Source organism: Dipodomys spectabilis, unplaced genomic scaffold, assembly GCF_019054845.1.
Source record: "Dipodomys spectabilis isolate Male_0828 unplaced genomic scaffold, ASM1905484v1 ptg000140l, whole genome shotgun sequence".
Taxonomy (NCBI): domain Eukaryota; kingdom Metazoa; phylum Chordata; class Mammalia; order Rodentia; family Heteromyidae; genus Dipodomys; species Dipodomys spectabilis.
Window position 1 is genome coordinate 13356229 of NW_024870817.1, and position 111994 is coordinate 13468222.

The 111994-nt window shown below is 37.1% G+C and overlaps 3 protein-coding genes across 5 annotated transcripts; 2 read left to right on the plus strand and 1 right to left on the minus strand.

Moving 5' to 3' along the window:
• Window positions 1-45589: 45589 nt before the first annotated feature.
• On the plus strand, window positions 45590-56539 carry Lysmd3 (LysM domain containing 3). Its single transcript, XM_042691075.1, has 3 exons — window positions 45590-45765; window positions 48780-49039; window positions 53638-56539. Exons 2-3 carry the CDS (start codon window positions 48788-48790, stop codon window positions 54298-54300), a joined length of 915 nt encoding a protein of 304 aa, XP_042547009.1. The 5' UTR covers window positions 45590-45765; window positions 48780-48787; the 3' UTR covers window positions 54301-56539.
• Window positions 56540-58549: 2010 nt separating this feature from the next.
• On the minus strand, window positions 58550-83591 carry Polr3g (RNA polymerase III subunit G). Of its 2 annotated transcripts, none has more exons than XM_042691079.1 (8): window positions 83532-83591; window positions 74920-75069; window positions 72945-73074; window positions 69840-69896; window positions 66852-66902; window positions 66105-66187; window positions 62217-62360; window positions 58550-60686 (listed from the first exon to the last, which is right to left on the minus strand). In XM_042691079.1, the coding sequence occupies exons 2-8, from the start codon at window positions 75034-75036 to the stop codon at window positions 60600-60602; spliced, it is 669 nt and encodes a 222-aa protein (XP_042547013.1). In that variant the 5' UTR covers window positions 75037-75069; window positions 83532-83591; the 3' UTR covers window positions 58550-60599. The 2 variants fall into 2 exon arrangements, with proteins under 2 accessions (XP_042547013.1, XP_042547012.1); XM_042691078.1 differs by lacking the exon at window positions 83532-83591 and adding an exon at window positions 82576-82706.
• Window positions 83280-95022, plus strand: Mblac2 (metallo-beta-lactamase domain containing 2). Of its 2 annotated transcripts, none has more exons than XM_042691076.1 (3): window positions 83280-83823; window positions 91744-92142; window positions 92195-95022. In XM_042691076.1, the coding sequence occupies exons 1-2, from the start codon at window positions 83364-83366 to the stop codon at window positions 92127-92129; spliced, it is 846 nt and encodes a 281-aa protein (XP_042547010.1). In that variant the 5' UTR covers window positions 83280-83363; the 3' UTR covers window positions 92130-92142; window positions 92195-95022. The 2 variants fall into 2 exon arrangements, with proteins under 2 accessions (XP_042547010.1, XP_042547011.1); XM_042691077.1 differs by having other exon boundaries at window positions 91744-92140; window positions 92204-95022.
• Window positions 95023-111994: the final 16972 nt, after the last annotated feature.

Consider the following 111994-nt stretch of genomic DNA (forward strand, 5'->3'; position numbering starts at 1 on the left):
TCTCTCCTTTTTTCTGTAATTACTACCACTATTTGAACCCAGATACCCTCACTCTCAAATCTTACTAATCCCTTGTAAGGAAATATAAGATATGTAGGAAATGTAGAAAAACCAAGGAGGCCTTAAGAATAGAACATGGCAAGTGTACAAGTTTACACTATATAGAGTCATTTCTGGAAAAGCTAAATCATACAGTGTATGATTGTCACTGAAAGAATCCCAATATTTTCATTAATTTATTCTGTCATTAATTCCTTTTTTGTCCTATTTTCCAGGTACCTTTTCTTCCCTTTTGAAAATATGTTTTCCCAACTTTATTCTTCACTAGGATTACTTAGCATGTAAACACACTAAATGTCATACTATACAGCTATAATAACTAGCCTGGTGTCTTTATCTACCTAACTTCCTGTACCTTAGGAAATGTAATAGGTACAGTGTATTCTAAGAAAATGGGAATGATCTATTTTGGGACTCAGTAAATGTGTAAATACAGAGTAGGTTAAGAAACAGAATAAAATAAGCAATGAGAGTTGGCAGCAAAATAAGAAAAGAGACATTGTAATAGCCTGGTACCCATGGCTCATGCCTGTAATCCTAACTACTCAGGGGCTGAGAAGGACTCTTATATCCAATTAACTACTCAAAAAAGCCAGAAGTGGAACTGTGGCTCCAGTGATAGACCGCTATCCTGGAGGAAAATAAAAAGCTCAGTGATAGCACCCAAGCCCCAATACCAGCACTAAAAGGAGAAAGGAAAAAGAAGAAGACAATATAAAGAGAAGCATAAGAATCCAATTTTTTTTGTTTGGGTTTTTTTTAACTGTATTTTTTTGTCTTTTTTTTTTTTTTTTTGGTACTGGGGATCGAACCCAGGACGTTGCACTTGCTAGGCAAGTGCTTTGCCACTGAGCTACATCCCAGCCCAAGAATCCAATTTTTTTTTGCTGTAATCAATGTCAATGAAATGTCTTATCCATTAGAATAATATTATACCATTTGTAAAAAAAAGAAAAGACTTGGAAAAAATTACATTAAGTGAAGGAAGTAAGGCCCAGAAAGACAACGAATGCATGTTTTCCCTTATATGTGGAAGCTTGATGTAAATGACAACCCAACGTGAATATGTAACTGTATACAAATGTATTAGCGTAAAGACAGTACACCCAAAAGAGATCTCACATAGTGCGATTTTGCCTTGAAAAGGCAAATTTAACAAAATAAAACACCAGGGAGTAGATATTGAAAGAGGTGGGGTGGGATCAAGGGGGAAAGAGTAGATAAATGAAGAGAAGGGGAGAATGAAGTCAAGAATCCAATGTATATCCTACAAAATCAAGAAGAATGAGGGAAAAAGTAGGTGAGAAAGAGAGAGAGGTGAGAATGTTAAAAGGTGACATTGATCAAAATATACTGTACTCATAAACTGCTTTGTGAAATGGCAACTCCTTTGCAAAACTACGTCAAGATAATTTAAATATACAATGTATATATGGGAAAAATCCTCTCTTTTTGACTAGGAATATGACTTATTGGTGGAATGTTTGCCTACCATGTGCAAAGTTCTGGGTCTGATCTCTAACAACAGAAAAAAGAAAAGACACTTTCCTAATTTGACAATTCACAATTCAGAATAAGTTAACTGCACAGTATCTATGAATAATAAGAACAAGGTTGGTCTTAAAAAGACAGAACAGGAAGGGTGCCTTAACTTTCAGCCTCAACTTTTGCTGTCAGAGCTATCATAAGCATCTGCCCAAGGTGTGACCACTAGGTAATTAATACTGAAAATATGATCCTAATTAAGCAAGGTTTTCACGTTTAGAATTACTTGAATTCTATTACATTTACTAGCAGGCATTCTAAAACTATAGAATTACTCCCATGGAACAAGAGAAGATTCATCATTCCTATCATTAATTATTCAGACTCTAAGAATTCTTAATCTGTATTGTTTGTATTTAGCAAGTATTACTTCTTTTAAATGTCTTTTCAACCAAAGAAGAAATTTAAATTGGCAATATTCCCCCTCTGTACATCACCTTGACAATAAAATCAAATTAAAAAAATAAAAAAATAAACTTGTCATATTCCAAATAAAAGTTGTAAGGTAATGCTACAAATAGAGGCAATAGTATATTTCTGTTTTTAATCAACACATGACAATTTCACATATCTTCAGATCATAAAGGTGTAAGTCAATACATGTATATAACTATGGTGACCAGATAAGAGTAACTGATACACAGTATTCACTACTTCGAATATTTGTCATTTGCAGGAAATAGGAACATTAAAAATCAATTGATTGTTGTTGAGTATAGTTATTTTAATGTGCTACAGAGCATTACAAATTACTCCTAACCACTCTCTCTCCTCGCTCCCTTCCCTACACCCTTTTAAGTTTCTAGTAATCACTATTCTTGCTTCTACTTTTTTGAGATCAACTTTTTAGCTTCCACATCTAAATGAGAAAATATGGTATTTGTCTTTCAGGAGAATTGTTAGAAGACATATTAACTGATGCTTTTTTTTTTTTGGTCTGTTGTGGGGCTTGAATTCAGGACCTGAGCACTGTCCCTGAGCTTTTCTGCTCAAAGATAGCACTCTGCTACTTTGAGGCACAGCTCCATATCAAATTTTCTGGTGGTTAATTGGAGATAAGAGTCTCACAGACTTTCCTGCACTGTCTGGCTTTGAACTACAATCCTCAGATCTCAGCCACCTGAGTATATTTACTTACTCTGTAAGTAATCAACTTTTTCCCATTGAAAAATAATACTATAAAGTAATTCTTTTGAAATAATCACTAAAACTAGGCAATTCTTAGCATTACTGCTTTTCTTTTTTTTTTTCAAGATCATATAGCACTATTTCGAGCAGATTTAGGATGCAAAATGTCTCTGTATTATAGACCTAAACTACTTTTTTTGTATTCTATAACATGAGCCAAACCTTCACTTCTATTTTTTACTCCTTAATTGAAGATGAGTTTTCACATTTTCTTAATCTACTAATTCATGTAGGTTGTCTATTTCAATAAGCTTGCCATTAGAAACATTTTTTTAATATAAAGAAGATGAACTCTTATTCAGATTATAGAAAGTATTGTTCTTTTTACTTTATTTATATTCAATATTTCATTAATATCTTTTATTTTATTCATCTTTAAATCACATAGCTACATGGCACAAGATTTTTTAAAGATAAAAAATGAAAATTAACTTTCTTTTACCTTACCTCACACCATGGGCAGATTCTCCTACCCATAGTCAACAACTGTTGTCAACTTCATTTGTGTGAGGAGTACAGGAGGTTGAGGGTAATGTATTATCTTTAAGCACTTGTACAAAGGAGTTTCAATTCAAAATGTCAATGTCAGTTCGCTAGTACAATGCATCTTGACCAACATCACCCTTATATTATCTATTCTTCCCTTTCTCCCCAGTTCTATCCATCCTCTTAATTTTCATATGTTTCCTTCAAAAGATAGTCAAGGATCTTACTGGGTGTATGGGGAAAATCCTAGGGACAGACATTGTGTTTTTTTCTCATATACACTAGAGGACTCCCTTCACTAGAATTGACCAACAGAGGGAAATAGGTTTACATGTAAATATTCATGTTGAAGATATATTTATTGTCTCAGCTATATGGCATTGTTATAGATTCATCAGTAAATGATGGCTTACATGGACATTCACTTTGCTCCTCAGTCCATTTCTCCTAGGAAGGGGAGATAAATACTTTCTTAGACCACATATTGTCACATCTCCATATATCAATGAAAAGTATTTCTTCTCTACACAGTGGGTTCAGCAATCCACTTGTGATGCTGTCTTTGAAGTATGCTGTGAATCCCTCTGATTCTTTCCTGCACACTTAACTTATTCCCTTGTCTTGATGGAGAGCAACTTCCAGTACCTTTCTGAGAAAGAGTATAATGGAGATAAGTTTTAGTTCTTGTTAGAAATTATGACATTATCTTTCACTTAACTAAAGCTTTCATTAGGTAGAGAGTTTTAGGTGAAAATAGTTTCTTTCTGATATTTGAAAGCCTTGGTTCATTATTTTGAAGCTGTCGGTATTGCTGCTGGGAAATCCAAAGTCATTCTGATTCTGAGCTGCTATAAGTGACCTGGTTTTTGTGGAGGTTTTGTTTATTTGTCTGTTTGTTGCTTACTTATGCTGTATCCCCTGCATTTGGAAAATTCTTTGTGTCCCCATTCTGAAATTTTACAAAGATGAATGTAATCCTAGAATAGCATTTGTCTATTTTGCTAAGCAGTCAGTCTTCTTCAACTAGAATTCATATTCTTGAGATAATCTTCTTGCAATATTGCATAATGATACATATCCCTGATCTTTTTTCTCTTCAGGAACTCCTATTATTGTCACTGATAACCTGAGACTGGCTGTCTCATTTTAAATTCTTTCATTTTTATTCTGCATTCTGTAATTTTAACTAATCATTAAATTTCAATTGCCCCAATAGTTCATGCTTCCATATCTTAATGTCTGGGAATTTAATACTTTGTTGTTAATTTTTATTATTTTTACATATGTGTTACTTTATTTTCAAATTTCATTTTTATCTCTGAGTAATTGTACAAAGGAGTTGCCATTCAACAAAATAGTATATGAGTACAATAAATTAATCTTTCAGAAAACACTCACTTTCTTTTTTTTTTAAGGTTTTTCTTTCTAGTGTCTCTTACTTCTGATTTGCTTTGTTATTTGTTTATTCTGAAATCTATGCTCCGTATTGGATTTCTTCAGCTATCTAGTAAGTATGTTTAAAAGTGGGAAACTAAAATGATGGATGCTCTCAACATACTTATCTTCATATCTGCATATGATTTAGTGTAAGAGACCAAACTAATGAATAGATATTCTGAATCTGTGTGGGAGAATGTAGCTTTTCAATTTTGGGGAGAAATGTAGGGAACGATTATCAAAAACTCCTGAATTTAGTACCTATGGAAAAACACTTAACTTCTCAGATTGCCTAGATTCCCCAAAGAATCTAGCAAGAATTTTGAGACCCAATAAGGAACTGGAATTTCAAAATCCAGTCATCATCTGATCACTCAATCTTTGTTTTCTTTAAGGAGCTCTTCCTTCCGACATGTCTCCCATAGTCAATCACATGATTATGCTTTACTTTTTCTGAATTGGAGGGAACCAAGTGGGAGTTACTCATAGAGAACAAAGCAGATGATAAATCTAAGCATCTCTCCCCCTCTATCACCTACCCACCACCAAAGTTATAGAAGCAATTATGTTACTAACCATTTTTCATGCCTTTCATGCTTTTTCTATGCAAGTCTGGCTATTTAGGGAGCCTATAAACTTAGAGAAAGCTTTTGTGTAGACTAAGTCAGTTACTACCCATCCATCTGCCTTCTGGCTCTAAAACCACACAGCGATTATTTCTTGTCTCTCCTCTATCATTTGGGGGTTTTTGTTGTTTTGTTTTTCTGTTTTGTTTTTTAGTCAGTCGTGTGGCTTAACCTCAGGGCCTGGATTCTGTCCCTGAACTTTTACTTAAGGCTAGTGCTTTTACCACTTTGATTCACAGCTCCACTTCAGTTTTTGAGGGTTAATTGGAGATAAGTATTTCATGGGGACTTTTCTCCTGGGCTGGCTTCCAACTAGGATCCTCAGATCTCAGTTTCCTGAATAGCTAGGATTACAGGCATGAGCCACTGGCTCCCAACTCCAGCTGGGGTTTATGTTTTAAAGCTTTTATTCTATAAAGTTTAAGATGGTTTATATAAATGTAGCATTAAACATATATATCCAAAATCATGTTACCACAAAACATTTTGGAGTTTCCTGTTAAGTGCTTCTTACAGTTAATTTGTTCCCATGTATATAATTTATCTGGTTTTATTTCTACATTTATGTATTTTTAAAAAGACTTTTGAAATAATCTTTAACGATTTCTACTGACACTAAAAATAAAATGCAAACGCCTTGCCAAGAACTAAAATCCAGCATAAAGATGTGTCTTGTACCTCTCTCCTCCCACATGCTAAACTATAATGGTCTTCCAGATCCTTGAATGACTCAAGCCTCCACCCAAGTTTCTGCCACAGCTGAGTGCTTTCTTGGCCTGTGACTTTCCTTTCTCTCCCAGTTTATATGACCTTTTTCATCTTTTATATTTTTAGTGAAATGTCACCTTCTCAAAATGGCCTTCTCTGTGTAAAGAAGCATATCCCATCTTAGCTACTATTTGCATTTATTGTTTTTCTTCTCAGAATAAAAACACTTTCTGGACAATGCCCTTTGCCTTCCTTGTTGCAGTACTTAGCACAAATTCGGAAATAGAATAAGCCCAAGTTTTATGGAAAAAAAATGCATGAATAAATAAATCAACCCACCTTCTTAAAGCAATGGGAAGACCACAGTGTGGAAAAGAAAGCAAAACTGTCTGCATCCTTCCTTCCCAATTTTGTTTTCTGACAACCAAAAGAGACAGGTAATTGATCTACTCTGTACTTGAACTCCAATAACATAGGCACAGACATTACATTTACAGATATTATCAGAAAAATATCAAAAAGTTTGACATAAAGAAAAAAACCTTTTGTATCAGTTAGCTTCAAATCATATAGGGAACAGACCTAGCCAAGATTGAGCAAGATGTGCTTTCTTTCATCAACAATTGTTTACAATTAATAAAAGAGGGAAAGTGATATGTAAACTCAAAAACTTTTGCCTAGTAAACTGACAAGTCACTTTTGCCCAATTAAATGGGCGATCAATAACTTTTGCCCAATTAAATGGATGATCAGTAAATTATAAGAATATTTTCTCTTGGTAGGACATTAATCAGTCTTGTATATAACCCAGAAATCTGAATACTACCTTTTAAACTTATTTACTTGTTTCTCAAGTGCTCTCTGAACCAGTATTAACACCCACTGTCTCTCTTAAAAGTAGTAAGTTGAATAAAATTTTGACATGCCTTCATTTTATATTTGAATGATAGTTATATTTATAAACTTCTGATTATACTTCAAGCATTAATTTTTTCTAAAGAAAACATGATATCAGAAAATAACATTAGCCAGGTGCTAGTCATTCACACCTGTAATCCTAGCTACTCAGGAAACTGAGATCTATAGACTACAATTCAAAGCTGAAAAAAGTCTATGAGACTCTTACATCGAGTTAACTATCAAAAAGCTAGATAATGAGTTGTGGCTCAAGTGGCACAGCACCAGCGTAGAGCAAAGAAGCCAAGTTAGAGTATGAGGCTCTGAGTTCAAGTTCCAGGACCGGCGTGTGCATCCATACATGTATGCATGTGCACTCACACACACACACACACACACACACACACACATCACCTTAGTCTATATATAGATCCTTGGTTCTAAAATAGCCATTTAAATGAGCAACAGTCTAGAAAGTAACATTGCACTTAATGTAAATAGGATAAGAAAATACTTGATTTAACACATAAAGTCTTTTAACTTCTGATTTTAATCTTCTTTCCAAAATATTTAAGCTTGACATTTTCCATGAAACCATACAGTCCCATTTGCATGAGTCACCAAGAAACAGATGAGAAAAGCATCCTGCTCATATCTGGAATATATATATATATATATATACATATATATGTGTGTATATATATATATATATATATATATATATATATATATCCACCAAGAAAATAGAATCTGTATAGAAGCTTTTATTGTAGAAGCTCTAGAAGATTATGGATTTCAGCTGTGCTTTCTCTATCCCACTTTTGGAATGCACAAGATGAAATTCTCACTACTCTAAATCTTCTGAGGCAAACTGAGAACCATTAAGTCAGTCAAGATTGTCCATAGAGCTGATATATGTGAGTGCCTGACATCATCTCTGCCAAGATAAGACATGCTTGCCTTTTTCTTCCTTCGAAAAATAAGGATCTGATTTCTCAAACCACCATTAGATGGCACCACTTCATCTTCAAAAACAACTACTAATTTCTTGAATCATGACACAAGATTCTGAAGACAGACTTTTGCCACTTATAATGTTACTAATAAAAGTAATTTCATAATTCCATTCCTTGAAGACAAATGTCACCAAGAATTTCTTGAAATTTAGACCTCATATAGCAACATTCTAATTTTTTCTAGACAAATAAAACATTTTATCCCCTGAAACTTAATATCATTTTTAAAAAGAATGATTTCTTTCATAAATGTTCTGTACCTTGTTATTGAAGTTAGTATGCTTTTACTGGAGCATCGGATACTTGGGTTTCCCAAAGGAACTATTTGGTTTGAAGATAAAGAAGAGAGCAAAATAAAGAAGTTCATGTTGTCAAGCCAGAGTTTGCAGTCTGGAGGCCAAAGACAGATGTTTTGGTCCAAATTGTGTTTACAAGAATAACACTAAAGCATCACTTACAAAATTTCAAATTTGAACATATATTTTTAAATGGATCTCTGTGTTGTTTTCATACTTACCAGCACCAGCAAATTTAGGTCTACATTTTTCATGCCATCAATTGGCAAGAGTTAAGTAAGCAACAGCTACTATTTAGACAGTTGTTGAGAATATTTGAGAGATATTGTCCTTTGTAGCTTCAAATGTTTCCTCATACTAGAGTCAAAGAGGAAGGTAAAATATCGCTCATACTTGTGTCCTTAAAAGGTAGAAGGGGAGATACATGTGTATACCCACATGTGCATGTAAATACACACATCATGACCACCGCCACCTTATGAGTTACTTCCTGCAAGAATTTGATGTAACAGAACAATGCAAAGAATCCATGGCAGGGCCTATGTAAAAATCTTATCACAGAAGCCATGAATCAATGATCTGGACTCATCAGAACTTTTATTACCTGAGGTCACAAAAGCAGGAGGCAAGCATGGAACCCAGAGTCAGCTTCAACCTCTAATCTAGTGTATAATAATACAATAATTGCTACTTTATTACCACTTTTATCACTTACAACAGTATGTTAACTTTAAAAATACCATCCTTACCAATAGTTCCCAGCTAGGTAATTGGGAGGCTGAGACAAGAGGATTACTTAAATCTCATCTGGGCAACACAGCGTGGCAAAACTCTATCACACAATAATCCAAACAATATCTCACCAACTTTTGACAATTCTCCCATTTGAAAGTAGGGAAGTAGGGTAAATGCCTCTTCTTTTTCAATCTACATTCTATGGCCATTTGCCCAATAGAATAGAGTAGAAGTAAATGCTTGCCCACAGAATCTAGTCACCATATTGAAAGGAAGCTCAAGTCATTCAGGAGAGAAGAGAACACTAGCATGAATGCTCCCATCTTGGTAAGGGAGGGCAACATGATGAAACAGGTTCTAACAGCCCAGTACTTACTATGGAACAAAGACAAGCTGTCTCCACCATGTCCTACCCAAATTTTCAGATTCATGAACAACTAAGTGATTAGTTTGGCCACTAAATGCTAGCACTTGAAGCATATGTAAGGTGGGTTTCCTACCTAAGCACAAACGAAAGAACAAACCTCCATAGAAAACTGTCTGAATTTCATCAGTTTTAAGTAAACATATCTTCCTCAGGATTCCAAAAGAGGAAAAAAGGAACTCATAATGAAGGTCAATATTTGGCAGGCTAATCATCAATAATTTTGATTTCCTGTGTAACAATATTAGCTAATTGAAGGTAATCCAGTGTTGAGCGCTATTCTAGCAGCTATACATATTTCAGCTCACTAAATCCCCAAAGAACTACATAAAATATGGAGGTATCTCATTATGCCTGTTTTCAGATAAGGAACCTGAGATATAAGAGATTAAATATATTTGCTAAGATTAGACCTTGCAAATGCAAAGCCAACATACAAACCCAAAGTCCAGATTTCATGTTTAACTGAACTCTAAATTTAAATTCTCACCAATAATCATACAAGTAATATAACTGTTTTCAAAAGTCCCTATTTCTATAATACATCATATATTATAAATACATAGAGTTCACATTTTACTTTCTTTTCTTCTTTATGAAGCACAATCTCTTATTGTTAGCAAAGCCTATTACCATTGCTAATAAATAGAAGAATCCCTAAACCACATGAGAATGTAGTAAGAGTGACCATATTCTACTCAGAAGGCTAAAATCTGAGGATAAAGTTTTGAGAGGACCTACGCAAATAGATCTGAGAGACCCTTATCTTCAATTAACCACTAAAACACTGGGCAAGGCAAAAATCATTTCACATGGGTATTCAAAGATTACTTTTACTTTTTTATAATTTTAGTAGCAAACAAAATAATTGAGTGTCTGGCTGAGAACTGAAAATATTTTTTAATTATAATGAACTTTTCAATGTTTCACAACCCAGTGGAAGGATCTAATACAGATTTATTTAAATTGATACGTGTATTTGTACTATGAAGTTTAAAATAAGTACACTCACTGTAAAGTTAAGAAAAGTTTATGAAACTGGATAAATTTGAGCATTGAACTGAAGAACTACATTTACCATTGTTGTTTTTGAGTAATCTTGTTGACTTTCACAAATTTTATTTTCCTTAACTATGTAGTAAAAAGACTTACCAATTTACAATCAAAATGTTAATATGACATGAATTCTTGAATGATTTCATATCATTCACAAACCACAGCCATTTAACAGGGTTTTTTTTAAGAGCTTAAAACATCAAAATTGAATAAATTGGTAAAATGATACTTTGCTTAAAATGATACCCACTCATGAAATCAGTTACAATTTGAATAAACATACAAATTTACCTAAAAATATGCATAATCAAACATGCCCACAAAGTAGTATCTAACAAAGTATACATTAGTGGACTGGACTTAGCTTTTACTTAAAACCCAGTTTTCAAGTAAGTTTATTTATTGAGTTGCTCCAATTACCAAAGTAACTTTTTTTTAATTTGAGAAATCTCTTTTAGAAAAAAATATTATATAATACAGTTATTTTATTTCTCTAAGAAATTAGATTCAGTGAGTATCAGATAATATCCAATTACATTTCTGTTTTTAGTATAACCTGGACGGTTCAATCATTATCCTAGACACAGTCACACTTCCTCTTCTGGAAAGATCTAAACCTCATTGTGGAGAAGACGCTGTGAAGTGAAAATGTTACTTTATTTTGTCTTCTCACAATTTCATGACCTTGTATTTCTTCATTGATTGGAAGAGATCTATGCAAGAACAGTCAAAGTGATAAACTCTCAAACTATACAAGATGCTTTTGCCCCATAATTTGATCATGAACTCAGTAAAACACATAGAAGAAAAGGGTCAAATTCTTTCTAAATTCCTCCTGGACATCCTATCAGGTTGGAAGGAAGTAAATACATTCACTGAAGTTTTTCTCTGACCACTTTCTTTCAACTGCTTTCTCTTCTCCTCTATGCTTGTCCAAACATCCTTCCTTCCTCCAAGGCAAATTTCCAAATACGCAGCATATTGTTTCATTTTTTTTTACTTTGAAAATTATTCATTTTTCTTCCCAACATCCAGCACAGCAGCTCACATAGATCTAGTGAAGGAACTAATTAATGACTAAATGGATGATCACATATATTATCTTCAGAAGAGCTCATCCTCATTTTATCTTATAAGCATGGAGTCCGCTTTATACTCAGAGTCATACAAAGTACTGCTGATCCTTTCTTTAAATGTACCATTTATCCCTCAGTTTACATCATATTGCCCATACTAAAGAAAAACCTTATCCCTCATCACATACCAACTGTTAGTGCCTTTATGAACTCTTTTTTGCCAATTCCAGCTTTCCATATATTATCAAGCAATATTTTCAATATTTTTATCAGTGTATCGTTCAGAAACTGACAAATTCCCTATCACTTAACAAGAGAGGAGGAACAAAGGGAATAAAAGCCCTGATCTTTACTATGTAAACCCGAACCAGAGGAACATCAGTAGTCAAGGTAAGACTCTCCTAAAATTTTCTCCTCCATAAAAACTATGAGAATGATAACAAAAACAAAATGCCCTAATTAACTTATGCAGGACTTTGGAAATTAACCAAAGCCTTGCTGGATTCCTGGGAGCATTAAAAAAAAGTAACAGTTGTACCTTGAAAAGAAAAATGAACTTTTCTGTATGTTAAATCTTGATCAATTGCTATACATCGCTCAGAAGCTCCGCAGTTGCCTTAACCAACAGCCACAATCACAGCAGAAACCCTCATCCTTATAGCTACGTGAGGGAACAAAAAAGAGCTGGAAATCCCCATTAAGAGAAAACTATGTCATCATTTGACCAATCTGAGGGTTCCTTGAAAGATTGTACTTACTGGAGTATATTTATTTGACTTAATTCAAAGTTCATTGTGTAAAAAAGGTTTTTCCCCAGAGGCACTTGTCAATAATATTTCAAGGCAATCCCTCAACACAGTAGCTGCCAGAGGTTGGAGATTATATCAATGGCAAATTGTAAGCTAATTACAGTTAAAGGGAAATGCTGGGCCATGCAAAGTTCATAGGGGCATGAAAACACTCTGACATAATTCTCAAGTCTAGAAGTTGATGGATGGGTAAAGAGCTGTAATCTGATCATGAAAGACCTGTGAAAAATGAAAACACTCACCTCTGTCTGGCTGTGAGTCTATATGAAAAGAGGAAGTAAAGATTTAGGTGGAGTGGTAATATTCCTGGCTAAGTGCATGCTCCAAATGTACATGTAGCCTCTCCACAAAAACTGGGGAACCTACTGACCCCTTGGATTTAAGAAAGTTCTTTCCAATTATTACCTGACTACTCAGTTAACCTATGAAAACTATAGTGATTACACATAAAAAATAAGTTCTTCAGAAAAATCACCAACCAACAAACAACAGCTTAAGATCAATAACAACAAATCCAGGGAGAATGTGATTTCTCAAACAATACATGACACTATTTCAAATGACCAAAGAACACAGCAAATACATATACAGAGAGAATGAAAGTAATCAACAGAAAGTGGGGAAAATTCCAGAGGTAGGACTTACTAGACAAAGACTTATACCATTGGGGTTATTTTTAAGTATTTTCAAAAGCCTACAAGAAATCAGGAGAAAATTATTTCTCACCAAATGAAGAATATTAATAAAAAGATAAAAATTCTTTTTAAAAATATAAAGTTGGAGTTGAGAAATAAAATAACTGCCTTAGATCACTTAGAGAAGCTCAAAAGCTTATCTGTGCAGAAAGAAGTCCAAAAATATGAGTCTGAAGATAAGTGCAATTATCTAGACTGAAAAACAAGAGATAAAAGAAGGAAGAAAAATGAACATAACATCAAACAGACCAGTCAAATATACCAGCATTTATACATCTACAGAGTAGGAATTTCAGAAGAAGAAAAGGGGACTCAAGGACTATTTTTAGAAATGATGACTTGAAGTCTTCCCAAATTTTGTGGGGAAAAAAAATCACTACACATTTGAAAAGCTCAACAAACTTCAATTACTGTGAACTCAAAGAGATCCATGTCTAGAAACAAACTGCCAAAAGCTAGAGACAGAGAATCTTGAAAGCATCAAGGGAGACCCAAAGTATTCCATAAAAGCAATAAACATGTGATACATCATGAAAAACCAAGACAACTGGAAAGGTTTGATGTCTACAAAATGTTGTAAAAAAAAGCATATCAACCAAGAATCCAGCAAAACTATCATTCAACAATGAAAAATGTGGTAGCAAACTTTTATTGACAATCTCATTGGATTGAGAAATGCTTAGAAGAGTCATAAAGCATCACCTCTGAGTGTGTCTGTGAAGTGCTTCCAGAGAGGATTACCCAAAGTGGAGAGACTTGCCCTGAATGTGGGCAACATCATGCCACAGGCTGGGGACCTGGATGGAATAACCAGGAAACAGGAGAATGTCCACTACTACCAGGCCTTTTCTTTCTCCTTCTTCCACATCATGATGTGAGCTGCTCTCCTCCTCTTTTCAGTCCCTGAATGGTACATTGAACCATTTCAAACCAATAGAAAAGGTAAGTCTTTCCCCACTTAAATTATGTACCCACTTAAAGATATTAATTACCTTAATTATAGCTGTAAACAGGGCTTTCCCTTTGCAATTGCATATTGAAAATACAGAAGACAGTGCAATTATTTATATAATTCCCAAGATTATAATGATGACTTGCAAGGCTAGTAGCTGAAACATTTATATTATGCATTCTTTTAATTAAACATTTTTTGAAGAATAAAAAATATATTCTTGTACTTCCAAACAATTACACAAGAACAGTTATGCAAAAGTCACATTGCATTACAAGATGAGTTAATTAAATTACATTCCTGTAACATGGAGTAAAGGCTAATATAATTCCAATTATCCTAGCAAAAGGATTACCATAAATGTGCTGCTTCCTACAGAGGAATATGAAGATATCCGTGATCTAATTACCAAAATTGTGACTAAAGAAACTAACAAAATCATATTTTGTACACAATACAAAAACCTTAACTTTGTTCACAACATGCTTCAAAACATTTTTTATTAGAATATTAAAAATCCTTTCTCTTTTACTCATGTCCTACAACTCACAAAAAATACAGATCTTGCATAAAGGAAATCTTGCATGAAAAGGAAAATCAGTACAAATAAGAATCCCTTCTTCATTGTTAATTTTGAGTCCTTTTAGCTCAATGAATGCCAACATATACACCCTGGGTAATGCAATCAGAAATGAAGTATTATCAGTGCTACACAATGCCCTCTTGTAGTCACATTTAATTTTAAGCAATTTTATATCTTTTGATTTGTGTCACTGTTCAATTATTACTATTTATAATCATAATCATCCCCTTATTAGCTTGGCATGCCATTCTCCTGGCACTATGGTACCCTACAGTTGAAGGAAAGGAAACCCTGTTGATTGAAGACCAGCAATAATAACTACGCTGGAGAGAAGGCTACTTGGAGAGGATCACACAGGAGCTAGCACTCAAGAGCCTCAGACTGAGAGAGCAGTAAATTAGAAACCCAAGTACTTCGTTGCATGTAACCAAATTGGCTAGTTGAAATGCTAATTGCCTTTCAGCCAAACTAAAGACAGAGAGGGGATATTGGGCTTCAGAGAGTGAACCGCATTTTTACTCCACTTCTGCACCATTGTCCAGCTGAGAATTAGTTGAAATCTATTCAGAAAGGTAGCTCGTTCTCTAACCTTTAAAATGTGGGAAATTTATTTAGCCCCTCCAAGCACCTCCAATAGGCTGATGTGCCAAGATGTGAACAGATGGTTGGATTAAAGCCATGTTAAGCCTCTAATAAGGTGAAGCATGAAAGAACTCTATGCTCAAGTATCTGTAGTAGAGAAAAGAAAATGTGCCTATGGAAAAGGGGGTTTTGCATAACAAATAATTTATGAAATTAAAGCAATAAAATAGCATTCCTTACAGCAAATGTTTTCAAAGTAATAGCATTCACAGCCCTATAAAGGATGCTTTCACTACTTTTATCAAAGAAAATCCTAGCCTCCCTTTATAACCTAATAATTTCGTGAGTATTATTTCAAAATTCATATGGACAATTAGTCCAACTGCCAGTGTTTCACTATTATATGAAGGATGGTTCGTTCGAGGCTTTTGGAATCCTGAATAAAGTTTAAAATGTGCTGTGAGCTTCCTGCCCTCTTTCTGAGGTATAGCCAGACTTATGCCTGACTGCACAAGAAAAGAGCCCCATGACCACCTGCCCAGCTGCTGGGGGAGGTACTTGGTCTCATATACTTTAAAGTGGATAATGTGTCAGAGTGGAATCAAGAAACACAGCCTTTGTGCTATCACAGCTTCATATGTACCAGTTCCACCCTTCTCCTCTGCCACTCTTCTATGGGTCAGCAGAGCTGGGGTGCTGAGACTCCCTGTGTGGCCTGATATCCTGGGAACTCTCCAAATATACAGAAAATACCCACTGTGTTCCTTCTAGTCCTGACTTTTAAATGGAGAAAAGTACACATGTAAGCAGGCATAGTGGTACACACTTGTAATTCCAGCTACTTAGGAAATATTTATCAGATGAGATTCAAGGCCACCAGGCCAAAAAAATGTTAGCGGACACCATCATAAGCAACAAGCCAGGCACATATCTTTGGGTCTGAGATACAAGGGAAGGAACAGTAGGAGAACCCAGGACAAAACACAAGACCAGATTACCGCCCCCCCCCCAAGCTCCAGCCAAGGCAAATAATAATAACAATAATAATAAAGCAAAAAAGGCTTGAGGGTGTAGCTTAAGTGGTAAAATGCTTGCTTATCAAGCCTAAGCTTGTAAGTTCAAACCTCAATGAAAACAATAGTGAGCATTCAATGAGAGAAATCAAGTTTGTTGTTGTTGTTGTTGTTACTTCATTCTGCATAAGAACAGAGTCTGATTAATACTATGTTTATCTTCATTTCCCAGACCATTCAGTCTGGGAACAATAGAATGCTAAGAGATAAGACAGCCTTAAAATATAAATAATTCAGCTTTCATCTGATTTGGCAGAAGTTAAGGGAAGAAAGACAAGACTCTGCCTGGATGTTTCTCCAAAACATTTGGACAAGGGAGTTTCTGGTGATTTCCCCTCATTTCTATTCTTTTCAAATTTCCTAGATGACTCCTGCATTATTTTTACAGTTAAAAAAATATCATTTCCCAATTCAAATGCATGTGCACAGAAAAACAGAGAGGGGATGAGAGGGAAGAAAGAGAGGAGTTGATAAATACCAAGGAAATATTCATTCAAACTTCCCCATGGCAACTAACTACAGTCTATAAGGAAAGTCATATAAGAATACAATATATTTTACAGCATCTATAAATTTCCTAGTTGCCCTTTAGATAAAGAAAAAGTAATGCTTCTCCCAGTGTTCTCACTATGCACACTTAATATCTTATGCATAAAAAGTGAGCTGTTACAGACAACTGGATAAAAAGGCTCTCTATTAAGTACATGAACCAATTTACTAACCTGGACACTAGAGAAATACACAATACAGTCACAGCCTCCAGGAATGGCATGCTGTAATTGTTGCAACCTTGATATTCTCAGTAAAGTGGCATCAGTACAAGGGCATGGAATGGCATTTGATTGACTAGCAGTAAATCCATTAATGAACAAGTTTATCAATTAAGATTTTTTGAACTGAAGAGTTGACAAGAATGTATAGATTACTAAAGCCACAATTAGGAAAACAGAACACCTTAAATGAGTCTTAAAATTTTTTAAATCTCATTTTCCCTACAAAATACAAATAGAAATAAGGTGTAGTTCTAGTTTAGCTCCAAGAGTTCTCCCCGTGCTTCAGAAATTCACATTATGTTAGAGATTAAATTTTCAAATAATGAACACTTACACATCTAAGAGAAAAGTATTGTCTTTATGAGCCCTCTCATGGCACAGATCTGCCTGTCTTGGTTTTTTCACCTGGAAAACCATGATAATATTATTCAAGTCATGATTAAATAGAAGGCTAATCTATTTAAAGGACTCACCAGAACTCCTGGTTTATTGAGTACACTCAATAAATGCAGTAAACCATCACTATTCCTAGTGGGAACATAAACAAAGCATCCTTTCACAGTGAATTCTGCTGTGAATATCCTTCTCCCTCAGACATGGCATCATCTACTGTCTTGAGCATGAGCCCCTCCAAGAATAAAGATGCTGACATTCTTTAGCATTAATAAGAGCTTTTGCTTTCCCATGTTATATCTAGTAATGATTTTTATTACTATGAAGGCATTTGTGTCCTAAACATATTGTATATTATCCTTGTCTGGCAACACGTACCACCTGCAATTTAATAAATATATGCACAATGTAAAGTTGTGTTATTTGCATATATATTAGGTTGTGTTATAATAATATAAAGTTTAGCACACCATTTGTATGTCTGCTGGTATTAACAATTTTTTATCTAAACCTATTAAATAACATTCAGTTATACTTTGTTTTAGTGTATATATTTTGGTTAGTTCTGAAAGGTATAATCGTGAGTGATGCAAGTTTTTAGTTGAAGTAAGTCTCTTCAGTAATGTTATTTTATAAATGTGGAAACTAAGGCCTAGTAGGATTGCTGACTGTCCAAAGTTCTTGTAAGTTAACAAAACCACAGTGCATGCATAATCACATGCATTTACTTTGCTGTAACATAGTTCACAGTGTATTTGGAACTTTGCTGTAACCTATATTTTTTCCTCAAATAATATAAATTTAAGAGCTTGCCACTTAGGCTATGAAATTACCAAGTAAACTGCTGTGTCTATTTCTGTCCTAGACAGAACACATCTTTTCTTTTCGTCATTTCTTTTTGTCTTTGTATGGGACAAAGAGGAAGAGCATCACAACAGTAATTTAAGACAATGAAATCATTAGCAAGATATTTTTTATAAACTGCACTATATTAGTTAAGGTCTCTATCCTTATTTTCCATCACAGAAAATTAATTTCAATTTTGGAACATCCATCTTATAAGCACACAACACACATTTCCAAGAGATGTGGATTTCAGGAAATGTGAAAAGTAACAGTGACAACCAAGTTAATGTTGCACTTTGGAGTCGTTTCTTTCTGACGAATATTGCCAACATTTCTTAGTGTTAGTCTTCAGGGAAAAATTAAATTCAAGGTAGTCCAAGAAATTCAAAATGCATAAGGCACCGTGTGTGTATTATTTTACAACTCTAGGATAATCCCACACCCCCCCACATAAATATCTTTCACAGAAATTCGGCAAGGCAGCGGTTATTTCGAACATTCACAAGACCTCTGAAGTTTATTTCAACCTCCCCGTGGTCAGTGACTAACCATGACGCGCAGCTTTAGGACCTAGCTATTTTCCAGGCTGATCTAGAGATTCACAGTGGAGCCTGGGGCACAAAGAAGAGGATGCAGACTTTCCCTTGCGCCCGTTGCTCTCTCGCTTTCTTTCAGACCCCGCAGCTTTGGACCGGGCTCACTGCACAGCCCCAGCCCGGGCAGGCAGGATGGATGCTGGCGGCCGTCCCGCGCGCTACACTCCATGCCACCCGCGCGCCCCATGCCACCCGCGCGCCCCGTGCCCCGCCGCCCGCGGAGTCCGCTCTGCAACAGGTGGTGCAGCCCACACCCGAGCCCCTGCGAAGACTGCGGTGGGAAAGCGGCCCAACCCTCGAGGATCAGAGCTTACCTGGCCCTGGGGTCCCCGACATCAGTACGCGCCCTGTGGTCCCCGCCGGTCCTCCCGCCCCCACGCCTCTCCTGGCTGCTGATCCTGTCTCCAACAAACAGGTCTGGAGCAGAGTTTCATCCTCCTCCCCTCCTCCTGCCACACTACCCTTCCCCTCCTCCTACCACGCCTCCCCCCCCCCCCACACCCCCGCCATCCTTGCTCTGTTCCAATAAGACTCTAGGCTCGCAGGGCTGTGCTCACCTGACCAGCTGAGCAGGGGTGGCCGCCCATCACAGAGGGTAGGGCTCCAGGACTGCAGACCAGGCTGCAGCCAGGTCTGACACCAGCAACACCCTGCCTTGGCCATCTCTAATGGACTCTTCCAAGGGCTGGACCCGGCCGAAGCCGACCTGCCTGGTGCTGGAGCATGGGAGTCCCGCCTCGACCTGTATGTGCATCCCTTCTCAGGGCTTGGTAGGCGCTTTGCCTAGTTCTCTTAGGCTAAACTTTGCAAGATGCGCCAGGGCTCCCTTCCCCACCCAGATAAAGAGATGGCCCCACGTGTCATCTCTGAGGAGAGGGAACCTCTTACTGAGTCTTGTTCCATCCCTCGTTCTGTTCACGTTTGTGTTAACAGTGACTGAAGTGCTCCAGGAGGTGACCATCCCAGGACAGTTTGTACATAAATTAGAAGCGAACGCTTACCACCACATACATCTGTAAAGTGGGGGGTGAGGAGGTAAATTATCCCTCTCCACAGTTATACAATAGGACTAATCCCAACTTTATGAGACCGTTGGACAATCAAATGAAGTCGTTTGTGAGTGAAATGCAACTCATTACTGTATACCAGGCACGTGGTCAAAACCTCAATAAAGGCTCCATGTATTTCCGATGGCTTAGAAGTAAATTCCATAATGCCAGACCATAACATCAGAAGGAAGTAAATCCCCCTTGCATCAAGAGATTATTTTTTTTTAATTGCAGCACTATTCAGAACAGTCCCAAAAGGGAAGATTAAACACTAAGGGTATAACACTAACATACCACATTTTATTGGGGGGGAGGGGTGGACAATGAAAGAACTAGTTTAAAAACAGGTCCTGTGTGTCCGTTCTAATGAATCAGAATAGGAAGAGCTACTTTGGGTTTACAGAGATATCAGGTTAACCTTATTATGGCTTGCTACTGAATGCCTCATCTCAAAAACATCTGAATATCAAAGACACGTTATTCGGGCAAAGTGGTTTGCTATACAGAAACTGCATGGAATGAAAACGATGAACTTATAGGTACTAAAAAGGTGGTGAAAAGAGCAACCTATATGATGGAGGTGATTGAAGAACTGTTCAGTTGGACAGAGCTACGAAGATTGGAGTTGGATCTAGAAACCAAACCCAGGAACAACTTCAAGAATTAGACACAGATGGACATACTTATTAAATTCTACAATATATAACATGATGTAGGTGGAAGATACTAGTTACTTTAATGGTTTTAGTTGGTTGTAATGGGTATTTGTCATAAAAGCTCCTGAAATTTTTATACAAAAATAAATAAATAAATAAATTCTACAATATAGAAACTGAATCTCAATCCAAGACCAAATGATGAATCCATTTTCTATTAGTCATAATGTAAAAACAAAACAATAACATTAGAAAAATTCTTGCCTCCTAATTATTTAAAATGTCTTATTATATATATATTTCACACATAATTTGATTAGTTTTTTGGCATATATTAAAGTTCTGTGTGTGCCTGGTGCCAGTGGCTCATACCTATAAGCCTAGCTACTAAGGAAGCCAAGATCTAGCCCAGGCTGGAAAGTCCATGAGACAATTATAAACTAGGAGGCTCCAATAAACTAGGAGATGAGTTGTAACTCAAGTGGAAGAGTGCTAGCCTTGATCAAAAACTCAGGGACAACACACAGGCCCTGAATTCAAGCCCCAGTACCTGCACAACAAACAAACAAATAACAAAAAACAAACAAACAAGAATCTATATTTGTCGTTATCTATTACTTTAATACATTAAGCTGGGGCTGGGAAGATGGCTCAGTGGTAGAGCGCTTGCCTTGCATGCCTGAGGCCCTGGATTTGATTCCTCAGCACCACATAAGAAAAAAAGAAAGAAAGAAAAGCCGGAAGAGGCGCTGTGGCTCAAGTGGTAGAGGGCTACCCTTGAGCTTAAGGGCTGAGGGACAGTGCCCAGGCTCAGAGTCAGGCCCACGACCGGACCCCCAAAAAACAATACATTAAGCTGCTGTCCAAACCAGTATCTATTAATCAAATATTCCATCTTATTCTTTCACTCACCAAGTCTCACCATCAAACATTTCTCTACAACTAGATTTAGCATACACAGTACTCTGTGTATGACATCTTTCTAAATGCTGTAATAAAGTGAAGTAGAAATTTGTATCCCCCAATTAACTCCCTCTAACCTACTTCAGAAAAGTAGGTGATTTGTTGACAATTATTGGAGTGTTTGGGAACCTGAAGAATCTGGGAGGCCCTGAGACAAATGTGACCTCTAAAACACAATGTTGTACTTACTAAGCTTGCACTTTTTCTGCACTCTTTCTTCGGTGAAGATTTGAACAACCAAAATTCAGAATATACCAATCAAGTCAGTATAACATGTGGAGGAGATGGGGACAAACAAGTCGTTTAAGGATTCAGGTGGACCTGTTGCAACAATGAGAAGTACAAAATGTCATGTCAAAACCAGCTTTACAATGTCGGGGGGGGGGGTATGATTGGGTGGGAGGGAGGGGGGAGGCTAGGAAGGGAGGTGAAGGGTAAACAAAGGAGGAGGCTGCAATGCTTGGTAAGAAATGGATGCATTATCCTGCCCATGTAATTGTAACCCCTCTGTACAGTATGTTCTCAAATAAAATAAAATTAAATTAAAAAAAAAAAAAAAAAAAAAAAGAATATACCAATCAAAAATTTAGTAGAATGATAGAAAACATGCCAGTCATCTTACATCACTGTGAAAAACTTCCAGATACCTCAACTAATCTATTTACAAGGGGGGAAAAAATGCTGTGTATAACTCACAGATTGTGGGTTACACTTTATGATCTGTTGGGCCTATGCTAGAGCAGAACATTGATGATGCAAACAAACGAGAAAACAACATTAACAAAAAACTCAACCAACTGAGGGGAGAGAGAGAAAAAAAAAGAGTGAGAGAGAGAAGGAAGGGGCAGGCAACTATTGTCCTAAGGCATACTCCCAATAGCTTAAAGACCTCCCACAGGTCTTTCAAAAGTTACACCAACTCCTAGTGCTATCCTGGACCAAACTAACACATGGGTGTTTGGAGGATATTCAAAATCCAAACTCTTCTAGATGCTCTAAGTCAATGACTGTATGTGTTTCTCCAAAAAGTTTGTGATCTCTGCCTTAAAAAAACCACTAAAAATTGCAATGCCTATTGTAATTTAACTCAATCTTCTTAGACCTAAAGTCTGAGTCTGAACCTCTTACTTCTCCAGCCTTCTCAGTACCACTCTCACCCTGCTTCACAGTGTTCCTATCCTACTTTTCTTGGTTCAAAAACAGAAAAAATCATTCTGGCCACAGAGCCTTTGCACAGAGCCTTTCCTCTGCTGGGTAGTACTCTGCTTCTGGAAATGTTGGCTGGCTTCTTTTTTTTTTTTTTGGTCCAGTCGTGGGGCCTGAACTCTGGGCTTGGGTGCTGTCCCTCAGCTCTTTGGGCTCAAGGCTAGCACTCTACCACTTGAGCCACAACGCGTGCCACTTCCGGCTTTTTTTTTCTGCTTATGTGGTGCTGAGGAATCGAACCCAGGGCCTCATGCATGCAAGGCAAGTGCTCTACCACTGAGCCACCTTTCCAGCCCATGGCTGGCTTCTTTTATCAGGAAGTATTTTTAAACTTTGATCATCATTATATCTTTGAGAGACTTTGTTCTTCAAGTTAGGTTTTGATAAAGAAAACCAAAAGAAAGGAAGTGGGTAAGATATGGAACGGGGTAAATACCACTAAAAGAGAATGGTACAGGAAAGCTGAGGTTCTGAAGACAGCCTACATTCCAATTTTAACTAAATGTGAAACAATGGAGTATAAACCCTTTCCCTATATAACCATCAATCCAGTAATTCAGATTGTAAAGAGCAATTCAGCCTCTTACGTCCAGTAAGAAAGATATTGATGTCATACCATTTTCCTCCTAGTCTTAGTTAATCTAACTTAGTTAACCTTCCAAATATTTTACATAATCCTCTTAGTCCCTTGAAAATTATATTTTTCAGATCTAAGTTTTGAGCATACAAAATGGCTTTATTCCAAAGCAGTAAAACAAAGCTTGGGCAATATTTACCTCCTTTTACCCCTTAAAAACTAAAATTATGATTTACCCTTCATTAGTGCCAAATCTGCTTACTAAAAATTTCTTGATTAAGAAGCAGATCCTAGAAGGAAAAGAAAATAGGGATAATCACAATTTATTGCAGATAAGGGCTTCTTTTCCTCTTCCTACCCATGAAGTCCAGATCCACCTGGAATCTGAAAATAAGCCAACTAGTCTTCTCAATATTTTCCATTTGCACACCAATATGTAGTAAAATTCTCAACACAATTTAGTGATTATCATCTTAGAACTTCATAATAGTAAAACAAACAGATTAATCCTAATTCTCAAAGAACTGGGGACACAGAATAACCAAACATTCGTTGAATAAGTAGACAAGTTTAGAGGGGAAAAAAGAATCCGAATCTGTGGAGCAATGGAAGTAACTTCCTGTTCTGCAAAGGATCAGAGATTCTATTTGACAACAGGAGACATTAGTGGCTTTGCTTTGGGGTCAGAAAAAAGGAAGTATTTTGGGGCCTTTAGAAAGTGAAAAGCCTCATAAAACCTGAACCAGTCCCTGAACAGTGACAAGACACATTTCTTAGTGCAATCACTTCTTTGAACACTTCTTCAATTTTTTTCAGTTGATCGCTTACTTAATAATAATGAACAAAGGTACTGCCTCTGAGCCGCCTGAGCTTGCATGTCTTCTCACTGTACCATAATCCTGCTAGTTGTATACATATTTCAAATGACTACATATTTGTTCAGAAGAATCAGTGGTCACTCATCCATCATGTCGTCTGTTCCCTCATGTAGTCCACATCAAGTAGGAGAAAGAAGACAATCTGACCCATGCTGTCAGAGAAATACAAAGATGGTTTGGAGAGGGAGGGGGAACTGGTTACATTGTTGATTCAAGATGACTTTCCTCTTGACTGAACTCTTACACTAACCTAGTGACATATCTACCAGGTGCCATGCTGTGACTGAATCACCAAGAAACACAACTAGCCAGGCACCAGTGGCTCATGCATGTAATTCTAGCTACTCAAGGAGGCTGAGATCTGAGGATCCAGGAAGGAAGCAAGGAAGCAAGGAAGCAAGGAAGGAAGGAAGGCAACTAAAAGCTATTTCAAGCTTGTAGGCCAAAGTTCAGAAAACTTTTTCTATAAGGAACCACATAATAACTATTTCACACCACAAGACATGAGGTGTCACAACTGTTCAAATCTACCATTCTCATTGTAATGTAAATGCATTCAAGGATGATATGTAAACAGGTAAGGATGGTGGTGTACCAATGATACGTATGAAGATTCAGGTGGTAACCAGAAATGGCCAAATAGACACAGTTTGCTGGTTGTTGCTCTATGCAGAGCAAAACTTTAGTTATCAAACTCTTTTTTGATATTGGTGTCCCAGGTTAATTTGCTGAACAAACACTTCCCAAATTCCAATATGTGTGATGCATTAGAGGTATAAAGATGAACACAGATATAGTCCCAGCACTCAGGAAACTTTCTGTTGCAGAATTTACTGCCATTTTCCACAAGGTTCCTGGATTGCATGTTTAACCTAGTCCTGATTTTAACCCATTTGAGCTTATAATTGTGCTTTTGAGAAAGTTAGTATGCCAGTCACACAAAGGACAGCTAGACTATGCTAAGTAGAGAAACAACCATGAAGAATGCACTATACCTCTAAGCGTTTAAGCAAGCAGAGGTTTGTCCTCTCCCATACTCTAGCTCTCAGTACCCAGATTCACCTTTTAAAAAAATTGGTGTTGGTCACACACACACACACACACACACACACACACACACACACACACACAACACACACACGTTACACAATTCAAATTGGTATATCCAGTTTTAGGAAGGAAAAAGTTTTGAATATGATTTGGAATTGACATTTTGAACCCCATTAAAGTTATGAAACCTGCCCAAAAGAGTTACTACTCAATCTAAACAAATGAATTTTACATAAGATTCATAGGGAAGAGACTACAGACAATAACATTGATTCAAGTTTGGACCCCAGTGAATTAAATTCTTCAGAAATTCTTTCCATTTTCCCAAGCATTGCAAGGAATGAAAAGCTTTATAATCCCCTATAAGTGTGGGACTCATTCTTAAAAATCTCACTGAAAATAGAATTAAAATTCTGAACAGTGAACAGACTAGTTTAAATTTAAGTCACTATTCGAAATTTTATTTTAACGAAGAGAATTTTTCTACCTTATTCCTATTTATATTCAAAATATACTTTGGGAAATTCTGTTTTAAGAAAGTATTGAAGTATTAAAGTATGACTCTAAGGCTAAAGTCAAAAACATATGAAGGTAATGGAAACTCAGCTTCTGTAGGGTTTGACATCCTTCTGCTACAGGGTCTAAACCACCTAAGCCATCTCTGAAAGTCTACAGAAATTGTACAACTCTTGGTAATGCCATTTATGAAGAAATGTGAGTGATGTTTGTAGGAATGAAGACAATATATGAATGCACATGCCTTATGAAAAGGTTAAAAAACTGGAAAAGTTCTTGGAGAATTAGAAGAAACAAGTCCTCCTGTGGGGCAGGATAAGAACTATATTACAAATAACAAGCCAGGCATCAGTGGCTCATGCCTGTGAAACTAGCTCCTCAGAAGGCTTAGATTTGTAGAAGAAAGCCAGTTCACAGTAAAAAAAAGTCCATGAGACTCCAATTCCAAAATTACCAGCAAAAGAGCAAGCAAGAAGACGTGGTTTAAGTAGTAGAAAGCCAGCCAAGTGAGGAAGCCAACTAAACAAGAGGCCATGAGTACCACATAAAATAGTAATAGTAGTAGTAGTAATAGTAGTAGTAGTAGTAGTAGTAATAATATATTTGAAATAATAAAATGAAAGGACTGGAAACTTACCAAGATGGTGCTTCAGAAATATTTTATATATCTTCCCTAAACTGATAGCAAGACTTCAAGGTAGCTGAAATATATACAATTGTGTGAGAAAGAGAAGCCAAGACAAAGGACAGAAGAAATTCAGGATAGCTTGAAGGAGAGATGGTTGCACATCTTTCCAGAGAGAGGAGTTGGCCCTGGTTGAGCAAGTTGGAGTGGTTAAAATTTGCTGCTTAGGAAGCCCTCAGGTAAGACAGAGGAAAATTGGTTAAGAGCTTTCCAGCTGGATATTCTTTTGTTTTTGTTTTTTGGTTGGTTGTGGGGCTTGAGCTCTGGGCCTGGGCACTGTCCCTCAGCTAGCTCTTCTCAAGCTAGCACTCTACCACTTGACTACAGCACCACTTCTGGTTTTCTATTGGTTTATTGGAGATAAGGGTCTCATGGACTTTCCTGCGCAGGCTGGCTTTGAACCACAATCCTCAGCTCTCAGCCTCTTGAGTAGTTAGAATTTACAGGCATGAGCCACTGATGCCCAGCTTGAATAGTCTTTTGTTTTCTTGCCTTGCCAAAGGTTTGGATCTTATGTGGACTATGCAGGTTATCTAGAGGTGATCAGTTTATCAGGATTTATCATGATTACCTTGAAATCTCTAACACTCTGCTCAGAGCTTTCTCTGCAAATTATTTGGTTACTGTTATTTTACCCTTTATAGTGCACAGTGTACAGGGATCTATTCTTTAAAAGACCAACAAGCTAACAACCAATTCAACATCACAGACAATAGTAGCTTAAGTATATTTTAGAAATTTAGATATATAGTGACCCAAAAAAAACCAAACAACAAAAAAATCCTTTCCTTTTTGGTTTTTCACTGATTCTCTTTGTGTTTAATTACACACCCTTCTTTCTAACCTTTAATACTCTTCACACTTAATTTTTCTAATATTATTAAAAAGTAAATTATTGTGATCTTTCTGTTCTAATATAAATATTTTATTTAAAAAAGAAACCATATCAACAAGTCTACATACAAAACATGATCTCTAAAACTTTAAGATCAGTTTGTACTATGGTGTCTATTTCCAAAAACAGAAAAATGAAAATAAAATTACATTTACCCGATTTAGTCCAGGTATCAAGAGATAACACAGTGTAGGAAGGCTTGGCCAATGCAAATGAATCTAGTAATCTTTCATTCACACTTAGGCTGCTTTATCTGTAAAAATGAGATGTTCATAACACCTACTTCACAGCCTTATTGTTTGGAGTGAAGTAGAAAACAAGGTCACCAATGAAGTAAGAGCTCAATAACAATGGTAAAACAAACTAAAACAACTAAAAACTAAAACAACGATTTCCTGATCTAGCCATATTTTAGATATACTTCAGAACAGTTTTCTTTTGATTTAACCTGTCTATTCTGTGTTATTCATAAGTAAATTTAACAGTCAGAATCATATTATTTTTCAATGTTTCCTACTAATAACTATAAAGAAATTATTTTCATTGTTATGAAAGTATATATATGAAAAATATAGAAAACATACATTAATTGTATCTGCCCTTAATATATATGTTTTCTAATAATATAGTACATGTATACCTTGCTAAATAGTCACATCAATAAGATAGTAAGATCAAATAGGATACAAATATACATATTTCTTCATAAGAGTCATATCTACATCCTAGTCTAAATTTATATGACAGTGGTATTTTATTGCATGCTATATTTTATTTCTACTATTGGCCATATGCAATATTTTATTACACTATTTAGCAAAGGATGAATCAAGTACAATCTCATATCCTGTGGAAAAGATTAAATCCTTACCTTCCCAAGCTAAAACTATTTTGTCCTCAAATAGTGTTTTCACAAAACACCGATTGAGGCTGCTTTCTGAAACTTTTAAAGATCAGTAATAGTTTCTATTTCTTAGCTAAAAGCATATTTCTGGACTTTTTCATATTGAAAAGCCGTTTCCTTATTAGTCAGACACAAATGCATTTGGGATTTTTAATCCTTTAAGAGCAGCTAATTAAATTTTTTCTCCTCTAGTTGCCTTGGGTTTAGGCACGCTGTGTGTGGCACTTCCCGTGGTTTGCCATTTTGCTTTAATGGCAGGGGGAGGAAACCAGCAAGGTTCACTAACCACATTGCATATCAAAATGTCACCATGGCAGCGTTTGTCCACTTGTCAGAGTCCCTCTGAAATGACTCAGCCATTCATTTTGTTGAATCAATATTGAAGCTTTTGAGATTTATTACTTGGGGTTTGGGAAGACATAGGCAAACAAATTCTCCATTCTGACATCAACTTTTAGTGGGCCAAGGTTATGATTTCTGTCTACCCTTTATTTATGAGTACAAACAATAGGGCTTCCGAGTCTTGCATAATTCTCTTGCAATAAGCTTGCATTTTTTTGTCCTGATAATTTGATGGAAAAAGAATTTAAAGTTTTCAAAAACATTCCATAGACTGCAATAAACTTACCAAATGTTGAATTCAAATAGTTAATTTCCTGTGAGGTGTCAAGGTAGATGAAAGAAGGCTGGGCAATGAAGTAAATCTTTTGGTATAAAATCTATATACCTTTGATATGAAATTCTTTAAACTCCATTTTCATATATACCATCTTGAAGGAGAGTAAGTATGTTATGGACTAGATATTTCTGCTAATCTCTTCCATTTAACAATACTTCCATTTAACAATACCATTCCTGTTCAACAAACAATACATTATACAATTAACTTTTTTGTTTTAAATATTGATTCTTCTCAAGGACATTTTTTAATAATGACATAATTATCTGGTGTTCTGAGCCACAAAATACATCTGATTTCTCAATCCAAGTACTCACTGAATACACTTTCAGTTATGCCTAAGGCTAAATTTGGTACAAAGATCACCCATATTATCCTAAGGTGAAATAATGAGCAATTTTCATTACTTGAATCTGTCTTTCTGACAAACAGTTTCAATTCCTTTGAGCTTCATATACATATGGGGCCAGGTTAAAGTGAAAGAGGACAAGTCTCTTCAGTATTCCTGCTTTGGCTCTCTTTGCAGGACATCCCACAACCTAGGTTAGTCCTCTATAGCTATGCACAGGATGTTGCAATCCCATTGTCCTAACTTGGGCAAATCTATACCAGATAACTTGATGATGTCATCTATATTGGGTTATAAGAAATGTTCTCCCAGGACCCTTAAGCTCTATCAAGGATTTCTTCAATCTCAGGCAATGTTTACTTTACCAGTAGCTGCAAGCAAACAAAGCTGCTGGAAACAAAGCCACCACTGTCTACTTCCACAGGGGTGGGAAAATCAAGCCCAGTAGAAAGAGATATTTGACTGATGGTGTACATGGGTATTGTGTAGGGCCCTCAAAGTTACTGTCTTGCATGTGGTGTCTTTCACTGAACACAGACATCTCTGCTAGAAGTTTTAGACTTAAGTTTACATGTCTACCTTTCAAATGATTTTAAAATGCATATAATTATACTCTGCAGAGAGTGATAATGCTTTTGTTAGCAGATTTTTTAGAAGGCAGATCAGATCAGAAATTTTACAAGAGCGATGTCTCAAGCTTCGGGGAAAAAAATATTCTTACATTTTCATCTTTGTAAAGTTCTGAGAAAGTAGAAGGGGTTTTGAGTTTGTTTTTAGAAGAACATCATTACAGACAAGGCAGCTTCAACATTTAGTTATTGCAATCCCACAGGGAACATTCCCAAATAATTAAGCCTCTTAAGACTCCTCAGTGCTTTTCTTTTCTTTCTTTTTCTTTGCTTTCTTTTCTTGTCTCCCCAAAGCAAAGAAGTGGATTGTGAATATTTCCTTCGAGAAAAGCTGAGCTAGTTAATTTCTGATAATTATGAAATCACGGGTGGCCACTAGGTTCAAAAGAAAATCTTGTCCAAATAAAACCAATTATAAGTAGAGACTTTAACTGTGTCCCTTTAATCCACTGCCAAAATGCAATATCAATAGAACAGAATGTGAGGCTGCTGCTTTGATATGAAGGTACTGGAAGTTTTCATCTTGTGGTGGTTGTTCTGCCACCATATGGAATCAAATAAAAGGAAAACGAATTAGGCAGCATCAAGTTGAGTCATGCAAGTGGAGAAGAGGAAAAAAGGCAAATCATAACCAGATGATTTATGTGCCTGCACTTTACTTTTAAATATTTCATTAATATCACCAGGCAGCCAACGCACTCTACTGGCAATATGAAGTAACTGAAGATAATGTAAAAGAAAAAACATGAGTGATGCTTATTTCCATTAAAATAGGAAAGTATTTGCAAGGGAATAATACTAGAATCATGTCATTAAACTATCACCATTTCAGTTAGCCACACAAAATTGGTATTTTCCTAGGTAAATAGCCAAATATTAGGAAAGTGATTGAATAAGAGGCAACTTATTACGATTCAAAGCTAGATACTGTCTCTTATTTGAAATGGCAGTGTGTACCCTGTTCATCATCACTCAATAAAATAGTATTTGCTTAATTTTAATTCATTTTATTTAAATTTTCAGTTTTTAAGTCACCTCATGTGCAATTATTCCAAAAACACATGAAGCACTGATATCTTTTTGTTCCCTTAAGGGAGATTTGTGAAGTTGTAAGACAAAAGTGTCTCACTCCTGCCTGAGTGTCCCCTCAAGATATTATAAAACACTTAAAGAAAGACTTAATTCCATTTGAGGTGCAGAGGGGTAATTACTCTTGTGCAATGGAAAAAAGAGATCAACTCTGGTTTCATATTCCTTCTATGAAATGGTGATGTAAGCAGAGTGCCTGACTTCCTCCATGTGGTACCTTGAAAGGCCCAAAGGCAGGTCCTATAACCTAGTTATGGAACTGGCAGATCTGAGAGGAAGGTCTAGGATCTACTGGAGCAGAACTGAATAAAGCTTTGTAGTAATGGAAATGGATGGCAAAGACCATTCTAGCTCTGATAAAAAAAAAAAAATAGCACATTTACTTGAGGGTGCTGGGCAAAAATCTACTGATGGAAATAGAAAATGAAGTCAAAAGGTTAAAAGTTGCCTTATCTTAATACAATGTTGAAGGGAGAGGGAAAAGTTGGAGTAGAAAGAAGTTCTAAAAAGTACTAAGTTGAAAGAGAAAAATAACTGAGTGTTGCCTGTACAACCAAGTATAAAGATACAGAACTGTGAGTAGGGTGAAGGATGGATAGACAAAAGTATTCCAGGAGCCAGAGCAGAACCAACTATTCTGTTTGGCAATGACTGTTTTGCCCTTGCTCAATCATAGTTGCACTGCCAGAATTTGGGTTCAATACTGAAAAACCTTCATGTTGTCAGTGAAATAATCTAGTTCATGTAGAAACTAGAAAAATCCTATTTGCAGTTCACACAGAAGTAATACAATACAATCTAAAATGATTATATCTTAAATAATGATTATATCTTAAATAATATTAGATAATCTCCCAGGAAAAGAATGTCCCTTAAACAACTCCTCCTAAATCACTGTCAAAGGTCAGAGGCATTTTGGCTGAGAAAGTAGTTCTTTTCCGAAGAATTTCTGTTCTGCTATTTCCTCGATGGTGTCTCTAGTGTAATTAACAAACTTCTGCTGATTATAATAAATTTAATTAATTCATTCTACAGTTTTATTTAAATATGAGGGTTGAATGACTTGTTAGGAATGAAGTCTCTTGTTACCTGGTGTATGGTATTTGTTGGAAATTGGTCATGTCTACAAAATGAAAGAGTCTACAAAATGAAAGTGAAAGAGTTGAACCAAAGCACTGGTTTCACTCCAATTATCTGGGAAGGTTCCCAACAGTAGTTCTTTGTAATACCATTAGACATAAGCCCTGGCTATGGCTAATTGTTTTTCTTGTCAAAGGATTATTTATCTCTTCAAAGGATTGGCCCTCACTGCATCTGGACAAGTTTTCCAGAAATGTCAACTATTTCCCCCAACGAGAGTGGCAAGATACCTAGTTGATCTAGGGATAAAGGCACTGCACAGTTTCAGGGGAGAATTTTCTTAGAGCCATAACTGTCAGGAACAGTAATGATAGGGTCTTGCACCATGTACTTCCCTAGGCCATTTTTTCCCAATAAAAACGATGCACATGCCATAGCAGCTGAGGTTCCTAATTGAATTGGGAACACTTAAGCCTCTGGCCTCCCTGCCACACAAGTGTAACAGTCATTTCAGTTTAGTGTGTGGACAGAATATTTAATTCATTCTACCTAAGCAGTCCTGTATCCAGTCTAAGATTTTTAATGGTCTGTTTTAAGTCCTCTACTGTAATTACCTTGGAGAGATCATGTGAGTGCACATTAGGATTTTCCTTCTTGTATTTTTACAGAAGGGCCTATGGAAGTGGGAAGATTTATGACTTGAACAAAAGAATTGGTTCTGGAGACCATCCTTAATATGGTGTGGTTCACCAGACATTACTCTATGACATACAGGAACCTCTTCCACTGACTGTAGTTTCTCGCTTAGGACATAAGTATTTATCTTCACTTGACAGTTGTCTCTGACTAGTTAGTTCTCTGCAAGGCAATATCTAACAAGTATCAAACTCTATCAAATAAGTGGGCATTATTGGACTGGGTGATGTTTATGACCAATGTGATAGGGAAACCTTTATCCGTAGCTTGTGTATAGCTTACAGGAATTGGGAATATACTTCTATAGGTCTTTACACAAATCAGGAACAAGATAATTAGTTGGATTGCTTTATGGTTAGTTTGGTAAGATCATGAGAGAGCCCTTTGATTGGGGTATAATGAATTTAATCTTGTTCTGTCATTCAGATAGCTATCTCAGTCATGAACAAGACTTGATACAACCCCTTCCAGGTGGGCTTGAATTTGTCTTCTTTCTAGAATTTTATCAGGACATAGTCTCTGGGTCAGTGAGGGTGAGCTGGCAATTCAAGAGGAAGAGAATGAGAGAAAACTAATGAAAAGAAAGACCTACTACATCCCATTCTTTGTCCCTAATCCTAGGCCAAATCTATAACCCTTGTATTACAATCAAACATAAATTTACTCTTTCCATTTCTTTTTCAACTTAGGGCACAGCAAACAAAAGATATCAAGTAAAAAAGTGGGATAAGCAACGTACGTTATCAGTTTGTAAATATAGATATTAGGCGTAAGTTCTGAGAAGTGATCCAAATAGATAAAAACATTTAATTTGTAGAAGTCCAAAGCAGTCAAAAATTTAAGTTCAACAAAGAAAAATTAAAAGCAACATTAATACTCTGGTAGGATTGATGTTCAAATACTTCCAATTCAAACGTATCAATACCGATATGAAGGAAGAGATAAAGAGGTTCAGAAAGAAGAATGTGCATGCTAGAATTGGCAAATATGTTGGAAAGAAGAAAATAAGATAATTCCAAATACTAAGTATTACTATAGCCAACTGACAGTTTAAAGGGAAAAGCCAACCACCATCTACTCAAGTACCATACAGCTTGTTTTTATACTTTCTCAAAGAAATGTTGACTCGGCTAATCTGCACCCTAGGACAAAGATATACCACCTACAAATTGTGGAAAGCATATAGCTAGACACCAAAGGTTCCTCAAACCTTTGTCACAGATCAATGATGGGCTTGCCTCCTAGGAACTTGAAAGAGATGGAATCATCTTTAAAAACTCCTATGTTTCAAAATTTTACAGAAGCAAAACTCACACTGGTAATCTGAGAATGTGGGGAAAACTTTTTTTTTCTACAATTAACTGAAAGGTACAAAATCTGCATTACCAGAGAATGGAGAGGGGGGAAAATGAACCTAAGCTGTATTAACAGCTAGCCTGAGAAGATATGCCTGTAGGACAAAAGGAAGAATCATACTAAACAGCAAACTTGATACAGGAAAATCCAAATGATATTTCTAGTACTTAGAAATACCAACAGGACAAAAAGTGAACACCCATGTTTGTTTTTGCTGTTGAACAAGGAATGTAAGAACTCTACTGTTAGCCTGGCGCCCGTGGCTCACGCCTGTAGTCCTAGCTACTCAGGAGGATGAGATCTGAGGATCACGGTTCAAAGCCAGCCCAGCCAGGAAAGTCTGTGAGACTCTTATCTCCAATAAACCACTAGAAAACCGGAAGTGGCATTGTAGCTCAAGCCATAGAGTGCTTGCCTTGAGCTGAAGAGCGCAGGGACAGTGCCCAGGTCCAGAGTTCAAGCCCCATGACCAACAGAAAAAAAAGAACTCTACTGTTAACTTTACCCTGTCCTATTAACCCTTTCTACTATTAGCCTTGACCTTTCCTTGCTGCTGCTAACATTACTCAGACTCCCTTCTCACTTCCTAAAATTGAATTCTTTCTTTTCTTGTTCTCCCATTGGGATTCCTGGTTTAGGGACCAAAGTACAGTGGCAAGTGGGTGACTGTGTGACTTTTTCTTTCCCTTTATTTCTCCCCAGATCTCTAATCTGAAAAGTACTGTTTCTTCCCAGAGGCCAGGGATGGGAGCTGCCCTCCCATTCACCCTTCCCAAGGGACTCAGACCCCTCTAGCTGCCCATGTCTCCCAGCGCCAGTCCTAGCCTACCAGGCTCCCTGGTAGCAGCTGCGTTGGCCATCAAGTTTCCCACACCACCTTTCACAGTGAAATCCACCTCCAAGCACGAAGGACTGAAGTTTAGTGGCCTTGGAGGACGATGGGGATCCCATGGTCCCTGCCCAGCAAGCCCTGAGTCCTTGTCCACCCTCCAGGAAAGAAGACTCGATGCTTATAGAGCTCGATCTAGGCTGCAAAACAAAAAAGTACTCGTACTTAGGCGTCAAAACCAGGAATCCATGAAGACCTGAATGAAGATGGAGCTTCTGGAACAAAATGCCTTTGGCTGGGCTGAACAGTGAGCTCCACTCCTACCCCAGCATACACAGTTCCACCTGGTCAGGGTCTAGGCAGCAGAGGCCACTCTGGGCCTAGCACCCATGCCTCTTTCTTATACAGTAAGATGGCACCTTTCATTCCTTTTTATTTATAATACTGGGTTTGAGGGTGGCTCCTCTAAACCCTCAACATTCACATCAAGGGCCTCTCCCAGGGAATATCTAAAGGAACCTCCTTAGCCTCACTTTTCTTGGTTTCCTTAGGCCTAGAATTCTTTAATTTTATTTTTAAAATTTTTATTGTAAAGGTGGTGTACAGAGGGGTTACAGTTACATACGTCAGGTAATGAGTACATTTCTTTTTGAACAGTGTCACCTCTCTGTCATTTTTTCCCAGATTTCCCTCTCCCAACCCTTCTCTCCCTAAAGATGTATAGTTGATTTCCAATGAGTATCACCATTGAATTGAAACCCAGAATTCTTAGCCCCACCTTTAGCAAGTCCCTGTGACTCAGTTTTCCTGTGCACTCAACCTGCTCCCCCAAATTTTTTGTGAACCTCTTTTGGATTTAACATTTTCTACTGGAGGTTTCTCACACAACCTGATGGATTTTTTTTTTCCCCTCCGTCTCCAACCATCTCCCTAGCAGGTGAGAAGAACAGATAGGGACTGTGCTCTTTCTCCGAGTTTAGGAAACGTCTTAGCTGCACACACTTTACTGAGATGTTCTGGCCACCAAAGTAATGTTTGATTTTCCTACCTTGATCTATCTACCTACAGAGTAACGTGGACGCCACAGATCTTACCCAATCGATCACCCATTAACCTTTGGGTTTCAGGTCCATTGACAGCCATGAGAATTGTGGGTTATTCAGACCCCGTGGTCTCAGCATCTAGGAAACAGTATGTCTCCTCCAAAGGAGGAAGATACCCTTGGCTATATAAAACATCCTTGACAAGCCCCAAAATTGCTAAAAAAACAAAACCTCTTGAGATACTAGGGAGTCCTCTTAGGAATAAAGACACCAACTCAAAGGGAAATCAGCAAAGCAAATTTTACTTCTGTAGAAGGGCATTCTTACTGACAAGAATCCAATATACAAGTCCAGTAGGTAGGAAGTCTGCCCAGATTTTATCCCTAAAGTAGTACTGCCTCTTTTTCTGATTGGTCAGAACCTAGTTTTACAATAATTCCCAATTGGCTAGCTTGAAAAGGATAAAAAATAATTTAACAGGAGAGTGGCAGTCACAAATGCAAAGGACTGAGTGAGAGCTTAAGGCCCTAAGTTCAAGTCTCATGTCTGGCAAAAAAAAATATATTGCTTTACGTGTAATGAAAACATAATTAAATTGTGATGAAAATGGTCTGTCTTGTTACCAAGTCAATCAAAGGTACCAAAGCTTTTCCTCCTGATGACCACTGTACTTTAATGAACTTTACGTATATTTTCCATTTCATCAGAAAGAGTAAGGACAAGCCAAATACTCAAGGGTTAAGATTTACCACACCAATATGTATCACTTCTTAATTAAGGATCATTTTAAAGTCTACCTTCTTTTTTCTTTATTTCCTAAGGATTCACTATGAAAGCAAGTGATTTCACAATGGGTAAGGCCAACAAATTCTCTGAATTATCGTGAAAGCACTGAAGGTCCCTGGGTATTCGTGGAGGTCGGCTAATTACACTTTGCTAGCAGTTGGTATAGCTATTAAAAGTGTTCATTCTTAAGGCTGTCTTAACTTCATATATGCTGAAAGAGGTAGATATTACCATTTGTATCATAAGCTCTGTGATATTTTTAAGTCTCTTTGTTCTTTATTTGAGTTCTCTCATTATGCAAATACAATATACTGAATAGTCTCTACTTCTAGTTCTTATAAAACTTACTTAACAAGTAAAGAGTAGACATTGAGAGAAAGGTGAACATGGCTCATGAAGGTAGCACAGAGCAAGAAGGGGAAAGAATTTACTACATACCTTTGTTTACCAAATTTCTTCTAAACTAGTATATCTGTTTTCCTATAACAGATCATTTGTTGGCTTTATTGGTTTGTCTTAGAGCCTACCACAATTATTGCTATACAAAAAGTCATTCTTTCTAAAGTTAATTCCTCCTTTTTTATTTTTTAAATTGTAAAAATACTGTGCAGAGGGGTTACAATTACATGAGCAAGGTAATGAGTACATACTTTATCAAGCATTGTTGCCTCCTCCTTTGTTTCCCTTTCCCATCCCTTCCCATCTCCCCACCCCGTGCCCCCCAAGTGCAAAGTTGTAAAGTTCATTTTTCCTTCTTGTTATGCCAGCATAAATTATAAAGCTTATATAAATGATCTCTCACAAAGCCAAGAATAAGATCCCAATTTTTTCTTTAGGGGATTGTTTTAGTAATCTTTTTAAAATGATAGGATGTATAGAATTTGGAAATCCTTCTAAAGTAAATCTTCATTTGCATTATATTACGCTATCAAGCAAAATCTGTAACATGATCTAATGGCTATTAATCAATGTTTAATTATTGTGATTTGACTCTCCCAGAATATAACCAATTAGATTTAGAACTGACAAATAATCCCACCAACAATGCAGTAAGGTTCCCTTCTGTCCACATCCCCTCCAGAATCTGTTGTTATTAGAGTTCTTGATTTTAGCCATTCTAACAGGGGTGAGGTGGTATCTCAATGCTATTTTGATTTGCATTTCTTTTATGGCTAGGGGGGGTTGAGCATTTCTTCATGTGTCCATTGGGCCATCCTTCTTTCCTCTTCAGAGAAGTTTCTTTAGCCCACTTATTTATTGGGCAGTTGATTCTTTGAGGATTTTTTATTGGGAGATTTAATTTTCAAGTTCCAAGTATATTTTAGATATGAGACCCTTGTCCGTTGTATGGCTAGTGAAGATCTTCTCCCAATCCATAGGCTTTCTCTTGATCTTGCTAGCTATGTCCTTTGCCATGCAGAAGCTCTGCAACTTCATGCAATCCCATTTGTCCAAACTTTCTTTGATTTGTTGTGTTTCCGGGTCTCTATTAAGAAAATTTCGGTCTGTGCCAAGGAGACCTAGGGTTTCTCCCATTCCATCCTATAATGTTTTCAGAGTGTCAGTTTTGACTCTGAGGTCTTTGATCCATTTGGAGTTGATTCTTGTGCAGAGTGATATATAAGGATCTAGCTTTAGTTTTCTACAAGTAGTTAACTAATTTTGCCAGCACCATTTACTGAAGAGGCTGTCTTTCTTCCATTCTATTTTTTAGCTCCCTTATCGAAGATTAGATGGCTATAGGTCTGTGGGTTCATTTCTGTGTTTTCAATTCTATTCCATTGGTCCTGAGGTCTGTTCTTATGCCAATACCAAGCTGTTTTGATTACTATGGCTTTATAGTAGAGTTTGAAATTTGGTATTGATATTCCTCCAGCAGTGTTCTTTCTGTTGAGGAGCGTTTTTGCTATTCGGGGTCTTTTATTGTTCCATATGAATTTTTGGATTGCCTCTTCTATTTCCTTGAAGACTGAGGTTGGAATTTTGATGGGTATCGCATTGAATTTGTAGATAGCCTTGGGAAGTATTGCCATTTTCACGATGTTGATCTTTCTAATCCAGGAGCATGGGAGTTTTTGCCACCTTCTAAGTTCTGTTTTGATTTCCTTTTTCAAGTTTTTAAAGTTTTCATCATAGAGGTCCTTCACTTCTTTGGTTAAGTTAATTCCTAGGTATTTTATTTTTTGTGGGGCTATTACAAATGGAGATGATTTCCTAATTTCAGCCACACTTTTCTCATTGTTGGCATACAGAAAAGCCATTGATTTTTGAGGGTTAATTTTATACCCTGCTACTTTGCCAAAGTTTTGAATCAGCTTGAGTAATTTGGGAGTGGAGTCTATGGGATTTTTTAAATACAAGATCATGTCATCTGCAAAGAGGGAGAGTTTTACTTCTTCTTTCCCTATTTGGATCCCCTTTATGTTTGCATCTTGTCTTATAGCTGTAGCTAGGCATTCTAATACTAGATTGAAGAGAAGTGGAGAGAGTGAACATCCTTGTCTTGTTCCTCAGTTAAGAGGAAATGGCTTTAGTTTTTCACCATTAAGTATAATGCTGGCTGTAGGTTTGTCATATACAGCCTTTATTGTATTAAGGAATATGGAACCAACCCAGATGCCCCTCAGTAGATGAATGGATCAAGAAAATGTGGTATATACACAATGGAATTCTATGCCTCCATCAGAAAGAATGACATTGCCCCATTTGTTAGGAAATGGAAAGACTTGGAAAAAATTATATTAAGTGAAGTAAGCCAGGCCCAAAGAAACATAGGTCCCATGGTCTCCCTTATTTGCAATATCTAGTATATGTCTGAGTCAAGCAGAAAAGGTCAGATAAGGTGATGTTAGGGAAATGAACCCTAAGATATGTATTCAAATGTTTTTTTTCTTTCATGTGATTGTTTCTAACACATTTATAAGATTATTTCTTTGTTGCTTTGTATATCCCTCCCCCACAGTATAACCCCTGCTTTCACTGTATTTGATGTCGGTATAATTTGTGGAAGGGAAGGGGAAAAACAAATCGTTTAAATAGGGATACAGGTGGACCCATTGCAACAATGATATGTACAAGTCGTTTACAACTTTGGTGCGGGGGGGGGGGGGGGGGTTGAGCGGGGAAGATTGGGTCGGGGGGCATGGGGAGGATGGGAAGGGATGGGAAGGGGAAACAAAGGAAGAGGCTACACTGCTTGATAAGAAATGTACTCATTATCTTGCCCATGTAATTGTAACCCCTCTGTACAGTATTTTCACAATTAAAAAGGAAATACATTTAAAAAAAATTTTTTTAAAACACAAAAAAAGAACTGACAATCAATCCAAAAGAAAATAAGTCCTTTTCGAAAGAATAAGGAAAAAAATGAGTTTATTATGCTTCTCCTTCACCTTAATAGATTCCTCATTGATCTGAATATGTCACTGCTAAACACTGCATTCCACAGAGGAATGAGAAGTTTCCTTTTCTCCTGCCATAAACCCCGCTGAGTGAATACAAGGGAGAAACACTCTTTGAAGTCAGTAGGCATGCTTGGCCTCCAATAATTCTGAAGGGAATCAGAAGCCAGATAAGATTAAAACTTGGAGAGTTGGGAAGGAAAATAGCCAACTCAACCTTCACTGAAAATAAAAGAAAACACAAGAAGAGAGAAAGAAACTTCTGTGAGATCCAGCAATAAATCTGGCCTATTTAGACCTAATGAAGCAAAGAAAGAATTAGTGGGAGAAATGTTTTATTTAAACCAAAATTGCACATCCTGTGGAACTGAAAGCTTTGAAAACATATATTTCTCATCTTTAATTCGTGCAAAGGGATTGCCATTCAGCAAATCAGTTTGTAAGCACAATGTATCTTGATCAATATCATCCCTCTCATCACTCTCCCCCATCCCTCTCAACATGAAGCTTTTCTTCAGTTTTTCTAATTTCATAGGATGTGTATTGAATAGTGACTGAATTTTCTCCTTCTCCCTCTCTTCATGTTTGAAAACAGTTGCTTGCTTGTTGTTGTTGTTTCAGTACTGTCATTTGAACTCAAAGCCCCTTGCTTTGCTAGGCAGGTGTTCTACCACTGCCTTATACCTCCAGTGCTTTGGTATGCTGCTTACTTTTTTTAGGTAGGATCTTGCTTTTCACTCATGTGTACACCTGAACCTCTATCTGTCTATGTTAGGCTTCTCATTGTGACTGGGAACCACACATATATGCCACTATACCGAGCTTCTTTCTGTTGAGATGGAATCCCTCCAACTTTTCTGTCTGGGCTAGCCTGGAACGGTGATCCACTAGTCAACCTCTCACACACCTGAGATGACAATTGTGCTTCACTGCACGTAGGTAGTGGTTGGGAAGGCATATCCCATATGGGTAATCAGGCTGTCTCAAATTGTGATCCTTCTGATCTCAGCCTCCCAAATAGCTAGCATTACAGGTGTGAGCCACCCAGCTTTATAACAACTGTTTTAAATCCAAATCAACCTCTTCATCTTTGAGTTATTACAATTGTCTCCCTAGTGACTTTCCTGCTTGCACCCTAATCCTCCTAGGGGATCTTTGTTGAAGATACATCAAATCTGTCTCTCCTCAAAGCCCTCCACAGGTCTTGCATTTTGTTCAGTGTGAACACCTGCATCCTTCCACTGGCCTACAAAGTCCTACCCAACTTGTTTTTCTCAGACCCCCATCTGAAGATCGCTGTTCCCTCTTTGTGCAAACAGCCCCAACCATGCTGGTGATCTTGCTATCCCCACTTCCACAGTCATGAAGAACAACTTGGCAGTGTTTTCTGATTGGCAGGCTAGCCTCTCAGCATGACTCATACTAGTTCCCTTCTAGCTTGTGATTCCCTTTCACCTTTTAAATAAGGCCTTTCCTTCCCCACTCAATGCAAATCCAAACACTTCAACCTCCTAACCTATTTAACTTTTCTCTGTCCATATGTCAACATCTACTACATTATTTCTTGGCTGGTTTGTTTATGGTAATACTGCATGTTTGAAATCTTGGCCCCACATTTGCACCATGTGCTTTTCCACTTGAGCATCTTCCTAGCTCTTATTTTGCTTTAGTTCTTTTTTAAAATAGGGCATGTGTTCTTACACAGTCTGATCTGGACCACCATCTATTCATTCCTCCTAGATAGCTGGGATGATAGACATGGGCTAGGCCACATCCAGCCTTTATTTGTTGAGATGGAGTCTCATAAACTTCTTTTTCTGGTCTCTGACTGCAATCTCAACTCCACCTACTATCTAGTGGGATTACAGTCATGTGCTGGCATATGTGGTTCTTGGTCTTTCTTGACACTGCAAGTACACAACTGAAGACCTAAGAATTGTAGCTGAATGCCCACTCTCTGGATTCTATATGGTCTTACTCTGCACTTCTCTATGATCATCCTCTGCCCTCACCCAAATTCGACAGATTGGGTCATATCACTTCAGTCCTTTCATGGCAATGGACTGACTGAATTTTACCTGATCATCTTAGGTATTTGCACACAAGTAGGCTGCAAGCTCTAGGGAACTTATGCTGATTTGCAGTTATAGTCTACTTAATTATTGGTATATAGTTATTTCTTTCTCTGTATGCCCACTATTTAGTAAGAGAAGTAAAAAGCAGCATTTGTGATTCTAGTTTTCATCTAATAAAAGCTGTATTGATGGAGACTATGGCAATAGTCATTTTCAAGTCATATTTAATCTCCATCAATGACTTTCTAGCATCTATTAGCAATTTTGGATCCTCAAAGTATATTTGACTCTTCTTTTATCCATATTATATCAAAGCTGTAATTATAATAATCACAGGGTGAAAGACAAATAGAAAGGTCATCTCATACATCTGCTAGCAGAACCTATATCTAAATCATGCTTTCATGACACACAGTAATTTTCTTTATATATAGATTACTTGAAAATCAGAGCCAAAAGGAGGTTTTCATTTTTTAACATTTGCCCCATAACCCAATTTTAAATTAACTTGAGATTACTGTAAGTAGTTCATTAGTTTATAATAGTATTTTCCAGTTTTGCTTCTGAAAAGTAGAATTAGAAAAAAAAAAAGGCTTAGAGGAGATTGAAACGAGTTGAGAGTAGAAGGTATCAGACAAAGGAAATCAAGAAACAATGTAAAGTGTAACTTTTTTACCCTTTGTCTTTTTAAAAAAAATTTCTAAGGGAACTGAGATGGTCCTTTTCTCGAGGTATTCATCACTTAAACACAAAATTACAAAAAACTCAGGAATGATTAAGAGATATATAGGCAAACTATAGGGTAGCTCTGGAAAAAATAAATCCAGTCACTCAAAATTGAAATGTTTTCTCTCTTAACATTTTAATGATAATAAAAGCACACAATGATAAAAATTTAGTCTACATAGATAGGTCTGAGAAAAGGGAAAATCTGCCTATATTCTTGCCACATCAAGTGCTTTACAGACTGATTTAAAAAATCTTTTTAGCAACTTTCCAGAAAAAAATTCAAGTGCAGCTCCCTCTCCCTGTATAGCATATGAATGTGTGACAGTATAGGTGGTATGGGAGAGAGAATACATTTTAAATTTTATTCCAAAGGAAAAATGGTATCTTCTGTATGACAATTGCTTGTTTTACCTTTAAATGTACTTTAAAGACCTTTCTATATATTCAATAGTCATGCAAGACCCATGAGAAGGAGATCTTGTCTTTTTAAGTGCTGGACCTGCACAAATGTCTGAATGCACTCTTCTTCCTTCAACTAAAATTTCTTAGACAAATGAATGGGGGGAAAGTCAGAAAACAGATTGACTCACTCTTTTGTTCCAAAGCATGAATTTCATTGTTTCATGTACCAGAAATACCCAGCTAACTACTGATGAACACTTTAAATGTTATCCTTTGGCTATTACTGTAGAAAACATTCTTGAACATCTGTTAAACTTTATTCAAACATATCGCTAAGTGAACCTAAAGAAATTGTTTGGCAATGTTACAGTTCAGTCAATTGCATTTCTAATTTTAATGAATATTGACAAATGACATTCTCATAGATTGCATCAATATATAGTCTTTTTTACAATGTATTTACCCTGCAGCAGCAAATAGATAAAAACTTAAACAGTAGTAATAAAAAACGTATATTTCTAGAAACACAATATTCTTTCATCTCTGGCCTATTATTGAAAACTGTCTTTAAACAAAACTAAAACTCCTTTTGGCTTTGCTGAGCAATGTGGATATCCTTTTTCTCAGGCAAAATAATCGTTCCTATTGGCCAGTGTTGTTGGAATTTAGCCAAGATTCATGGCTAGCTGCTTCTTTTGTATAGTCTAATAATAAAATACAATTATTATGCCTTTTCTGTGAAAAATGCAATTAGTGCATTTTTGTTAAATACAAATAACAATTTAACAGCATACAAGGATTACCAAGAAAGTGTTTATAGGAAGCACACACGAAGCAGTCCTGCAGAAGTGCTTGGAATTCTATCACTCTTCCAAATATTCCACTGCCTATTGACATTAAAATAAGAAAAGTAACCTATATGCAGAAAGAAGGTTGTACTCCCATTAACATTCATGAGGGCTGGCAGCTGAAGTCCTACACATTAAGTAGGGAATGTATCTTTTGTCTACTGATGAGAAAATGTCTCAGTGATAAATGGTGTCAGACAGGGGTGTCAGAAGGGCAGCAGCGCACACAACAGCTCCAAGTTTTTTCTTTCTTTCTTTTTTTAAGTCTTCTGTAGCTTTTTTTTTTTTTTTTTTTTTTTTTTTTTTTTTTTTTTAGTAGCATTGTGACCATCAGTGCCTAGTTTCTCAAGTAAAAGACAAATATTGCAATGTAGAATTCCTAAACTTTGCCGAGGCACTTCTTAGAAAGCCATCAACATGCCCCTTGGAGAAAAAAAAAAAAAAAAAAAAACAGAACAATGTTTTGGAGAGTTCATGAGATATAAATATGCACACACTATGAAAAGAAGTGGTTGGCACCCAGCTTCACACCTGGATGAAACCAAAATGGATATTGTAATGAATTAGCATGTCTGTCCAAGGTCACCCAGACTGGGTGACCATCACCAAAAAGCTGCACATTCCTTTACACTCATTCAGTTTGCATTCGTTTGGTGAACATGTGAGAAACATCACAGGAAGACACGAACTTATCTCACAGATTAATTTCTTAGAATCCAACCCTCATTGACATTGATTTTCAGTTAAGTGTGGAAGGAAAGAAAGTTAACTGGTAAGTTACAGAGAACCTCGCCGGCTGCTTTACAAAGCCTGAGAAGGAAGCTGGAGTGAACACATCCCAGGCTGGGCTGCCGATGGCTCAGTCAGTCTCCTCACCTAGAAACACAAGGGCTGACCCCCCCACTCACACCGCAGTACTTTTGCTTCTAAAGAACAATAAGCACAGTGCAATTTTCTAGAATGGGGATGTCAAGGCTGTACTGTTTCAGTGTTCTTCCCCACAGGCAGGGCAAGAAGAAATGCACACTAGCTCTTCAGCTCCGCAGCCCCAGCTCTCTCCCTCCACAGGGAGGGACAAGTCTTTGCCAGTGAACATGGGGCAGAGGCGCACCCTGCAGGTGGCTCCTGATCGCTCAGTCAGTCCGCCTTATAAGACAGTAGAAGGGCGGCGCCAAAGGGGAGGAGTCTTCCCGGGACAGGGCATCAGACCACGCCCCTCGGCGTGGCTCGGAGTCACGGCGCAGGCGTGCTGGGCGTGGTTGGACGCTTGGGGTCCAGGACTCGTTCTTGCGCCCCCGCCCTCCTCCTCCCTCCTCCGCCCGCTCCCGCCTCCGCCCACTCGACGCGATGACGCACCGCAGGTTTGCGGACGTGGCGTCGGCGCACACCCCGGAAGCTGGGGACGTTGGCGGTCGCGGCCATCCCCGTGGTGGACCAGGACAGCCGGACGCTGGGGCTCAGCCATGAATTTGTCCCGGACAGCAGCGGCGGCCTCGAACCTGGTATCCATGTCTTTGCCGCGCCCCCCCTGCTAACGGATCTGGTAAAGATGGCGGCGGGAGGTGGAGTGGGGGGTGGTGGCCGCAGACCCGGCGAGAGCGCCGGGCTGCACCGCAGGTGCGACCTCGCGGGGTCGGCGCTGGGACCCCGGGCCGCCGGGTGGGGGGCATTGCACGTCCCGACGCGAGGGACCTGGGGTAGCTGCCCCGCCGGGCGAGCCCCGACCCGGGGAGGGGCTCCTCCCACCTGCGCGGTTGCGCGCGCCTCCCGTCCTCCCGCCAGCCTCGCTGCGCCCGGCGTCGCCGGTCCTCGCCGGCCGGCGTCTCGCGTGTTGGCGCCCCCGACACGGCACGCCCCCCCCCATCCCCAACCTCCCGCCGCTCCCACCCACCCGTCCGTGCCCCCGCAGCCTGGGGCTGGCTTCCCAGCACCGCCGACGCGCATCTGGACAGGGAGTTTCTCTTTTCCTTGCTGGAGTTGATAAAGGGAGGAAGCCTGGGTCTGTGGGATGGACCCGGAGGGAAGTTGAGTTTCTGAAAGCAGAATCAGTGGGTCCCTCCGGCCCCGGCCCCGCTGGTCCTGTCCCCAGGGCTGAGCTGGCCTTGCTCTCAGACTGTCCCCAGGGCTGAGCTGGCCTTGCCCTGAGACTGTCCTCACCCACGCCTTGCTGGCTGAAGGTCAAGGCCAGCAGCCCGCCGCAGTCATTAAGACAGTCCGAAGGTACTCGGGACACCATTTCTTTTACAGCCAGAGCTGAAGCAAGCTTTCAACAACGCTCCCAAGTGGTAATTAAACTTTCTGGCCACTAGGATTCCTTAACACCCAAAATCTGTTCGGTCTTCTGGCAACTAGTTAAAAAAAAAAAAAGTTTTCTGGAAAGGGGCTGGTCCTTTTCCTGTTCTAAATTCACAGAGTCGGGGAGGGAATCCAGCCAGACAACCGGCATGCTACAGACTCCTGGGATCTCTAGTAGTTTACGCAGGTGATTGTCTGCCTGGCTCGAAGTCTGAATTTTCACTTGGATTACGAACAGCCAATTCTTGACTGTTTGGGGCATGAAAGTCCAGTTTGTGGTACTCAGCTGCTGTCGTTTCTTTACCAAGGAGAGTATTCCTATTGGATAGAGTGAAACAGGACAGGTCTTTTCGCCATATTATTGAGAACGGTTGCTATACATGTAAGTGCTATTTGGGTATTTCTCAAGGAATTTCAGGTTGCGATACTGCGGTAGTTTTGACGTTCCGAGAATATCAGAGGGTAAAAGTCTAAAGACGACCGTGTGACTAGGACAGTATAACCCCTTGTGAATTGTTATGTATTAATTGGTTCTCCACCTTTTTTATTATTATTATTCTGGCTGTCTTTTAAGAATATGAAACAATGAATATTCTTCCTAGAAAATGGGCATATGTATAGCACTTATTAGCCTATGGGTTAATTCACAGGGTTCAGCAGATACTGCTTAAAGACACAGAATAAAAGCACTTAGATAAATATATGAAAGTAGAGTAAATGTACTCATAACTTCAAAACTGCTTTTGAGATGGGGAATGTTGGTGGCTTTCTTGAATTTGGTTAAGTTAGAATGTTAGTTTCTATAATAAATAATGGAGAACCTCAGAAAACACTTTGTATACTTCGTGTATAACTATTAGTTATATTAACTATATCTATCTATCTATCTATATATATATATATATATATATATAAACTGCCATAGAGCAGGGCCAGAAACTTGCTTTTATGGGTGTGATTCTATTATACAGGCCCTTTTTCACCTGATACTTATCCATACTACTATATGAAAAAGGGCCTATATCCATAGTATTCATAACAGAACTGAGTCCTTCTAGACATCATTTGTCTCTTTGGCTTCAATGACATAATACTTCCGTAGTTTCTGCTCTTGTGCACACTCGTTTTCTATGTTTGCAGCAACTTTTATTATCTTCACCCACATAGCTCACTTATCTAGGGGCACTACTTTTTGCTGTCTTAGAGGAATTCACTGCCATAGTCATGAACCTTTCACCCCTCATCCTTCTTTCACTGTTAAATACTTTACCAAAGGGTTTTGCAGTTTTTATTCAGGAATATTAGTATGATCCTTAGCTTCTATCTTTTCTTATTTGAGCCATGTTGGAGTTTGAAGGTTTTTTTTTTTTTTTAATTTTTAAAGTTATCTTTAAGTAGTTGTACAAATGAGTTGTTATTCAAAAATGCAGTTGAAGTTTGAAGCATTTTATCTCCAGCATGTCTTTTACATCTCTCCAAATAACTGAAAGCAGCCCGTCTTTTCTTAATTGGATAATGAATATGAAGTCAAAAATGAATGTGGAATTAGTTTTCTTTTGAAGTTCTTGTGTTTGTTTTTGGTAAGAATAGATGAATTTGAGGAAGGTGAGCTAAAAGTGAGTTTGGGACTAAGTTAGAAGTTAGACCCAAAAGTCACCAACAATGTGTTCAGTCTTCATGAATCACAAATTGAATTTGCTGGGAACTTTAACTTAGATGTAAAGCTTCCTGGGGAATTAAAATCCATGGTTAAGAGCAAACTTAGGATCAACCCAGTATAGAAAATATAAATTCTGAAGTTAACATGAACCAGACAGTATATTATACAAAGACATGTCAGTGTCATGTAAAAACAAGATACTGAACAAGCCAGAAAGTTTTGAATTCAAGAAAGTATATACATACTTTGATTTCATCAGAATTCTAAGTTGTAGTCATAAAATTTCAAGACAAAACACATTTATTTCCCCAATTTACTTCATATACATTTATAGTCAGAATTTAATTTTTTGATCTATGAAAGTGTAGCAATTTAATTCCACAGTGTAATTAAACTGTCAGGCCCATCAGACTGTCTTTTTCTTCCATGTCACTGCCAGATACATTTGTTGTACTTACATAGTTAAAAAACTTGAACCTAAGTTTTTAAATAAATCATTATTTTTTGAAAAAAGGATTTTGTCCTAGTGTTTCAGAATGTATGAAACATGTAAATCAATGGAGGAGATAGATTTCAAAGTTGTTTTTTTTTTTCCCCTCTAGATTTTAACATGGCAGGAAGACATCAGAATCGTATTTCTCTCCCAGCAGTTCAGTCAAGTGCTCAAGTACATGCTTTTGGAAATTGCATAGACAGTGATATGCTAGACGAGGATGCTGAAGTGTACGAGCTTCGATCCAGAGGAAAAGAGAAAGTTCGAAGAAGTACATCAAGAGATAGACTTGATGACATTATTGTGTTAACAAAAGATATACAGGAAGGAGACACTTTAAATGCCATAGCCCTTCAGTACTGTTGCACAGTAAGTGGTTATTTTTCCATGTATATTTCTACAAAGGGGTTTCATGTGATAATTTAGGCGTACATATAATATACTTTGGTTAATTCACCATCTCAGAAGGTAAGTTTTAATTTTACATAAGGTAGTGCATAATAAATTATTTATTAACCAAACCCAAATTGAAATAAATCTTTTCTTCGCTTTTTTTCCTGTGCATAGATATATGTCACATTGATGGATATTAAGTTTTTACTTTTTTAAATGACTTTTTCTGATTTATTTCTAAATCTATTATTTTATCACTTTAATGTATTTATTCCTGTACATTTATTTGGTAGCTTTTGTCTTTTTAAAATTGGCATATACTACTTATATTACTCTTAGAATTTCCATAGTTTATCATCCTTCATAACCTTTTATGTCTAGCTCATTACTTCAAATAGCTGTATAATGTTCATTATGGATATTATGGATATAACAATATTATTAAGCCATTTGTATACTCATGAGTAGTCAAGGTTTTCTTGGTGTTTTATGTTGTTCAGTGACCATCAAAAGTATATTTTAGATGGTGCTACCTTATCATTGTAGGAAGATTCTGGCAAACAGGATTGCTAAATAAAGTGGAAAGAATGTTTTGATTTCAGTAGATCCTAAGGTCTGTTTGACCTATTTTATATGTGTTCATCTTTGGTCCTCAGAATATGTAAACACATTGCTATGATAAGTAGTTAGGAGTCTCATTTTTAAACATTGTTCTCATATTACAATCCAATAATATCTGGGGCTTATCTTCTATATTTACCTCCTTTTTATTTTTAACCACCTTGTTCTGGAGTTTGAAATCAAGCCCTCACACTTACATAGGAATGTACCACTTGAGCCACCAGCTTTACTTATTTTCCAGATAGGTTTCAAAATTTTGCCCGGGGTCATCTTCAGACCATGATTATTATATTTTTGCCTGCTGTGTAGCAGAAACTGTACATACCTGTGTTATTGAGATGAAGTCTTGCTAACTTTTTGCCTGAGCTAGCCACTTGAACTGTGATCCTCCCTATCTCTCCCTACTGTACAGCTGGTATTATAGGTGTGAGCCACCACAGCTGGCCTAAACAGAATGTTCTGAAATTACACATACAACCACCTGTTGTTCATTTTTTAAATGAACTTCTTAAATTCTTCTAATGACTTATAATAGTTACAAAGGAGATATTTCCTAGAATATTGTCAATATTGACATTTTAAAAATAAGACATTAGAATATTCTTTTAAGTATAAATTCTAAATACCATCAGGATTTTCTACCTGAACTCTTTATAATGCACACATAGATATATACGAGAACTTTAATATTGTGAAATCAGTATTCACCTTTTAATATTTTTATCCCCAGAATTTTTTATAATGTAAAATGCTTTTATACCTGACAAATGGTTTACTGCTTGTCTCATATTACTCTGCAATAGGAACACATACATTTATAAATGTCTGCATGTATATGTTTGTATAACTTATCAAAACAAATGTATTGCAAACTTTGATTTGAAAATTTAATGAACTAAAGATATTTTAATGTTTCAATATTTGAAATGCATTTTTTGATGATGAAGGGCTAGTACTTGTTTTTCTTCCCTAACTTGTTCATATATGGTAACACTATTCTTGTAATTAAATCAGAAAATATCTGATTTCATTTTTTAGGACAAATATACCTGTAAGTAAGCGTTTCGTAGAGAAATAAGTGTCTGAATGTATCTTAGAAGGTTAGAAAGCCAACATTAAAATTGATGTAGATCTGAGAGAAAAGTGGTGCAGTAGCTTTATTGGAGAATGTCTTTAGTTTTCCTTAAATGAGCCTGGAAAGTTGGGTGCTGGTGGCTCAGGCCATCAGTTCTGTAATCAGGACACTGAGATCAGAGGATCAGGCGTGGTTCAAAGCCAGCCTGAGCAGAAAAATCCATCAGTCTCTTACCTTCAGTTAACCATCAAAAAAACCAACCAAACAAAAAAAGCCAGAAGTGGAGCTGTGGCGGTGGTAGTGTGCTAGCCTTGAACACAAAAGCCCAGGAATAGTGCCCCAGGCCCTAACTTTAAGCCCAAAGATCAAAACAAAAAAAGAGAGAAAAGAAAAAAAGAACCAGAAAATTCCTCTTAGGAAAATTTGAAATGCCACTCAAGAATTGAATATAGATTGTGTTTCCAATGAGGCAAAATAAGAGTGTTTTGGCATTTGACAGTGGTGTGTAGATTTTGAGGAGAGAGAATGAATAATAGGTGTTTCGTTAGGTATTTCAGTAATGAGTAGAGAGATTATTGGAATAATTCAAATAAAGATAATCAAGATTTGGAGTAAAATAACTGGTAAGAACGGAGAAGATAGCAATAGAAAGTGTATTTTGTGAAAAAAAATCACAGGATGTATTAATGTGATTTATTATTTGAAAGGAAGAATGTTTAGCCATATGGTACATGTAATCCCAGCTACTCAGGAGGTGCATACTGGAGGATCTCAATCAAGTATTAGGCTAGTCCATGCAGAAGAGTAGATTGTATTTCAAAAACAAAACAAAAACAAAAGGGCTGAGTGCAGCTCAAGTGTTAAACTGCTTGCGAGTCGCAGTTCTCAGTACTGGATGAATACAATAAAAGGAAGAAAGATGAAAGCTGATTAATTTAACATTAGAGGATAGATGGCATTTGGGAAAGTTGATTGCAGTGAATTAGCAAATTAAGATAAATAATGCTACTTATGATGGGAGCTTCACTATCAAAGAAATACTAAGCTTATCAAAGGACTTTTAATTTTAAGATTACAGTAAGTAGTGTTATCTTTCATGATTGTCTTAAGAATTATTTAAAACAGACCATTTATAAAGCAGTAATGAGAGGAATACATAATTCAGGATTGAAATCCTAAATGTAATCAAGGCAGGTTTGCATAACAAAACATTATTACATATACTCAGATGAACCTAGATAGATGCTAGAGTCTTGAGCAGTTACTAGTTAGAGTGTAATAACAAGTAAAAGAGCATTTTACTGGTGTTTTGTTAATGAATCTTCATTTACTTTAAAACAATGCAGTCCCTAACATGACAGAGCACCCTATCTTTACTGTCTCATCCACTTATTCTTCTGCTTTCTTCCCCTACTGCTCTGTACATCTTTCCAACGTGACTCTACATCCTCGCAGCACTGAGTATACTGTCCTCTATTCCTTCCTAAAAATGGTCTGATGCTGCAGGTTTTTTATTTTTCTACTAATATTTAGTAACAGCTGACATACTATAGGTCACTGCTTATGTTCTTCGTAACATTTACATCAACCCTATAAAGTAGTAGTATTACTGACATACTTCCCTCCCACCTCCTGCAAGAGTATCATGCTTTAAACCCAGATATCCATGCTTTTAATCACCAAAGGATACTGCCTTGCTGTCCACTTCTTTTTTCACTCTCCTCTGTGTATTTCTCTTACTCAACATAACTCTCAGATTTTAGCATTTCTTAGGGATCTTTCCATGCACTTTTTTCTCCCATCCTTTTTTCTAGAGAATCCATCCAATTGTGAGAGCATTCTGAGTTTCAGATGTATCTATTCTACTGTTTACTGAACATCTTTTACTTGTATGTCTCAAGCACCTCAAAGCCAATGTAATTGTATTCTTTCTTAGTCTCTAGTGTTCTGTAATGTAGTTAGCAGCATCTCATTCAGGGATTTGACCAAACTAGAAATCTTAAATTCCATTCTAGACTCACTTTACCTCTCAGCTGTCATTTGGGTGATACATGTTCCAAGCATAGATTGATTAAAGGATTAATTGGAATGACAGATGGGGCCAATAACTTAAAGGCAGTGAGATAGTACGGTATACCAATTGCTAATCTGAGAGGCATTCCTCTCTTCCTCATCACAAAATAATCAGTGGAGGATTGTAAAATACATATAGGGAAAGCAGATGGCTGGTCTTGGAGGTAGTTGGATAAAGCTTTTACTCGGAGGGGTTTAGGAAAAAAGCAGTTTTGAAGATGAGTGAGAAGAGGAAAGTTGGTATATTTTATTCCAAGATATATGTTTTCACACACCTTTTAACATATTTGAAAATACAATGATGACATTTTCATTGATCTTGGTATTATATTTTCCCTTTAGACATAGGTAAAATAATAGTTCATCTTAGAGTTGATGGCATCTTAGTTTTGACATAATACATACTTTTAATTGGGTAAGTGAACACTTGTCTATTCTCCAATTGCCAAATTGGAATAAATATAAATATCTGTAATTCTTCACATCAGAACTGTGGTATTTATGCATGGTGTACATAGATAAACAGAAAAATATACTAGAATATACTTCAGTAGTTTTTAAGTAGTTGATTTCCTGAGATTGGTAGGGCAAAAGTATTTTAAAATTCATATCTTACAAGGAAAATTAAAATCTCTGGATATGGTAACTTAACATTGCCAAGAATTAAGCTTGTTTGGTATCCCCTATCCAGTTCAGTCTCTCCCTGTCCCCAGTCTCTTCTTAAAAAGTTAAGTAGATGAATGACAGTTGTTGCCTACTGTTTGCCTTACAATTCAGTTGATTGCTGTTTTTCCTTTTTTTACAGGTAGCAGATATAAAGAGAGTAAACAATCTCATCAGTGATCAAGATTTCTTTGCCCTTAGGTCTATCAAAATTCCAGTTAAGAAGTTTAGTTCATTGACTGAAACATTGTATACTCCAAAAGGAAGACAGGCTTCCCGTCCTTATGTTCAATATGCTCCTGAACCACAGGAAATTTTGCCAGCTGATTCTCTCTCTTCCAGTGACTCAGCTGGTAGCTTTTTAAAAGAAGTAGACCGAGACATAGAACAAATAGTGAAGTGTACAGACACCAAGAAAGAGAACCTTAATGAGGTAGTATCTGCTTTGACAGCACAACAAGTCCGTTTTGAACGTGATAACAAAACCACACAACGCAAGGATCCCTACTATGGAGCAGATTGGGGAATAGGTTGGTGGACAGCTGTAGTGATAATGTTGATAGTTGGTATTATAACACCAGTATTTTACTTGCTGTACTATGAAATTTTAGCTAAAGTAGATGTTAGTCATCATTCAACGGTGGACTCTTCTTCACATTTGCATTCTGCAGTCACACCTCCATCACAGGATAGGGAAATGGAAAAGGTAATTGTTCCAACCAAAGAAGTACATATTGACCAACAAGACGACCATAAACTGTATAGTCAAGATTCTCAGTTGCCTGTTGCTCAACACAAAACATAGCACTTAGCTCACAATCACTGTGTTAATGATCACATACATCTGGAATGTGTTGAATCAGTTATACCCAGTAACCACTTCAGATGCAAAATTTGGGGAGATTGAGGTGCTTTTCTTACCTTCCTAAAACTTTTGAGCCATTTAAAAGGACTGTGTTATCAAATTGCTACAGTTGAAATTTCTTTTAGTGAGCAGGCAGTCCATCTGTTAATAAGAACTTAAAATATGAATTTAAATGTGTTTAGGAAATTCTTGGAATATTGTATCAGTTTCATTACTCAAGACTACTTATGTTTAAGTTTTATCTTTTAAGTCATTATTTTGGATTAAGTTTGTGTTACATTTGTGAAATATAATGATAGTCTCTGATGTCTGCAGCTAAAGAAAATTATCTACTGTGACCCACCAAAAAATTTAGTTGCCAAAACTATGATTCTAAAATTATTTGATAGCAAGTAAAAACTCATATTTGAAATTTTAAAAACATACTTCTGTAGCATATGTACTATGAAATCATAAATAGAAACAAATGGAAACATAATGTCTAATTTATGTAACAAGAAACTAGGACATTGATTAAATATTTTGAAGGCCCCAAAATACTGTGCTGTGGTTGGCAGTTGCCATTTGGTGATAAGAACACTGGAATAGGTAAGATCTAAAAATTTTTTGTCTCTTAAAAAATGCTTTAAGACAGACTTTTTAACCTCATCTGTTTCTGTTTTAAAATAATACTTGTCTCTGGTATTTCAAAGTACTTTGTTAGTTCCTTGGTGAAAAGTGACATACATACACAGATTAGCATTCTTACATACTGTGATAAAGCCTTAATTATATTTAATGCCTTATATTAGTTTATGTAAGTTTATAACCACTTTAAAATGAAAAATAAGAGTTAGATGGTCCAATCAGATTCATAGGCGGTCCGTCATTACATAAAGCTGTGTAAATTTATCTCTACTTTCTCTAGAAAGCACAAGTTAATGGGGTTTCTGCCTCTGGTGTCTGGCAGGAAATATTAACATTTTTTCCCCTAATTAACAGTGTAAAACTGAGGAATACAGATGAGAAGTGTAAAGATAGAATGAATACTTCGTAGTTTTGTGGATCAGCCACAGTCTGGCTAAATAAGAATTTGTATACAGGTTCCCTCTTTTTTTAAATGTGTGTTTTTAAAATATAGCTAAAGTGATTCAAAATGAGATTTGATGAGTCTGGATTGCCTGTTTTTGCATAATAAAGTATACCTTAAGATATATAATGCCATCTCATTTTCTGGGCATTATATCCTAACATTTAATGTTTCTCCCTTTTGATCAGTCCTTTTATATCTCAACTGCCAATTTTTATACAGTTATGTGCATAAATATTTATGGTAATTAGGGTTTATATACTTTCAAGAGGAAAGCCCGGGAAAGGAACAGGAGAAAGAAATTACTTTTAATATCTGGTATGTATCAGAAAATTACCAAAAAAGTGTTTAGTAAGAAATTTTAATGAGTCAATCCTTTCAGTAAAGCTTTTAGTTAAAATAATTTGTTTTAATGTGCCTTGGGTATCTTCGATGTGGAGCGTTATCTTTATACTCAATGTTAACTGGCCAGTTTACGTTCTATTTATTAAGCCTGCTGAAAAATTAAGTCTTAAGGTAGAAAGACAAGATTATTTTGGGGTGGATCAGGCTAGCTGTCATTTGAAGAACTTCCTTTACAACAAATTGATTAGAGTCTGATTCCTTTTGGCTCATTTTACTTTGTCACAACTGTGTGGTTACTTCTTTTTAAAATCAGAGGGTGTTCATCTGTCTTACAGAGTGTCCTTTTTGAAGGAAATGTAGCATTTATACTTTATGAAACAATAGTTTTTTCTCTTTTAATTAAATATTTTGATCAGTTGAATATAATCCAAAATATTCTATATGCAGAACTGTAGTTGAATCTTTTTTAAAAAGGAAATTAAGCATTTAGTCGATTTAGAATTTTAGTTTTCAAAACATATTACTGAGTACACATTAAATTTGTAACAAATGCAAATTATATTGTATACCCAAGTAATTTTTAAGTACACTTTAATTGTGTTGAAATCCTCATTTGAATTGACTTGGAAGCTATACATTAGTTTTTACATGTGTATTTTTTTCCTAAATGTAATTTATAAAACTTAATCACTGCATTTGGTTCATCTAAACATTTAAAGTTGCAAGTGAAGAAGAAATTGGTATTTTGGGACCAAGTTCTTTTTTTGTTGTTGTTAATTTTAAGTCTGAGTAGATGTGACTAAGGTTGTTTTGAATTATTGAATGGCCACTAAAATTTTTGCTCTCTTCTAGGAAAAAGAAATATGTCCTGCTGGCCATAAGAATTAGAAAGAAGGCTGTAATGTCATCTGGAAATAATCTCCAGATGACTTGATTTTTAAAGTCATTCTTTTTGGGGGGCTCTACCTGATTTTTTAATGTCATAAAAAGTTCTTTAAATGAACCACTAGTTAGTGGTTCTTTTTAAAAAGATTACTTTTAAGATGACCTAGTTGGAAATATGAAGGATATAGTAATATCATGAAGCAAAGATCCAGTATAGATAAAAGTGTTACAGGGTAAAGGTGTAATTTTTAAAATCTATATTTAACTGGTGCATTATGGGAGTCATTCTCACTTTGAATTACAGCAATTTTGCTCAGGAAATCAGTATTTTTCTTCTAAGTATGTGCATATTGCACTGATAGATCACAGAAATAAATGAATGCCTTATTTAAATAATTTTATGTATGCAAAAGCTATAAACCTTTTCTATAATGTATTTTATATCGTAAAATGTAAGAGAACATTATGGTAGCATATACAACTGTAAAAAATAGTTTTAAAACTTTTTGCCCCCATTGTTTTTCATATTTTAAAAGATATGCAAAACGTAATAAAGGTTTCTATTTTATTATTTAATCTGGAATGCAACCTGGTGAATTTAATTAAATAAGGCAAACCTCTTCTGCTCTACTTTCAGACTGTTCTAAATACAGAGATACTGGGTAAAATACATCCAGTTACCAAGGTTTACAAATTCCATTTCCTACTTGTTACATTGAGACAAAATTCAGTCCATTATAGGATATGTCTTTGGAGCCTCTTCCACAGGAAAGACTTAGTGAAGTATGTTTTCCAAGTTACTTATTAAAGCTCTGGATCTGTCATATGAAATACTCTATCTGTGCATTTTATTGTAACAAAAAGTTCTTCAAGAATATTATTATTTTACAATTTACATACAAGCAGAAAGAAGTAAGAAAATTACTTAAGAACTTTTATTTAACAGGAAATCGTATTAGTTATTCCATGTATCTTATCTTTTTCCATATTTAAAAGCATGTTGATCTTAAGGTTGTGTTTACAGCCTTTTTAAGTAAATTTTTACCACAGAAACAAATAACCATATGAAAACAAAGCCATTGACATTGTTCACTTGAAGGGAAATATCAACAAGAAACCTCCAAATGTTTTAGTATTTTCTGATAACTTTAATCCAAGAAACCAATTATCAGGTTTATTATCTATTCTCTATTATCTGTTACCTTAGTTTGTTACTCTTAATTGGTTTTCCTAATCATATACTCAGTTTTCTTTTGTCCGTGGTAGTGATTTAAGAAAATATTTGTATAGGCATCCTTGTTTATAAATAGTTACTTTAACTAGTTTTTCTCCCAAATGAAAATTAAAAGGCAGCTACTCAGAAGGCTGAGAAAAGTCTGATTAACCAGAAGAAGCTGGAAGCAGACATGTTACTCAAGAGGTAGAGTGCTAACCTGGAGCAAAAAAACAATCATGTTCAGCATAAAAGTATCAATAGTAAATAGACATTTATTTTGTAAGAATTTAATGTGTAAACAAATACAGAATAATAATATAACATTCAGTTTTGGTTGTTACAAAGACATTTCAAAGAATCCTTTTAAACGATAGTAGGAAGCTATTTCTGCAAAGTGATGTTTGCCTCCCTATTGAGTAACTTCACAGTTTCAGATCGTAAGCCCTCAAACCAAGATAATGTAATCTGGAAAGCCTCACAATGAGTAGGTTTTAAAATTGTAATATCTTTCAAGGGGGAAAAGAAATGTGCTTGCTTAAGAAGAAATGGTAGAGCTGGGTGCCTATGGCTCCTAGCTTCTTAGAAGGCTAAGATCTGATGGCGGTTTAAAGCCAGCCCAGGCAGGAAAGTCCATGGGACTCTTAACCTCTAACTAACCATCAAAAAGCTAGAAATAGAGCTTTGTCTCAAAGTGGTAGAGCACTAGCCTTGAACACAAAAGCTCAGGGACAGCATCTAGGCTCTGATTAAAAGCCACAGGACTGACATCCACACCCCACTCCCACACTCAGATGATTGAGGCCTCCCAGAGTAAACGGCTATCCTACACCCTACAGGACTACACCAGTCCAGTGAAGACTGCAAACTAGAGAAAAAACTTTACTGTATTTGCCTCATTCAAAGGTTACCAATATCAAGATTTATTGTACTTAACAAACTGACATAATGAAACCCCTTTGTACAACTACATACAGATACATTTCTTGTTATGAATAAAACACAAACTAAAGGTTACCTATAGAACTGTAATAAAGCAAACGAACAAAATCATAAAAGGTAAGATTTCTTTTGACTAAATGGTATTTGGCTCTTGTTCCAAAGGAGGTAAAGAGAATGAGATACCTATGTTAAATATTTCCAAATGACAACTTTGTCATTATTATGGGAAACTCTTCGTGAGGTCTCTAACATATTACAACTTTAATAAGACTTAATCAGATTTCCCTGTAGAACCTTAATTTTTGTATAAGTTCCTTCAAGCAAAAAGTCATATGCATGATCAGTACAGCACTAAACAAGATGGGATCTTAAAACCACCTTGAATTATTTGAGGAAGTATATTGCATTCAAAGTGATTTTTTTCCTGAGCATTATAAAATTGTATGAGACAATACAAATTGTCTCCACAAATACAAAATGGGAAAAATCCATAAACATACTTTATGAGGAAAACATTTGTTTCTCAACATTGTTTTGTTACCTTTTAAGAGTGTGTGTGTCTGTGTGTAATCTGGTTAGTATTTAAACAATTTTTATAAGGAATTTTACAAATGAAGAAACTAAGGCACAGAAACAACCAAGCACAGTTTCAAGGTTGAATTTAGTATTATAGGTAAAAAGATAATGAAGGGTTCCAGTTCTCTTCTCAGTTAGAAAGTAATGGCTGATAGACCTTCCAGTGGTAAAAGTAAATTTAACTTTCTTTTGGTAATACTAGCAAATCATTTTTTGAAGTATATAACAAAAACTTCCTTGACTATATGAAGTTCCTTGAAAATCTTTGGCATTTTAAAGTCTTTGGAGGCTGAGGTGTCTGACATTTTCCCCCCCAAAATATAAAATAGCAGAGAAACTAGCTTGTAACTTAAAAAAGATCAGTCTTCATTTTGAAATGACCTGAGCTCATTCTGCATTGTTATATCAACAATGAATCCTGTGAAACATAATATGGGCCTCTTCACCAAGTTCACATGCAAACATTCTCCTGTGAAGTTCATACTTTAAAATCTTATTTTCCAACCAGTACTTTCCTGTCCACACACATAAAAGAACAGAATTAAATAGGATATAGTCTAACCTTTTATAAGCCCAATGATTTGCAGATGTCAAAGTTACTACAGTGAGACCATTAATGCATATATTGTAGGACCCAAAGTTCTTCCCAAAGTCAAGTATGTCTAAAATGCACCCCATGTGAAAACCTCTGTGCTCACTGAGATGGTAACTGGGAAATTGTTTATCTCAAGTTGATATGTTTCCATGAATTTGTTTGCTATCACAAAACCTCTCATTTCCTAGGTGTGTAGGAAGAGCTTGGTGGGTTTATGTAGTATGACTCACTGTACTAATATAGAACATACCATGTAAAAGTAAAAAATAATTTTCAAGTTTCTATGTTTTTAAAGTGCTCTGTGTGCTGAATTAGTAGAAATCCATTCTGAGTAGTAACTTTACAAAAATATCAGCAGTTAATGGCTTTGTTCAAATATGAACACAGATAAAGAGATGTTAAAACTAAGAATGCATTAGCATACATAAAGATGGCAGAGGTGTTCAGGAGGAATGTCAGGATGCCAGACAATAAGGTATCTTGAGCATAAACAGTGATTCTACATGTTTTGATATTTGTCAGTTAAAACAGGAACACAAATAAGATATATAACTCATTCCTTATCAGAGATAAAACACAAATCAAGTTTCAAAGGCTTTTGAGATGTTTCTTGACTAATAGGTTGCTTCATCCATGTTGTCATCACTGTCTGCACCAAAATCATCTCCATTATCAAAGTAGGAGTTAATGTAGTCATTTTCCTAAGTGATAAGATACATTTCTTAGTAAATAATGAGAAAAATTACTTCTAGAAAACACATTGTAGATTGCCCCATAATGTAGAAAAGCCAAATTTTACTCTCGAGAATGCTTATCAAATCCTCAATTCAATGGGAAGTTATCACAAAATTTCAACTAATTACTAAAGCGGGCACAGAGACTAAATCTAGAAAGGCTTTACTTTAATGGAACTCCATTTCTATTCCTCGCTCCTCCTCAAACTCAAAACATACCTCATTTCTCTAATAGGCTAGAGAGGATTTTTATTTTTAAATCAAGTGTAGTTTATATATAAATCCACTGATTTAAGCCCACTGTCTTGAACGTTACTTTGCTCGAGTTCCTCACCTACTAGAATTCCCAGTTTATAGTGCTTTTGTGATAGAAAAATCTTGATTTCAACAAAGATATGTCCAGACTCAAGTAGAGTTAAATATTCTGTCAATAGAATATTCCTAAAACAAGTTTATCTTAGAATACTGGCTGCTAGAACCTAGCAGCATCAGCCCATCAGTGTAATCAATGGGAGTCTTAATAGTTGATAAAGGAATCTTAAAAAGGAAAGTAAATCATTGAACAAATTATTAGCTGGCAAGTCATTTAGAAACAGATAAAAATGGATCCACAACCCTCTCTTTTTTTTTTCCTATGGTGGGGTCTGAACTCAGCCTGGGTGCTGTCCCTCAGCTCTTTCGCTCAAGGCCTAGTGCTCTACCATTTAAGCCACAGAGTCACTTCCCACTTTTTCTGCTTATGTGGTGCTGAGGAATCGAACCCAAGGCCTCAGGCATGCAAGGCAAGCACTCTACCACTAAGCCACCTTTCCAGCCCCCAAACCCCTCTTTAAATCCACATTAATTTCAACAAAAGAATACAAAACAATATGTAAGAAAGAGTCACAGGAGGAGTAATTTGAAGTGAAGAAATGGTTCAGTCTGGTAAAAAGCTGACAAATGAAGGCAAAGATGATCAGAATGGACAGGAAACTCTTGGGAAGTGCTTAAAAGTCCCAAAGAGACCAACTAAGTTACCTTGCTCAAAAATACCTTGAGTGACTACAGCTTAGAAATACACCCAAAACATGGAATCCAGCCCATCAGACACCTGAGGATGGATTACCAGTGTAGTCTTACAGAAATTCCAACATACTTTGGAATTTGAAACACGTTGTCACTGCAGAGATTTTATTCCAGACCTATGAATTAGTCCTCTGTCAACTATTGACATGCAATTTTATGTTAATAAAGCTTAATTGCATTAATCTGATCAATTTCCATCCTTCCTGGACTTTCACTTACAAAGATTTCTTTCAAGTTACTTTGTCTCCTATATTATTTCAATGTTGTCTCACTATGGAGTTGATGCTATCCTAAACTCAAGATCTGCAGCCACCTTCCAAATGCTAGGATTATAGACATGCTATGACCTCAGGAATGGTTTTTGTTTGCTGATTTTAGTTATAAACCATATCTGATTCCTTATTAGATAATTCCTAAAGTTAGCAACTTTACCTCCTCTTGCTCTTCTTCATCATACTCCTCCTGATCTGCAGCATCATCGTCGTCATCATCACCTTCTTTACTTTTCTCTTTGCTTCCTTCTTTCTCTTCATTTTCCTCATCTGATTTCTCACCATCACCTCTCTTCTCCAATTCCTGGTATAAACGAGTTTCATTAATTGATGTGGAAACTTCTAGCCTTAGCTTCCCTGTCCCACTTGAAGAGTACACTGTTACAGATCACCTTCTTCTAATCTCCCCTCCCCTCCACCTCCAGACACTACAACTAGTTAAAGCAAGAAAGGGAGAGGCTCCCTGTCCTGTCAGTATACTAGGATGTCCAATTCTGCTGCTTAAACATTAGGTCTCAGGTAACACTGGAGATATTGGCTCTAATACCTAATGCCTTATTTTTATGACTCATAGCCTAGGACCTAAAATATTTGGCATGATAGAGAGGAAACTTCAGACTGTTTGGTTTTCCTTGTAGCATTAAAAAAAAGAATATAATGTCTTAAAATATCTACGGTTTAGTTTGTAAGTGAGATTGTTGAAAACTACTATCAAATAACTCTGGGATAAAACTATCGAGTGGCAGATGATCTGCCATCCCTTACTGCTTTACTTTCCAGTCCTAGAAGTCTTTGCCTCCTAAGTATAAAAACTTATTTTTCTTTCCTTCCTTCCTTCCACAAGCCATGCTTCCAGTCTTACTTTTGGCTGGTTATGCTGGAGAGGTTAAGAAAAAAAGACTAAGGAAAAAATCTCCAGGAATTTTCTGCTTGGGCTGGCTTTGAGCTGCAGTATTCCAGCTCTCAGATGCTGGAATAGCTAATACTTTACCAGTATGAGTGACTAGCACCTCGCTGTTTTTTTCTGTTTTAATAAAATCATAAATAAAAAGGCCTGAAACCTGTTTGTACACTTAAAATGGAATCATAGTACTCCATTTATTTAACTTTGTGCAAAGTACACTCTGCATCTGAAAAAAAGTCATGCTATTTTAATCCATAAATAGCAACAAAATTATTCAAATAGGTTTTGTCAAATATATAAATTTTATAAATATCTAGACATCGATCTGTGTGTGTGTGAGAGAGAGAGAGAGAGAGTGGGGGAGGGGTCTTAGTAGAGTTTGAATTCAGTGCCTTGTACTTGCTGGGCACACACTCAAGTTTTAGAGTGTGTTTTGAGCTACACCCGAACCCTTTTTGCTTTTAGTTATTTTTCAAAGAGGTCGTAATTATGCATGGGCCATTCTAGACAATGATGCTGTTAGTTATGACAGGTGTGCACCCAGATTTTTACTGCTTTTATTTATTTTTATTTTATATTTTACATTTTATTGCTTTTTATTTGCTGTAAAAAACTTTTTGCCTAGGCTCACCTTGAACTGCAAGCATCTGGGTCTTAGCCACCAGAGTAGCTAGGATTATAGGTGTGCCTATATAGGTGTGCATGCCTGTGGTAAAAATATTTTTTAAATACAGAATTCATCAGTGTGACCATAGAAAGTAAGAAGTCCCTATTTTTCTACTACTCATACTTCAAAAGTCACTAAAGGACTTATTTTCATTTCTACCACACAGATCCAAATTAAACCTAGAAATACTTGAAAAGACTGACAAAAACATTTATGATGTAACTTTCTTTATAATCCCTGAACTCACTTTGTTTCAAGATTTCATTCCTTCTGCATTAAGATACGAAGTTTGGGCTATTCTACCTAGTACTACTCTCCATGTTCTCTTCAAGAGAGTTTACTGTCTAAACTGAGTATCCTATAGATTCAAGAAAAAATACAACATGAAAAACTTTGCAAACAGTTCATTTCTAGGTAGGAAATAATTTTTTTTTATCTCAAATACTACACAGGCACCATGTAGAGGTTCCCTTGTATGTCATGAAAAAAATAGGAAGTTAGGGGTTGGGAAGATGGTTTAGTGGTAGAGCGCTTGCCTTGCATGCATGAGGCCCTGAGTTTGATTCCTCAGCATCATATAAGCAGAAAAAGCCGTAAGTGGCTCTGTGGTTCAAGTGGTAGAGCACTAGCCTCGAGCTAAAGAGCTGAGGGATAGTGCCCAGGCCCAGAGTCCAGGCCCCACAACTGACAAAAAAAAAAAAAAAGTTAATATGCTAGCGCCCTGCTATCTAATTATTAATAAAATTTGACTACATGTTTGACTTCTCTCCATCCATCCATATTTTGTTCTAGTAAAAGCTGAAACTTCTTTTGCTGATGAACACTCACAGTCATGTGGAAAAAATTTTGCTCTATGGAATTTCCAAACTCACTGGGATTTCTAGATTGAAAATTTGTAGTTTTAATGATATGAGTCCTGGGAAAGGTGTTAAGTGTGTGCAATAAAAGAACACCATCCATTTTGAGGAGAAGCCCCACCCTGTGGTGCAGATTAGTTTTCTTTGCAGCATGCTACAAACATTTGAGGAAGCATTAAGTATAGGCCTTCAGTACTATTGATCATTCCACCAGTTAAACCTGGTAGTTTTGAAATACTGCCTTTATGAACCCCCAAGAAATGGTCCAAAAATTAAATAGTAAACCTAGTAGTTTCTACCACCAAATATCTGCCATTTTCGTCCAGTAAATAACTATTTAAACCTTTGATTTCCTCATCAAAATTTTATGGATCAGAGCACCCACCTTTATTTGTTGTTACAAACTCTTAAGGATGCATTGTATGGAAAGATCCCATCAATGAGCTTGGCATAAAGTTCTCAGTCAGTGTAGCTACTATCATCATCATGGTCATTAATGCACTGACAGTGGAAGGGACACTGGTGTGACTCACATGGGACAATGTGGCAGTAGCCCATTTTCCTTCATACAATGTACAAAACTACTGACTCACCAAGTCCACGTCTAGAAATGCACCCTTGTCATGTGAAATGACATACTTTAATAGTGAAATAGTAAAAGAAAAATGTACATCAGTGAAGCATTAATTTAATAAACAGTGCTCTTATTCATACTGGACAGCCTGAAAGAGAAAGAGGCAACTTGATGGAGAAACCAAGTCCAAGATCGTTTATGAAAGGATAAAATGAAAATGCAATAAAGTGTGATACCACCTTTTGTAATTTAAAAGGGAAAATTCTGTATCTGTTATACATACAATATTCTTGAAAAGACATATAAAAGATTAGTAAAGGCTGTCTAAAACACAGAAATAAATGACTAGAAAAGGGACAGCAGGACATCCAACTGAACTTTATGTTGAATTTCTTTTTTTTTTTTGTCGGCCATGGGGCCTGAACTCTGGGCCTGAGCACTGTCCCTCAGCTCTTCAGCTCAAGGCTAGCACTCTACCACTTGAGCCACAGTGCCACTTCTGGCTTTTTCTGCTTATGTGGTGCTGAGGAATTGAACCCAGGGCCTCATGCATGTGAGGCAAGCACTCTATCACTGAGCTACCTTCCCAGCCCCAACAGTGAATTTTTAAATAAGTTATTTTTATAGGAATGATTCCCATAAGGTCTTCCACGACAGAATTTTCTATTCATAAGACACAGATCAACAACAAAAAAGCATTTTGAAGTATGTGACCACAAACATGAAGAAAAGTGAGAATTTCTTTCTAAGAACCACATTTTAAATATATATGGTTTTCAAGCTTTGTTCTACCCTGAATACTTGATTATGAGAGGAAAATGGGGATATGGTAGAGCCTTGTGGGATAAGTCAAGGTGCCAAGTCAGTGGCCACGAATAGGAATGATGCTCCACACCTCCAACTACCAAAGTTCAAATCTTGTGCTAGGCTCTCTTCTGCCAAACCATATACTTAGAAAGTATGAGAAGGTTGAAGAAAGTCATCAAAAAGAGGTGTGAAAATTTTACATTCTCCAATTCATTTGTATGGTAATAAGAAAACGTTACCTCTATTTTTTTCAACACATCTGCAGCATTAGTGACTGAAGCCCCTTTGCCTGGATCTTTTGCCTTTTTGGATTTCAGGCCCACTGAAATAAAACCACGAGTTAACATATTTTATTCTATAACAGTAAATGTGATTATATTTCTGTGCCTTTTCATATTCTGTCCAGCACAATGATTGTCATAACAGAAGTATAATTTTCAGAGTGAATTATTACTCTTCCCAAAGAATAAAATAAAGTATCACACCTCATCAATTTCCAATGAACATACGATAATCACTCATAGTCATAGACTTATTAGGTCTTGAAATTTGGTACTAACAAAAGAAAAAAAATGTAAACATACACATTGGTATTTTTATACACAACATAAAATTCTATTTTACCAGTTCCCCGATTTTACAACGTATTTCTTAATAACCCAGAAAATAACCAATATAATCATAAAAATTTTTCAAGTATGCAAAAATTGAAAATACGAAAATCATTGTAAGTTTCATAGCATTTCGTATTTCCAGTTAAAAAAGGTCAAATAAAGAAACAACCCCTCCAAATTAATAACAGCAACAAAAACTTTTTTTTTTTTTTTTTTTTTTTGCTGAAGAGCAAAACAATCAAAATGCTAGGTCTATTTTCAGAAAAAGTATTCAGAACACGGAGCCTAACTTTAGATGGACAGTTCTATAATTAATAGAATTTCAGCAACAACCTCTTCCTACCTGGATCACTATCACGTTAATCAATGTACCTTTTTTACAGTGTTTCCTTGGCAACATCTCTCTTGGGAGCCTTCTCCAATCTACATGTACAATGGAAATAGAAAAATTTCAGTTTCCTTTGGGAGTCACTGATATTGTAAACAATGAAGACAAAACACAAGAACAACAACGCAAAGACAATGGAATTTCTTACTATCTGATTGTACAGTGGATGTTTTTACCCACAAACAAATTAAGTTTATTAAAATTTTGGAAGGCGCAATCAAGTTTGTTGGAAATAATCTTAACGGGTTATTTTTGGGGACATTAGCATAGTAACAACTTTTGTTAAATACTGTTTATTTCTTGAATACTTGGAATTTTGTAATCTGTCTGTGGTTGACATATTATTATTTTATAACAAATTTTCTTTAAAAGTTAAAGTACATGGCCATAATACTAACACGTGAAGAGCAAGATTAAACAATTCTAATAATTAGCTGAAAACTAAAAATACAAATGGCAGTGGAAAATATACCAACCAAGGATTTTTTTTTCCTGAAAGATTCCTAAATAATTTTTCTATGAAATTTCTTTAAGGAGTCTTAAACATTCAGGGTCTTAAACATGAAAGGCAAGAGTTGTACTGCTGAGCTACAATGCAGCCCCACATTCTTTTCACTTCTGAGTAGAGAGATAAGTAGAAAACTGAATCTACATAAAAAATAGATTTAAAAAGATTGTTTCATAAAGAAATCTCAGTGTTTGCTCAAAACAGTTAAATTATAAGTTATTTTACATGTACTAATAAATTTTGCTTCAAATATATTTTAGTTTTTATTAGCTACTCATAGATGACCATGAGGAAGAACATAAAATCATTCCAGAGTTGACTATTAATGATGTAGAGTAAGAGAGAGATTTCTAAGGGACCCCAACCTTATCAATGACCAACAGCAAAATAATGAAATTCATTAAAATTTCTTTTTAAAAAGTTGGGGGCTTTTTAAAAAGAGGGAGCTGGGAAGGTGGCTCAGTGGTAGTGCTTGCCTTGCATACATGAGGCCCTGGGTTCGATTCCTCAGCATCACATAAGCAGAAAAAAGCCAGAAGTGGTGCTGTGGCTCAAGTGGTAGAGCGCTAGCCTTAGCTGAAGAGCTGAGGAACAGTGCCCAGGCCCCAACAACAACAACAAAAAAGTTGGGGAGGAGCTGCGCTCCAGTGACTGGTGCCTATAATCATAATCATAGCTACTCAGAAGACTGAGATCAAAGGATTAAGATTCAAAGCAGCCTGGGCAGGGGAAAAAGTCCCTGAGATTCTTAACTCCAATTAAACACCAAATGCCAGATGTGGAGCTGTGGTTCAAGTGGTAGAGCACCAGCTTTGACCATAAAAGTTCAAGGACAGCACCCAGACCCTAAGTACAAGCCCTAGGACCAACACACAGACACAGACACAGACACACACACACACACACACACACACACACACAAAGGTGGGGAGAATAAGAAAGTATAATATAGAAGGTCAAAGTACATTATATGCGTGTATGGAAATATCACAATGAAACGCCATTGTATAATACAAGCTCATAAAAATAACACAAAAACAAAATCTAACAACTATTTAATTAAAGGCCTTAAGATTAAGAAATATAGCAGAACAACTTCATCTGCAAAAATATTTGTGTTGTATATACTGATAAGTAAACATACAGCAGGGCTGGGAAGGTGTCTCAGTGGTAGATTGCTTGCCTCACATGCATGGGTTTGATTCCTCAGCACTACTACATAAACAGAAAAGGCCGGAAGTGGTGCTGTGGCTCAAGTGGTAGAGCGCTAGCCTTGAGCTGAAGAGCTGAGGGACAGTGCCCAGGCCCAGAGTTCAAGCCCCACGACCGACCAAAAAAAATAAAGTAGTAAACATACAGCAATTTAAAGTTATTAAAGAACTGTTAGTATTAAACCTTCACTAAAATCACATCATGATAAATTTTTAAAAATAAACATTAGGCAAGACTCTTCTTGTAAAAAACACAAGAAAGCACATGACATTAATGAATTTAGTTAGGGTAGTTTCTATGAAAGCCAAAGAAGAGAGAAAAAGGAAAGTAAATTTAAATGAAGACACTCAAGTTCTAGCAATATTGGCAAATGGCCCTGGGATCACTTCATTTCCATGACAACTGCTTTTTGGGGTGTGTGTGTGTGTGTGTGTGTGTGTGTGCTTTTTGGGGTGTGTGTGTGTCCTGGTGCTTGAACTCATAGTTTAAGCACTGTCCCTGAGCTTTTTTTGCTCAAGGCTAGTGCTCTACCAAATTGAGTCACAGTGCCACTTACGGCTTTTTCTGAGTAGTTCACTAGAGATAGTTTCATAGACTTTCTTGCCCAGGCTGGCTTCCAACCATGATCCTCAGATCTCAGCCTCCTAAATAGCTAGGATTACAGATATGAGCTACCTGCACCTGGCCAGCAGTTGTTTTTGATCTACAAAGTGAATCAGCTAAATGAGATTTCCTCTACAACCTCCTCCACCTGGTCTATACCAAAGATAAAACTTTTGAATGCTGAAAACAAAACTCTCAGGATGGTTCTATTGAAAAGGTATGTTAGAAATTAAAGCTAGTCCACAAGTTTGTTTAAAAGCAAAATCTATGAGCTTGGATTAAAATATCCTTAATATTAATAATTTGCTTTCATTTAAAAGCTCTAAAATAATCCAGGAGTAAACAGGCACGTGTTTGGCTGTATAACAAATTAAAATTGTGATTAAAATTGTAGCTAATGAAACTGAAAAGCCCAAAAGAGTTTGGCAAGACCTTGGTTTATAAGAAGCATTTTAAGAACATCCCATAAAATACTTCAGATCTTCTTTTGTTACATGATAGGAATCTTCCTTTCAGCTTCCAAAAGATTTACATTACTCAATTAATAACTACAGAAAAAAAGCTAAACTTTGTTTTCCTATAGTGAAAATAGATAGGTAAGGGGCAGGGAGATGGTCATTTGAAAGTATTTAACATTGTTTTATTCTACCTGGTATCCATTCTTCTTTGTATACCTTCATGTATCTTTTACTATACCTTTCAATATCTAGGGAAAAAGGCATAAAGTAGTCATTAGAAACATCAAAAATACACAGAAACTTAAGCCAGTCTTTAAAAATCATTGAAAATACCAGGTAACATCTATTTCACTTGCAGTGAGCTCCTAAAATTTGTATATGAGGTGTTCCTCAACTAACAAGTTCAATGACAATGACAAGCTTAAGAAGACAGCGTGAAACATCTGGGTTTGATAGAATAGTGAGCAAGGTCATCAACCTAAACTATTTTTCTTAATATAACAAGCTGTGAGAATATTCACGAAAGGCTAAAGTCAGATCAGGCATCCCAATGCTGAGGAAGTTTCACTCAGCATTTATTTTTTTTCTTGTGAAACGGTCCTCCTATTCCTAATCTTTAAACCTGATATAACTAATGTATACCAAGAACCTAATTGGGAATAGGAGGCTATTTGCTTACCGCCAGCACTCACTACACACATAATCATTTTGTTAGTTTCCTCAATGGTCTCAGGATGAGAAAACGAAAAGAATAATAGTAGAAAAGTCTGGACCTGTCTTGGCCATGAAAGAGCAAGCTACAAACCTTCTACGCCAACTTCTGAAAACTGCAATGACCTATGAGTGAGACAGAATCAGGAGAGCCATAATTGTGGTTCTTAAGTTTGACTTGTGCATTCTGCCACAGAAACTCCCTTGAGGAGGGCCCTGACCCTTTTCCAAGCAGCCAAAGTTGGCAAGCAACACAGTCACACACAGTGTGAAAGCACTGTTCATCACCAAATGTGGCTTACAAGTTTAGCCATTAAAAAAGAGAAGGTAAAACAAAGAATATACCTAAAAAATCAGGGACTTATTTATAAGCAAGACAGTGCTTCTAAGTAATACAATCAAGTGTCTGAGAAAGATAACTAAAAACAAATAATAGAATAAATAGCAAAGAGAAAACTATTGGACATTTTACGAGGAAATTAAGAATAGCAATTCCAATTTTTATTTCATATTTTAGTGGTTTTTTTAAGGTAAATTTACCCAAAATAGGCAACTTTCTTTGACTGCAAATGACTGCATGCACAAACCTAAAATACGCATTGTATTTCTGGATTCCAGGTTTCAAACACACCTTAATACTTGCCAATTCTTTTCTCACATTTGTGTCATTTAAATGATCCCAGGTTACAAATCCCTTTTTAATAGATTCTGTTTTTCTATTACCTATACTTTTAATTCCTCTTATCCTTTTTGAATCAAAATGCAACATTTTAAAAACCTTTGATGAGGCTGCGATGTAATTGAGTGGTACCGTGCCTGGCTTGCGTAGGCCAAGTCTGCTCCTTATCACCACAGAAAGAAACAAATAAATAAATGAACACAATAAAAAAAAACTTGGCTGGCTCACTGATTTTTCTGTAGTAGAGAACTTCTGTGTGTGTATGTGTATGTGCGCGCACTTACATATGAATGTTATACGTTATGTTTAAACAAACTTTACTTTCAACCACAGCGGTTTTCTAAACATACTACAGAAGGAAAAACAGACGAAGATGAACATTTCACGCTAATTTAATTGTATCAATTTGGAAAATTCTATTCAAATGATTTCTCCTGAAAGAAACAAAAGGAAGTGTTCCTATATATTTAAATGTGTAATTACACTGTTATTAAAGACAAAGTACACCTGATTCAGGTTCAAATCAACTACTCCCATAGGCCAAGAACATGTTCCTACTGACCTTGAATAAAAGACTCAGACAAATGCTCAAATGATTTGATGTACTTCCAAATCAGACATGCACTTAATTACCACACTGAGTTAGAAAATTATGCTCCATAACCTAGAGAGAACTAATTGTAAAGGAATAAAGTGTATACTGCACTACTGTTTTAGTAAGAAAACCTATATTAGTTCATCTGGTCCTATTTTTTAATATAAAAAATCTTAAATTTCATTTCTAAACTCAAATATGCAAGATAATCATGAAAATTTAAAAAAAATCAGTATTGTTGAAGTAAAAGATCTCTTATGAAGCCATTATACTTCAAGTAGATATACTTGTAGATATACTTCAAAGATTAAATGAACTTGTCTAAATGCTTCTTATAAACAAATGTAATATCACTATGTAACTTTGACTTTTAGCCAATTCTAAATCTTTAGAGAGGAAAAAGCAAATGCATTTTTAATACTAATGGAATGAAATGATACTGTATGACTTTCTCATGTTTTAATGATGGTGTTTTGAGAACTCAAGGGTGATATTGATTCCTCTAATTTCAACAATGGAAGAAACTGAAAATCAATACAGTTCCATTGTGCTAAATGACTACTTAGGAGTTTGCTTCCTTTAAAAACACCTCCCATTCCAGTCTGAGATTGTGGAATGTTCTCTTATTGTAATTTCTCCTTTCTGCTCTTAGAATCAGCAATGAATATGTGTTTCATATTGTCTATTACATCAAGTACATAAACAATAAAAACTCCAAGTTGTTAAAAAATGTAAACTAAATATTAAATAATCAGACATGAATTAAAATATATGTATACTTACCATAATTATAGCATTATAAATATGAACAAAAACTGGAAACAAATTTAAATCTAACAGTAGAGATTGGTTACATATAATAATTTTATATTCATGTAATAGAATAAGTTATTAAAACTTAAGTATGAAGGGGATTATTATATTATAGAGTGATAAAGGAAAGACATAAAGTAATATAGACCCAATTTTGTAAAGAAAAACACTGAAGAAAAAAATCAGAATATACAAACATACATATATATATATAGCTACTTACTAGACATAGTAAATAAACCTGGGTAATTTTTACCTATTAGACATAGTTCTCATAATTTACATTAACTATGTATAACTTTTACTTTAAAAGGTTGTTTCAAAAATACCAAAAAGTCTAAAGTAGCTTTTATTAAATTAGCCATATTTTTTTTTCAAGTTGGATGGTCATCTCTAATTTAATCAAACTAATCAATATTAAATGATTATATATCTTTTGCAAAAATATTGTTTCGCCTACAGATAATAAACCACATTATCAGACAATCCAATACACACCTTGTTTTTCTTCAGGTGTTTCGATAAAATAAGGCATTCTCTTCACTGTTTCTCTCAATTCCTGTTTCAAGGCCAACATATAATCTTCATCTTCTCCTGTTTTCAGTGGCACTGGTTTATAATCTGTATCCTGTTTATTTAAATCAAAAGACAAAATTAATTTTCATAAATTAAACATTCTAATATCTTTCCATTTACATTTTACAAAAAGCCAGTGTAAATGAAAAACTTCGTTTTACCATCATTGAATTTTACAATCAGCTCAAAAGACATTGAGCTTCTGTAATCCATTTAACTTTATAAACCTTTTCCTAATTTACTCTGATTTTAGAAGTAGGGAAAATGCATAACTTTTCTATTGACTCTAATGTACACATTGGCAATAATTTTGCCATAGTATCTGTTGATCAAATGATTCCATACTTGAAAAAGTAAGGCAACCAAATGAGAGAAACTGCATTATTTCCTGCTAATTTCAATTAGTGGTGATGTTATGAGTGGGAATGGTCACATAAAAATAGATGAATGGGGCTGGGAAGGTGGCTCAGTGGTAGAGTGCTTGCCTTGCATGCCTGAGGCCCTGGGTTCGATTCCTCAGCACCACATAAGCAAAAAGAAAAAAGCCAGAAGTGGCGTTGTGGCTCAAGAGGTAGAGCGCTAGCATTGAGCTGAAGAGCTGAGGGACAGCACCCAGGCCCAGAGTTCAGGCCCCACGACTGGACCAAAAAAAAAAAAAAAAATAAATAAATGAATGGCTCATGCCTGTAATCCTAGCTACTCAGGAGGCTGAGATCTGGCGATTCCAAGCCAGCCCAGGCGAGAAAGTCTGTGAAATTCTTATCTCCAATTAATCACAGTAAAAGCTGGAAGTAAACTGCTCCATGCTGGTCATGAATAAATAAATAAATAAAGGCATCAATCTTGTAGCAAATGATTACTAAACTTGTATCAACCCAATATTCAATATCCTCTGTCTCCTTCCAAGTATTATCAATATTTTCTCATTTTACAATGAATGGTTTATAAGCCATATAAAGATTAAAGGCCAAATGGGAGTTTTGGATTCAACCTTTCTACATATATATGCAGGTATACACATGTGTAGACAACAGAAGATACCCTGAGGAACTAGTCAAAACTCCTATACACATGGACCTTATATTCTGAGGAAGAAATATACAATGAATAAACCAATGTGGTGAGATTCAATTTCGTAGTTTACAAGTAACATGGCAGAGGAAGAATGACTAACAAGAGCCCAAGGAAGTTTGCAGTGGCTAGTCTACATAAAGAAAGTATACACAGCCTTTTAGAAAGTCATATTTGAGCCATCCACACAAACACAGGAGCACAGAAAGTTCCAGACAGGAAACTTACAGAGATAAATGCCTGAGAGAGAAATAAAGTCAGCCTCGCTAGGACATGAAAAAGATTGTGGTGGGAAATGTCAGATGTCAGAAAGGCCAGAGAAGGAAGAACCTCTCAGATGGTAGTAAGGAACTTTGCTCTTATCCCAAATGTAAAACAATACTATGTGCTAACATTACAATTGTTTTAGAAGTAATCTCACATATGGAGAAGAGCTAGTTTTGAAAAACTTCCAGTAATGTTATTCCTATACCTGAAATACTTGAGTTTTTTAGGTTCCACCAAGTATGAAAATGGCTTATTATCTACAGTAAAAAGCAGACATCTAAGAGGAACATCTAGACTTTAGATACATATGTTCAGGAACTTCTACTGACATAAGTCCTTCAACAAAGGCTGAGTGAGTTGGTGTGTTCCTGCTATCACAGACAGCTACCAGGGAAGTACATTCATTTACCTTCTTATACTTGAGTATATAACTCATGTATGTAACTTAAGTGTAAGAAAGAATAAGGTGGCATTTAATATTCAAGGCATATATAGATTTTTAATTATCTCTGAAACATGAAAAAGTAAGCTGTGTGAAGTCAGCTGTCAATGTACTTACAGGAAATAGTGGGGGTGGTTTCAAAACTACATCAGGTAGCTTTTCACCTCGGCCAAATCCAACAGCCTCAATATTAAAGGTATAAGCAGCACGTCCTCTTCCTTTATTCCCAGCCATCAGAAGTAGTTTCAGCAGGACACCAGGCAAATCCTGAAAAACACAATTAATAATACAATTACTTCATCATATATAAAGAGACACCAACATTTAAGAGCTAAATGTACAACTCTACCTCGTATAAGGAGTGGACTCAAAATACTTTTGGAAACCAAGATGTGTAAAGAAATAAGTGACTATTGATAGTTGAATTGTTCATGTTCAGCCACATCTTCAGTGGAAGGCTGATTCTGGGTCTCCTCTGTGGTGCTGCCTGAATACCAACACAGCCAACTGGTGCAACTCTCTCCATCCTTCTATGGTTTGGCAAGAGTATATCAGGTTCAGGAAAGCACAGTGGAAGAAAAGGAGGAATCTTGTCTGTAGCAACTTGAAAACCATCATTAACTATAAATACCCTAAGATTTTAAATGAGTTCTTCACCCTAGAATTTGAATGGTAGGAAGACTTCTTGAGTTCTAGTCCAACATCTTTCTCTCAAAATTGGGAACTGGACCAGTAAGACTATGAAGGGATCTGTGTTAGTCAGATTTGCATCCCTGTAAGATATACTTGAGAAAAATAACTGAAGTGAAGAAGGATTTATTTTTTTTTCCCATGGTTTTGAAGGAGGTCCACTCTATTAAGACAAAGGGGGAAAGGGGGAGCAGAGGAATTTATGTCATGGAAAGGCAACAGAAGGAGAAGCAGGCTGGGGATGACACACAGGCCCCAAAGACGTTTTTCAGTGACCTACTTTCTCCAGCTAGTAGTTTCCAAATCCACACAAAACAGCATCATTCACTTGGTTCTAAGCTTTCAACACATGAGAGTGGGGATATATTTCAAGTTCAAACTACAGTATAGTCTATTCAAGACTCCCTTCACCAAAGAAGTTGAGAAAACCCCTGAAATTGTTCAACTAAAGCTAAGATAAATTATGTAAACTTTGGGAACAGTAATTTTATCACATACTCAGGTCTTTCTATTGAACTTCTGAAATGTCTGAACTATGACTAATTGTATCAGTGGGCTCAGGTGGCAATGCACTTAAGGGGCTCTTTCAATGGAATTCTACATTCAAAAATTCTACATTCAAATGAGGCAATGACTGCAACAAATATTTCTTACAGTTTTCCTCCTAAGGATAATGCTGAACATCATGTAACTGTGACAGCCAAAGCCCAAGAGAGCAGTGGTTTGTCCTCAGAACCCCCGAAAAGAGAAGTAGGGGTTTGTTTGTTTTTTCTGCTCACTTGGCTTAGTGTCATTTCCTATCAAACCATTTGTCCTGCATTCAAGATCACACAGGGTGAGTATCTCACTCAGCTGCTGCTCTTGTCACTGGACTGTCTTACCTGGACTAAAGATCATTGCTGTTACTCCTTTCAAATTTGCTAATTAATGATGAGGAACACCTCCTATGACTAACAACAGGCCACTTTTTTGGAATTTTACCATCTATCCTTGGAATGATCCAAAAGCCTAAAAGAATTCATATTTACTGTATCATAGAGCCAGCCTTCAAAATAACCAGTTCTCAACCCTGGATGCAATTGCCTAGGTAGCTTAAAATTTTAGAGCAATGAGTCTGGAAGAATAGTGTCTGCAACAGTATCACCCAGGAACTGGTTCAAAATGCAAACTGTCTGGTACCACCACAGGCCTAAAGAACAAAAGGAAAAAACCAAACAAACTCTGAGTCAGCTAGAATTTTCCTATAAAGTACGCATTTATGTTCTAAGAAGCCTTCGTGATAGTTCTGACACAGACAAAAAGTTTGTGAATCACTCAATCAAGATTTCTAGGAGTGAGGACTGAACAAAAAGTTTGAAAACCTATTCTCGGAGAATACTGGAAGAACTGTTCTGGGAAACATCTTCTAAGTAGTAAATTTGTTAAAATATGCCTGTAGAACCAGGTGCTTCATAGACTCCTTTTTTTTTTCTGGTGCCATATCAGGGCTTGAACGCAGAGCCTTGCACTTGATTACCCAGGCACTCTATCACTAGAGTCACACCTGCCTATTCTGTTCATTGGTTGGAATTCTACCCAAGATTAATTTTCCTTATCCACTCTTCAGCTACTGTGAAACAAAATTGAGATGGGAAACACATCTTAATAACCAAGCTAATTCCCTCTATCTAAATTAAAAGAGAAGGGAAATATTTACATGGTCTTGTTTCAGATGCTGAGTCACTGAAACATACATCGAGTCTTCCAAGTATGAAAACTGCTGAGTAGAAAGGCTCATACCTTTACTCTAACAAACAGCAGCTGGTCCAATAGGTGTGGCCAGGACCACTGGGCTCCATTCCAATCCCAGATTTGCCATTAATTAAAGACTAAGAACAAGCCTAGGTAGGTAAAAGTTACCAAACTTGCCTGACCATGGAAATGAACTAGACTAATAAAATAAGACATAAAACATGCTGAATCCTAGGGGATCTGCAAGTCCTCAAACGGACTACCCCCAAATCTTTTCTGGTGAGAGTCCTGGAAACATATTAGAAAAACTCACCCTACAAGGAATTTTATCAGTTTATGGAACATCCCCCAAATTATCAAATTTTGCTGATTCTAATTTATCTCAAAGATAAAAGTCTCTGACTTTTATCAATTAATCACCACAAAAGCCAGAAGTGGAGCTTTGGCGCAAGTAACAGAGCACCAGCCTTGAGAAAAAAGCTAAGGCATAGCACACCCCAATACTGTCACAAAAGAAAAATCCCATCTTGGCAGTAAAATCCCATCGTGAGACATTGTTAATCATTACATAGCATTCTGACCTTATAAACCCATTCTTTTTAAGTCAACGTGTCAGTGCCCCTGTACTCAATCAGTGGTTAATCCATTTTCTTCCTTTGTAGAGATAAAGGTTGTCCTTCAATTCATAACTGTGTCACGGAACAAATAGTTTCCAAGCGACCAATATCACTCTTTTGAAATCCTCAATGATAATAGTCCCACTGCTTTGTTCCTTTATTTCATTCAGCCAAAAGAAATTTGGGGGGGTTTTGAACCCATGGCCTCATGGCTCTCTCCACCTGATCCACTCCCCCAGCCCTTGGGCAAACTTCTATAAAGGATTTTTACAGCTTTTTCTAGTTGCTTCTTATCCAAATCTTCTTCAGTTTCAAGTGGTCCAATTTAACTGAGTCAGTCAGCAAATATTGAGCATTCTAGCTAGGCACTGAGCTAGAAAACAGACAGCATGGAACAGATCAATCACTTAATTCTTGCTACAAAATGTTCCTTTCTTTCTAATTTTTCTATCACAGTCCAGCTTTACCACTCAGCTTCTGGCTGAGAACACTGCAATATTTCTGGTCATTTTCTCTGATTCATCCACATTATACATCCTAATGCACAACTTTGAGTATGCTATTCATATGATGTTCTGTCTTGGCTACTCAATAAAAAGCAAAGTCCCTGTCTAAGTATTCAGGTTAAAACCTTTTTAAGTGGTTTCAACTTACCCTCCTGATACCCCATCTATAATCATGCCTTCACTACAAGTTTCTCCACTGCGGCCTGCTCCTTTTTCTTTTTCTGGCAGCATCCATTTTCACCTTTGTCTAGCTTAGATATCTCAACATGCCAACAATGCTATCCCATCTTGATCTTAGAAACATACTCTTATAAATGGACTTTTAAACCTGATATGTGTATTATACATGTACATATATGTATATGTACATATATAATAAGTTGCTACACTCCAATTCTAGAAAGAATATTGATTTGATTTGGGGAAATGGGCCTTTTACAAAGAAGAGGAATTTCATTTATGGTTTTTGTTTGTTGGTTTCTTCAACAGAATCAACAATAGAGAATTTATATCCCTCAGTGTCTAGCACGTTATATACAGCAACTGCTCCACAAGTGATATCAAGCATCTCAATTTATTACTTAAGTACTATAATCTGAACAGCAAATCTACACATATAAGTACAGTTCAGCCAGGTGCCTTTGGCTCACACTGTAATCCTTAACTAGTCAGGAGGCTGAGATCTGAGGGTCATGGCTGGATGCCAGCTTGGGCAGGAAAGTCTGTGACACTTTTGTCTTCATTTAACCACCAAAAAGCTAAAAAAAGAGCTGTGTCTCAAATTGTAGAATAACTGCCTTGATCAAAAAAGATAAGGCACACACACACACACACACACACACACACACACTATAAAAGTACAATTCAATTAGTCTACTGTCAGGGTTAATTTTGCTTGCTTAACTTCCTGAACTAAAAAATTAAAAATGGAAAAAAAAATCGAACAACAAAATACCTGGGCTTCAACCAGAGGAATAAAAACCAAGATTGCTACAGTCAGGAATTACTGCCAGTACTTTTGAAGCTTCCCAGGAAATTAAAATGTGTAAGTTAATTTAAAAACCATAGCAGATTAAATCTCCCATTTTACAGAAGAGGAAATTGAAGCCCTAAGACGGTAACTGATAATCATAAAATTAATTCCTATCAAAGGCAGGAATGAACTAAGGCCTCAAGAAACCTTTCCATGTCTTCTCATCCATATTATGCTTCCTGAAGCACATGTCTAGACTAGTTGAAGGCCTTTTTAATCACAGGGATGTCTTTAATCAACTAAGTAAACTAATAACTACAAAAATGCTATTAAATCAATAGCACTGTCCTTATAATTCAGTATGCCTCCTAGAAATTCCTATTCAGAATTTGTTCTGACAGGTTTGAAAACTGGAGCAGTTTGAGAATCCAAGAGCTGAAATACACAAGTCCATTTTAATAAACTATAAAAATAATCTCCTTTAACATAAAAATATCACAAAAAATTAACACAAAATCATCCTCCTGGAATAAGCTAAGCTAGTCTCTGAAATTCCCCCAACCTCTTAAGTTTTGTGTTATGACTGTGACACAATTCCTTGCACATATTAGCTAGATAAGTAAATGTACAAACAGATGGGAGGTAGGGGAGGCAGTACCTTTCTTGTGGGTGATTTAATTGCCCAACCAGGAGGCTGCTAGACATTCTGCTAGGGCTGTCTCCTTTGACGCCTTGCATCTAACAGCAGAGGACAATAAACTGTGTGTTCCCTCCCTTTAGTTTATAGCAAGATTCCCCCCTTTCAATCCAGTCTCCAGTCATCTTTCTAGGATCCAAATTACACATCACATTATTTAATCAACAAAGCTTTGGAGTCTAACTTTTTGGATCTACATGTTCACACTAGCTACACTTGCTCTCAGATGCTCCTTCTGCCAGGCAGGCCCTTCCTGATATTACCTTCACAAGCCCTAGCATCTTTGAAATGCATGACACTTCTGTTAAAATAAATTCCTCTACTCCCTTATTTGTACACTATATTATCCTATATTACTCTGGCTCTTTTGGCAGTCATGTTACTTGTCATCTTATCTGTCTCCCCAAGGAAAGTCTTCAGTCCTCTAGTCTTTATTAAGGACCCTAGGTGTAAGGCCATCTTGTACATATTGGGCATATAGTGCTAAGCAAAAGAAAATCTCTGCTCTGTCATGGGGCTCACACTCTATGGAAAAATGGGCAAAATACAAATACTGCCATGGTAAGTGAAGCTGTGGCTTAAAAAAGACAGAGTGCTAGCCTTCAGCAAAAAAGCCCAGGGACAGTGGCCAGGCCCTGAGTTCAAGCCCCATGACTGATCAAAAAAAGAGAATATCTTAAAGTAAGAAAGTCCAAATAACTGGGCTGGGATGTAGCTATGCTCCATCCCTAGTACCCAAAATGAAAAGACAAAAAAAAAAAGTAGTTAAAAATAAAACAAAAAAGTATGGACTAATAAGTATGCAAATACAAATAAAGTAAGTAACATAAAAGCTATTGTGGAAAGGACAGTTGAAGCCCTATCTTATTCAGTAATATTCCAGCATAAACCTGACAAGAGTTGAGAAAAGAGTCATGCAGAGAAAGAAAAAGGGATATTCGTGAGGAAGTGAGCTACAGACAGAGGGACAAATAAACATGAAGGCCTTCTTAAGGACCTGTTCAACTTTTTCTGTCTCACCAATAAGCAAAGCCTAGCAAAACTCCAACAATTAAATATTGCTGAGCTTGTGACCTAGTAAGTATAACACTCTATGCTACTTGGTGGTTCCTATCACCTAGTGGTTCTGGTCTGCACAAGAAAAATACCCAAACTACAGACAGCACTGTATTTCTCTTTTATAGAATCCCCTTATACTCCTTTCTTTTTTCTTTTTCTTTTTTCCTTTTTGTCGGTTGTGGGGCTTGAACTCTGAGCCTGGGCACTCACTGTCCCTGTGCTCTTCAGCTCAAGGCTAATGCTCTACCACATGAGCCACAGCACCACTTCCGGTTTTCTGAGTGGTTTATTAGAGATGAGAGTCTCACCGCTGTTCCTGACCCAGCAGGGATTTAAACCAAACCGTGATGTCTTAGATCTCAGCCTCCTGAGTAGCTAAGATTACAAGCATGAGTCATCAGTGCTGGGTTCCTTCCACTCCTTTATAAAGGCCAATGCAAATGCAACTGCCCCCAAAGTCCTTTCCATCTGTAACCTCAACAGCACCTACCATTTACTTACTGTTTGGTCCACATTCCATATTACCTTTTACTATAAGTACTTGGGTACAGATATTATATATATATATATATACATGTGTGTATATATATATATATACTACACACACACACACACACACACACACACACACAAATTTGAAGGACACTTCAAAGTCTGGAGAATGAAGACTGTGACTTTTTTTTTCCCTATACAGTTTTGTTCAAGTCATGTACCCCGGGCACTCCTAAGTTAGCCCCAACTGGAAGACCTTTATCTGGATAAGCAAAATACCAGAGGTGGCATTGCACCAGACTTTACTAGTGGAGGGGAGAAATACCTCTCTCCTTCCATGAAGGCTGATTAGCTGCCACTATACAGATTTTGGTAATTATTTTTTTAAATGCTGTCTCATGGGTGTCTTTATAACGTTTCCTGGCTAAGCAGAGAGATTAGTTCCCAAGGGAATTTCTGGATTCCCAAATCGGTGCATCAGCAGCTAGGAGGTGAGGAGAGAAGACAGGAATGGCTTTTATCAAGAAAGGGTGATCTACGTGGCTGGCCACACCCAGTCAGTATCCACTTTAAACTGTGGTACGAACTTTCTCCACTCTTTGAAGTCAAACCAAATTAACGACAGTTCCCGCCCCCCCCACACACACATTTCCCTTGTATAGGAAAAAGTGCTGCCATCCATGATGCCCAGTGACCTGCCCTTAGTCGCAGTCTGGCTAAACCAACCACATCAGCACCCACCGCATCTCCGATGAGTCAACCATCCCAGCGAGAGCTCTGATTCCCTTCCAACTCGTTGCAGACCACGTTAAAAAAATATGGAAGCAACGACTTTCAAAGACCTTTCGAAGGGCTCAGGTAGACGAGGAGGTCTGGGCCTCTCCCACGCCCCTCACTCCGCGGGCGCCTGAGGTCCCCGGCCGGCCCCGATCCCGACCTCCCCACCCCTCTCCACGTGCACCTCTAATTCCCGATCGCCTCCCCCAAGTCCTCCCCCGCTCCGGATACCGGCTCACTCGGAAGTCTCCAGTCCGAGGCAAAGCTGTGCCGCCCACGAGGGCTCGCCGGCCGGGAAGGGGTGCAGGCGGGCGCGCTCGGGTACCACCGCGGGTTCCACGCCGGGAGCGGGGCGCGCACCGCTCTGCCTCCACGCGGCCCGGCGAGCACGTTCCAAGCCGGCCCGCGCGGCCCCGCCCCCTCCGCCGAGGCCCCGCCCCTCCGCCCTGAGCTTTTTAGCCCTTGGCGGGCGCCGTAGTGACACCGGTCCTCCAGCCCGGCCCGACTCTTTGCGCGCCGCGCCGCAGCGAGCGAGCCCCGGACGACCCCCGCCGGGGAGGACGGGCAGGGGCGGGGCGGCCTGGCGCGGCTCAGGCGCCCTGGGAGCCTGCGCTTCCCCCGCATCGCTGGCTCCGCAGTCCGTGGTCCCAGTGCCCCGTCTTCCCGCGTCTGCAGATCGCTGCAGTGCCCTCCGCGTTAACGCTTCCCGCGCTGCCGAGGCTGCGGGGGGGGGGGGGGCTGCTGCGTCCCGGTGCGGGCGGCGCAGCCTCTGCCCTCTGCGGACCCGGCGGGAGCGGGGGCCGCGCCGGCGCGCGCCCGCCTTCCCGCTCCCTCCCGCGCCGCCGCCCGCGTCCCCGCACCGCCCCCTCCCCTCCCCGCGCTCGGCGCCACCTCCCCGGCTGCGGGCAGACGGCTCCGCACCTCCGCAACGCCCCGCGTCCGGACGGCCTGCGGGCGGCACGCAGTCCACACCCCACCCTGCCCGCGCGCCCCGCCGGCCGGCCGCACCCCTGCCCAGCATGTCGGCGCTCGAGTGGTACGCCCACAAGTCGCTGGGCGACGGCATCTTCTGGATCCAAGAACGCTTCTACGAGTCGGGCAACCGCGCCAACATCTGGCTGGTGCGTGGCTCCGAGCAGGATGTGGTGATCGACACGGGCCTGGGGCTGCGCAGCCTCCCGGAATACCTGTACTCCTCGGGCCTGTTGCAGGACTGCGGGGCCAAGGAGGAGGAGGACGCGGCCCGCCGGCCGCTGCTGGCCGTGGCCACCCACGTGCACTTCGACCACTCGGGCGGCCTCTACCAGTTCGACCAGGTGGCCGTGCACCACGCCGAGGCCGAGGCCCTGGCCCGCGGGGACAACTTTGAGACGGTGACCTGGCTCTCCGACAGCGAGGTGGTGCGGGCGCCCAGCCCCGGCTGGAGGGCCAGGCAGTTCCGGGTGCAGGCGGTGCAGCCCACCCTGGTCCTGCAGGATGGTAAGCGGGGGGGGGGGGGGGGGGGGCCCGCGGGCGGGAGGGGAGAGGGCTGGCCGCGAGGGCGGCACGGTCGTCGGAGACACAGTGCAAAAGCACCATTTCTGTCTCCACCAGCACCGAGGCCATCTCCAGCCTCCTCTGCTAAGACATCAGCCCTGGTGTGGTGCCGCGACGGCGAATGAGAGCCAGCACCACCCCCTAATCGGGTTTCTCGTGTCTCCTTACAGTGGTGACACAGCTGAGACTTGTGATTAATGGTTGTTCCATTCTTTTTCCCAAGCACCACTCTTGACATTCAAAATGCTTTGGTAGCAGGTCGGCCTTTTGTTGTTGTTGTTTCTTCTCTCTCTCTCTCTCTCTCTCTCTCTCTCTCTCTGTCTCTCTCTGTCTCTCTCTGTCTCTGTGTGTGTGTGTTTAAAGAAGTGTCGCCTTGCTAAGAGTGCATGTCATACTCTATGCTTTTGAGAACTACTGATTCCATCTGCTCAGTCACCACCCACTGTGATCCATTCCCACCTGTAGGCTTAGAAAATCGTCAGAGCTGTGGTTCCAGCCCCTCACTCATCCTCATCTTTTAGATTGATTTCTTAATACCACCTCACAAGAGGTAAAGCTTTAGTGAACATAAAGGCAGAACATGTCTGGTTTACATTATGACAGATAGTGGGTCGGGGTAAAAGCAAAACTGAGAGATTAATAAGGCTATTTCCAGTAAAGGTGAAGCTTAGTCTTCCTTGACTCTGCAAGTAGCTGAAAGACAGGATGCAGTTCAAGAGAGAAATTCGCAGAGAAAAAAGCCAAACAGGGTAGGCCCCAGGCCCCTCTCTCTCCATGCAGGAGATTAAATTGAATTAATTAGCCCAGTAAGCAAGATGATGATATAATCTAGGAGTTGAACCAAGGAGTCATAGATCAAACCATGCAGAACATATATGAATTCTACCTGAGAAATATATGTTTTTTAATAACTCTGAGAATGTAAAAGCTCTTCTTTCTGTCATGATCAGTTTATTTGCTAGTTTAGTGAATAGAAACACCTTTCTGTAATACAATGCATCAAAATGCTGGGGTACAATGAAACTCAGACTGAACAACATGAAAATAATGAGATATTTTACAAAACTCAGTTTCTCATACACATGAAATTATCTTGATCTTTTGTGGTATTAAGAAATTGTAAAATTCTATGCCTCACCACCCAGCCAAGAAGCATCATCACTAAAGTTTAAAATCTAAAGCTACAAAATTGTTTTATTTACTTGTAGACGATAACCAAGCAGTTGATGGGTATTCACCTTATTACATTATAGCAGTTGGGTCAAAAAGATTTATAGTAATGTTAAAATGTATTTCAAGTGTTGGGAAGATAAACATTTTTTTACTCATTTACTTCTGTGGTAGCAATGGGAAAAGAAGAGTGGAAGAATGGTATGGATTACTAACTTAGAGATGTAGAGGTAGTAATCTCATGCCTGAGGTCACACAGATCATTTGAGAAGGAACTGGGCCTAGAGCCCACATTTTCTTAGTCACAATTGATAGTAGAAGCCTAGCATTTTGGGATTTGGAAAGAGCTTACCAGCTCCTTGTGCAGTCTTTATGACTTTGAAGGTGAGAAAAGAAAGCTCAATATTTACCGAACACTTAGAATGTGATAATACTGTGTTATTACAAGTTGTTTCTCATTAGAAAGTGGATATCTTGTCCTCTCAAGTAGTAGCTAATTTCCTCACTTCTTAGGAATATTAATTTCCTGTCTTTTCTGAATGATGTGGCCTGCCAACTTGCTATTAGCATAGGTATAATACAGATGCCTAGAAGGATACATAAAATATTTATATTGAAAATGCATATGTACAGCACATACTCAAACAGCATAATGTCTTCATTGCTTTGGTTTGAGAACATAAGGAGGCTGAAATCATGTATTACATTTCATTTAGTGAATTGATGATTACCTGTTATGAAGAAGCAGAAATCTGTGCAGTGGATCTTCATCTCAAAAGCATATCATGCAATGTATGATAAATGTTTAATATGATAAGTGTACATGCTTATCTTTGATGGATAAAGAACTTACCTTATTAACAGTGAAATAGAATTTTCCTGTAAGAAGAGACTAGTGGACCTTCGTTATATCCCATATCTCCTAGATGTGAGTCTGTCACATTGCCTATCTTTCACTGGATTCAAGTGATTCAACTTCTGACATTGCTGTCTCCTTTGTACATCTTTAAACAATTTGATCAGCGCCAAGGATATATTGTCTTAGAGGAGTGGCTTCAGATGGACAGGTCACCTGAGAAAGTGAAAAACAAAATACAGAGATTCCAGAAAGATTGAATCCATAGTAAATTGAACAAACACAAAATCTGGCTCCCTCCTAAAGGCCTACTAAGACTACAAGTAAGAGTATCTGATCTGTTATATGATCCGTTTGCTTTCAGTATAAATCTGTACTGACTTAGGGAACAATTTCAGATGCTAGAAAGTAGATATGGTGACTTGAGTTAGCTGTTGTGTACTAGCCAGCAAGATACAGTCAACAGTTAGCTTTGAAAAAGACAGAAAAGGCCCAAGGATGAGCATTAGCCAGTACCTCAGTTGGAACCAAGAGAACACTAAAATAAGGACAATGGATTCCAAGCATTTAAAAGGCTGAAGCTCTTAACAATGTAAAACCTTTCTCCTTAAATGAATGCCCCTCCCCCATCCAGTTAGCGTGCTCTCTAGAGAAGTAAAATAGAGTAGTTTCTTGATTGAGGTCTGATGGGCACTATTGTGGTTCAGTTTAAAACAGGATCAAACAGTGTATATTTCCTATTAGATGCTTAGAAGTAAGATTGCCAGACCTCTACCACCAGGGACGGAAATTAGAAAAATCTTACCGGAAATCTAAACCCTCAAGGAAAGACTGAGATGCCCTGGCAGAGACATTCCTAAGTTATCCCTGGCTGGGTCACTACTGTCAAGTTTAGTTTGTGAGGTACCATATGTGTGCTTCAAGCAGGATTTCTACTCCCCTATTCAAATAGGCAACCAAGCACTTTGCAGAACCTGACAGAAGCCTCTTAACATGAGAACATCTTGAGATGATCAACTTGAAAGTAGAGACTTTCATCAATAACATTATAAAAAAGACAAGTGATCATATTCTACGTATCCAAAAGAGAATGAGAATGCTTTATAAATAAGTAGAACAGTATCCACAAAAAAAGTGCACTTGGAATTTAAAATACCAGAAATTAGTAGAAGTTATGGAACATTAATTTGAAAGCTTACAGTAAGAGAGCAGAGTATTTGATTAAAAAAAAAGTTTGGAAAATCTAACATTAACATAATAGAAGAAGAGATAATACAGTAATAAAATGAAGGAGAAGAAATAAGAAAGTTAGAGACAATCCAAGAATATAACTCACAGTTAAAGATATGCATTTCTGAAAAGGCCAGCAGAATTCCCATTGCCATGGACGAAAACACATCCAGGCTTGTAAATGTTCAAAGCATTCTGATCAAAGTAAGTTCTACAATTTCAAGAAATTTAAACCAAACCATCATGTGTTCAATCATAATGGCTTTGGAGCTAGAAAAGAAGTTTTGCATTCAACTCTACATGCAAATGATTTCCCCCAAATAGATCCGTGTGTCCATCCTACTACCAGTCAACTTTGCCCAAAAACAAAAAAAATCCTTTTACACATGCTGTTAAAGGGAAGCCATAGAGATATGCTCCTTCAAAATAAGGGAATAAACCAAGAGAGAAGACATCAAATGCAGTTAACAAGAAATCTAATGCAAAGGAAATTTAGAGTATTGGATGATAGGATGAATGCACTTCACAGTAACAGTACCCAAAACATTGGGACTACAGGGTGAAGTCATTGAATTCTGATTCTTTGGAGTGAGTGAATGATAAGAATATGAAAAACGTATACATACGTAATAGTGGTATCTGGGAATTTTGAAGAGTAGAGAGCTGAAACTCCAGCTTGATAGTGTAAATCAACAGGTAGCATACAAATTTAAAATAAAACAGGGCTGGGAAGTTGGCTCAGTGGTAGAGTGCTTGCCTCGCGTACATGAGGCCCTGGGTTTGATTCCTCAGTACCACATAAACAAGCCAGAAGTGGTGCTATGGCACAAGTGGTAGGGTGCTAGCCTTGAGCTGAAGAGCTGAGGGGTAGCGCCCAGGGCCAGAGTTCATTCAAGCCCCATGACTGACAAAATAAAATAAAATAATACATACATGGAACCAGTGGAGTAGATCTAATTTGTAACTGTGGAAGAGACTGAACTCTTTATTCTCACATGGATTATATACAAGAGTTAGCCAGGTGACTTATTGTTACTTTCAAATCAAGTTTTTGAAATTAGGTAGTCTAAGTCTTGCCACTTTTTCTTTTCCTGCAGTGTGGAAGAATTGAACGTGGACCTTATGAATGCTAGGCAAGCACTTCACCACTGAGCCATGCCACCAGTCTTCATAGAATTTTTTCGCTAGGTTTTCAGTTTCTTTAAAATCATGTTGAGATTTTGGTTGAGTGTGGACTGAGTTTATGGCTGCTGCAGTAGCCATAAACCATATGTGACTAGCCAAGAGATGAAATTTAATGTACCTAAAATAGATTAATGGCTCAAGGGGTAGAGCATCTGCCTAGTAAATGCAAGGTCCTCAGTTCAAACAGCAATTCTGGAAAAAAAAAATTGTTTTCCTTAAAAAAAGAGAATAGAAAAGCTAACTTAAAATTAAAAATTTAATTCCTTAATAGCACAGCAACATTTCAAATGGCAATAGTCACAATGACTAATATTTCTCATATTGGGCCATATTGACACAGACTGTTTCAGCTTCTCTGGAGAGTTCTATGCAGTACAGTGATAGAAAGGTTGGATTAAATTACATTCTAACTGAACAATGGGTTCAGCTTTATGTCTTCTTTAGTTTAGGCCTTCTTTAATTTCTCTTCACAGTGTTTGTGTAGCAAATGCTATTTTAATAGAATGTTTTTGTGTTTATTTGTTTTTTTCCCTGGTCCTGGAGCTTGAACTCAGAGCCTGCACAATATCCCTGAGCTGCTTTTGCTCAAGGCTAGCACTCTACTACTTAAGCCACAGCACCACTTCCAGCTTTTTCTGAGTTGTTTAATAGAGATAAGAGTCTCACAGACATTTCAGCCTAGGCAGGCTTCCAACTGCAATCCTTACATCTCGGCCTCCTGATTACAGGCGTGAGCCACCAGTACCCAACTAAAATTTATTTTTGAAAGTCCTTCTGCATGTAGGAGTACAGTAGCTTTTGTGTATTGATCTATCTTGTGATATTATTAAACTTTTGGTTATTTAGATCTTTAGCTTTTCTTCCATTCTTAGGCTTTTCCATACATATCACTATGAATAAATATAGAATTGCTTCTTCTTACCCAATATATATGAGTTTACTTCCTTTTTTTCTTATTGCACTGGTTAGGATCTTCAATGTAATGGTGGATGGAAGGCTTAAGAGCAACATCATGTTTTGTTCCATCCTAGAAGGAAAGGAGCTTATGCTTTCCTGCACTTTGTATGGTCTGTGCTGTTCAAAGAGATATTACCTGTAGGTTTTTCCATAGGTAGGCTTTATCAAGTTCAGGACCTTCCTTTCTGTTTGCAGATTTTTGCAACTTTTCATAAATGAGTGTTAGATTTTTGTGGTTTTGTATGTATCTTTTGAGATAACCTTGAGAAAATCTGTTTTTTCTCTTTTTATTTTATTAATATTTTACATTAACTATCTTCAGAAGTTAAACTAAATACTTCATCAAATAAGTATTTAAGATGACTGTCTTCTAAGTACTGCTTTAGTTATATTCTATAAATCTTATAATTTTTTTCTTTAGTATTATCTATAGTGTTCTCTACCTTCCCTTTTGATGTCATAGGCTAAAAGTATAATAACATTTATGGATAGTCCCATATTTATTTTTAATCACTCTTATGTTGCTAATTTTCTTTATTCAAAATTCATGTCTTGTTTTTAATGTTATTTCTCATTTTTTAATTAAGTATGGTCAGTGAACAAATATACTTTGCATTTTTTGTTTGTTTATTTTTTGTTGGTTGTTGGACTTGAATTCTGGGTCTGGATGCTGTCCCTGAGCTCTTCCATTCAAGGTGAGTGCTCTATCACTTGAGCCACAGAGCCACTTCACTTCCTACTTTGTATTTTTTTTCCTTTTAAATTTATTGAAACTTGCTTTATGTCTTTCTGGATATTCATGCACAACTGAGAAGTGTACTTTACTATTTTGGAGTTAAATATGTTGTATGTGGCATTTAGATTAAGGTGGTTAATAGGAATTGTTTTGATTTTCTGTATCCTTCTATGTACATTTTACAAATTACAAAGGAGTTTTTGAAATTTCTCAGGAAAATATCTCAATTGTTTATTCTTATTTCAAGTGTCAGTTCTTTCTTCATGAAGTTTTTTTTTTTTTTAATTCTCTGTTTTGGGTGTATATACATTTATGCTTTTTAAGTGTTTTGGCCTAACTTATAACCCATGAAATATCTCTTTTCTCTAGGAATAGCTCTTGTGCAAAAAAATTATTTTGTCTTATAGTAATAGCCCCTGTAATTTACTTATCATTAATTTATATGCTGTACCTTTTACAATCTAATTTTGTCTTTGACCTAAGTTCCTGTCTTGGTTACCTCATACATTGTGCTTTTAATCCTTGTCTGAGTATGATTGGAGTGTTTATCCCATTCTTTTGTTATTCCAATACCAGGGCTTAAACTCAGGGCCTTTCATTCTCACTCACCTGTTCCCACTCAGAGCAGGTGTTCTACCACTTGAGCCACACCTTCCATCTAACTTTTTTGTTGATTAATTGAAGATGAAATCTGATGGACTTTTCTGCTGAGGCTGACTCCAAACCTCAATTCTCATATCTCAACTACCTGACTAGGTAGGATTACAGGCATGAGCCACTGGTGCCCAACCTCATTCATGTTTCTTGTAATTATTGATACAGTTGGATTTTGAACTGCTATTTTATGTTATATTGCATTTTATTTTTTCTTTTGTTCCTGTATTTTTCCTTCTGTTTAGTGAATTCCTCCATTGACTTTTTAGCTATGTTTCTTTGACTTTTCTTCCTATGATGTGTTTGTACTAGAAATAAACTATATAAATATTTTAAGAAATCATTATTTATTTCAAGTTAGCACATAAGTTCTGTGAAACCAGCAAAATCCTGCCCTAAAGAGCTTCATTTTCTCCTATCAATAACTGATATCTTTGAGATTTTGCCCTACTTAAAAGTAGCCTGAACCTGCAACAATTTAGTAGATTCTCACAGAGGACATGAAGTTTCTGGATAAGAAATCATTTATTTCACAACATCAATAGCATTATCCAGAGCTTGACCATACAAACTAAATCTTCGAGCCTTAATTTCCACAGAGTGATATAACAAGGGTAAAACACAGCATACTTCACCAGTACAACATTAAAAAGTTGTGCCAACAGGATAGTAGTATTTTGGATGTTCTGAAAAGTAAAAGATTTCTAGTCAAATAAGTTTGAGAAATTGTGTATTTTCTTTATGTATATCTATAATATCCATTGTGAAATTAAAAGTTTTTTATAAGTCTTGCAGAAAACAAAGCTCCTTAACTCTTAAAAAAAAAAAGCTTGTAATAACCTGCAAAAGTAGAGCTGTACATTACTCACTTTAGCAAATACTAAGCTAGAACACAATAGGAATGAAATACAGGCCACTTATTTTCAAATTATCATTAAGATATAATAGTATTTATGGAGTAATAGTGAATGAGCATCATCCCTCCTGATTTCTTTGAAACTATTCAGTGTCCTTATGTTTAATGATTAAAATCATGTATACAGCTTATTTATCTGTTAAATGTTTCCATTTGTAGGGGATGTGATCAACCTTGGTGACAGACAGCTCACTGTCATGCACATGCCAGGTCACTCCAGAGGTAGTATTTGCTTGCATGACAAAGACCGAAAGATTCTCTTCAGTGGAGATGTCGTGTACGATGGATCGCTGATTGACTGGCTCCCATACAGCAGGATAAGTGACTATGTTGGCACTTGCGAACGTCTGATAGAATTAGTGGACAGAGGTCTGGTGGAGAAGGTGCTTCCTGGCCACTTCAATACCTTTGGTGCCGAAAGGCTTTTTCGATTGGCTTCTAACTATATTTCAAAAGCTGGGATATGTCACAAAGTGTCTACATTTGCCATGAGATCTCTTGCAAGTCTAGCCCTACGTGTAACAAATTCTAGGACCTCACCCTAATATATATATATATATATATATATATATACACACACACACACACACACACACACACATATATATACATATGTATATATTCTCTCCACCTATTTTTGTTAATTATATAAATTAGTCCAATTCGTTTGTGCTGCTTTAAGTGGTTAATAGTGAGCATTTCAAGAACTGCTTTTATATAACTATTGCGTATTAGAAAAAAAGATTTGAAAATGATACATAAAAATTAGAGTGTTTTCTTTTACATAAGAAATTACTTAAATAAGCTTATCATTTACCAATGCTGTCATAAAGACTCTAGAAAATGCCATACTAATATAGTATGTAGCATAGTATGCCCATTTTTAAAAGTTCATTTCCTAAGTGATCTAAGAAAAGAGGCACTTAAATTTTTACTAAACTTGAGTTTTTAGAATTTCATTTAAAGATTAAGTTTCCTTGGCCTGAAAAATGCATTAGAACTAAATGGAAATGCACAAACTTAGAAAGACAGCTAAAGCATCCCATGATTATGGTCTTGTATTTTTATGCTTTTATTTAATTTATTCTTTATGTAATTATAGTATTTATTTATTCTGTGTACATTAACTTATGAAAAGTACAATAAAATTTGTTTTATAGCAAAGCTTTAAATATAAATGGAGTGCTTCAGTAAAAAGCTACTATATATTATTGTTTGTTATTATGTAATATTTTTCAGTCATGAAAGTGAAATTCAAATGTATATAATCTAACTACCAACTGTTAGACTTCTTAAAAGGACACTGTCAGGCAAATCTGAAAATATACACATTGAGAATAATTTTTTATTATAACCTATTTTAATATTAATAGCTAATATAAAAAATTTGTCTTGTTAAGTAGGAACTTCAGTATTGTGTCATGTTTTACAGTATTAAAGCAAGTATAGATATCTATGATATCTTGATATAAACCATTCTTTTACTTGACATAACATATATATATGTACCACAAAGGGATTTTTAAATTAATCTCAAAATGTGTATTATGTATTGGCCTAGAGTGAATTGCCTTTCTATCCTGATTCACAACACCTATTCCTGTTTGGTATTCTTTGTCTTGAACTAAACAAGTCTACATTCATAAAGTCATAGGGAAAGTAAAACCACTATTTAGTAATTGTTTTGGTTTGGTGCTCTTGATAATTTATCACAAAGCTTTTTGAAATATTTCATAAAGGTTTTTAAACCAGTTTTTTTCCTACTGCCTTTTTATTATTGACATATCTCAAAGCAAACTGATGCAGATTTGGGAATCAAATCTTTTACTACTAGAAAAGTAGAGCAATTCTGATTTCTGTCAAATTATATAACTTTTTCTACCTTACAGACGCCAGGTACTTTAGGTTTAGTTTTTTTTTTTTTAATTAATTCACTTAATACACAGAGACACACATCACACATGCATATACACAGCCAGAACGTACATGCACAACACTGTGCTAAACACTGTGGAAGTCATAGATAATATTATAGCTGGGAGTAGAAGGCACTCAATATGATAATATATGCAAGTTGAAATTCATATAAATTATGCTTGAGTATAGAGGACATAAGGAAAGAAGTGTGAAGTTTTGTTAGGGAAAATTTCCTAGAGGAGGGGTTTTGAGTCACATTTGCAAGGATGATTTGTTAGGGCGTCAGGGTAGGAAACAAAAAGATTCAAGAGTAGAGATGCCAGCACGGCTGTATAGTCTTTTTCTTGTAATAATATACATTCAATCTTCAGGAATACTATTTCTTCCAAACACCATGTATTTAGTCTGAAAAAGATGAGTTTGTGATTTGTTTATATGAGTAATCTTTGATGACATGGACTAACTGCCAGATGCCACCAAACGAACCTTTACATAGCTAGAAAGGAGGCTATGATTGGTTCAAATATAGAATATCATGAGTGATCTGGGATGGTCATTCAAGGCAGTAGAGCTGTTTCAGCTGATAACATGATGGTTCAGGGCAACTATAATGACTTGATGAGCCTTAAATATAGCCATTATTTTTATATCAGTAGCACAAAAGAAAACCAAAAGTCCTTAACCATTGACCATTTCATCTATAGTTTAAGATTTATTTTAAAATTAGGGTATAGTATGCATTAAATATTATTAGGAAAAAGTTACTCCAATTGAGGGTTTCTCCTTATTTTTAAAAAATGTAATTTTCCAGAATACATTAATATTATTTGTTAAATTAACATTTTTTTCCACCTGTAATTCATAATAAGACTATGATATTTTGTTATTGCTACCATGTGAATAAAATGGGAACACATTGGGAAAGGATATCATTCATTAAGTACCCATGCTATATGTTTTAAGTATGCATTTTTAAAATTCAGTCCTGGTTCTAGGAACAAGAAGTAATTACCCTGCCTCACACAACATGGCCTAGGGACAGACCTGATGACTGAACACAGTGCTTTTTTCTCTTATAACTGCACAATACACAAAATTGGCAAAGTGTATTTTTATTTTCTAAGATACCACATGTGCCAAGTACAAATCAAATAATCCTAACACATAATATCATATTTTAAAAAATTTTAAAACATATATTTTCACCCTGACAGTGACCCTTGTAATTTATGATTTTTGAAAATATAAGTACGTAAGTAACTTGAAGTCATCAAAATGTAGTACATTTAAAAATAATTCTTACTTGTGTTGTTACTAATTGTCTAATGCTTGTTCTTATTTGCTGTCTGTTTAATTGAAAAATTGTGTATGTTCTGATATAGTTGGGTAAATGATTACGTGTACTTGTTCATATATGGATAGTGATATGAATGTGACATGCACAAGCTTCCCCCTTATGGTTGTCAAATATGTGTAAGTAAACATCTGTGTAATAAATATTAAAATGGGCATTGATTTCAATCTGCAGTTGGTACTTTTTATAACATTAAATCCATTCGAACTTTCTCAGAAGGATATAGTCTATATGAAATGCATTTTTGAAAAGCATGTGATAAATATAGCAAATCTGGGAAAGATAATAAAGAAAATACCTATTTAAGCCTTTAGTGCTTAATACATAGGCATTTTATATTAGTGGGTAAAAGATGGACAATTCAATAAATACTATAGTTATTGATGTGAGGGGAAAGCTCATACCATCATAAAAATAAAATTTAAGTAGATTAAAGACCTAAATTTGTGAACCAGAACTATAATTATTAAGAAAATTCAAAACATTTTTCCCTTAGTATAGAGAAAAATCTTTATGGAAACAAAAAGCAGAATGCCATAAAACAATGTTAGAGATTAAATAAAATATTCCTTTGATTTGGCAATTACAAGGTTGGAACTGTGAGCCTCATTCTTACTAGTCAGGTGCCCTTATTACTGAGCCACATCTCCAGCTCTGTAAGCTACTGGTTATTTTTTTTGTTTTGTTTTTTTGGGTCCGGTCGTGGGGCCTGAACTTTGGGCCTGGGCGCTGTCCCTCAGCTCTTCAGCTCAAGGCTAACTCTCTACCACTTGAGCCACAGCGCCACTTTCAGCTCTTTTTTTTCTTTTTGCTTATGTGGTGCTGAGGAATCGAACCCAGGGCCCCAGGCATGCAAGGCAAGCGCTCTACCACTGAGCCACCTTCCCAGCCCGCTACTGGTTATTTTTAAGATAGAGTCTTGCATCCTGTCCAGATGTGCACTTGGGCACCAATCTGCCTATTAGGCTTCCCCAACATAACTAAGATAAGTGGATGTTACACTTCATGCTGCAACAAATAATTGTTCTAGCCAGCTTGAGGACAATTCTGAAGTGTATAATTTGGCACATCCAGTCATTGGAGTGTTTTAGTCAGACATTGGCATTGGTCTGACAAGATACTTGGCCAAGAAAACAAAAACCACCAACAAAAAAGAAACTTAAGGAAGAAAATATTTATTTTGGTTTACAGTTTCAGAGGCTTCAGTTCAGCATGACAGGAAGGGCAAAGCAGAGCAAAGAAACTTACAACATGGTGGCCAGGAAGTCAAGAGAGGAGAATGCCTGAATTCTGGGTTTTCTCCCTCCTTTATTTATCTCTGCTACCCACTACTGCGAGGCTATGGGATAGTGTCACCTATATTCAGGGACATCTGCCCCACTCATACTCTAGAAACACCTTCACAGAGATAGACAAAGGTGTGCTTTACTAATCTTGTAAATGTTCCTTAATCCAACCAACTTGATAATAATTAAGCATTATAAACTCATCCCTTGTCACCTTGACACCCAAACATGTCTCATTAAACCATAATATTCTACCCTTGGTCCCCTAGAGTCTCATGTCTATATTATAATATTAAGATGCTTTCAGTCTTATCTCCAGAAGTCCTCGTGGCCTTTTAACAGTTAAAACATTGTTCCGAAATCTTAGTTTACAGTCTCTTAAGACTCAAGGCAAACTTTTAAGTCCCTATAAAATCAAAAGCAGTTAGTTTATTTCCAAGACATAAGTGTGTATTTCCATCATAAAAGGGAAAGATAAGAGAATGGCCTAAGTAGATCAGAATTGGAGTTGTGGCTAAGGTGGTAGAGTGCCATCTGTGAGCAAGGAAGGTCCTCATGAGAGAGCCCAAGACCCTGGGTTCAAGCACCAGTACTGGAATAAAAAAGTTGCTGGACTTAAGAGTGATGTGCTGACCTGTTGTTCTTGGCTGACATTACTGTATCTCATCACTTCCAACTCCTGGTTTTTGACTGGTAAAGAGTTAATAGGGATAAATATTTTGTAGTCACGTAAAGATTAAACTAGTCTGGTATGCTAGTTGCATACCTGTTATGCCAGCTATTTGGTATACGGAAGAGAAGAATTGTTAGTTCAAATCCAACCCAGGCAAAGGTAGCAGCAAGACAGTCTCAAAAGCAAAAACCAAAAACCTGAAGAAATAGATCAAGTAGTAGAAAGCATGCCTGCCACGCACAAGGCCTGGGTGAAGGCCCTAGGTTCAATCCTAGTACTGGGAAAAGAAAAAAATAATAAACTACATTCAATAAGCTGTCTAAGAAAACAAGATGTTTATAGGCAATTTAGAACAATTTGCATCTCAGTTGGGTAAAGCAAGAGATTAAAGGAAGGATCAAAACTGCAGAAAACTGCCCAGAATGCTTTATTTCCCAAGATGCCTATGTAATTGAACTTTTAGTTTTCCAAGAATTGCCTGATAGTCCATTCTCTGAAATAAATTTCTGCTACTCTTTATCCTGGAATATGCTCTAACTACAAGCTTATAGATCTTAAAGCTCTATGAAGCAACTCATCACTAAACTGATGTGTGCAGCTGTGAAGTGACTGCCAGTCTTTCTCAGGTAATCCCAGGAAATTTTGAGTGTGACAGGAAGTGTCACACTCAAAATTAATTAAACTAATTAATTAATTAAACTAATCCAAATTTATTTAGGTGATATGAATATGAATAAATAGACACTAAGGTTTATTTTGTTATATAGCAGTTACCAAAGCAATAATTTTAACTATTTAAATCATGTAGGAATTTTTGAAACTACAAGTATCTATGATATACACAAATCAATCAAAACAGCTTCTAAGGAGTTCTGTAACTTTAAGAGCCTAGACAAAGATCCTTGTTTCATTATTTTGTTTGCTTGTTTGTTCGGTTGGTTTTAATTTTTGCATATGGATATCCAGTTTCTTCAATATCAGTTTTTAAAGACACTCTTCTTTCCCCATTGTGAATTATTGACAACTGTCTCAAACATTAATTGGCCAAATATGCTTTTTTTCACTTTCTGAGCTTTTTATTCTTTGTATTTGTTTGACGGCATGCCATATTGTTTGTTTACTGTTGTTTTAAAGTGTAATTTGAAATCAGAAAGCATTATGCTTCTTGCTCAAGATTCCTTTAGCTATTTGGGCTCCTTTGTGGATCCATACCAAGTTTTCAATTGTGTTCTCTTATTTCAGTGAAAAAAAATTCCATTGAAATTTTGGTAGGGATTGTATTGAATCTTTGGGTCACTTTGGGTAGTATGCTTATTTTTTTTTTACTATATTGAAGCTTTATAATCAATCAACAGAGAACATCTTTTCATCTGTGTCTTCTTTAATTCCTTTCTTTTTTCTGTTGTTGATTTTTGCTTTTACTTTTTAGGCAGGGCCTTGAGGCCTTGGAACTCACTGTGTAGCCTAGGCTGGCTTCAAACTCTTCATTCTCCTGCCATAGTCTCCAAAGTGATGGGACTATAGATATGCATTCCACCTGGCCTTCTTAAATTCCTTTCATCAATGTTTTATAGCTTTTAGTGTTCAAGAATTTTTTGGTCCTTAGGTTAAGTTTATTCTTAAGTATTTGATTTTTTAATACTATTGTAAGTGGGATTATTAATGCATACAAATGCAATGGATTTTTGTATTTTTTTAAATCTCACTGTTAGAAAAACCACCAATGGACACCTATGATTCCAGCTATTTGAGAGTTGGCCATCTAGAGGACTGCAGTTTGAGATAAGCCTGGACAAAAAGTTAGTGAGACCTCATCTCACCCGTTAAGTTGTGCAATGCTGCCCATCATTGCTCCATCTATACAAGGGGCATAGATACAACGATAGTAATCCAAGATTGTCTTTAGGAAAAAATGTGAGCCTCTACCCTTCCAAATAACTAAAGCCAAAAAGGTAAAGGTTGTGTTAGAGCACATGCCTACAAAGAGTAAGATACTGAATTCAAACCCCAGTGCACTGAAGTGAAAAAAGAAATAAATCACCACGAAACTATTTGGCCAGGAGGTTCGTGATCCAGGCAAGCCTACTTCCTGGTTCATAAACTGCTGTCTTCTCACCAGGGCTTCAGATGGCAAAAGGACAGAGAGAGTTCTTGGCTCTTCCACATGATAGAATTAGTTCCATCCATCAGGGCTAACCCTTTAGGACTACTCAATTCCAAAGGACCCATCTCTCCAAAGCATCACACTGGGGTTTATGGCTCAACATAAGAATTTGGGAAACAAATATTCATTCTACAGCACAACTCCCTTGGTCTTCCCACTTGTCACAGCAATCCAAGTCTAGCAAGTCTCAGGTGCTCTGGCTCTTCTCTCACTAATGTCCTCACCCTTGTGATATGGTTCAAGCGTATCTCTTCTCATTGCTGTGCCTTTGCCAAATGGACAAAACCTTGTCATGAAAGGAAGAAAGGCTGAGGAGCCTGCTTTTTCTGATGGCTGTACCATAAATTGATAGCGAGTAAGTATGCAGTTTAAGTTCATAGCAAAGTATGTGAATATACTCGTTAGATATAATAATCAAGCTACCTTCTGTATAATTGGAAAATGTGTTTTTTAAAGCTACATTTTACACATATATACATTTTCAACAATTCATATCAATTTTTATTTAACATTTGCAAGATATATACTAACAAACGTGAGAACAAACAAATGAATATAAAGATTAAAAAAAATTGAGAGTGTGTTCTTCATTAGCAAGAGATTTTGGCAATCTGGGAAAATGGGATATAATGGAGAAAGGAAAGAAGAAGAATTGAATCATTGATTCAAGAATCAAGAGGAAATACATGTATATTAAGATGCTTTGACTCCATGGAACTGTTCAGTTTATTTAAAGCTTTAGAAAATATTTGACCATTAAATAGACAACAAAAATGGAATAATTTTTATTCCATTTACTAAAATGATACTGTTTCTTAAGGATGAGTTGCAAAAACTGAAAGCTTCACTGAAGCCCTTGAACTCACCAAGAATTTGCTGTTTTTACATTATATCATGTAGAGAGAATTACCTGGGAAATGCCAAGGAAAACTCCACTTGGCCCTGAGGTCCTAGTTAATTTTATTTTAGCAATGCTTTAATTTAACCTTCAGAGTCATAACGATAAGATCACTTGAGAAACATCTGTAAGAATCACCATGGAGACCACAGTGTGTTCTCAGGTCACACAAATGAGACATCACCAATCTGCCAAGGAAAAGCTTCCTGCTCATGGTGATGATGAGACTAGGAGACAGGGGTTTTAAATTATGTATAAATACTCAATGATGCACACCTAAGCATCAATAAGTTTGAGCTTTATTAAAAGGACAAAACTGGCCATTTCAAAAAAGTATTTGGAGAAATAAAATATAATTAGGCCAGCCAGAAAATGAAAAAGAATGTTAAAAGTCTAACCTTGCATGCTCACACTCTCTCTCTTCTCTCCTTCCTTCCCCTACACTCCCTTCCCCTTTCCTCCTTTCTCCTCCCCTCCCATCCCCTTCCCTCTCCTCTCCTCTCTCCTCTTCCTCTCTTCCCCTCTCACTTCCTTTTCTGGGCTTACTTTTGTTATCTCTGTATTATTGCAATTTATTGGTGCTTTGCTTTGCCCAACTTGATCAAATCTTGCCCTGAACTCTCAGTTCACGTACTTAGCAATGCTTTTGGCTCAATATCCAAGTTCAGAAGTCCCAAGGAAAAGAGAATCTGATTGGTTCAGTTCAGGTCAAGTAGACCAAAAGGCAGCCAGAAAAACGGAGTCTTTGATGTATATTTCTATGACTCAACATGCGCTTCTCATCACCGGCAGATCTTGTGAGATCCTTAGGGAGTAAAGTAGGCTGTCCAGGCTTGTGTCCAAGCTGCTATTCACCTACTTTCAGGCTTTCTATCATTTCTCGGATCAGAGGTATACCACCAGCTTCTTACCAGAAGATGGAGTTTTTCAGACGTTCCAGCTCAGACTGTTTTGTAACCAACCACAGTCCTCCGGATCTTGGCCTTCCATTTAACTTGGGTTGAAAAGTGCCCCTCTGCACAGTCACTGGTTATGAAGCAGGAAACAGGGGTCCTCCTCATCTCAGCCTGGCAATTAGGAGTAAAAGCATGATCCACTAGTACCTGGCCACACTCATCTTACATTAAAAAAAGAACAAAAACAACTTTTTCTTCTAGTCTGTGAAAACGGCAAATTCCCCATGGTTCCAATTGGTCTAGTCAACATATAGTATGTTTTCATACTGATTTCCCAGTTGTCTCGTGGATTTGGGACCTATAGTCTTACTGTTTTCCTGCTCATCACAACTGCTCAACTTTCCCTCTGCTTCTCTAATCATACTCATTTCTCAGAATCTGCCTCTTCCATGGACTTCAAAATGGAAAAGGGCTTTTAGAAAATTCTCAAGGAAATTCTTAAAGAAAACGAATGCTGCATAATTTTGTTTTTTTTTTCTTTTCTTAAGTTTTGTTTTCACCATGTAAACAGCATCTTTAAAAAATCAGGAGAACACATTCATTTTTGTGTTTTACTTATCTTGCAATATCTGAAAATGTGGGACTGGGGATATAGCTCAGCAGTAGAGCACTTGACTAGCATGTGAGAAGTTATGGGTTGGGTTTCCAGAACTGAGAGAAAAAAAAAATTAAACAAAACCCAAAACAAAAGTAACAAACAAGACCTAAAAATCTGGCAATTTGAAACTGTATTTTCATATATCATCTGTCTGGGCCTGACTAGTGATCTGTCTTTAACCAAAAACACAAGGTTTCCCAATTTACCATACTTGTAATGGTTCAGTCTTGGGTGATATATTTCATCCAGTCAGCTTTACTTCTTTTGCTTATCTGCATGGTCCTTTTTCATATTTGTTTGTGGGCTTGACCTTTCTTAACTCATCAGGTGTTCTCCCTTCCCCCTCCTTCCCTTGCTCATGTATGCATTTATTTACTTTTTGTGGTCCTGGGGCTGGAATTCAGGCCCTTGCACCTGCTACACAACCACTGAGATAACCCTCTAACCCCCAGTCTGTGAATACGGAGTGGAGCCATCACACTAGACATAGCTCAACAAAAAGTTATTCCTGTTTTGTTTTGTTTTCAGTTTTTTTTTTTAGCTTTAGGTATAATTCCATTTTCTTCTAAAAGAATCTACTTTAGAGGTAAGGAAAGCCACAGTTTGCTTGATTAGTGCTCAAATTCAGTAACAAAACAATGTCTCTCAACAATTTAACCCTCCATCCAATTCACTATTTTAACAAGAAATGCAATGTGCAGTGCCTTCTTGTGGTTTCTCGCAATATTGCAGTACATGCCAGAAGGCTCTTTTATACATTACTGCTCAACTGGCCAATATAATTATTTTTCTTAAAGGGCAATGTGAAGAAAAATATCTATCATTTGAAAAGTAGCAAAAGAGATTATTGCCATACTTTCTGGAGATCATTTGATAATATAAAATGATTTCTTACTTTGACCTAATTTTCTATCTAGGAGGCTTTTTTTTTAACATTTCAATATGGGTAGAAATTAGCTTGCACAAAATTAATACTATTGCAAGTAATGCTTATATATAGTGATAGACCAAATTGAGTTCTTAGGATAAAAGCTTACTAAAACATTACATTGTCTTGTCTTATAGGACATTTTAACTACTTTGGAAACTTTTAGCCCCTTTCTTTTGATTGTGTGTTCTTGAAATTCTCCCTCAAGCAAATTTCCTTGTTAATCAATGAGTTGAAAATATCTGTTACATGCAATAATTTTATATCTGCATGGGAATAATATTGTATCTTTACTTTTTAAGCATTATTATTTATCAAGAAAAAATGTTTTTATTATAATATTTCAATAGTTTCAACTTGAAAAGCAGATTGGAGTAAGGAGTGTAAGGGGATAAAATAGGAGTAAAAAATGTTTGAAGTAAAGTGCAAACATTTTTGGAATTATGTGACAATTCCACTAAGTGCATTACTAATGGATGCTGATAAAGAGGTGCTATCACTAATATTAAAAAATAAAGGAACCCTATAAACAATAAAAAAAGAAACAAAATTAACAAATGAACAAAACCATGTCAAGCATGATATTTCATGCCTAAAATTCCAGCCATTCAGCAAACAGAGATTGAATCATGGTTCAAGGCTAGCTAAGATACTGTTTTGGTAGGTAATGGGTAACATTTTCTGATAGGGAACCTCCATCACTAGGGCTAAAGTGTTATCGGCTCTGTTTTCTTGTGACTACTAGCTGGGGTTTCTAATTCACAAAGAGGGAAAAGAAGTTTAGGAGATGGTGAAATTAGGTGAGAAAGGAAACATAAAATTGTGGAAAGAAATGCAGACAGGTTCAAGAGCAATGTGCACCCGTTGCTTTCTGTAAGAAGTTTCTTTATATAAAGGTCTAACAACCTGAAGTTTGAATTGTCCAAAGAGTAAACATTCCTTTTCCACATCAGTTTCCCAAAGGATTTTAAGAAGAATATTAATGGACTACAACCCAAACAAGTTAAAATACTGAGCTCAGGGCTTCAGGCTTACTTGTTAGTTACTCTGCCACCGAGCCACATCTCCAGCCCTCCTACATACTTTTCTTTCTTAGAACTAGAAAAGCTTTTTAAATAACATTAAGCATTTTCTTCAAGAGCCATTTGTCTTGATACACAAAGAAGCAAAGACACTGCCATCTAGAGGTTTCACTGAAGACATTCAATAAAGCAGCTTTTCTCTTGAAATTTCATTTTTTATGTGCCTCTAAATATGAATTATTAGCACAGTTGGTCAAATTAATGCTTGAGAGTTGGACATTCATCTTTTTCCTCTGGCGTTATTGTCTATATCCATTAAACTCTGTGGGATATGGCTGAAACCATACAAAACTTTTACATTGAAGAAAATATCAATAAAACATGTTTCACTGAAGAAATGATCTCATGATAAAAACAAAAATTGTAACAAAGTTAAATTGAGAAATGAATCGTTTTTGTAAAGAATTATATAAAACAAGTAGTAATAGCTTGTGTATATTATTTAGTAATATAATATGGTCCAAAACTAGGATTCCTTGCTTTTGAAAAACTAGTTATAAAATAGTACTCTGTTAAATATATTATTTTATTATAGACTTTAATTATAACAAAATTCTTTTTTGGGGGGGAAGTCCGGTCATGGGGCCTGAACTCTGGGCCTGGGTGCTGTCCCTCAGCTCTTCAGCTCAAGGCTAGTGCTCTACCACTTAAGCCACAGCACCACTTCCGGCTTTTTTCTTTTTGCTTATGTGGTGCTAAGGAATCGAACCCAGGGCCTCATGCATGCAAGGCAAGCGCTCTACCACTGAGCCACCTTCCCAGCCGCTATAACAAAATTCTTTTATAAAATTTTTGGACTGAAAACTTTGACCTTTAAATATATAAAAATTACATAGGTAAGTCCACTCTTGCTTGGATTTTTCCCTTCAAACTTGTGTTCTACCACATGAGGTACTCTTCTACTTCTAGTATTTTGTTGATTAATTGGAGATGACTCTGATTTGTCTGTCTGGGTAGACGTGATAATCCTGGGTAGCTAGGATTACAGGCATGTAATCAGATCTAAGCCACCTGAGTAGCTAGTATTATAGGTAGGAGTCATTGGTGCCCAGACAGTGAAATTTTATTTATAGGTAACCCCCCAAATTTCACTGATAATGTCATTTACTTTCTTCATGAGTATACATTTTTGTTGTTCTTTTAATAATAGAATCATTGTACTCTACTCTGAAAAATGATTTTGTTTCTAACAAAGCATGAGAGACAAAGCTTCTGTGGCTGTTCTGATTACATTGGTCCAGAATAGAGATGTTAAAGGTTCCTTTTGAGTGCTTTAGCTTATCAGTTCAGACATAGTCAAGTGAGATCCTCCCCCTTCAATTGTTAAGTTTTTTGATTTGACTTGTACAACAAAAATTATACTTTAGTTAATATAATATAATATAATAAATATTTTACCTGAATGAAGCAGAATATGCTTGCTCTGGAGAGCACAATCATGACATTCACCCAGCCTGAGATAGACATGATGTGGACTTTTTTTTAATGCTGTACTGGAGTTTGAACTGAGGGCCTTGAGCTCCAACTTGGCTTTTTCACTCAAGGCTGGCATTGTACCACTTGAGCTATGCCTCCGCTTCTGAGATACTGGCTCTTTTAATGACATTTTCTAGGATGTAGAAGCGTAGAGGGAAGAAAAAGAGTGAAACAGAGGAACTGGTTAGCTCTCTCTGTGATCCCTCCGTGAAATGACTAATACTTGTACACTGAAGGTCGTTCAGGGCAGAGGCTCCATGACACTCATGGATAGTGTAAGAAGTGTAAAAGAAAGAGAAGGGTGTGTTTTTATCTTCAGCTTCTCATCCTCTATTGCCTCCACACACCCTGTGGTGATAGTTGTGAAAAATAAGAAATAGAAAAAGAAAGAAAAAATAAGAATAGCTCAGACCAAAGTTTGATTGGGTCACTGCTTCCTATAGGAAGAAAGTCAAATGAGTACACACAAACCAACGCTGAAGGAACACACATTCAACTCACTGGTTGATATTGGTAAGAATGCAATCTGCTTTTGTAGAAGAACAAAATTGGACAATGCATTGTCTTTAGATATGCTAAGTCACATTGCCAGCTTTGACAGTCATTTTCGAAGTGTGCTGATCATAGTACTTACTTGTCTAGGGGAAATAAAACCCAAGTATCAATTTTAGAAATGCCATACTTTTCACTAATCTGTTTATATAATATCTAGATCTCCTTAATGTGAAGGATACTTTTTTCCTTCCAGACTTTAAATACGGAATTTTGGTTTGGGGATAGATTTCTCAGTGGTAGAGCACTTGGCTAGAATGTATACTCACACACACACACACACACACACACACACACACACACACACACACACACACACACACACACACACACACACACACCAAAGGAATTAAAGAAAAAAAAAACAAGCAAAAACAACTCCGAAACTTTTAACACCTGGCTCAAATAATGAGTCAGAATTTTTGGATGAATGAAATCCACCAAAAACTATTTGATGGGGAGAAGAAAGAGAGGAGGAATAGAAATGTAATAGAGGGATGAACCTGTACAAAGTACACTGCACACATGTATGGAATTATCACAAGGAAACCCCTTTATATTACTAAAGTATGTTAATTCAAAATTAACAATTTAATTAAAAGTAATTTACATTTTTGTTATTATGCTTTAGTTGCATAGTCTCTTAATTCACTTGGCTATTTACTTGTATTCTTTTTGATTCCATCAAGATGTTTGTACAATTCTTTCTTTTATCTTATTAGTCAGTACTATTGCCATTTTTTTTTTTTTTGGAGGGGGGGGTCTGGTCGTGGAGCCTGAACTCTGGGCCTGGGCGCTGTCCCTCAGCTCTTCAGCTCAAGGCTAGCACTCTACCTCTTGAGCCACAGCACCACTTCCAGCTTTTTTCTTTTTGCTTATGTGGTGCTGAGGAATTGAACCCAGGGCCTCAGGCATGCAAGGCAAGCGCTCTACAACTGAGCCACCTTCCCAGCCCCTACTATTGCCATTCTTTTGAGCTCACACTTTGAGATTTCATCCCTGTCACTATCATTCAAATACCTTATTGTCTGGTTTTGAGATATCATGTTGCTTTTCTTTTCCATATTTCATGTGTTTCCATGGTGCTATTTGTTTATCTAACCAAAGAAATATTTGGAGGTATTACTAAAAGTTTTTTTAGTTGAATTATTCTCTGTATTCTGGAACAGTAGAAAAGGTTGATGTGTTATGTCATACTATTGACTTTGGAGCATAAATCAGCATTAACAAATTCAGAAAAAATAATGCTAAACCAGGTATTTTTATCTAGTAAAATACAATTGGAACATTATCTATATAATCCATTACATTATATTTGAAGACGACTAGTAGAGAATCAGGAAAATAAAACATTTGGGTCAAAGCCAAAAACTAGATAGTAAAAATAAGAAGGGGGCTGGGAAGGTGGCTCAGTGGTAAGAATGCTTGCTTTGCATGCATGAGGCCCTGGGTTTGATTCCTCAGCACCACATAAGCAGAAAAAGCCGGAAGTGGCACTGTGTCTCAAGTGGTAGAGCGCTAACCTTGAGCTGAAGAGCTGAGGGACAGAGCCCAGACCCAGAGTTCAGGCCCCACGACCAACAAAAAAAAAAAAAAAAAGAAGGGAAGAAATAAAGGGAATGGTGAAGAAAGGCTGTAAGTAAACATTACTGTGTAGGAATATAGTACAATTATTGTGGAGATGGGTGCTGTCATCAGGGGTTGCCAAAGGGTGGGAAAATTAAGAATAATAAAAAAAAATGAGTTGTAATAAGCCATAGAAGAATGGTTTGTAAAAGGGAGAGAAGAAAAGTAAAAAAAAATGTACAGAGGAAAAATGACAATATATAAAAGAATGGCAAACTGAAAATTTTAAAAAAGAGAGAAGAAAGAATTGCTTCCTTGTTGAGGAGAAAGGTGTATGTGTGCTGGGCTCTATCAGGGCCGTGGATGTACTTCTCCAGTCTCTGAACTCAATTTCCTGTCTGTAGTTCTCCTATTGTGTTTGTTCATGTTTCCCCTTGGGGTCCTGGATGGATGGGGTGGCCTGTGATCAGTTAAGGCTCTGGATCAGGAAACCTAGTTGAGTGAGGCAGGGTGGATCCTATGGAGTAGTAGTAATCCCTGAGAGCTGGGATACTCTGCCAAGGTTCAGTGGGGTGCTTCCAGACATGTCAAATAGCGGGAGAGGATGAGCTGTGGAGTCTTTGAGTATAGCTAGTTTCACCCATTTGGAATAGGGCCAAGCATTGGGACCTTTAATCAGCTCACTTAGCCAAAGGTTTTATTTGAGGAACAGATACTGGTGCCTTCACATTGGAATGGCCTGTTACAACAGTGCTCAGGACTTAAATCAGTTTTCCTGGCTGGTTTGTTCCTATGCCAGTTCTTTATTTATTCATTCTCTCTCTCTCTCTCTCTCTCTCTCTCTCTGTTTGTGTGTGTGTGTATGTGTACACACCTTGAGCTTGACCTCACTCAAGTCCTGAGCACTGTACCTGAACATTTTTGCCCAACTCTAGCATTCTGCCATTTCAAGCACAGGTCCACTTCTGGGTTTTGGTGGTTAATTAGAGATAAGAGTCTCACAGATTTTCCTCTCAGGGCTGGCTTTGAACCAAAATCCTCAGATCTCAATCTCCTGGGTAGTGAGGATTATGGACAAGAGCCATTGGTGCCCAGCCTGTGCCAGAATTTGTCATATAACATGAGACACAGACACTGGAAGTGGTCCAGGCAAAGCTTGTTACTCTGTTCACAGAGTGCCCTGTGAAGGTGGCTCTTGCCATAAGAAGAATAAAACAAAAAACAACATCAAAAAGGGAGAAGGGTTCCAGAATGTAGCAGATCTATGCACCAGGTTGTTTTTTGTTTGTTTTTTTTTGTTTATTATTCCCTTCCCTTCTCCAAGTCAGATAAACATATATACAAGCCACAGGGTACTAAAATTAAAAAACAGTGACAACAGGGGATAAGCCAAAGGGAAAAAAAGGAAAAAAAAAGAAATAACTTCACACACCGTACATTAAAAACCACAACCAAAAAAAAACCAACCTGATTAGCATCATTTTACATGGTCATATGTACATACTATGGAGCTATTGTGATCCTCTGCTTGGACTATCCTAGACATATACTAATTATTACACATGAGCAAAACCATGTTTCATTGGTTACTTAATAAGATTTTTCCCATCTTTCCTTATGAATGGGGTGATGTCATTCTTTATGATGGAAGCATAGAATTCCATTGTGTATATATACCACATTTTTTTGATCCATTCATCTACTGAGAGACATCTGGGTTGGTTCCATATCTTAGCTATGGTAAATAATGCTGCAACAAACACAGTTATATGAACCAGTTTTGGTTCTCCCTTAGCAAGGCTTGCTCTTTAGTCCTTTTAGAGATTTAGAGTCTGGTATTTTTTTAATTGTCTTCTCTTGCTGCTATCTGCCCTTTTATTGGTGACTCCCTCTCCGCCCCCCCCCCCCCCCCCCCCCCCCCCCCCCCCCGCCAGCTCCCTAACTTGCCTGCCAATTCTTGCAGTCACATACCTGGTATTTTATTTCTCTTCTGTACAGACAGAGGAAAGTGGTGTGTCAGCAATCTGCCATCTTGAAAAAACCAAGTGATAAGTTTTAAGAGATATATACAGATGCTCTTTAATCTCTCTGCATGTCAAGAGGGAAAAGAAAATATCAGAGTTACTTTTTCATAGACATTAATAACAACCTGAATTCCTGAATAAAATCAACAAGCTTCTACACTAAGAAACATGGGGGGAAATGTTGGATAGTGGCACTGAGTGATGAGAAAGTACGACATATATGAGGTATTAAATCTTATGTCTAGGACTTAGGGGCGGGCCAGGATGAAGTACAGGAAAAATGGAATTGGACAATCTTCTACCCAGGATAGAGGGAATCAATAAAGCATTTGAAGTAGAGGGTGATCTGATGAGAACTGAGTTTCAGTAAAAGTACTCTCAAAATTCAGAAAGAATGCATTGGATAAAAGTCAGCAAGAGGTAAGAAAGAAAGATGGTAAAAAGGGCAGTTAGATGGCCAGACCCTTGGTCATGGGGCTTGGGTACTGTTCTGGTCTGGGTACTGTCCCTGAGCTATTGTCCTCAATGATACTACTCTACCACTTGAGCCACAACTCCACTTCTGGCTTGTTGGGTGGTTAATTGCAGATAAGAGTCTCACAGACTTTCCTGCTGGGACTGGCTTTGAACTGCTGTCCTCAGATCTCTGCCTCCTGAGTGAGTAGCTAGGATGACGGGTGTGAACCACTGGTGTCCAGCAGATGACTGTTATATTTGAAGGAACTCATATAAAATGCTTGCTTTTAGAGTTGCTGCAGGGGAGAAAAGAGAAGCAAGTGATGTGGAGGTTATTAAATTGATGGGTCTTATAAAAAATATGAGAGATGAAAGTAAAGAAGAAGATAAATGTCTGCCAGGTTTCTGGTTTGTGTCTATTTAATCTCATCTGCTTAGTAATAATGCTGTTTCTTTTCACATGGGAAAGTTTTCCTTTTGCCATCTTAGTGCTCAGTATTTTAGACTTGAAATAGTTCTATAATTTATTAAGTGCTTCCTGAGTTCCTTGCATTGATGATAAATATACCATCTTGCTATCACAAATGCTGTCAAAGCCTTGTCCTTATCCTCTAGGCTTGATCTAGGGGTCACCTGCAGCCATGGTGGATAGTTTCTATAGAATGTAAATGCTATAGCTTGTGTATACATCTAATTTGGGGATGGGAAGGGAAATAACAAAATGCTGAAATAAGGATACAGGATGACCCACTGTAACAATGAGATGTACAAGACACTATGTTGAAAACGAATTTTACAACTTTGGGGGGGGCATAGGGTAGAAAGTTAGGGAGGGGTGGAAGAGGGGAGGCTGAGTTAGGGAGGCGGGGAGGAAAGGGATGTAGGGGAAAAATAAAGGAGGGTGTAACAATGCTCCACAGGAAATGGACTCATTACTTTGCTCATGTAACTGTAACCCCTACGTACAGTATCTTTACAATAAAAATACATATTAAAATTTTTTACAGAAAGCAAATGCTTTCTATCTCAAGCCCTGTATCTTTCTGTAAGGGGGCTTGCTTTTGGACCTAGAATGTAGTAGATATGTGTCCTGGGAGGTCAGAAGTGTCAGAAAGTAAATGACCTCAGGGTAATCTTCAACCTTTGAGGAATGGAAAGTTAAAGCTTACGACCATTCCTGGATTTTTGGCCTTTTTCATGAAGAATTCTTAGTAAGATTGATATTTGTAGCAATGTATATACTATGGAGCTGTTGTGATCCTCTGCTTGGACTATCCTAGACATATACTAATTATTATACATGAAGGAAATGATGTTTCATTGGGTTGGGCTTTCTTTATTTAACATGATTTTTCCCAAGTCTTTCCTTATGAATGGGGTGATGTCATTCTTTCTGATGGAAGCATAGTATACATACCACATTTCCTTGATCCATTCATCTGATGAGTAGAATTTGGGTTGGTTCCATATCTTAGCTATGGTAAATAATGCTGCAACAAATATAGTTGTGTGCACCAGTTTTGGTTCTCCCTTAGCAAGGCTTGCTGTTTGTTCCTTTTAGGGATGTAGAGTCTGGTGTTTATTAGCAATAATGTACATTCTCCCTTCCAGTTTCACTTAATCATGGTCTTACCACGTTTCCTGGGATCACTTCCCAAATAAATGACTTGCTGTCAAATTTTTGTCTCAGTCTACTTAGTAAGAAACTAAGAAATTAAGGGATTCAATATTCCTTACAAGCCCAATGAGAGCAGTAAGAGAGATTTGTCACCATTTTCTGATGTAAAAACTCATGCTATGAGATATTAATTTAACTTCCCATGATACTTCTCAGGATTTAATTGAAACTCTGTTATCTTAATGCTATGCTACATCAACAATCCTGAAATACAAGATGCAAACTAGGCATCATGAGAGGGAATTTCCATGTATCTTGTAGGCAACATTAACTACTGTTTCAAATTCTGATCTTTTTTATTATAAATGCTAAGTCTGAAACTTGCAGGCCAGTGCAACAAGCCCTTCCTCATGTCCACTTCTTTAAGTTGAAAATGAATTTTGTGATTTCTGTCCCTTAATGAATACAGCTGTCAAGTGGAATTTAAAAGCAGAGCAAATCTTTTTTTTCTTGAGGGCAAATGCAATCATATATTGGCAGAAAGTGGGATGATGCATATGCTATTTTTAATATTTTTCTCTAATATCACATTTCTCCCGATACTTTCTTGATTCAGTTCTTAACTAAGAGTGTCAAGTAAGCTGGGCACTCTGGGCTCACACCTGTAATCCTGTCTACTCAGAAAGCTGAGAGTGGGGCTCTGGTGGCTCACACCTGTAACTCTAGCTACTAGGAGGCTGAGAACTGAGAATAGCAGTTCAAAGACATCCCGGGCAGGAACAGCTGTGAGACTCTTATCTCCTATTAACCACAAGGAAATCAGAAGTGGCACTGTGGTTCAAGTGGTAGAGCCCTTGCCTTG

Excerpts from the sequence above, each read along its gene's own strand:
- Polr3g (XM_042691079.1), bottom strand. The coding sequence starts at position 75,036 with ATGGCTGGGAATAAAGGAAGAGGACGTGCTGCTTATACCTTTAATATT. Across the intron at positions 73,075-74,919 it reads AACCACCCCCACTATTTCCT|GATACAGATTATAAACCAGT; the intron begins GTAAGTACATTG and ends TTAAATAAACAG. Across the intron at positions 60,687-62,216 it reads ATGAAGAAGAGCAAGAGGAG|GAAAATGACTACATTAACTC; the intron begins GTAAAGTTGCTA and ends CTTATCACTTAG.
- Lysmd3 (XM_042691075.1), top strand. The coding sequence starts at position 48,788 with ATGGCAGGAAGACATCAGAATCGTATTTCTCTCCCAGCAGTTCAGTCA. Across the intron at positions 49,040-53,637 it reads CCCTTCAGTACTGTTGCACA|GTAGCAGATATAAAGAGAGT; the intron begins GTAAGTGGTTAT and ends CTTTTTTTACAG.
- Mblac2 (XM_042691076.1), top strand. The coding sequence starts at position 83,364 with ATGTCGGCGCTCGAGTGGTACGCCCACAAGTCGCTGGGCGACGGCATC. Across the intron at positions 83,824-91,743 it reads CACCCTGGTCCTGCAGGATG|GGGATGTGATCAACCTTGGT; the intron begins GTAAGCGGGGGG and ends TTCCATTTGTAG.